This window comes from Hakea prostrata, chromosome 6 (genome assembly GCF_041222555.1).
Source record: "Hakea prostrata isolate BN-2017 chromosome 6, UWA_Hpros_2, whole genome shotgun sequence".
NCBI classification, from domain to species: Eukaryota; Viridiplantae; Streptophyta; class Magnoliopsida; order Proteales; family Proteaceae; genus Hakea; species Hakea prostrata.
In genome coordinates, this window is record NC_142605.1 from 24,687,826 (window position 1) to 24,831,325 (window position 143,500).

The 143,500-nt window shown below is 37.4% G+C and overlaps 9 protein-coding genes and 1 pseudogene across 16 annotated transcripts; 3 read left to right on the top strand and 7 right to left on the bottom strand.

Moving 5' to 3' along the window:
• The first annotated feature begins 1,363 nt into the window (after nt 1-1,363).
• LOC149012813 (uncharacterized) lies at nt 1,364-2,742 on the top strand. The gene is made up of 2 exons (XM_089157665.1): nt 1,364-1,730; nt 2,198-2,742. The coding sequence occupies exons 1-2, from the start codon at nt 1,364-1,366 to the stop codon at nt 2,740-2,742; spliced, it is 912 nt and encodes a 303-aa protein (XP_089013791.1).
• Nucleotides 2,743-10,915: 8,173 nt separating this feature from the next.
• LOC149012814 (F-box protein SKIP23-like) lies at nt 10,916-12,121 on the bottom strand. The gene has a single exon (XM_089157666.1). The coding sequence runs from the start codon at nt 12,119-12,121 to the stop codon at nt 10,916-10,918; it is 1,206 nt and encodes a 401-aa protein (XP_089013792.1).
• A 5,682-nt stretch (nt 12,122-17,803) lies between these two features.
• On the bottom strand, nt 17,804-19,015 carry LOC149012815 (F-box protein SKIP23-like). The gene has a single exon (XM_089157667.1). The coding sequence runs from the start codon at nt 19,013-19,015 to the stop codon at nt 17,804-17,806; it is 1,212 nt and encodes a 403-aa protein (XP_089013793.1).
• Nucleotides 19,016-26,854: 7,839 nt separating this feature from the next.
• LOC149012816 (F-box protein At2g26160-like) lies at nt 26,855-28,057 on the bottom strand. Its single transcript, XM_089157668.1, has one exon. The coding sequence runs from the start codon at nt 28,055-28,057 to the stop codon at nt 26,855-26,857; it is 1,203 nt and encodes a 400-aa protein (XP_089013794.1).
• Nucleotides 28,058-32,853: 4,796 nt separating this feature from the next.
• On the bottom strand, nt 32,854-55,625 carry LOC149012817 (RING/U-box superfamily protein). The gene is made up of 12 exons (XM_089158081.1): nt 54,785-55,625; nt 51,062-51,178; nt 50,772-50,964; nt 50,372-50,532; nt 50,120-50,294; nt 44,808-44,869; nt 36,723-36,804; nt 34,911-34,968; nt 34,661-34,785; nt 34,019-34,111; nt 33,867-33,937; nt 32,854-33,448 (listed from the first exon to the last, which is right to left on the bottom strand). The coding sequence occupies exons 1-12, from the start codon at nt 55,345-55,347 to the stop codon at nt 33,319-33,321; spliced, it is 1,830 nt and encodes a 609-aa protein (XP_089014207.1). The 5' UTR covers nt 55,348-55,625; the 3' UTR covers nt 32,854-33,318.
• A 2,952-nt stretch (nt 55,626-58,577) lies between these two features.
• Nucleotides 58,578-66,612, bottom strand: LOC149012818 (ankyrin repeat-containing protein BDA1-like). 4 transcript variants are annotated; one of them, XM_089158480.1, is made up of 3 exons: nt 64,166-64,244; nt 59,829-59,947; nt 58,578-59,725 (listed from the first exon to the last, which is right to left on the bottom strand). In XM_089158480.1, exons 2-3 carry the CDS (start codon nt 59,917-59,919, stop codon nt 58,800-58,802), a joined length of 1,017 nt encoding a protein of 338 aa, XP_089014606.1. In that variant the 5' UTR covers nt 59,920-59,947; nt 64,166-64,244; the 3' UTR covers nt 58,578-58,799. The 4 variants fall into 4 exon arrangements, with proteins under 4 accessions (XP_089014606.1, XP_089014605.1, XP_089014607.1 ...); XM_089158481.1 differs by adding an exon at nt 65,864-66,612 and having other exon boundaries at nt 59,641-59,947; nt 64,166-64,430; XM_089158479.1 differs by lacking the exon at nt 64,166-64,244 and having other exon boundaries at nt 59,829-60,692.
• Nucleotides 66,613-69,752: 3,140 nt separating this feature from the next.
• Nucleotides 69,753-74,481, bottom strand: LOC149012819 (ankyrin repeat-containing protein BDA1-like; annotated as a pseudogene). The gene is made up of 2 exons (XR_016173934.1): nt 73,834-74,481; nt 69,753-72,089 (listed from the first exon to the last, which is right to left on the bottom strand). The product of XR_016173934.1 is annotated as an ankyrin repeat-containing protein BDA1-like (transcript).
• Nucleotides 74,482-80,197: 5,716 nt separating this feature from the next.
• On the top strand, nt 80,198-91,495 carry LOC149012820 (Pentatricopeptide repeat (PPR) superfamily protein). Of its 4 annotated transcripts, none has more exons than XM_089158698.1 (5): nt 80,198-80,551; nt 80,646-80,714; nt 86,049-86,380; nt 88,042-88,101; nt 88,189-91,495. In XM_089158698.1, exon 5 carries the CDS (start codon nt 88,217-88,219, stop codon nt 90,215-90,217), a length of 2,001 nt encoding a protein of 666 aa, XP_089014824.1. In that variant the 5' UTR covers nt 80,198-80,551; nt 80,646-80,714; nt 86,049-86,380; nt 88,042-88,101; nt 88,189-88,216; the 3' UTR covers nt 90,218-91,495. The 4 variants fall into 4 exon arrangements, with proteins under 4 accessions (XP_089014824.1, XP_089014823.1, XP_089014825.1 ...); XM_089158697.1 differs by having other exon boundaries at nt 80,199-80,551; nt 88,192-91,495; XM_089158699.1 differs by lacking the exon at nt 86,049-86,380 and having other exon boundaries at nt 80,199-80,551; nt 80,646-81,404; nt 88,192-91,495.
• A 1,080-nt stretch (nt 91,496-92,575) lies between these two features.
• Nucleotides 92,576-93,169, bottom strand: LOC149012821 (uncharacterized). The gene has a single exon (XM_089157669.1). The coding sequence runs from the start codon at nt 93,167-93,169 to the stop codon at nt 92,576-92,578; it is 594 nt and encodes a 197-aa protein (XP_089013795.1).
• Nucleotides 93,170-96,995: 3,826 nt separating this feature from the next.
• Nucleotides 96,996-143,237, top strand: THO1 (nuclear matrix protein-like protein). Its single transcript, XM_089159766.1, has 21 exons — nt 96,996-97,263; nt 98,331-98,414; nt 103,805-103,879; nt 106,058-106,151; nt 113,855-114,000; nt 114,172-114,243; nt 116,781-116,853; nt 116,964-117,029; nt 117,235-117,281; nt 122,974-123,045; nt 123,181-123,306; nt 123,423-123,488; nt 127,167-127,208; nt 128,162-128,278; nt 128,412-128,494; nt 133,377-133,443; nt 139,037-139,108; nt 139,241-139,291; nt 139,851-139,910; nt 139,992-140,144; nt 141,784-143,237. Exons 1-21 carry the CDS (start codon nt 97,162-97,164, stop codon nt 142,039-142,041), a joined length of 1,926 nt encoding a protein of 641 aa, XP_089015892.1. The 5' UTR covers nt 96,996-97,161; the 3' UTR covers nt 142,042-143,237.
• The last annotated feature ends 263 nt before the right edge of the window (nt 143,238-143,500 follow it).

Genomic DNA, 143,500 nt, shown 5'->3' on the forward strand with positions numbered 1-143,500 from the left:
TACATGTATAGCATTCATAGCTGTCAACCAATTAATGTGGTCATTGAGACCCATTTGGCTTAGAAGTGTAATTAATCTTTTTTTCAAGAGTCAAAACACAATTAACTCACCAAAACTTTAGAAAGCATCTGATAAAATTTTTGACATGATAAGTGGGTTTTCAACAGATGTTCATATATGCTACTATCTTTTTTTTGGCCAAAATATATGCTACTATCTAATGTACCTTAAGGAGAGACATGAATATAAAGGGTATCCCACCCTATTACCCTATTGGGCCTATTATACAGTCAGGCCCAAACTATTTAATCCGTTCTCATATATGGGTTGGGGCCTCCATTTAAACCCAATGGACTGGGCAAGCGAAAACTCCTCAGGTGCTTTCCCTGCGGGTCAGTCTTTGTGTGAGCCATGGGTTACCAGGATTGGGTTTCAAGAGGCTGGCCAAAATATGACAATTAGTCCCTCTTCTTTAATTAAATAACACTTAAACCCCTTCCTAGTTAGATAATAACAATTACTCCTTTCTTTATTTGATAGAGGGGACAAATTCTTCTTACATTTAACTTTTTCAGTTGAGTGGTACCTTTGCTGTTACATCTATTTTAAAATCCGAAATTGCCCTTAATTAATAGACTTTCGTTTACAATTTTAATTAGCCTCATGCATTACCATCTTTTACAGGAGGAGCTTCATCAATTTTATAAAGAATAATTATTACAAGAAAGAGAGAAAAAAGTTATTACAAAAAAGGATTTTGTTTTAGAAATCATTACAAAAAAAATATTCGTGCAAATCGAATTTTATTTAACGCTCGTACTCTCTCATTCTGTTCATAGCTCTCAGTCTCACTCTCTCTCTCTCGGTCTGGCTCTGGAAGCTCCTTAGGGTTTATGGAGTTGCAATGAACATCCGCCGTTACCGATTCTAAGTCTGTCTTCATATCTTTGGCAAGTTAAAAGAAGGTGAAATTCGATCGAACTCTCTATTCTTTTAAAAATGATGCCTACGATTTCCATTTCTGCTTGTACAGATTTCTGATGATATTTATATTTGATTGGATTCAGTTTTTTCAAATTTTCATATCTTCGATTTCTTAATGATTTCACTGTTTTATATTGCCGGAGATCTTTATAGCTCACTCTAGTTCTAATCTTGCGTTTCAGTGAATATTTAAGCATCCAGAGTTTTCAGTTTTTCTTTATTTCTGTTATTCGAACACTGAAACTCCAATTGATAACAGATTTATGTTTAAGTTTCTGTTGTTTTATCTGTTTCTGTTGTTTTATCTGTTTCTTTAGATTATATGATTCCAGAACAAAGATGGCGCTTACAAAAGAAGAGAGAGACCATAATGCTAAAAATGGTAAAGAATTCCCGTGTCTCTTCAGGATTCAGAAGAAATGTGACAAATCTTTCAAAACGGTTAACGCTCGGGATAGTCACATGTCGGATAAGCATAAACATGATAAATTGTTTAATATACCCGATTATCCTCAGGCTGAATCTGAGCCACCAGCGGAAGATGAACATTCTGAGTCGGAACCTGAGCCGGAACCATGATTATGCAGTAGCAATAAAGGCGATATTTGTAGTCCTGTTCTGGTCAATCCTTTTTCGCTGTGTCTCCGCTACTGATCACACCGTCGGTGGAGAAATCGGTTGGGATATTTCATCTGACGTGAAGAGCTGGGCTTCGAGCACTGTGTTCTTCACCGGCGACAACTTAGGTGCGTCTGCTTTCCCGCTAATGTGCGCCCGAAATTACAGAGATTTAAATTATTTGATTTTCAACTGTTTTTCCTTTTTTTGCCGGAACTATCCTCGGTGAATGCTGAATTGATTCGTTTTTAAGGGCATTCATGTCATAAAAATTTAATTCCTCTTCCCTCAAATTGAAATATCCCATTCAGACCTTTGTGATTCCTCAGATATTTCTTACGTGTAAGGGTAATTTTGTCACTTTATACTAAAAGTACGTACACAAGGAGCTGGAACTTTTGCTCCTCTCATAGAGGGTAATATTCAACTAACTATAGCCACCTGTCATTGTACTCCACAAGGAAAGACGCAGACGCATGGCATTTCTGCGTTCTGTTACGGTTAAGCTAGGGTATTTTGGACATATCACATAACCAGACAATTCCCAATTTCCCAAAAGCACGATTAACTGAAAATGCTTTACTACAATTTGCAGTGTTCGTGTACACGCCCGAACACGATGTGATCGAGGTGGAGGAGCAAGGCTACGTTCGGTGCCAGATTCGAAGCCCAATTCGCACATACAACGATGGTGACACTGTGATCCCTTTGATGAACCCAGGCACCAGGTACTTCGTGTGCGGCAGGCCTGGTCATTGTTCTCTGGGAATGAAGATTCAAGTCGACGTTCTCCCTCGCCCTCAAAGAGTAGCTTCATCTCCAAGCACAGAAGCTGGAAATTCCAACACTACCGCTGCATCTCCTGTTGGCTCCGGTAACCGAGTAGAGGGCCCAGGTGTAAATCCAAATCAAAGGCGCAGTGCTCCGCCGCCTGAAAACCCTCCTCTGCCACATCTTTCAGATGTTCAACCTCCTCAGTCACAAGAAAATCGTAATACTACAGGGCGTCCGAGTCCGAATGGAGCTTCACAGAGAGGGGTGGTGTTGGCTTCATGGTTGGGTCTCTGCAGGTTTACTGTTACTACTGGCGGCTTCTTCTATTCAAGCTTTATCGCCATCTGCTACTTCGCACTTCTATGATTTTACGTGATTTGGTTCTTGCACGTATCAAATGCGCGAAGGTATCTTTGAGTCCTCGGTCCTATATTGTTAGTTTGGACAAAAGTAAAAGAGAGAGTCAATATAGAGTTTGTCATTAGACAAATACATACATATATACAGTAATCTGTACTCCTAAAATTAGAGTTTGCAATGTATTGCTTTACACCCTAAAATGCCAATATATGAGATAAGTACTCCTTACCGTCTCAAGGACCTTTCTGAGCATAATCCCACCAAACGAATGTCCACTAGAGACAACAACAGCATCTTCAAGAAATGCACCACTGGAGATCAAAGTAATTCAAGACAATAGGTACTTCAGGCAATTCATCTCATTTTCAAATATCAATTAAGGCAATTCATCTCATTTTCAAATATCAATTAATCTTCCATGATAAAGCCTGTTTAGCATTCAGGTAAAAGCAACATCGAAGGAACATTTTGCAGGTAAAATAATACAAAAGTTAGGATTTTACTTTGAGAACTTTCCTTTTAAATGGCTTCTACCAGGAAACAAACAAAGCTAAAATAGAAAACCTGAGAGGAATTAAGAAATCCAGTACAAGCAACAACACTACAGAGCAACGGTTTCATGTTTAAAGATTGAAATGCAGTCAGATGAAACCATCTAGAATTTGGACTAAGAAACACCAGACAGGGTTCAAAACTTGCTTGAAGTCTGGTTCGTTCCCAAATAAACACAAAAACAGACCAGAACAACCATATATGATTATGAATATTTCTGTTCCAATAATAAAGAGAAAAAAGACACTCGAAACGCCCAAGAGAATGTTACCATACAACACCTTACACAATCCAAATGGCCAGTTTTGCTCATAGAAAAAAAGGTTTCAGCAATCTCAGGAATTTGAAAATTTGCCAAAATGACCTTCTAAAATGAGTTTTTATACAACATAACTGTTCATATGAACAGTGATTTGGGGGACATATAGACAGCTGCCTTCCTATTTGTGTTTAGTTATGTCAGTGTCAATTTAGGGTGTTTCAATTTTCAGTAACTAGCTTGGTTGTAATGGGAGATTATATGGTATTAGTTACTAAATTCATTTTAGCAAGCAAGTATTAGTCTCTAATATCAGATTTAGAAAGTAGACTTAGCTTTTGTTTAGAAGTCTACATTTTCTTATGTTTTTATTTGAATTCTTTGTTTCTATTTAGTTGCTATTTTTGTTTGCTTGCAAGTGTTTGATTTGAGAAACACTTGTGTTCAACAGCCGGTATAGCTGCAGGTGAGACCCCAAGGGTGAACCCCTCTTCATCTCTCCATATGCTCTTCTTTTACTTCTTATCCTTTTATGTTGGGGATAATTACCGTTGCCCCCCTCTATTATAGCTTAATTACTACTTTGTTCCCTATACATTTTGAAATTACTAATTCAACCTTAGAATTTACCTATAATTAGTGTTGCCCCACTACTGAGCACTCTGTTAGTTAACTGATGACGAGGCAGTTTTTATTTATTTAAAAATTCCAAAATAACCCTAAGGTTTTATTTTACTTGTTTATACTTTATATCAAATTACACTCTTACCTTAGTAATTAGGAAAAATTTAACCTTAATTTGGTAGTTCCTTATTTTTTAGCTTTTTTATACTTACTTTTCAATTTGGTATTATTTTTTAGTTTTTGTTATTTACTTTCCAATTTGATGTTATCAATTTTAGGAACTTCCTAAAATTGATAACATTAATTTAGTTTTTGTCCAAACTACATTCGTGCTTGATTACCACATGATTGCTTCATTCTTATCAAATGCCTCTTGCGAAGGTAATTTTTCAGTCCTCAATCCTATATTGTTAGTTTGGACAAAAGTTAAAAAAGAGTCATATTGCCAATGAGGGGTTAGTCTAGCAGTAAAAGACCCAGTAGGTTCGCACCCACTCGGCGGAATATATATAAGTAAACATTTAATTTCTGCATTAATATAAAAAAAGCTACCCTGAAGATGTTATCGTGGCTAGCACAAGCTAGCCCGATGAACCTCAGATCAAAAAAAAAAAAAAAAAAAAAAAAAAAGGAGTCATATATCGTTGGAGTTCGTAATTAGACATACATATACAATAATCTGTTGATAGTTTTCGATAAACTTTGATGGTTTTTGCGACTGAACTGATAATCTCCTAAGACACTAATAGAATAGAGGAGTGCTAATTACTAAATGGTTGATTGATTGGTCGTGATTGAGTAAACACTAAATGATATGATATGATGTGATGGATTGGGTTGATTGAAACTGAGCTCCGAGTTTGAGTTGTTCCACATTTGTACCGAATCCATTTTAAGCCGCTTTAATTTCAATGCTCACTCAAAACAACATTATTTTATAGAGCAAATTACATAATATCTCTTGCCTTTGTAAATTATTATGGGCACACTTATAGAATTTGTTACATAACATCCTCTTGTGCTTAATTTTTGTTAATTTAAATTGAGAAGACCTATTTATCCTTGCTGGATCTTTTTATAAGTGAAAATGAAACTGAATAAAAAAAATAACTTAAAATCAGTCATGTTGTTTTGTACCATCTCTTTTTCTTCCATAGAAGTTGAAGCCGCTTTGAGCGTAAAAGATGGTGGCTAGAATTTTTAAAATACAATTAATGTTGAGTATAAATTTGAAACGTATAGAATATGAACATAATAGCATACAATTTCATTGGGTATACATGTAATTTGCACTATATTTTATTCATTCGTTCTTACAAAGCAGGGCTAAGTTGTAGTTTTTGTAACAACTCTCTTAAATCGAGAACTATGACTAAAAAATTGGTTCGATATGAATGTTGCACACTGGGGGTGTTTAGAGGATGTACTGAATTTGGTTATTTGAATATGATTATGGTGCTCATCTTCTAAACATAGTTAAAAGTTATGAAAAAAAAGTGAGATATGAGGTTCTTGGTTCAGAATTTGTTTGTGAAGATGGGAATGTAGGCCAACGATAGATGGATATCCAAATTTGTATTGAGCAATGTGCTTGATTTATTTATCAACATGAGGTTTTCTTTCTCTCATTGTAAATCGTAATAGTAGAAAACTGTTTTCAAAACCTTTCCCATTCCCCCCCCCCCCCCCTTCTTTCATCATCCCATCTCTGCCCTAAAGACTCAAAATCTTCATTGGTAAAAATTTCTATTTTTCTGTTGCATTCTAAACGAATTTCTCATAAATTTTCGTAACATTGAGGGCAAGACTCTACCCCATTACATTAAAGCTGCAAGTTCCATATGCTACAGAAAGTTCGATGAGAAACTAAATTGGAAACAACCAAGTTGGAAAATTTAAAGAAACCGATGAAAAAGAAGAAATTCCAATATTTTTTTGTTATTTTCCTTTTTTTGAATAATGTCATTGAGGGAAGGAGATAGATTCTCCTCGAGGATTTCACCATTTGCAGGTGCTCGGATGAAATTGCAGAGCTGATGGTGCTTTATGGCTGCTTCATTGTCGAAATATTGAGACATTTCGTATTGGGTGGGAGTTTCCGTAAATCCAAACTCAGACTTATTCATATGGGTTTTCACTTTTCTATTGAGGAATTTTCTTAGGCTTAAGAATCAACTCCTCTTCTTTGTCATTTCATCTTTATTCGAACTATCCAAAACCCAGAAAGAAGAAGAATATCACCAAGTTGGTGTTTGTTCTCCTTCCATGATCATGCAATTGCTGGTGGTGAGGTTGGTTTTCCGGAGCCAAAGAAGGAGATCACAACCGTGTGAGGAGAGAAAACAGGTTAAAAGGTGTGAGAGGAAAGTGATTAAGGATTAGAAATATGCTAACCCTTGGATAAGAATGAAACACATGTCAACCGTTTAACAGTACACTAGATGAAATTGAGTCATATTGAAACTATAGCTGATACAAATCCGTCCCAGCAACACTAGCAAGAGCCCGAATCACCTTGGGGGGGGGGGGGGGGGGTTTGAGAAGCGGCATGTGGGACCCACGGGAGTAGAAGTTTAAATTTTTTAAAGGGTAATTTTCATCTAGACCCCTGAGGTAGAAGAGTCGAGATGGGGTGGTGATCCTGACTCCACCTAGTAATGTCATTGGATTTTTATTGTGTCCTAGTTCATCTCATCAATTTTCTTAAGAATGGAGGACAGATAGCCAGGTTAGACCTAAGTGTTTTAATTAAATCAAATATAAAAGTTGTATTGTATTCTGTAAGTCTATATAATTATAGTTTGATTGTATTGTGATTAAAATAAGGTTTTGGGTCACTTACTCGTACAGGGGTAGATTTGTAATTGTATGGGGATTAGAATTTTGGGTTTTTCTAATGTGGAATAAATTAGAAAAAATAAGCAACAAACAAAAGGGTAGTACCTTGTAAAGTGTGAGAGTGGTAAGGTTTTCAAGCATAGTGGAAATTCTTTAATGTTTGGTAGACGTAAGCAATCTTGCCAAACCACGTTAAATTTTTTGCAATTGTTAACATGTGTTGCTTGTGTTTTTCTTCGTGGTTTTGTATCTACCCCCCTCCACCCCCAAAAAAGAAGGAAGAAGGAACCTGATGTGGGTATCAAAATATGAAAATAATTTTATTTGAAACTTTTTTTTAAGTAATTGATGCATGATGCACTTGGATTGTTTCACATGATTATCTGTATCTCTTATTGGATTTGTGAAGCTCATCCTGTATGTGTTGACAAGTCCCCAACTACATGATTAAAGTAATGTGTTGCTACCCAATACCATAGTCAAAAGATGAAGATGTGAACCTCTTTTTTTTTCCTTTTGTAGTTGATGTTCCGCTAAATGAATTGTATTTTCTTGAAGTTTTATGTAATTAATTAGGTATTGTGTAAAAAACTTATACGTGTGTAAATCTTTTATTCTTTTGTTCTATAGTGTCCTATGACCTGGGTTACGGCTCCCATCAGATTGCTAACTTAAGAGCCATATCAATCTCCCACTCCAAGTCCAATCCTGTAATAGGAAGTGTCCAAGACCGGTAAGCATCAACATAGGCGTAGTCAAACCATTCCCACAGAGCCACGTGGACCTAAGGAGCCAAGGCCGGGCAGCACCTTGATCAAGTCATCCACAAGAGGCAGTTAAGGAAATTATTGCCTATCTAAGCATGACACGACACCCAGGTGAAATTCCTGGGGCTAATGGCTTGAATGGAGTCGATTTAGCTACTTGCCTACCCAGGAGTGGCATGCCTCCAAAGGAGAGAAGTCACATCTAATGGCTAAAGATGACAAGGTTAGTGAGATGAACCGGCAGCTCACAACCCGAAATTGAAATGTTAAGTCTATATAAACCTAACACTCAAAGCCCAACAAGTATGAGGAATTTACCTCACCATTCACCTACGCACTGAGTACTCACGCTCTGGGCATTCACCGTTGTGTTCTTGAGTGACTTGATCACCTGAGGCAGCTCCCTGACTTACCATAGGTCGGCCTGCACTCAATCTTTTGTGAGTGCAGGTCAGGACATCAAATCGGGACATGCAACCGGTTTTCGAACGCAGCAAGTCTCAGCCCTATGGTTGTAGTTGTCTCTAAGAGTCTTGGCCTAAACTATTAGGTTCTCTAGGATTCCATTGAATTACCTAAGCTCTTAGTTAACATCTTACTGAAATTTAGAAGTTAAAGGCATCATTAGTTCTTTTATAGTTAAATAATACTCAAAAATAAGACTACATGTTTAGTTGGTTTCAATCACTTCATTTTCCTCGATGGCAATGAAACTCAAGTACTTTATTTTCAATTTATCTGACATTGGGCTAGGCTGGGCTGGGCTCTAGCCTACTTGAAATTTCTGAATTTATATTCAAGGAACATTGAATTGGGCTAGGCTGTATTAGAATTAAAATGGTTTACGGGGCTGACTGATATTGGGCTTTTTTGGCCTCCATAAAGGGTTCGGTTCTTGTGGCTTCTCCATTTGTGGGGAGCTCAACTGAACCTGCATTTTATCTCTTCTATCAATGCAACTTCGACCAAGAGGCAAGAGCCTATATATGGGGTGGTTTTCCAACTCCCAGTGAAACTGTAGCCACCCCAACGCTGGCCCATCAGAAGAGACGGTGGCCGCTCGATCAAAAAAATAAACCTGGACCCAAGCCCGGCCCACCATGCCAGGGTTTATGTAGCAGCCAGCCTTGTCTCGTTGACCCTGATTGGTCCGGGCCACATTGGACCTTGTTGACCTAGAATTTCCCTAATTTCGTATTGACTATTTTAATATCTTATTATTCAACATTGGACTTTTCTGGTTAGAGCAAATTGCACTGACACCCCAAAATGAAGACTTTAAAACACTGACACCCCACTTTATGTTTTAAAAGCACAGACACCCCTTTCATTAAACACATTAGTCCATTCTGTTAATAAAACCATTAATCCACTGTTCATTTTTCTGTAATTCCAAAAATGCCCTTAGCCTATCTATTCTCTCTCCTCACCCGATCTCCTCTGCTTCACCCTGTCCACCTTCGCCTCCGGTAGCACCAACAACGCGGCCAAGAAAGAAAGATCGGCAGAGGAGAGGCCAAGAACCGATCACAAAGTCTCCGTTCACTGGGGAAAAGAATTCGAAGAACCGAATCGTTGTCGCTTTTTTCTAACACAATACTCTCTGGAATCCACTCTCGCTTTGTTGTTGCAGGATCCAGTGAGGTTGGTTCCATGGCTGGTCATGAAAAAAATGCCTTTTCCTGAACCGAATCCGCCATTGTACAGAGATGGGGAAGATAAAACAAACACTCCCCACTATTTCAAAGAATTCTTTATCAGCAAAAACCCATCTGGTCCTATCTGCATCTTCTTTTCTTCTCTGTACACATTCTCAATCCCTCCCATCAATAGAGATTTCTTTGACGAGTCGAATCTAAACTACCGAATGAAAAGGTGAGTTTACTAATCAATATTTAATTTCAGGAAAATTAGATGTAAAGGTGGATTTAAATCTAGGTTTCTTGAAGTTTTCATCTCCACTTTTCTCTGCTACGCTTCCAACTTTCATCCATCCACCTTTGTTTTGCTGCTTACGGCACAACTTGCTTACTTTTTCTGGCTTTTAGCTTTTAGGCGGTTTGTTTTACAGTTCCATTTTCAGGATTTTTATTTTTTTTTAAAATCAGTCAAGGGCTTTGTTCATCTTCTTTTGTCCTGTACCTAATCTAATTTACGGAAATGGTGGTTTGTCGGAATCCGTCTGCAACTGGGTCGGAGTCGAATGTGACGACAATTGCAGTTATGTTGCCACTCTTCGTCTCCCTGGTGTTCGCCTTGTTGGTCCGATCCCGTCCAACACCCTTGGCCGGCTCTCACAGCTCCGAGTTTTGATTCTCTGCTTGAATCGTCTTTCCGGTGAGATTCCTTCCGATTTTTCTCAGATGAAGCTCCTACGCAGTCTCTACCTTCAGAACAATCTCTTCTTTGGGTCTTTCCCTTCGAGCTTGACCAGTTTGGGTAGGCTCACACAGTTGGACATCTCGTTCAATAATTTTACCGACGACCTACCCTACTCCATCAACAATATCACCCACTTGACAGGGCTTCTTCTACAGAACAATGGCTTCTCTGGAAATCTCCCTGGCATTAATCCTCCTAATTTGACGGATTTCAATGTTTCAAATAACAACCTCAACGGCTCCATCCCTACAATGCTGTAGCGGTTCTCAACTTCTTCCTCTGCTGCTGATCTTTCTTTCCGGCGGCGTTGCTGGTGCTACCGGAGGTGAAGGTGGACAGGATGAAGCAAAAGAGATTCGAGTGAGGAGAGAGAATATAGGGTAAGGGCATTTTTGGAATTAAAGAAAAATAAACAATGGGTTAATGGTTTTACTAACAGAATGGACTAGTGTGTTTAATGAATGGGGTGTCTGTGTTTTTAAAACATAAAGTGGGGTGTCAGTGTTTTAAAGCCTTCATTTTGGGGTGTCAGTGCAATTTGCTCTTCTGGTTAAAACAGTCTACTAAGTGTGAAGGTTGGAAGGAATATTGATCTAGAAGGGAAGCTGTAAAGAATTTTATAGAATAATTAAACTAAGAATTTGACAAAATAAATTACTAAAAAGAAAATCTCAAGAAAGTTACATGCAACAAATTCTATAGAATAATTAAACCAGAATTTGATAGAATAAATTAAATCTACTACCAATCATCTCTATTACAGATGAGGACAAATCCAAATTGGAGTACATATATAAGAAACAATGTCGGGGCCAACATAGAGATCCTCATCAACTTTATCATTACTCTCCATGCTATAAGATCCTATGTCTGTACCCACTCCATCCATTACTCTAAGATCAGGATACATATCACCCTGAAGACCAGCTCTATTAATATCAGTGAAGTAAATGCAATTAGGTTTGCATCTTAAATTGTCTATGGAGGGCAAGATGGAGAAGGAGGAATTCAAACCCACAAAGACAGCACGTTCCTTGAGGCTGCTCTTCACCTCTGTCCACTTTCTACTGTCAAAATTGAACTTGTAAACATCAAAAGACGTCGTTTCGTGGATCATCAATGTATAGGGCTCATCATGTTCCTCATAAACATAATGTACAACCATCAAGAGTTCTCCTGCGGACTCCACAAGATAAGCTGCACTTCCATTACTTGCACCCTCTAGTGCTTCAGCAATCATAATCGTTTTTGCATGAGTACTAGAGATGTCGACCATCACCAACTCACAACAGACATTGACAGCATAAAATTGACCATTGAAATAGATGACATCGTAAAAATCTTCAACACCATCACTATGAACAGGAGTCCAAACATCATCTCCCAATCTTAGAAAAACCAGTCTATCAAGTTCAGAAAATATCATCATCACAACACATCTTTCTTCATCATTTTCTTTGTTATAGGAAAGGGTTGGTGTTGATGACAATATCACTTTCTGAATAAATGCAGCCCGAAGATATTTTGGATTGTCATACTCTAGGTGACCTTCACGTGCGTTGTCTTGAATATTTTGATCAAGGGGGACAGTAGTTTGATGTGGAAGGCGAATCCGTTTTCGAGTGAGCGGGTTTAACAAGTGAATCTCCAAATCAAGCCCCAAAGTTAACAACCAACCTCTGGAGGAAACACACGATCGGCCACGGGCCTCTGGCAAGTCGAAGTAGTAAACCTTATTGGTAAAGAGACTAAAGAAACCACGCTTATCACTGTCATTGTCTTCGTTCTCTCCAAGCATCAGCCAAGGAGAAGCAATATTAGGAAAATCCCATTTTTCCGCCTCTACAACCGAGTAGTGCCAAGTTCTGCAGACTGCACCAAAATGAACAATATCTTCCATGATCGACATCTTATCCACGATCAGTCCTAGAAGATCGTTACCGAGTTCGGACCAATCTGCCATAATATCCTTTCTTCGTCTCCCTAGACACAACTATAAAAACATAACACCAAATTGGAACATTAGAAAACATATATATAGATGCTGTCGATACAAGGCAATCGTAGAATAATGATCTTTTTTTATTTCTTTCTTTCGTGTCTTAACCTGCACGGTCAAAATCCTAAAATCCTTAAGAATCCGTGACCGTGTTTTGTATCATAGGTTTATTTTGTACTTAAAGAGGGAAATAATGTATATTTGCTGAGCGTTGTTTTCTTGTTTATTTTATTTCCACGTTCTGTTAGTGTAATGTTGTATGTTATTCGAATACTGTATATACACTAGAAGCCCAGAAAATCATTTCAATCCGTTCACAAGAAATCTTGTCATCAATGATGTTTCTGTTTTCATTAATTGCAACAGTTTTATATTTCAAGATTTTATTGTTAGGATAACAAGTTGAGAGCAAGAGAAGAGAAAGAAATCGTAATTCTTGCATCAAAGCTTCTAATAGCAGCAGGAGTCGAACCAAAAAGAAGATGAAAAAGAAAGAAAACAAAAAAGGTTTGAATATCATTAACAGGAGAAGACCAATCCACAAAGGAATTAACCAATCAATCTGTAACAGAAAAATAAAAGTACCTGCAACGCCGAAAAACCAGAGCGAGAAAACACTTCACACCGCTTTCTTCTGTGTTGATTTGTTTCTCACTCGATGATGCACGATGGATGATTCATCTTTTGGCATTGCTCCTGTCGACCTTTAAATAATAAACAAAAGGTATCTACTTCAAGAGTCCTAATTCAAGTCAAAGTCAGCAACAAAATTTGTAAGTTTTATTTATTAAGATTTCCTACGATTTCCTACGATTTCCTACTATTTGTATTTGTATTTGTCTCTACTTCCAAACTCATGGGTACGTTAGAAATTTTAATCTGATTTCTCGTTTCTCTCCATACTCGGCCTCCTTAAAATAATAATAATAATAATAATAAAAAATTAAAAAAAAAAAACTCTATTCTCTTTCTCTATTGCTCCGGTTATTCGTTAATGATCTTCAAATTTATTCATCTTCATCTTTCTGATCTAGTATAATCAGGGGTTGGGATATAAATTCCCTTAATTTTGTCAGTTTTTTCTTTTTTCACATGTGAAATGTCACTATTTGACCCTCAAAAACAATTTTTAAAGTAAAATAATGGATATAAATGTCATTCATAATTAAAAGCTAATTCCTCAATTCCTATTTATTCTCCCCTCTTCTTATTAGAAACTTACCCTTCAATCCCTATTTATTCTCCTCTCTCTTCAAAATCTTATAAGATATTCAAAAATCAAAATGTCATTCCTAATTAGAAACTAACTCTTCAATCCCTATTTATTCTCCTCTCTCCACTCTTCTCTTTTCTTTTCTTCCTATTTATTCTCTTCCCTTTGTATAAGCGTGGGTTAAGAAAATTTGAAAAAAACTACTCCACAATTAGTTTCTCTTTTTCTGTTTTTCATTTTTTTTATTTGATTTTATATTCTATGTAACTTTATTTCCTCTGTAATTTTTGTTATTTGATTTGTATGGTGAATAAATGTTTATAGTTAATAGGTAACTAACCATCATTGGTTTGCATCTCTTACCTTTAAAAAAAAAAAAAAAAAATCGGTCTACGTCTCCTACCAAAGAAAATTTTGACCAGCATCTAGTTTTTTTTATATTGTTGCTTTAATTTTACCTATATTTTGTCCCAAAAAAAATATCATTATCAATAATTTACCCTTTTTCAAATATATATGGGTCCCACATAGGGGTGTAAAAGGACCGGATTCGGTTCGGATAGTGATACATCCATATCCGCATCCTATTATATTCGATATGAATGTTGCACACTGTGGGTGTTTAGAGGATGTACTGAATTTGGTTATTTGAATATGATTATGGTGCTTATCTTCTAAACATAGTTAAAAGTTATGGAAAAAAAAAAAGAGATACGAGGTTCTTGGTTCATAATTTGTTTGTTAAGATGGGAATGTAGGCCAAAGATGGATGGATATCCAAATTTGTATCGAGCAATGTGCTTGAATTCTTTATCAACATGAAGTTTTCTTTTTTTCATCGTAAATTCGTAATAGCAGAAAACTGTTTTCAAAACCTTTCCCATTCCCCCCCCCCTTTTTTCATCATCCCATCTTTGCCCTAAAGACTCAAAATCTTCATTGGTAAAATTTTCTATTTTTCTGCTGCTTTCTAAACGAATTTCTCATAAATTTTCGTAACATTGAGGGCAAGATTCTACCCCATTACATTAAAGCTGCAAGTTCCATCTGCTACAGAAAGTTCAATGAGAAACTAAATTGGAAACAACCAGGTTGGAAAATTTAAAGATACCGATGAAAAAGAAGAAATTCCAATATTTTTTTGTTATTTTCCTTTTTTCTGAATAATGTCATTGAGGGAAGGAGATAGATTCCTCGAGGATTTCACCATTTGCAGGTGCTCGGATGAAATTGCAGAGCTGATGGTGCTTTATGGCTGCTTCACTGTCGAAATATTGAGACATTTCGTATTGGGTGGGAGTTTCCGTAAATCCAAACTCAGACTTATTCATATGGGTTTTCACTTTTCTATGAGGAATTTTCTTAGGCTTAAGAATCAACTCCTCTTCTTCGTCATTTCATCTTTATTCAAACTATCCAAAACCCAGAAAGAAGAAGAATATCACCAAGTTGGAGTTTGTTCTCCTTCCATGATCATGCAAGCGGTGGTGGTGAGGTTGGTTTTCCAGAGCCAAAGAAGGAGATCGCAACCGTGTGAGGAGAGAAAACAGGTTAAAAGGTGTGAGAGGAAAGTGACTAAGGATTAGAAAAATGCTAACCCTTGGATAAGAATGAAACACATGTCAACCGTTTAACGGTACACTGGATGAAATTGGGTCATATTGAAACTATAGCTGATAAAAATCCGTCCCAGCAACACTAGCAAGAGCCCGAATCACCTTGGAGGGGTTTGAGAAGCGGCATGTGGGACCCACGGGAGTAGAAGTTTTAATTTTTTAAAGGGTAATTTTCATCTAGACCCCTGAGGTAGAAGAGTCGAGATGGGGTGGTGATCCTGACTCCACCTAGTAATGTCATTGGATTTTTATTGTGTCCTAGTTCATCTCATCAATTTTGTTATGAATGGAGGACAGATAGCCAGGTTAGACCTAAGTGTTTTAATTAAATCAAATATAAAAGTTGTATTGTATTTTGTAAGTCTATATAATTATAGTTTGATTGTATTGTGATTAAAATAAGGTTTTGGGTCACTTACTCGTACAGGGGTAGACTTGTAATTGTATGGGGATTAGAATTTTGGGTTTTTCTATAAGTATATGTGGAATAAACTAGAAAAAATAAGCAACAAACAAAACGGTAGTACCTTGTAAAGTGTGAGAGTGGTAAGGTTTTCAAGCATAGTGGAAATTTTTTTATCTTTGGTAGACGTAAGCAATCTTGCCAAACCACGTTAAATTTCTTGCAATTGTTAACATGTGTTGCTTATGTTTTTCTTCATGGTTTTGTATCTACCCCCCTCCACCGCCCCCCCCCCCCCCCCCAAAAAAAAAAAAAAAAAAAGAAGGAACCTGATGTGGGTATCAAAATATGAAAATAATTTTATTTGAAACATTTTTTAAGTAATTGATGCATGATGCACTCGGATTGTTTCAATGATTATCTGTATCTCTTATTGGATTTGTGAAGCTCATCCTGTATGTGTTGACAAGTCCCCAACTTCATGATTAAAGTAATGTATTGCTACCCAATACCATAGTTAAAAGATGAAGATGTGAACTCTTTTTTTTTTTTTCCTTTTGTAGTTGATGTTCTGCTAAATGAATTGTGTAATGTGTATATTTTTCTTGAAGTTTTATGTAATTAATTAGGTATTGTGTGAAAAACTTATACGTGTGTAAATCTTTTATTCTTTTGTTCTATAATGTCCTATGACTTGGGTTACAGCTCCCATCAGATTGCTCACTTAAGAGCCATATCAATCTCCCACTCCAAGTCCAGTCCTGTAATAGGAAGTGTCCAAGACCGGTAAGCATCAACATAGGTGTAGCAGACCATTCCGACAGAGCCACGTGGACCTAGGGAGCCAAGGCCGGACAGCACCTTGATCAGGTCATCCACAAGAGGCAGTTAAAGAAATTATTGCCTATCCAGGTGTGACACGATACCCAGGTGAGATTCCTGGGGCTAATGGCTTGAATGGAGTCGATTTAGCTACTTGCCTACCCAAGAGTGGCATGCCTCCAAAGGAGAGGAGCCACATCTAATGGCTAAAGATGACAAGGTCAGCGAGATGAACCGGCAGCTCACAACCCGAAATGGAAATGTTAAGTCTATATAAACCTAACACTTAAAGCCCAACAGGTATGATGAATTTACCTCACCAGTCACCTACGCACTGAATACTCACGCTCTGGGCATTCACCGTTGTGTTCTTGACTGACTTGATCACCTGAGGCGGCTCCCTGACTTACCATAGGTCGGCCTGCACTCACTCTTTTGTGAGTGCAGGTCAGGACATCAGATCGGGACATGCAACCGGTTTTCGAACGCGGCAAGTCTCAGCCCTAGGATTGTAATTGTCTCTAAGAGTCTTGGCGTAAACTATTAGGTTCTCTAGGATTCCATTGAATTACCTAAGCTCTTAGTGAACATCTTACTGAAATTTAGAAGTTAAGGCATCATTACTTCTTTTATAGTTAAATAATACTCAAAAAAATTGCCAGTGGAAGAGTAGTAGGATGGTTAGGAACCTACTTCTCAGCTGAGAGGTCATGGGTTCAACTCCTACCGGAGGCATATGTAATATCCCTATCCCCATATATAAAAAGCGCCTTGTACCAAAAAAAAAAAAAAAAAAACTCAAAAATAAGACTACATATTTAGTTGGTTTCAATCACTTCATTTTCCTCGATGGCAATGAAACTCAAGTATTTTATTTTTCAATTTATCTGACATTGGGCTGGGCTGGGCTTTAGCCTACTTGAAATTTCTTAATTTGTATTCAAGGAACATTGAATTGGGCTAGGCTGTATTAGAATTAAAATGGTTTATGGGGCTGATTGATATTGGGCTTTTTTGGCCTCGATAAAGGGTTTGGTTCTTGTGGCTTCTCCATTTGTGGGGAGCTCAGCTGAACCTGCATTTGATCTCTTCTGTTAATGCAACTTCGACCAAGAGGCAAGAGCCTATATATGGGGTGGTTTTACGACTCCCAGCTGAACTGTAGCCACCCCAACGCTGGCCCGTCAGAACAGACGGTGGCCGCTCGATCAAAAAGATAAACTGGACCCAAGCCCGGCCCAGCCATGCCAGGGTTTATGTAGCAGCCAGCCTTGTCTCGTTGACCCTAATTCCTCCGGGCCACATTGGACCTTGTTGACCTAAAATTTCCCTAATTTCGTATTGACTATTTTAATATCTTATTAATCAACATTGGACTTTTCTGGTTAAAACAGTCTACTAAGTGTGAAGGTTGGAAGGAGTATCGATCTAGAAGGGAAGTTGTAAAGAATTTTATAGAATAATTAAACTAAGAATTTGACAAAATAAATTACTAAAAAGAAAATCTCAAGAAACTTACATGCAACAAATTCTATAGAATAATTAAACCAGAATTTGATAGAATAAATTAAATCTACTACCAATCATCTCTATTACAGATGAGGACAAATCCAAATAGGAGTACATATATAAGAAACAATGTCGGGGCCAACATAGAGATCCTCATCAACTATATCATCACTCTCCATGCTAAAGGCTCCTATGTCTGTACCCACTCCATCCATTACTCTAAGATCAGGATACATATCACCCCGAAGACCAGCTCTATTAATATCAGTGAAGTAAATGCAATTGGGTTTGCATCTTAAATTGTCTATGGAGGGCAAGATGGAGAAGGAGGAATTCAAACCCACAAAGACAGCACGTTCCTTGAGGCTGCTCTTCACCTCTGTCCACTTTCTACTGTCAAAATTGAACTTGTAAACATCAAAAGCCGCCGTTCCGTGTTTCATCAATGTATAGGGCTCATCAAATTTCTCATAAACATAATGTACAACCATCAAAAGTTCTCCTGCGGACTCCACAAGATGAGCTGCATTTGGAATTTTAGCAGCTACACCCTCTGGTGCTTCAGCAATCGTAGTCGTTTTTGCATGAGTACTAGAGATGTCAACCATCACCAACTTACAACAGAAAGCAACAGCATAAAATTGACCATTGAAATAGACGACATCACAAAAATTTTGAGCATCATCATCATGAACAGGAGTCCAAACATCATCTCCCAATCTTAGAAAAATCAGTCTATCAAGTTCAGAAAATATCATCATCACAACACATCTTTCTTCATCTTTTTGTTTGTTATAGGAAAGGGTTGGTGTTGATGACAATATCACTTTCTGAATAAATGCAGTCCGAAGATATTTTGGATTGTCATACTCTATGTGACCTTCACGTGCGTTGTATTGAATATCTTGATCAAGGGGGACAGTAGTTTGATGTGGAAGGCGAATTCGTTTTCGAGTAAGCGGGTTTAACAAGTGAATCTCCAAATCAAGCCCCAAAGTTAACAACCAACCTCTGGAGGAAACACACGATCGGCCACGGGCCTCTGGCAAGTCGAAGTAGTAAACCTTATTGGTAAAGAGACTAAAGAAACCACGCTTGTCACTGTCACTGTCTTCGTTCTCTCCAAGCATCAGCCAAGGAGAAGCAGTATTAGGAAAATCCCATTTTTCAGCCTCTACAACCGAGTAGTGCCATGTTCTGCAGACAGCACCAAAATGAACAATATCTTCCATGATCGACATCTTATCCACAATCAATCCTAGAAGATCGTTACCGAGTTCAGACCAGTTTGCCATAATATCCTTTCCTCTCGTATTCTAGACACAATTATAAAAACAATAATAACATATTAGAACAGGAGAAACATATGGATGTGGTATAAATTTTGATGAGAACCTCAACTATGGATCAACCCAAACTTTAAGAATCAAACAAAAGAACTCATCAAGAATATGGAAGAGATCTGACGGTTGGATTCGAAGTAACCAAAAAAAAAAAACCTAAATCTCTCAGTTTGAGAACAAGGGAAGAGAAAGGAGTCAGTAATTCTTACATGAATAATAATGTTTCTAATAGCAGAGTTTGAATATCTTTAAAAAAAAAAAGACACACGATATGAATTTATCCTCACGAAAGGAAAAAAGAAGAAATAAAACAGGTTTCGAATATTAGTAAACAGAAGAATACGAAGAATTAAACAATCTGTAACGAAAGATAAATTTACCTCTAACGGCAGAAAAAAAAAAAAAAAAAAAAAAAAAAAAAGAAGGAGCAGGAAGAGTGAAAAACCTTCTCACCGCTTTGTTCTGTAATGGTTTCTCTGGATGATTTATCCTCAGTACAACCTTTATAAGTAATAACGAACGAACTCAAGAGTCTTACTTCAACTAGGAATCGAGACGCTAACAAAATTAGTAAATTTTTTTTACTACGACTTTTTATTTTTATTTCCTTTCCGAATTTCTTTTTTTTCAATTTTGCTTCTGAGCTGCCAATGCTCAGGATTAAGCCACGTCCTCCATAAGAATTGCTGACCTTTGAATAATAATCAAAAGGTATCTACTTCAAGAGTCCTAATTTAAGTCAAAGTCAGCAACAAAATTGGTAAGTTTTATTTATTAAGATTTCCTACGATTTCCTACTATTTGTATTTGTATTTGTCTCTAATTCCAAACTCATGGGTACATTAGTAATTTTTAATCTGATTTCTCATTTCTCTCCATACTCGGCCCCCTAAAAAGAAAAAACCCTATTCTCTTTCTCAAATTTTAAAGGTAAAATAATAGGTATAATTATATAAATGTCATTCCAAGTTAAAAAATAATTCCTCAATCCCTATTTATTCTCCCCCTCTCTTCTCTCTCACATCTTTTTTTCCTATTTGTTCTCCTTCTATATAAACGGGTTAAGGGAAATTCTTGAAAAAATATATTATTAAATATTCAAAATCCCCTCAATCCCTATTTATTGTCCCCTCTCTTCTCTCTCACATCTTTTCTTCCTATTTATTCTCATTCTATAAACGTGGGTTATGAGAAATTTTTGAAAAAATAATCATATTATCATACTATCATATCATATCATATCATACTATCATATCATACTATCATACTACTATAGTAAAGGCATGTACTCTACTTTTTTCGCAAATCTTTTTCTGTCCGTTGCTGTCCTGAGAATTTTTCTAAATACTAATAATGTTGTACTATTTGTTATTTCTTTAGTTATTTTTGCAAGGATAATTTGGACATTGCATCATGAATTATTATGAATTTATCCTTAATTTTAATCCCGATTTCTCGCGTGACCTCTTTCATCGCTCTATCCCTCTACCTCTCGAAGTCTCTCTGAATCTCTCTTTAAATCACCACTATCTCTCACGACCTCTCTCAATCTCAGTCTCTCGCTCTCTATATCCCTCTCCCTCTCGAACTCGCTCTAAATCCCTCTCGCTCTCTCTAAATCTATGTGTTTGTTATCTTATTGTAGAAAAGGCCGAACGATGGTGAGAAGGACGATGGGGGAAGAAGGAAGATGGATCGATAAGATAATCAATCTCAGAAGATCATAATGATTGATTTCTTAGAGTTTCCAGTTGGTATCTACAAGAGGTAGGCGGAAACCAATCTCTAAGGACGATGGGGGAAGAAGGAAGATGGATCGATAATCGATCTCAAAAGATCGGAATGATCGATCTCAAAAGATCAGAATGATCGATTTCTTAGGGTTGGTATCTACAAGAGGTAGGCGGAAACCAATCTTTTGCTCTCTTTTTTTGTGTTAAGTTTCTGATCGTCTGATCAGAAAATTCTCCATATTCTATGGTTTCCTTCTCAGTAAGAATAGAGAAGAAGCTAAAGCCTGCTACTCCAATATGAATGGTATCTCGGTCTCTCTCTATATTTTATTTGTTTTCTTCTTTTTCTTTTGTTAAGTTTCTGATCGTCTGATCAGAAAATTCTCCATATTCTAGGGTTTCCTTCTCAGTAAGAATAGAGAAGAAGCTAAAGCCTGCTACTCCAATATGAATGGTATCTCAGTCTCTCTCTATATATTTTATTTGTTTTCTTCTTTTTTCTTTTGTTAAGTTTCAGATCGTCTGATCAGAAAATTCTCCCTATTCTAGGGTTTCCTTCTCAGTAAGAATAGAGAAGAAGCTAAAGCCTGCTACTCCAATATGAAGCTGAAAATGGGATTTCGCAGGTATGAGCTTGATCAAAAAGTCAACCTCAGTTCATGAGGTAAATTTGTGTTCACCAGCTACCGGTTGGATTCGATTACTTTTCTTGAGAGATTAATTCAAAATCAAAATCTGATTAAGAGTATAGTAGAATTACAACTGTATAGAAGAATTGAGATGTATAAATTTTCCTTCACTTTATCTTTCAATTCAGCAAGCAACCCAATTAATGGAGTCGTTCAACTCTGCAATTGCAAGCCTAGGTTGCAAAGTTTCAACTAAAGCAGTTTTTAAATTTGGAGTTATTGAGGATTCCTACTAGAAATAGGACTGAAGAGTAAAAGGATAATTGCAGGCAATTACCCTATGTGGATGGGTATGCAATTTTGATACAGTCTCCCCTTAGGATTAGGAAAGTTTCAGTCAAAGTTTTAGAAGATTTTAATGATTGCCGAAGAGTTTCTTATTAGCTCTTCCAATTTGCTACAGAATTTGAAATTTGGATTCTTTTGAATGTTTTCACCGATTTATTGACTTGTCATCATTAATTTGATTCATTTTTAGGCAGGGGCAGACATATAGAAGGGCCCAGGGATTTTTTTAAAATAATGTTAATTCTCTTATTTTCCATAATTTTCTCAGTCTCTAATCTCTTCCCACATGTGAAATGTCACTATTTGGCCCCCCAAATATTGAGAACAGTTTTTAAAGGTAAAATAATGGGCATAAATGTCATTCCAAATTAAAAACTAACTCCTCAATCCCTATTTATTCTCTTCTCTTCTCTCTCATCTTTTCTTCCTATTTATTATCTTCTCTTTCTATAAACGTGGCTTAAGGAAATTTTTGAAAAAAAATTCTTATTAGGTATTCAAAATTTTATTCTTAATTAGAAACTAACTCTTCAATCCCTATTTATTCTCTCCTCTCTTCTCTCTCATCTTTTCTTCCTAATTATTCTCTTCTCTTTCTATAAAAGTGGGTTAAGGAAATTTTAAAAAAAGAATCTTATTATGTATTCAAAATTTCATTCCTAATTAAAAACTAACTCCTTAATCCCTATTTTTTCTCTTGTATCTCCTTTCTCTCCTTGTTTTCTTCCTATTTATTCTCTTCCCTTTCTACATGCGTGGGTTAAGAAAATTTGGAAAACAATATACTCTACAATTAGGTACTCTTTCTCAATTTATTTATCTTTCTCTTTTTCTCCTTTTTTTTTATTATTATTCTTTGTATTTAATTTTATATTCTATGTTTCTTTATTTCTTTATTGCCCGGGATTGAGGATATACTCTATGATTTTATATTCAATTTATTGATGACAAGATTGGGATTGAGGATATAATCTTGAGATTCTAGCTCAGATTAAAATCATGGCTTTCGATAAGACTGGAACGATTACAAGAGGAGAATTTGTAGTTCTGATTTCAGAACTCTCTCGTGATGTTAGCCTCAACACATTGATTTACTGGTACAGTCCAATCTCATTCATTGCGACCAAAATAAGTTTTTTCTTTTTTCCACTCTTTATATAAAGCTATTGGATGTTTTGAACTTTGAAGGAATTCAAGCGTTGAGAGTAAATCAAGTCACCCAATGGCAGCTGCTCTTGTTGACAATGCAAGGTCTAATTCCATTCAACCAAAACCATATTAAATGTCATAGAATTTGAAAATTTTCCAGGAGAAGGGATATTTGGAGAAATTGATGGGAAAATCATTTTTGTTGAGAACAAAAAAATTGCAAGGAGAGTTGGTAGTGAGACAGGTAAGAACATCGTCCACTCTTGTTTTTAATTTTTAAAATTTCAAGCAAATCATATATGCACTCCTTAAGTTTACAAACTATAACATTTGTAACATTCAAAGTTGCAAACTATTATGTTTGTAACATTCAAGTTGATTATAATATGGCTAGCTATGGAAATTTTCAGTTTCAGTAGGAGAATGTGATACCATTAATGGAGGGGAAACACAGTTGGATATATTTACTTACATTGATGAGAGATATTGATGTTATGATTGCTGGAAAGATCGCAGTTGTGGCAGGGTATGGAGATGTCAGCAAGGGATGTGCTTCCGCTCTCAAGCAGTCTGGTGCCCGTATCATTTTGACTGAGATTGACCCATCTGTGCCTTTCAAGCTTTGATGGAAGGTTTCAATGTCCTGACCCTTCAAGATGTGCTTTCAGAAGCTGACATCTTCGTTACCACTATACTGGGCACGGGGATATACTCTATTATTTTATATCAAGCTCTAGATATTTTATAAATCACGTGCCCAATATTTGGGATTAGCCTTATGTATAACCGCATAACTACGTGCCCAAATGCGTGTTTCGTGGAATGTGTTTTATACTACTATTATAAAAGCATGTACTCTACCTTTTTCGCAAATCTTTTCTGTCCTTTTCTGTCCTTATCATTGTTTCAAATACCAATAATGTTGTACTATTTGCTATTTCTTTACTTATTTTTACAAGGATAATTTAGACATTTTAGTCATAAATTATTATTAATTTATCATTAATTTTAATCCCTCTCTTAATTTCTCTCTCGATTTAATTATTGACCTCTCTCAATCTCTCTCAATGTCTTCGCTCTCTATATCCCTCTTAAAAAATATTCAAGATTCAATATCCAGTGATTTTAATTTAATTTGGTTTATCTAATTTCTTGTATTTGCATAAATTGATAACTTTTGAATGTATGCATAAAAATTCCACAAAGTAATTCCGTTTAGACTAATGAATCTCTTGAAGTGTTTTATTTCTTACATATGTCTTATTAAATTGCATTATTCAATTCCTTTTGCAGAGATTCAATATAATCATGTAACCTGTTAGAAAGCATCTATGCATGCATATAGAACTTATCTCAAGTTGTCCAACATTATCAATGATTTGTCTCACATGATCTGGCCAGCACTATTCTCAATTAAAAGTAATGTGCAAAAAATAAGGAAGAAAATGCCCACTGATGTACAAGTGATCTCCAAGATTTAAAAACTTATACTACAAGGTCAAGAGTTTGACCATTTTTAAGGTTAAGGGTGAAACCTTGCTATATATGTACAAAGCTACCCCAGGAGGATTTAATCGAGGTACGCACAAACTTTGGCTTCAAAAAAGAGGAAAAAAATTGACAAGTTTGAAAAGGTAACAGTCAGTTGACAACACCTTCTTGAAGAAGAAAAGCTTCTTTACAAGTTTAAGACCGAACATCTATAAATGTGTCACTTAAATTGTAAATTATTTATATGGAAGTGGAAAAGAAGAAATTTAATAAATCGTCATGCAATTTAAGAAACCCTGTCACCCATTCTAAACTTGGTAAATTTTCTTGCTTTAGTTATGTTATTCTTCATTTTCTATTTTTTAAATTGAGATCCAATCTTAATAAACCAACGAATTGCCATCATTAGGAATTGATTGTTCATGTTATATATTTTATTTTCTATTAGTACAAAACTCTCCAATGTACAGTAAAGCATACTAGGCTCTGTTAGCACCTCTTAAATTTTATATAGCCGAATTATTTCATACTTTAAAATGATGTATGTTAAAAATGAATAACGAAGAAAATAAAATAAAAAACAAAAACATATCCAAAAGAATAAACATCAAATATTTTTCGGCCATAATATAAACATCAAAAGAATTTCAATGATGCTTGATTTATATATATATATATATATATATATATATATATATATATATATATATATATATATATATATATATATATATATATATATATATATATATATATAAAAAAAAAAATATATATATATATATATATATATATATATTATATATATCTTGTTTACTATTTGGTGTAAAGCCCCTTAAGATAAATCATTCTACACTTGGAGTACCTCATATATCAAAGTCAAAAAAATTTATACATTGAAATAAGAAAAAGAATACCTAAGCATTATAATGACACTAATGAGTTACTATTATTTAAATTAAACAATAACCTTAAGAATTGAATAAATAATGTTATAGACATAAATTAATGACTTCAAAAGTCATAAAATAAAATGATGTTTAATATGATTATTTTCTCAAGAGGCAATTAAGGAAATTATTGCCTATCTAAGCATGACTCGACACCCAGGTGAAATTCCTGGGGCTAATGGCTTGAACGGAGTCGATTTAGCTACTTGCGTACCCAGGAGTGGCATGCCTCCAAAGGAGAGGAGCCACATCTAATGGCTAAAGATGACAAGGTTAGCGAGATGAACCGGCAGCTCACAACCCGAAATGGAAATGTTAAGTCTATATAAACCTAACACTCAAAGCCCAACAGGTATGAGGAATTTACCTCACCATTCACCTACGCACTGAGTACTCACGCTCTGGGCATTCACCATTGTGTTCTTGACTGACTTGATCACCTGAGGCAGCTCCCTGACTTACCATAGGTCGGCCTGCACTCAATCTTTTGTGAGTGCAGGTCAGGACATCAAATCGGGACATGCAACCGGTTTTCGAACTCGGCAAGTCTCAGCCCTAGGATTGTTGTTGTCTCTAAGAGTCTTGGCCTAAACTATTAGGTTCTCTAGGATTCCATTGATTTACCTAAGCTCTTAGTTAACATCTTACTGAAATTTAGAAGTTAAAGGCATCATTAGTTCTTTTATAGTTAAATAATACTCAAAAATAAGACTACATGTTTAGTTGGTTTCAATCACTTCATTTTCCTCGATGGCAATGAAACTCAAGTATTTTATTTTCAATTTATCTGACATTGGGCTGTGGGCTGGGCTCTAGCCTACTTGAAATTTCTGAATTTATATTCAAGGAACATTGAATTGGGCTAGGCTGTATTAGAATTAAAATGGTTTACGGACTGACTTGATATTGGGCTTTTTTTGCCTCCATAAAGGGTTCGGTTCTTGTGGCTTCTCCATTTGTGGGGAGCTCAACTGAACCTGCATTTTATCTCTTCTATCAATGCAACTTCGACCAAGAGGCAAGAGCCTATATATGGGTTGGTTTTGCAACTCCCAGCTGAACTGTAGCCACCCCAACGCTGGCCCATCAGAACAGACGGTGGCCGCTCGATCAAAAAACTAAACTGGACCCAAGCCCGGCCCAGCCATGCCAGGGTTTATGTAGCAGCCAGCCTTGTCTCGTTGACCCTGATTGGTCCGGGCCACATTGGACCTTGTTGACCTAGAATTTCCCTAATTTCGTATTGACTATTTTAATATCTTATTAATCAACATTGGACTTTTCTGGTTAAAACAGTCTACTAAGTGTGAAGGTTGGAAGGAGTATCGATCTAGAAGGGAAGCTGTAAAGAATTTTATAGAATAATTAAACTAAGAATTTGACAAAATAAATTACTAAAAAGAAAATCTCAAGAAAGTTACATGCAACAAATTCTATAGAATAATTAAACCAGAATTTGATAGAATAAATTAAATCTACTACCAATCATCTCTATTACAGATGAGGACAAATCCAAATTGGAGTACATATATAAGAAACAATGTCGGGGCCAACATAAAGATCCTCATCAACTTTATCATTACTCTCCATGCTATAAGATCCTATGTCTGTACCAACTCCATCCATTATTCTAAGATCAGGATACATATCACCCTGAAGACCAGCTCTATTAATATCAGTGAAGTAAATGCAATTAGGTTTGCATCTTAAATTGTCTATGGAGGGTAAGATGGAGAAGGAGGAATTCAAACCCACAAAGACAGCACGTTCCTTGAGGCTGCTCTTCACCTCTATCCACTTTCTACTGTCAAAATTGAACTTGTAAACATCAAAAGACGTTGTTTCGTGGATCATCAATGTATAGGGCTCATCATGTTCCTCATAAACATAATGTACAACCATCAAGAGTTCTCCTGCGGACTCCACAAGATGAGCTGCACTTCCATTAGCTGCACCCTCAAGTGCTTCAGCAATCATAACCGTTTTTGCATGAGTACTAGAGATGTCGACCATCACCAACTCACAACAGACAGTGACAGCATAAAATTGACCATTGAAATAGACGACATCGTAATAATCATCAACACCATCACTATGAACAGGAGTCCAAACATCATCTCCCAATCTTAGAAAAACTAGTCTATCAAGTTCAGAAAATATCATCATCACAACACATCTTTCTTCATCTTTTTGTTTGTTATAGGAAAGGGTTGGTGTTGATGACAATATCACTTTCTGAATAAATGCAGCCCGAAGATATTTTGGATTGTCATACTCTAGGTGACCACGTGCGTTGTCTTGAATATCTTGATCAAGGGGGACGGTAGTTTGATGTGGAAGGCGAATCCGTTTTCGAGTGAGTGGGTTTAACAAGTGAATCTCCAAATCAAGCCCCAAAGTTAACAACCAACCTCTGGAGGAAACACACGATCGGCCACGGGCCTCTGGCAAGTCGAAGTAGTAAACCTTATTGGTAAAGAGACTAAAGAAACCACGCTTATCACTGTCATTGTCTTCGTTCTCTCCAAGCATCAGCCAAGGAGAAGCAGTATTAGGAAAATCCCATTTTTTCGCCTCTACAACCGAGTAGTGCCATGTTTTGCAGACTGCACCAAAATGAACAATATCTTCCATGATCGACATCTTATCCACAATCAGTCCTAGAAGATCGTTACCGAGTTCGGACCAATCCGCCATAATATCCTTTCTTCGTCTCCCTAGACACAACTATAAAAACATAACACCAAATTGGAACATTAGAAAACATATATATAGATGCTGTCGATACAAGGCAATCGTAGAATAATGATATTTTTTTATTTCTTTCTTTCGTGTCTTAACCTGCACGGTCAAAATCCTTAAGAATCCGTGACCGTCTTTTGTATCATAGGTTTATTTTGTACTTACAGAGGGAAATAATGTTGTATATTATTCCATTACTCTATATACACTAGAAGCCCAGAAAATCATTTCAATCCGTTCACGAGAAATCTTGTCATCAATGATGTTTCTGCTTTCATTAATTGCAACAGTTTTATATTTCAAGATTTTATTGTTAGGATAACAAGTTGAGAGCAAGAGAAGAGAAAGAAATCGTAATTCTTGCATCAAAGCTTCTAATAGCAGCAGGAGTCGAACCAAAAAGAAGATGAAAAAGAAAGAAAACAAAAAAGGTTTGAATATCACTAACAGGAGAAGACCAATCCACAAAGGAATTAACCAATCAATCTGTAACAGAAAAATAAAAGTACCTGCAACGCCGAAAAACCAGAGCGAGAAAACACTTCTCACCGCTTTCTTCTGTGTTGATTTGTTTCTCACTCGATGATGCACGATGGATGATTCATCTTTTGGTTTTGCTCCTACGACCTTTAAATAATAAACAAAAGGTATCTTCTTCAAGAGTTCTAATTCAAGTCAAAGTCAGCAACAAAATTGGTAAGTTTTATTTATTAAGATTTCCTACTATTTGTATTTGTATTTGTCTCTACTTCCAAATTCATGGGTACGTTAGTAATTTTAATCTGATTTCTCGTTTCTCTCCATACTCGGCCTCCTTAAAAAAATAATAATAATAATAAATAAAAAATTAAAAAAAAAACTCTATTCTCTTTCTCTATTACTCCGGTTATTCGTTAATGATCTTCAAATTTGTTCGCCTTTATCTTTCTGATCTAGGAATTAAAAGCTAATTCCTCAATTCCTATTTATTCTCCCCTCTTTTCTTATTAGAAATTTACTCTTCAATCCATATTTATGCTCCCCTCTCTTCTTATTTGAAAAAAAAAATCTTATTAGGTATTAAAAAATCAAAATGTCATTCCTAATTAGAAACTAACTCTTCAATCTCTATTTATTCTCCTCTCTTCTCTTTTCTTCTTATTTATTCTCTTCCCTTTGTATAAGTGTGGGTTAAGAAAATTTGAAAAAAAACTACTCCTTTCTCTTTTTCTCTTTTTTTCTTTTTTTCTTTTTTGTTATTCTTTTTATTTGATTTTATATTCTATGTTACTTTATTTTTTCTGTAATTTTTGTTATTTGATTTGTATTGTGAATAAAATGTTTATAGTTAATAGGTAACTAACTATCATTGGTTTGCATCTCTTATCTTTAAAAAAAAAAAATTTGGTCTACATCTCCTACCAAAGAAAATTTTGACTTGCATCTAGTTTTTTAGGGTTGAAGTCATGTGTGTATATATATATATATATATATATATATATATATATATATATATATATATTTTATATTGTTCCTTTAATTTTACCTATATTTTGTCAAAAAAAAATATCATTATCAATAATTTACCCTTTTTCAAATATATATAGGTCCCACAAAATATATGTGGGTCTATTATTTAATATAATAAAATAATTTAGAGGTGGGACCCCAAATGGGTTTTATAAGGGCCCACACAATATTTGTGACAAAAAAACATTAGTGCTTCAACGGGAAGGTTATCTGGCTTTCAGTCTTCGGCCCCCCCAAATATTCCATCCTGGATCCGCCCTTGAGTATAATGGATCTGTTAATTACGAAACTCAGAAGAAATAGCAGTAAATTTCATCAAAGAAGCTATTTTTTAAGCCTCGAGATCCTTTGTCTTCGATCTCCGATCAGAAGAAGATCTTCCAGATTCTGCGATTAAGATCGTTATCGATGATTTATATGGTTTTCCAGAAGAACAAATTAAAGTCCATCTTGTGGTAGGGTCAATAAACCTTCATGTTGGACTCCGAAATTCCTTGCTGAGGTAAACACAATCCCTTTCCCATTTTCCAAACACCAAACGCCATAAACTCATTGTATTGACTTCCGAAGAGTCATGGTTGCTTATCCGCAATACAATGGTCAAGTAGAAATCACCAACAAAACTCTACTTGATGGGATCAAGAGGCAGTTAGATGAAAACAATTAGCGATGGCTCGAAGTGTTACATCATGTCTTATGGGCCTACAAAACTTCTATGAGAACTCCAACTAGAAAAACACCTTTATAGTTGTCTTATGGCACTGATGCCTTGGTTCCAATGGAGGTGTTAGCAGGATCCCTTAGATCATCCCAATATGATGAAGAGGCAAATGAAGAAGGCCTCAAGGCTAACCTGGAGTTCCTTGACGAAGTCTGAAAAGTGACACTCTATCAAAAGAAGGTTGCTAGATGGCTAGAGAAGGTTGAATCTAGAAACTATATTCATTGCATGTCTCTTTCCCAGTTCGTTGGGTCCAACAAGGGTTTCAAAATTGGGAGTCGAGTCCTTCAAATTTCCTTCTCATTGAGTGTTGAGCGCTCGAGTTATCATGTTGTATGTTGATAAGTCCAGAACCACCATGAAATTAACCCAAACAAGGGCATCCTGTGGGGACATCCCGATCCTAAGGTCGAGTTGGATCGTCCCCTCTGCTATGGTTGAAGATCCCGCGAACCCGTATAGAGTAGTGGCGCAGGGAGTTAACATATCGTCCTCTAGTTTTAGTCTTTTGAATGTATTCATAGACAACAAATCAACCGAGGAACTGGTGTCAACTAGGACTCGATGGACTTCCTGATTGGCTAACTTTACCTAGATGATGATTGCATCATCATGAGGGGTGGTTATCCCGACTAAGTCCTCATCAGTGAAGGTGATTGGCTTTGGACATGATTAACAAATAATGTAAGAAACAACTTATTCATCATATAGCATGTCATTGCATATCAAGAAGAAAGTGTGTCCTTATCTGTAATTATGTAAAAGTTTACTAAAGTGTAAATAAACATCAATCACAAGACTTCCAATAAACTCAGAGAACACTTAAACATAAAGTTATAATAACATATTAGGGACATGAGTCAAATCAAAGCAAAAACAAATCTCACGTAGCCACTGTGACCAAGCCGGCCGCTTGGGCCTGTTATAGACAGTCTATAAGATCCGAAATTTTGACTTCCAACCATCCAATTTCAATCCGTTTGCGAGATGATTTTAGTCCGAATTTCAATCTTAATAAGTCTATAACAAATGTGCAAATCAGTAACCTAAAATTAATACAGATCCATAACTCAATTCATCTCCATTGATTAGATCCATCCTTCATTCAAATGCAGGGATTCGTTTTTTGACAGGATTTTCTCACAATCATAAATAAAGAATAGAACCAATCACAATTAGGTCACCACCAACATAAAGAAGATGGGTCTAATCCATTTCAAAAACTGAGGGAAGAGAATGGAGTGAATAGGGATCACTTACCTCTTCCAGATTCACGAAACAGACACGGGAATGAATTTGAAATGTAGAGATACAATCTCACTGGGTATACATGTAATTTACACTTTATTTTGTTCCTTCATTGTTGCAAAGCAGGGCTAGGGTCTTTAGTCGCAGTTTCTGTAGCAGCTCTCTTAAATCGAGAACTAAGACTAGAAAATTGGTTCGATATGAATGTTGCACATTGGGGGGGGGTGTTTAGAGGATATGAATTCACTGTTTAATTATCTTACTGAATTTGGTTATTGGCATATGATTATGGTGCTTATCTTCTAAACATAGTCAAAAGTGAGATAAGCGGCTACCCACAAAGAAGAAAGAAAAAAGTGAGATACTAGGCTCTTGATTTAGAATTTGTTTGTTAAGATGGGAATGTAGGCCAACGATAGATGGATATCCAAATTTGTATCGAGCAATGTGCTGTCTGTTTTCAATTATTTATCAACAAGAGGTTTTCTTCCATCGTTGATATTTCCATGGAAAGTACGACTAGATACCCATCTTGATGGAAAGTACTTACCAAGGGAGATTTTAGTGTCCCTAAGTCCCTGGTTTGAGCAATGCAACAGTAAACTAAATCCGGATCATCACCCCATCAGGGGCTCCCTGACGACTTTACCACCACAAATCTTGTGGGACTCACAGATAAAAAATTAATCCCATCACCCAACCGCTGGGTCCCCCTGTATTTATGGTGGTAAAGCCGTCGGGGAGCAGTCCTTCCCCGACGGATAGCTGATCCGGACTACACAAAACTAGCCATAAAAAAGTGAGAGACTGCGGAGAAACTAGAAGCAACTCTTTGAATTTGTTATCACTGCTGAAGAAGCAATTGAAATTGGACAGCTTGATGGGTAACAAAGTTTGTACCATGTACCATGAAATCGACCAAAGAAATAATTCTACAAAAAATTCAAGAAATTAGTGTCAAATTTTGAAGCAAAATTCCATCATGGGAGGAAATATTCTCCATATGGACATGTACCCTCATTATTTGAAATTGAAAATAAAATCGTGGATATTAAGCAATCTTCTCTAGAAATTTTAGGATGATCAGACATTATGTTTCGAACTAATACTACCGTTCATTAACATGTGGCAATATTGACTACTGACCAACCGGGAGAATAAAAACTGATGTTGGGTTACCACTGCCACTGCCATTTATACAATAACTAATAAAAAACATTTTATTTTTTTTGGGGGTAGTCAACAAAAGACATTTGATAGAGCATGGACACCGTTGAAGCTGAATTAGTTACTTCATCCGATTCAATTGTATGTCAAAATCACAATAACATTTATCTACAGCAAGGGAAGAATGCGCTACCTACAAATCTACATCTCATTGCGTCTCCACTAATCAGCACCACTAGGCCATGAATAACAATGCACAATGTCAGGTGCCACAACTTTGATGAAGTAATCTCAAAGTCCACTTTGATACAAGGAGCACGTACAGTAGTGTTTCAGCACTCCCATCTTCCCTTCCCCTATTCTTTTCTTTTTCTTTCTATCCTGCTCTTCTTTACAAACATTAAATTACTAGCACTGGCTTTCAGACTACTACTCTCTCACAACGTACATTCTTGAATAATCCTTCAGATCCCACTCAGAATTCTTTTTTACAAGGGCTAGCTGGACAGCAAGGTGAGAATCTATAAGAATTCAAACAGGGATACCTTAATGCCCTGCTCTGAATGCTTGATCAGCTGCTATTCTGAATAACTGGCTGAGCTGGAAGTCTATCCTCTATTGGCTGGGAGATCGGGATCTTCTGTAGCGAACGGTATTGCAGGCGAACACTCTCTCCACTGTCAAGAATCTTGAGTAGGTACCTATAATAGGATCCCCACCCGGCCCCCAAAGAAAACAATGATGATTAGTTACAACATTTTCCTATACCATGAGAGGTTTTAGTTTTGGGATAGGAAGATTCATGACAGTGGAGTTGAAACTAGACAATCAAATTCCTTTTGAAAAAATTTTGACCCCTTCTCTTATAAGTGGTATCAGGGTCTGGTGATGGCATAACCGCATGGCACTAGAAAAACCCATCACCCTGACAGTCATAAGATATTACCCGCACATAATCCAAAATCAGCAGAAATCTTGAGCAAAGAAGAAAATGACAATACTCAAAAGGTTGTAAACTCAGATACTTCTATCCCAGCATACTCTCAATCAAAAGATAAAGAGAGAGGAAGAAATAAAAAATCAGACATATCCTTTCAGTGTCCAGGTTTGACAACTTACCACCCATTGAGGCACTGGGATGTAATGACTGCTTCCCTACCAACAAATTTATCAGGAGTCCTCCTATTTCCCTGCATATTGAAACACCCCGTTTAGTTTGTTTAATGTAAACAGGCAAAACTGGACTTCTGAAAGCTTGCAAAAGAACTTACTCTGATAAGCACTTTCTCGTTTACTGAAAATGGGTATTGCACTCCTCTCTGTAGCCTAGGGCTATCACCATCTGCAGATATCTCCCCATTTTCCTGCACCAGAATAGATGGGTGTCATCAATTAAACCATTAATTCCTTCGCTCTAAGGTTCAAGGAAGAATTAAATGCTTTTTTTGCTTAAACACTATTCAAGTTTCAAACGCAACTGTGAATATTGAATTATATTGGTGGGCATATATATATATATATATATATATATATATATATATATATATATATATATATATACTCTATTCCTTAAAACACTACTTGAGTTTCATATCACAACAGTAAATATTAAATTATATTGGTGGCATTTATAGACAGAAGTGCTTGTTTTTCTACAAAAGAGAAAAAGTATGAGACATGTAGTAAAACCCAAAAAGAAATATCAAATCCTAAAAATTATCAGGCAGCTCTACCATCCAAGTATGATAGGATAGAATTGAAATATGGCATCATTCCATTACTTGAACATCTTAACATCCTTAAATATGCCTACATCATGATAACATTCATGTGCTTACCGAGAATATATATATAAAAGAAAGAAAAAATAGCAATAACATCCAACTCTTTTTAGGCATTTCTATAAAGTCTACCCTGTTCATTCTCTTCATTACATCCATTTGTTCCCCAACTTCCCTTCGGCGCTTACGAAGAGCAGCATTGTGGAAAAGTCTCCTGTCATCCTCATGTTTCACAGCTGCAGCCGCTGCTCTCAAAGCTGTTGATAAGACTGATCAGTTTGGGGGAAAAAAGTGATGCGTGTGGGTGTCTCTTTTTTTTTTTTTTTTTTTTTTTTGGGGGGGGGGGGGTGGTGAGAGAGAGAGAGAGAGAGAGAAGATGTACCATGATTGGGTATCAAAGAGCCACCATCAATTTCCGAACCGCAAAGGGTACATTTGGACTGTTAGGCAGAGAGAAAAATATTTTGATTACTGATACATTTTTTGCATGAATTACTACATAAAATGAAAGCAATAGAGAATGCAATGGATCATGAAATGTAATAAAAGGGAATGCAATGAATCACAAAATGCAATAAAGGGGATTGCTATCACCTATGGAACATTCTTTTGCATTTTGTATAACTAAAGGAAGTTTCTACCGTTCAGGAGCATAGCACCGTGCACACACACATCAACATGAGCTGAGCAGTCATCTAACCCCTCTCTATGTCTGGACATAGCATGGCCACTCTCAGACACAGTTCTTTTTCCCATATAACTATTTCCTACACTAGCAAATAGACCAACTTGCTCTTTCTTTCTTTTTTTCCCCCTCAGTTTGCAATTTGGACCCCAATGAGAGTGGAACTTATGACCTATTCTTTGCGAGATGTTAGTCTTTGCTAACTGAGTAACCCCCTCGGGTACATTTTTGTTTCTTTGATCAGGTATCTCAATGAAAGACATTAAGCATAGCATAATTGAGCTACAGTCCAATTCATCTATAAAGAATTTAGTCAAACAGAACATCAGCGAAGAATGTATACACCACAATATATATATATATATATATATATATATATAAACAGAAAATTTTCAAATAGTACCCAGAAAAGTTCCAGGTTCTTTGCATTCCAAAAGTCAACTTCAGAGATATAAGTTTTTTTTTTTTTTTTTTTTTTTTTTTTTGGGGGGGGGGGGGGGTTGGGGATAGATTAAGGTCGAGTTTGAAGTCAATTAAATTGGATAACACAGAAATCAATTGAAGGCCGTGCTTTGCGCTGTTTTCAAATGCTCACTTGCTGAATGCTTGGTCGTGGGTTCAAGTCCTAGAAACTGGGTAAGGCTGCATATATTGGATCATTTCCAGCCTGGTAAGCTCGGAAGCCTCGTGCACTAGGTACAGCCTTCAATTGCAGAAGTCCATTGAGTGGACTCATTGAGAATCCTACACAACTTCTCAAGGAATGTGATATATGGGATGATTTTTCTTCAGATTACAAGTTAGAAGAAAAACGTGACACATGAATGTTTAGTTCTATATAGTGATACCGGGTTGAGTCCAGTAACATGGACCAATTGCCTACAAATGACAAATAAAAATAAAGACCTTAACAAAGCAAGGAGAGACCAATAATTGCCCATATGACAAAGTTTCAAAGCCAAACTCAATCATAAAACCTCCACCCATCCATTCATTTCAACTATTTTTCAATATTGCATTTCTTAATAGATTCTGCAACATTCTTTTGCTACATAATAAAGTATGGTTAAGATGAAATTAGGGAATGTTATATATCTCTTCATTTTATTTTATTATTATTATTTTTTTTTTGGGGGGGGGGGGGGGGGGCACAGAACTGGTTCTCCACAAAACATGACGCCTAAACATGATCTGCCACATTGCAGTCTATAATGTCATACAAGAAGACCTCCTAAGTGGGCCATGCAGGGAAACAGAGCCAAATATTTAATATATTATAAAAGAGTAACCAGAAAAAAATTGAATACTATTACAAACTATTTCAACAACATTAAATAAATTATTTTCTAAGTGAAAAGGAAAACAGAGTAATTATGCATGTTAGTATGGGAATAACACTTCAATGACAAGTTTGGAGGCAATCATCCAACATTTCTAACCAGCAAAATGAAGTTGCAATGTATTGCTTTACACCCTAAAATGCCAATATAAGAGATGAGTACTCCTTACCGTTTCAAGGACCTTTCTGAGCATAATCCCACCAAACGAATGTCCACAAGAGACAACAACAGCATCTTCAAGAAATGCACCACTGGAGATCAAAGTAATTCAAGACAATAGGTACTTCAGGCAATTCATCTCATTTTCAAATATCAATTAAGGCAATTCATCTCATTTTCAAATATCAATTAATCTTCCATGATAAAGCCTGTTTAGCATTCAGGTAAAAGCAACATCAAAGGAACATTTTGCAGGTAAAATAATACAAAAGTTAGGATTTTACTTTGAGAACTTTCCTTTTAAATGGCTTCTACCAGGAAACACACAAAGCTAAAATAGAAAACCTGAGAGGAATTAAGAAATCCAGTAGAAGCAAAAACACTACAGAGCAACGGTTTCATGTTTAAAGATTGAAATGCAGTCAAATAAAACCATCTAGAATTTAACTAAGAAACACCAGACAGGCTTCAAAACTTGCTTGAAGTCTGGTTCGTTCCCAAACAAACACAAAAACAGACCAGAACAACCATATATGATTATGAATATTTCTGTTCCAATAACAAAGAGAAAGACACTCGAAACGCCCAAAAGAATGTTACCATACAACACCTTACACAATCCAAATGGCCAGTTTTGCTTTATAGAAAAAAAGGTTTCAGCAATCTCAGGAATTTGAAAATTTGCCAAAATGGTCTTCTAAAATGAGATTTTATACAACATAACTGTTCATATGAACAGTGATTTGGGGCACATATAGACAGCTGCCTTCCTATTTGTGTTTAGTTATGTCAGTGTCAATTTAGGGTGTTTCAATTTTCAGTAACTAGCTTGGTTGTAATGGGAGATTATATGGTATTAGTTACTAAATTCATTTTAGCAAGCAAGTATTAGTCTCTAATATCAGATTTAGAAAGTAGATTTAACTTATGTTTAGAAGTCTACATTTTCTTATGTTTTTATTTGAATTATTTGTTTCCATTTAGTTGCTATTTTTGTTTGCTTTCTATTTTTGAGACTTTCTATCTGGTAAAGTATACGTCAATCTATATATAGCTCCCCACCCCCACCCCAAAAAAAAAGAAAGAAAGAAAATTCAGAGTTGATTAATGGATTTTCTATTGCTTGCTTGCAAGTGTTTGATTTGAGAAACACTTGTGCTCAACAGCCGATATAGCTGCAGGTGAGACCCCAAGGGTGAACCCCTCTTCATCTCTCCATATGCTTTCTTTTTACTTCTTATCCTTTTATGTTGGGATAATTACCGTTGCCCCCCTCTATTATAGCTTAATTACTACTTTGTTCCCTATACTTTTTGAAATTACTAATTCAACCTTAGAATTTACCTATAATTACTGTTGCCCCACTACCGTTAAACTCTGTTAGTTAACTGATGACGAGGCAGTTTTTATTTATTTAAAAATTCAAAAATAACCCTAAGGTTTTATTCTACTTATTTATACTTTATATCAAATCACACTATTACCTTAGTAATAAGGGAAAATTTAACCCTAATTTGGTAGTTCCTTATTTTTTAGCTTTTTTATATTTACTTTTCAATTTGGTATTATTTTTTAGTTTTTGTTATTTACTTTCCAATTTGATGTGATCAATTTTAGGAAGTTCCTACCTCCATTAGGTTTTCATTTATTTACTATCTAATTTGACGTTATCAATTTTAGGAAGTTCTTTTTCTTAACCCAAAAAAACAATAATTTAGGTAGTTTTTTTTGGAATTCAAAATGATAAGAATACAAGCGCAAAATTGGTACTTGATATGGTTTTTTTAAAATGAGGATGGTATTGCGTTTTGACTTCTTAATTCTAGAAGGACAAAAATAGACATTAAACATTCAAATGAAATGGTCTTTTAACACAGTTAGAAATGAGGGGAGCAACAGTAATTTCATAAAGAGCGGGGTCCTTTTAGTAATTAAGCTATAATACAGGGGGGCAACAGTAATTATCCCTATTAGGTTTCTTCTTTCATATGTAAAACTCATAAACAATAACAAATAAAGATCCAGCTATCCAATATGTTCTCCCTTATTGAGTTGGTCCTGGCTGCAATCAATCTCTCACTGTTTTGCTGGTTCAAGGTCAACTTTTGAGTTACATGGCCAACTGCACTGCATAGCTGTTGAACCACATTGACAGTTGAGGACAGATAGAACAGAACAGGGATGGTTTGGGAAAAATTCAATATTTTTCAACTGAATGGACAGATATAAGGTAGGAAAACCTGGTCAAATTTATGGTTTTACAAGATCTACAAACCAATATCAGGATCTTCAAAAACAGAGGAAGGAAACTAGAAGAAAACCCAGGTTGTTTTATGAATCAACTCTAATCAAGAAATAGGCAATCTCACCAGAGAATCAGAATTAACATATTGATCTGTAATTATATTGGTGGAATAAAGATAATCAGATCTGAAGTTCAAGCTATCAATCAGCAAGTTTCCTAGTTTAAATACAGATATGCTGAGGTGAAAAGAAAATTAAAAAGAAAAAAAAAAGGTAGAAGAAGAAATTTAGGAAAAATAATAAGATTTGAGGATAGACAACAGTGATATCCAGAACTAGAAGAGAGAAGCGAACAGCCAGTAGAGGACACTTAGCCACACATTCAGTTCTCAACAGTTTAATGACACTCTCAAACAAAAACTAATTTCTTTTAACGAACCACGCCTAATTGGTGGAGCCATATACATAACTCTTTAAATTTCCTAAACTTGCCCACGAAATGACCCCGAGTCACTCTGTAATACTGGAAAAGTAAATAGACTTGAACGAAACTCTATCTAGGTAACAAAATTATCTAATCTTAACTGAGACCCTATATTTTAACTACTAATCTAATGCACTAAATTCATCCAACTTTATGGTCCATATAAATCAGCCTTCTGAATATCAAATCCAAGAAATAAAAGGCCTAACCTGTAATGTACTACCCAAAGCTTGTTTTTAGTCCATTGGATGGCTGGCAGTACCTTTTGGCCTTTATACAGGATCATAACCTAACTTAAGTAAATCACTTCCCCAATGATGAAAAAACAGCATACTTGAATTTTGAAGTACCAAGTACAGAAGAATGTCCACTCAATCAGTGTACACAAAAATCACCTCGGTCCAAAATGCATTGCTTCTCACACACAGAAGGAATGAGATCAACAAACTGACAAAACTCTTTTTGTCAGTATCGTCAAGGGAGAATGGAATCAAAGCTTTTAATTATTGTCGGTATATGGACTTCTCCTCCAATAAAGCTTTCAGTGAGAGACTTCACAACTCCGATTAGATCATCATTCAAATCATCTTTTTTTGGTGAAATCATTCAATTCATGATCAATATCAATCATTACACCATCTTTAGGATTCTCATCTTTGAGAAATTCCTTCTCCAACTTGTCTTTATTTCTTCATTACAGAACTTCACATATAAATTCACCTGTTGGTTTTAACTCTTCAAAGTTTTATCTATTATATTCTATGAAGTACATAAAAGTAGTTCTCATATCTCGCATGCCTTCATGAATGGGTTGCATACAAAATCCAACCGAATTTTGCCATGGGGAACTATAGATACAGAAGAAACTCACATAAAGACTATATGAAAAGAAATGCTTAAGACTTCGTCAACTTATAAGCCAAACCTTACACTTAGAAAAAATTTGAGCACATGAAGGTTGAAGAAAAGAAACCAATGAGCTCCAAGGGAAACAAGTGGTTGAAGATCATAGTATACTGCAGTAGTAGTTCCATAACATCTGCAATATACTATGAAATAATTTAGTTCATCCTCAGCTTGAGCTACTTCACTCTCCAGTACCTTAGCAAATTAACATTCTCTTCGAGAGAACATAACAATGTAAGACTAGACTAACTCTACAACAGTGCAGTCAATACCATCAAAGTACAGCAAGCAGGATGGACATATATGATATTGTCTAATACCTTAACAGAGATGCCACGTTCACGCAGTTTTCTTCTTCTGTAATGAGCAAGCATGTTCTACCCACTCCTAAGAAGGAAGTTGCCCTCAACCATGATTTTCTCCAAGAGATAGAAACTAGTTTTGCAAAATATTCAAAGGAAAAACTGAAAAGTGGCGTACGTGCTTTCATACATCGGCATTGATTTTTATTTTTTTAGAGGGTTTGGGGCTAAGTCATATATCTATTTGCTAAGGAACTTGTCGGTAGTTAGATAATATTTGTTAAAGGAACTGACATGGACTTTCACTCACCAAGGGCTCCAATCATAATCAGAATCCGTCCACAAAAAATAAATGCCCCAATAAAATAAAGATCTTAATAACACCACTGAAACTGTAGGCCAATTTAGGCCTGGCTATGATATGGTCCCTACTATGATCTTCTAGATTCTAAACTACACTTGGGAAAAACCCTCTGATCCAGATACATCAGTAAAACAGACTTGTTTTATTAGAAATAAGCCTTGGATTGGGTTACCCATGTCTTAGATCATTAGTACAAGGTGTTCTCATCGTAATGGGAAACCTTTGTTGGCCTATAATATGGGTTAATTTCCTATACATCTTAGGTTTACTCTATGAGTTAAGGATGTTTTAGGTCTCCAGAGTAGGGGATATTTTTGTGTTTTCTATATAAAAATGTGAAGGGATCCAGAATTTTACACAAACCTTAATAAGCTAAAAGGCTATTATTGCTTTGTTCACCCCCCCCCCTCAAAAAAAAAAGAAAAGAAGAGGCTGTTGTTGCTCTCCTTATCCATTGATGAAAAGTGTCCCATGTTCGATCAAGGCTGGTTGGTCATTGGAGTTCGCCACAATGCGATGTATCTCTATACTCTCTTTTTTATCTTCTTTTCTTCCATTAAACAAGTCCCACTCTACTTACAAAACCAGGACATCAGAACACTTATTACAGCAAATGTGGATGATGTGAACGTAAAATGTGCTGCACTTTGAATTGCTACCGAGAAAACTACCCAGGCTGTTTATATAATAGAGAAGTGGAATATTCAGGTTGTTTGGAAATCAAAGGCTTGCCCCTGGGTTAGGCCACCTACAAATATGATCTCATTGTACTTTGACGGAGCTCTAGTGAATTCAATTGCCTCATACGGTGGGGTTCCAGGGAATAACACGGGCAGTCCTATTATGGCATATGCTAGTAGAGGGGAAAAGTTATCGATATTGGCAACAGAATTGCAAGCCATACCTAGGGGATTTAACATGACTCACGGGAAGAGTATCTGGAGGTATCCATCACATCTGATTCTAAATTATTAGTAGATATGCATAATGGGTCTATCAAAGGACCTTGGAAGTGTCAAGCGATAAGAGGAATAATTCTGCAAGAGGCAGCTGGGCTAGCAGAGGTGGAACGAACTGAATCAACCAGCAGATTATAACATATTGATTTAGACAGGGCATTATCAACTGAAATGGGATCCTAGTGATTTCCCTAGAGATTTATTTGATCTGATTCGACGGGATGCAGTAGCACATGTTTATTACAGGATGTAATTGGGCTAATTTTCCTATTTGGGTTACTGGTTAGGACTTAGGGGATCCCTCCTTGTTTGGCTTCTTCTTACCCCTCTACAAAGAGGTTCTAGGAGAATGTCTTCCTTTTGTAATTTTTCTTTTCTAATATATAAATATCTCACTCATCCCCCCCCCCCCCCAAAAAAAAGTCGTTTTGTACTGTTTTTTTTTTTTTAATATGCAGAACCCGTGTAGTTCAGAATCATAAGCAAAGACCTGTTTGATAACCTATCCAGTGTTTTTGCTTCAAAAGACATCCAAATCAAATTTTCACACTTCTAAAAGTGTTTGATAGAACTTACTTTGGGAAATGCTTTCAGGGTTCAAACCTCAAAGCTTCAAACTTTTTGGAATTTCCTTATAACTTGTTTCACTTAAAGTCCATGCGCCTTCAAATTTTTGTTTCAAGAAACAGAGGTAGTTGTTTCATCAAATGTTGCTTCTTGACACATAAATTTCAACTTCCTATGTTCAAACACAAAATTCAACATCTACTTCCAGAATAACCAGAGACGGAACATGTTACACAATGGTTTTCGACCAAAATTTCTTTGTCTCGAAGCAAGAAACAGTAGAAACAATTTCCGAGTGGGCTATCAAAGGTCCAAGGTTTTTCTTCTTTTGGCATGAATTAGGATTGGAGCAATCTGACCATTAGAACCCTTCTATACACCTAATTCTGCATTCATCTACCCAATACAAGAACTCAATTCCAGTTTGGTGCAATACTGCCACACACAGATATTCCTACTGTGAATTTCCTATTTTACCCTTGTTAATATACTAATTGCCAGAAATTACAATCAAAATAAATATTTGCTGATTTGTTATACATATATCAATAAACAACTGTAGATTATAACCATACTTAGCGCCCTGGCTCTTTTTTGAGTCAAAGGGACTTGATGTCACCTTGGCACCTCGCTTGGTGTTAGTTTCGTAGTCCTCTATTGCCTCACCTCAATTTGTCGCCTTGACTACTATGCTTCTAGCACACTTAGGATTTGTCCCCAAATTTCAAATCTACCCGTTAGATTGATCTGTAATTTTCACCATCTGTTCTCCTACCGCTTTGCTAGACTGGGTTTGAGTTTGGAGTCATTCCACCCATCTAATTGGCAGTTATTTTGGATTATCCTAATCTGAACCTATTCTCTGATGAAAAAACATTCTTTATTGGTATGTTTTGAGTCTTCAAATTCGGTAGTAAATTGCACATCCCTGGCCATCTTATCCTACCATAACAGAACCCTCCCCTATAAGGCATGGCTCAAGAACTCACGTGATATCTCGCTTTTCTCAGCCAAGCGAGACGAGACCAGTCGTGCAACGAAAATTTTACCATATCTCGCCAAGATCTCGGTCATATCTCATAAATCTCGTATATCTTGGTCATATCTCACATATCTCGGATATATTGGTCATATCTCAGCTACCTTGGGCTATATCTTGGATGTATGTTGGACAAAATCTTGGTGACATTTCACCACTATCTTGGATATCTCTGTGAGATCTCAATTAATCACAGGTATTATTTTATTTATATGATTATCGTGTCATGTGAACTTTATAATTAAAACATTGACGATGAACATATGAAATGCATAATATATTATAGTTTTGAGTTTCAAACATTAATGTATTTATAAATATTAAATATATGATGTGTACGACAGGTTTTATAAATGTGCTTCTTCAGTAGGGTTTTAAACTTGGGTCGAAAGGGAACTCACATATGCAGTTGTTTTTTCATCAAACTAATGCTACCACTGCATTCGGAAGGCTAAAATAGGCTGCACAGCAAGTCCTACCCCAAAAAACCCTTACAATTCAGCGAGTTGGGAGGAAAAAATTCCCCTAATTTATCAAGATCTCATTTTTTCTAGCCAAGAGAGATGCCTGGCAAGAGCATGTTCTCGAACAAGGAATTCTATCAAGATCAACACAAGGCTGAAGCAAAACTGCATAAGAAATAATGACAGTGTAATTGTAGTATTTCCACTTATGTATGTGACAGTGAATGGTAAGCACTTCACTAATTCCCACTAAACTTTCTTCTTCTTCCCCTCCAACTAACACAGGTCCACAATCAACACTTATTCATCAAGTAATATTGCAAAACAGAGCTGCCTAAAAGATGCCAACTTGATCAACAAATTAACTTGAATATGACTGAAGTTAATTGTGGCAACTTGAATCTACAACTCTATGACAAGTCACACGCAGTTCTTTAAAAATATCAGAGAATGCTAGGTATATCAGGTCATGAATATCACAGTTAAAAAGCGCTAATAACCATATAACTCTGTAACTTCACTGCGTAAGAGATGACCTGATAAGCAATATAATCATTTTTATTCATTTACGTTTTAATGAAAAATCCAATACTCTTTGAGAGTTTGAAGTGAGCACCACTCTTTTGAGACAGATAAGAAAAAGGAAACTTTCACCCTTGTTATAAATAAACAAATATAACTTCCTCCAGCACTTAAAGAAAAGGCTGTGATGGCTCAACTCAGACATTTAAGAAACAAGTTCAACAGCAAGGGAACTTTGACTCACGATAAGGGATCAGAGAGGACACTTCTTAATGATGGTTCCCTGTTCAAATTGTTCCTCGATTCCTGCAGGGGGGAAAAAGTGTCACTGATTCTCTTCCCCCACTAAGAAACCATTAAACATCATTTCAAATGGAAGAAAAGAAGAGTAACAGCAACAGCATGAACATGTAGCAGTGACATCAAAAGTAGGTTTACATACCAAAGGCATCAAACATCAGGATAGATCCATCTAATCTCAAATTCTTCATGCAATTATTACAAATGAAGAATTTAGATTTCTTATAAGGACAAATTTATTCATTTACTTTTGTATTTAATTTAATTAAAATCTTCATTAATGATACTTAATTTGAGGCCAACCATTAAACCCTCATTTTCATTAAAATTTCAATCTATTTTTCATAAGAATTTAGATTTTCGTAATAAGGACAAGTTCATCCATTTACTCTCGTATTTAATTATCACCTTCATTAGTTACATGACATCAATGTGAGGATGGTTACTCCACCCTCTTTAAATTAGAATTCCATCTCTTCCCTTATTGCCCCTTTATTTTTTTTTTGTTTTTTCATCATATACATCTTCTCCTTTACTATTTTTGTTTATTTATTTGTGATTTATTTTTAACTCAAGTCATTCTACCAATTAGCTTCCCTAGATTTCCTTACTCGAATATAATTTTCCACAATTACCACTTACCCTTTATGCACTATTGTTATCATCTTCTAGTTGATTAAATTAGAGCGAGGGTGGTAGGCAATTTTTTTTTACCCTTTTGATGTTGTTCCCTTTTAATATGTCGAACAAACTAAAATGAGAGTGGTGTATGACAAGTCATGACAAATTGTTTTTTATCAAATGATCATGTTTCTTGTCTTCCCACATGATTTTCTCTGTGTTTATTTTGATAAACTATTGATGTTAGGATAAAAGACTCCTAGTCAGAATCCAAGAAGCATACAAGCGTCCTAAAATCCTAGATTCTAGTTTGAAATTTTTTATCCTAACATCAACAGTTTCAAAATAAACACAAGAAGAAACACGCAAAAAAATGAAAAACATGATAATTTGGCCCATAAATATTTGCCATCAATTGTCACACACTACTACTATTCTAGTTTGTCCAATAGAGAAAACGAGACCAACATTAAAAGGGTAAAAGAAAATCACCAACTACCTTTGCTCTAATTTAGCCAACAAAGAAGACAACAATAGTGTGGATAAGAGGAAATCATGGAGAATCTTATTTGGGAAAGTAAGTCATCAAAGAGAGATGTTAGAATGATTTGTATTAAAACATATAATAAATAAAAGAAAAATGGTAGAGGAGAAAAAGTATCTGAGAAAGTGATACAATGTATTATGGAAAAATAAAAACAAATGAAGGAAAAGAGAATGAGAAGATCATAGTCTAATTAAAAAAGAGGGTAGGATATTGATGTAGCTAAAAGATCCAATATTGAAAGACAATGTAAATAAGGATCTTCACTATTAATCTTGAACGATAATACAAGGAAATGGTAAAACTTAGGGACTCTCTCAACCCAAGGTGGGGACTCACTCTCTCTCTCTCTCTCCTATATATTTGTAGTCACTCCATGAAAGGAGATCAAATTTGAAGATAGATTTTGCTTGTGCACACTTGTGTAAAAAGGGTTGAGTGAGTCCCCACCTTGGGTTGAGGGAGTCCCCAAATTTTACCATTTTCTTGTGTTATCATTCAACATTAATTGTGAAGATCCTTATTTGCATTGTCGTTCAAATTTGTATCCTTTGGCTACATCAATTGGCATCAGGGCAAGATTCGATTTGGAAGCATCATGCCAAGAAGGGCAATGTCAACAATGCAAGAAATTACATTACGAGATGAGGTGAATCAATTGAAGGAAGCAAATCAAAACCACCAACAAATTATGCAAGAGGTTTTGCACTGACTTCCTATAATGGCTTATAACACTTATCAAACAACTTCTACAATAGTTGTGGACCAAACTTTTCACATCCCAGGGGAGCGCCGAAGTGAGGATCGTGATGGCTCTTCAAGTTTTACATCCATTCAATCCCAAACACGCGCATCCACGAACACTTTAGGCAATTGAGCGGTTAGCACGAGCCTTGGAGCAATCCAATAAAAGCATACGGATAGACATAAACGACTTTGACGGGAAACTCAATCCCAAACTCTACGTTGATTGAATTGCTTCTATTGAAACTTTTTTTAAAAGGAAAGAATTATCGGAAGAGCGAAAAGTTGATTTTGTAGCCACAAAACTTAAGGGTCATGCCTTGATTTGGTGGCAACAATTTCAACAAAGTCAAGAAAGGAGAGGACTCCACCCAATTAACAATTGGGAGGATATGAATGAAAAATAGATGAAAATTTTCTCCCTCTTGATTTCTCTCAAACTTTATATAAGAAATTTCACCATTTTCGGAAAGGAAATGATCAAAGTGTGAAAGATTACACCGAAGAATTTTTTAAATATTTATGTCGTCTTGATTTACAAGAAAATGATAACCAATTGGTAGCTAGATATGTTAGTGGTCTAAAGCTTTCTTTTCAAGATGAGATTGTTTTACACCATGTAAACACCCTTTGATGAAGCTCACCAATTAGCCATCAAAGCCAAAAAAAAATTGAAGAGAAATTCCTCTAACCGGTTTGAGAGGGCTCCCAATATTAGTATGAGAGATAAAATTATTGCAAGGGAATATTCAAGGCCTAGAAGTGATGAAAAGCCAAAACCCATGGCCAAAGACCAAAATAAGGGTAAGAAAAATTCTAATGTGTGTTATCAATGTGGGGATGTGGGTCATTTGTCATTTTCTTGTCCTACTAAAAAGAAAGAAAATTGAATCAATTTGATTAAGGGTGATGGTGATGAAATTACCTATGAAAATGCAATCCCTCAAGAGTATTGGGAGCCCGATAGTGAGGCCGAAAGCCTTGTTATTAGGCATGCTTTGACCGCACCTAAGTGCTTAGAAGATGATCAATGGCTAAGATACAATATTTTTCACATTTATTGCACCGCTTATGGAAAGAAATGTCTAGTATTAATTGATTCCGGAAGTTGTGAAAATATGGCTTCTAAAGAAATGGTTGAAAATTTTAATTTGACTTATGATAAACATCCCAACCCTTATTGCATCTCTTGGTTTAAAAAGGAGGGTGAGGTCCCCGTTAGAGAAAGGTGTTTAATTAAATTATCTATGGTATTTATTTTGATGAAATTTGGTGTGATGTGTTGCTTATGGATGCTTGTCATGTTTTGATTGGTAGACCTTGGCAATTTGATAGGAAAGTTAATCATAATGGGGAAAGGAATATATATTCATTTGTCTTGGATGTTAAGAAATATTGGTCGAATCCATTGAAAAATATTCCTCCTCGTGGTACCTCAAAAGATAAAAAAAACAAAAATTTTTATCTTTGAAACTCTTTGAACAAGCTTGCAAAGAAAATAGTTCTATGGCATTTTCTCTTGTTGGACGACAAACATGTGAGAGAGAGAGAGAGAGAGAGAGAGAGAGAGAGAGAGAGAGAGAGAGAGAGAGAGAGAGAGGGGAGAGAGAGAGAGAGACGTTAGAGAAAAGAGGGGGTGTGGTTGAACAGTCAAGAGCTTTTAATGCTCTTGACCATTTGTCTTGACTTGATCAGATAACTATTCTCATATTATGCAACTCATGAACATTTCTTTTGTATTTTTCATGAACATTTTGTTAAATACAAAAGAAATGGACAAATTGTCTTCTAATGAATCTCAATTCTAATGAGAAAATGATGGTATTCTATCTAAAAAAGAGCGCAGAATAGTGAACCTAAAATAAATGTTATTAATGAAGACTATAAATACGAAAGTAAACGAACAAATTAGTCCTTGTAAGAAATTTGAAATCTAATTTGTCTGTTTGTAATAACTAGTCAATGGAGATGGAAAATATTAGCATTTTGTCAAATGAAAGATTTGCCACAGCTTAAGTACATAGTCTTATATAACAGCATGATATATCCAACTAACAAAGAAACCTAGTAAATTAGGAAAAAACTGCAATAAGGAAACAATCTCCAAAGATTCCTAACCAACTCTTAACCCTTGCAAACGTATGCCACTTCCTAAAATTGATTGAACAATAATTAACACCTAAATAAAATAGAATCCTAATACCCTACTACAGCTAAGACAGAAACTAGACCTGGTTCATCTCCATCTAGATACCCAAGTACTTATTTTATTTTTCTTATTTTTCTTATTTTTTTCCCTGTGGGGGTTTTTTTTTATTTTTAGGGGGGGGGGGGTCGTAGTTCTCTAACCACAAGCACATGCACACAGGAGAAGGTGCATCAATTGTGAGGGAGGGAGATGAGAGAGGGTGTCGGAGAGAGCTGTTGCCACGAATCAATAGTAGTGTGGGTTTGGTCAAAGAGATGCTTTGATTTTCAATAAAATTGAAAGCAGGTGGTTTAGAGAGGAATTAAGGACAAGGGAAGTTGTGCAGACATAGCGGGATGAAACTGGGGTCTGTTCTGGATCCAGTAGGATGCTGCAGGAAGGATATCGATTAGCAAAAAGAAGAGATGGTTGTTGTCATAGTTTCCAAAAGCGTCACCTCCTTTCACCAGTTCCCAAATGCCTTGGTCTGTTACTTCCTTAACCACTTTGTTCACCTAGACACCATGACAACTATGGTCCCTGTGGGTATAAAAAGGAAGGTGTCAGAAAGGTTGCAGCCACAAGGGAAGCAGATTTGGTTACTTACTGGTACCGTAAAACAGTAACGGGAAGTCCTAGCCAGAAAAAGAAAGACAATGGATCCATCGAGGGGATACCAATTGGTGGAATCCTGAGATAGGATTTCAGAGTTGCAGGGGAAAAAACGAAGTTGCGTAAGAAGAGAAGGGGAGGAGAAATGTACAAAACCAGCAAGTAGCTCAAATCTATCTCTGATAATGGGGAAAACAGAGAAACAACAAAACCCAAAGAATAAAGACTGACTCACTCTTTAACTAGAAAACTAAGAAAGAATTTAGAAACTAAATATCGTACAAAGCTAACAGAATGCAATAAAGTAAAATAATATCATTCTCCAACAATAAATAGATTCCTAAAATCCTACTGGATCCAATATGTCAAACTGGACCTTGTCCATCTTCATCTGGATAACAGAATGGGGTTGCGTCAGTCCAACGGTAGTGTATCTGCATCACTAGCAGAACGTGCACACGCACACGCACAAGCGCGCACACACACGTACAGACTCATGAAAAAGAAACACATAACTCATGATCAATACTTGAAGCTAAAAACTTACATAAGCATTATCAGATCGGTGGCATACTACATCTTCCTCGGCAGAAAGGTCATCCATGAACTGGCTTACAGAGATTGGCACATAGCTTTGGGGAATTACATGGCCAGCTGCTGCAATAGGAGAACAATCTAATATAGCATTGCCCTGTGGCATAAGCCTAAAAGCTAGAGACGTCCTGCAGACAAAAATGAAGCTACTGAAATCAAATCTCATGCACCACATGAAGTAAATCAAGCAGAAAAAGAATAAAACCTTCCAGTGGTGCCTGTAGAGTAGTCAGGGGCAGCCTTGTATGAAGCAGCCGGGCGAAGGCCAGCAGTGGCATGGCTGAGTGCCTTGCCAGTAAGTAGTAAAAGATCTCCAGGACCAGACCCACCATCTGCTAGGTACCAACGATTATTGGGGTCACAAACCTATGCAAGGAAAACTGACAAAAATGACTTGAGGATCATAATAAACCAAAACTACCACAAGTTGACGATATCATAATTTGCCGGAGAACAGAAAAAATTCCAATCAGAAGAGCAGAAGCCAAATAACTAGTAACAGATGATAATATTCAGATATCCAATTCCATGCCAATAGGCAATAACCTCTACCAAGAGAATAATCCCTGTGTAATAAAAAAATCTATTTGGAGAAGCCAAGATACCTGAATGCCAGGACTGTCTGAAGCAATCAATGTCAATAATCCCTTCTCCAATTCAATGTTCATAGCTGGCTTGCCTCCCGCAATACCCCCCTTACCATTCTGTGAAGACGGATGAGAATAGGCTGCTGCCAACAACGATGAGGACGCCTCATTGGCAGGCAAGGGGTTATCATCAAGCAAATGGTTAAAAACACTGAAACATAAGAAGGGGCATCAGAACCAGGTATTGGCGTAATCATGTGCAGCATATTTAAGTTCCAAACATAAACATCCAACCAACATCATCTTACTCGCTTCGCAAACGCAGATGTCTTGCTATTGCACAAAGAGCAGCACGAGCAGCCTTACCCATACATCTAAAAACATCACCCATGCAGGGGGGTGATGAGTCCCCATCTTCAATAGCCCTGCCACATAATGATGAGATGTTTATTTTTCCTTAACCACAACCAGTGAAAAATAAAATTGTGTTCAACGAGCCTTCTCTTTTTTGTTTATCCGGGTGGGGAAAATCTAGTGGGATTTTCTTCTTTTTTTTTTTTTTTTTTTTTTTTGGGGGGGGGGGGGTTGGGGGGTGTTCGTTTGGTTGATGGGATGGCTTTGAAAAAGTGTAACCCCCAAAGATAACCAAATCTATAGACACCCATATGTGGCTGGGGAAATAAACTGCCATAGACCCATTGATATACTTAAAACTAGTGTCGGTGATATTGAAATTCATGCAGTGGCTATCTTGGAACTCCTATGAAGTACTAATGCAGCAAGAAAAATGCATCAAACTGATCTACATACTTAAGGAACAGAACAGGAAAAGTCCTATTGATCTCTTTCCACAAAGTCCAGCATACATCAGAAACAAATAATCTTCAACAATTCTATAACAAGAGCCCAAAGTGAGATGAGACCCTGACAAAGAAGGGATAAAAAATGATCATCCGAGCTGCATATTGTAACACCCCGCATGCATGTTTTGCATTGTAATGAACATCTAAAATTAATATTCATCATTATTATAATGATCTAGTTGCATTATTTTATTAATAAAGTCAAAAGTGGCATAGTTGTCACTCAAATGTAAATTTTTAATGTTAATATTCAGTTTTAATATATTTGTCAACCATTTTGATGAGAACGCAAGATTATAGTCATGGTACAAATTTTGGTCAAAACATTCGAATTTCGCATTTTTGAAAAGTCGAAACGAAACTCATGAGGACCGAAAAAAGTCCTCAATTTAGATCAAAACTGTCAAAATTTGTCGAAACCTGGTTCAACCCAGCTGGACCAGCTGGTTCATGAGAAAAAAAATTCCCAAATTTTGTGAGAAACATGGGAAATTTCATGGAAACCTGGGACTTTTTCCTGTAAATTTTGTAGCTTTCTCAAAATTTTCAATTTTTTTGTTTATTTCATGTTTCCCCAAATACCGCGACAAACACCCCCTCCATCAGGATTTCCCTATCCAAATTGCGTATTCCCTCGGACTGGTTATCTTAAGCATGTTGATGACCAGACTCATAAAGTTACAGTTATCGATTACCTTGACAACCATAGGCATAAAATGTCATGGGATGTCTATGTACGTTGGTTGGAGAAGAGGATGTTACAGGCATAATACTATTCAACTCACAGGATGAATCCACTCTTGGCTCTCCTCTTGGCACTAAGTTGTACTTTCCTTTTATTGTCAGCCATTTTGAAGTTAGAAATTATATATTGAATGTTATGTGCTTAAGTAGTTAAGTTTATAGTGTACTTTTTGGAAACTCTACATTGATGTTATGTACATTGAATGACATATCTACATTGATTTTTTTAGCAAAATACAGCCAATGTGTTCTTTATACTAATTAGTTTAAATGCAAAGTCCCACCCTAAAATACTCCTTAAAACCTGTCGAAACTTCATGTTAAAACTTGCACGAAAAAAGTCCTAAGTTTCCATGAAATTTCTCAGTTTGCCACTTAGGTTTCCCATTTTCACTGGGTCGAAACTTGAGTTTCCCTCAAATTTTTTCTATGGTTAAGATTGATTAGTATTAATGGGGTTTACGGGTGGCAACATCCTAACAAGAGAGGGTACCATCATCACATCATGTGCATACTTAAAAAGGTAGGTCATGAGTTCCAGCCACATGGTCAAGGAAGAAGGAGGTGGCCTATGAAGCAGCCACCATGTGTAGAGGGAAGGAGGTGGTGGTTGTTCAAAGCCAGTCACAAGGCTATGACCTGAACATGGCCTAGACTAGCCTAAGCTAAACGAAACTCAATTGATCAAGTCTGCTGACGAAGTTCTAGAAATAGTAGTCTAGGTGGCAAACCGACCAATGCATCCCAATATGGTTACTTTTTTAATTTTTCAGTGAATCAAAACACCACAAATAGGTAGGGGACGGGAGAATCAAAAGGGATTTTTTTTTTTTTTTTTTTTTTTTTTTTGGGGGGGGGAGGGTGGGGGGGTGGGAGGGGATGGGGGAGCTATAGAAAACTCAAGCTCTAAAAAGATGAGCCATTAGAAGGAGACAAACACAAAGATCCAAGAATACAACAACATGCATGTTCCTTGGGGTATCATCAAAAGATCTTTCGATGATCGTTTGGAGATTAAAGCTAACACCAAAGAAGATGAGTTTTAAATCATGTCAATAAAGCAAAAAGCAATTCATCTTCAAAAGTTCAGCTTTATTCAGATGTGGCATATAAGCATATGGCAGCCCCAAACACAAGCTTACCAAGCTAACACCAAAGAAGATGAGTTTCAAATCATGTCAATAAAGTGCAGTTCATCTTCAAAAGTTCAGCTTTATCCAGATGTGGCATATAAGCATATAGCAGCCCCAAACACAAGCTTACCAGATAACATATTGGTGAGTAAAATGATTAGTTTCAATAAAAGCAGGTATCAGGCCAGAGCTGCAGGCTTTCATGGTTCAATTTCACACCAGAACACTTCGGGCACTGACTAGACAGATAACTCCCAGAAAAGAGTTCAGTTTTCCCCAAAAATTACCCATCAATAAGCATATCAAACAAATGCTTATTTCATTTTGTGGACTAGATAAAACAGCACCCAGAATATAAAAAATCTTATTTCCATGGCCATGCTCTTGTTTCTTTTTGTGTCTTCTGCCTTCAAAGTGTTGAATTAGGAAACCACATCTTCAATTTAACTCCATTAACTGAAGAGTTTCAAGGAATACATTCTCTCTTCAAGAAACCAAAGGCTTTTGTCACCTATGTTGGCCCCCTTCATTGGGCATAATGTAATGGGGATAGGTAAATGCTCCATATAAAACAAATTCCAAATGCTGATCACACCATTGCAAATAGAAATATTCAAACCAGCCATCTAATGATATGCCTGGAAGTGATTATTGGTTTGTCTGATAACTTGTGAGTGCAGGCATTTCCTAGCTCAATGGTTGATAGACCACAGTTGTAGCCTTAGGTCAAGGAATTGAAATATCCTTCCAGCATAAATTGCTGGGGTAAGGCTAAGTAGGAAATTGCAACCCCCCCCCCCCCAGGGACCCTGCCTGTGTGGAAGACTTCTGCACCAGGTTCACCCTTCAGATAAACTTGTAACTCTTGTTCAAGCTTCAGTTTTCCTTTCAGTAAAGTCCTCTTTTCCCTGGCTATGCAATTTTAACTAAGAAATGAAGGGTCATGAAGAGAAAGAAATTAACTTGTCTAACCTTCAATTTAAGTTAAGTGGAGAAACACGACCAACAGAAGACACCATCAAGGACACTATTGAATTCACTGAGTCACTTGTCAGAAAGTTCAGCCAATACTTCAAGTAGATATTTAAACCACAAGTTTCAGTCGCTCCATCCTAACATAACCTATCCAAAAGGGAGCTAAAAAAAATTCCACCAGAACCAAATATTATCATTCGAACGTGACATTCCATAAAATAAAATAAAAATTTCTGCAAACTAGTCTCATGCTCAAATAAATAATTCGTCAAACATGAATCCCCAAACAAGCTTTCAAATCAAAGAAAATTCTTACCTTCCTGCTCTGTAGATATGGAACCCTCGATTCGTCTTCCCCCAACTCCCTCCGCTGCTGGTACTCTGATATTTCATCCTGAAATACACTCTCGTCGACTCCAGGGCACATCGCATCAGCGTCGAGTCCTCACTTCCAAGCTCAATCACCGCCGCATTATGCCTTGTAAGTGAACTCGAAAGAGCCTCCACTGACCTAATGTATGTTCCCACCGGTGCTCCATCGTAAGGAATCATATCTGAAAGCCGAATTCTTGCGACCGGCGACATTGCAACAGCTGGCTCTGCCGGCGCTTGTACTGCAGCAATCGGCTCTGCCGCCATTATATGATGATCAAGCGGTGCTGACCTATTTGGAGCTGCGGCTCCCGCCGCTGAACTCGACTGAGGTGCAGAGTGCAAGCCAAGAGTGAGAGATGATGGAAGCTGCTGGTGCTGGTGCTGGTGCTGGTGCTGTTGCTGTGATTGTAGAGAGGTAGAAGGAGACCTCATTGAAGAAGAAGATTGAGGATTGTTCGACGCCGGTGCCGATAATGGAGATGGAGCCATCGCAGACATCTGCATACCGATCGCCAGTATCGATCATTCTGCGACACTTAGGGTTTCAACGGCAGTATATGGATAACCATAGGAAGCCCAAATGAGATTTTGAAGACTGGAAGTCATTGCTGATATCGACGAGCATCTTCAGGTTTCAGATTCTACTAGTTCCACTTCTTATTTGGATCAAATACATGGGTTTTCAAGGAACTGAGTAACGGAAGCTTGAGAAAGAGCTTCGCAATTCGAAAAGAGGGAGCTTTGTCAAGTTTGCGCAAAACGTCTCATACCCTTTTATTTTTGGGCTAAAAGTTCATCTTATTTACAAGTATGCCATTAGAAATAGCAGAAAGAGGGAAGAGAACCCAGGACCTAGGACTAGGAGGTAATCTCTTTCTTAACAAGGAAAGGTGGAGAAGGTTGGTTTCCTTGTAGCTTTTGATGGTGTCCATGACTTTGTTCATGGGATTTGGGCCCTTCAGCATAAAAAAAAAAAATTCAGAAAAAAAGAGAGGGGATGAGGTTCATACCTGCATCATGATTTTCTCATTTTCTGGGTAAGACATCATGAATTCCATGATCTATTTGGAAATAGACATGGAGATTTTGTGGTAATGTTTAACATGAATTTAATTGAAAAATGGGTATTTAGTCACAAGTTTAGTCTCGAACATTCGTATGAATTCAAAAATACCATATGTATTATTGTCCTTGTAGACATACATATTCTTTGTATCTTTCTAGTATAAAAACTATGTAGTAAGACAAGTACCTCTTGCCCTAAAAAACTAACGAAAAACAACGATCAACTATATGGGAAGAAAAGTCCACTTGGCCATGGAATATGGCATATACCAATGCTAGACACATCACTATGTGCTTTTATTGTCCTATCAGCATGAAAAGACAAAGTCACGATGTTAAAGTTGACCCTGACTATATTTAAGCATAATTGAAAAATACAATGCATGACTAGATAATATTCATATACCAAGCTTGTGGAAATCTAACCAAATTAACCTTACTTAACCTCAAAACTTTCACTATCTCAGTCCGATATTTACATTTTACCTTTTGACAAATGTCACTATCTCGCAGGTTTAACTTGTATGAAACATTCTCAAAAATAAAATAAAAATATAATTTAACTGAACTCTTGCAATCCAACTTGTAAAAATTAATCTCTACATTAATCAATTTGACTATGAAACATCATGTAAGGAGATTCATATTTCAATTTTTAAGATTCATTTTCCTATTTTGTAAAATATTTTTCAAACTCTTAGTGACTTTTATATGGAAAAATAGATATATCAAGTTAAGACTATAGTTAAATAATGACATGTAATCAATCACATTCATCACATCTTTATTTTTTTTTGGTAGAAATGTCACCACATTCATATATAGTAAAACTTTTGGCCTTCCACAAAAAAAATGAGTAAATCTCATAAATAGTGCCATCCCATATGACCTAATAACCAACCCATTAGGACAATCTTTGGAATCCGAATCATCGGGGTAGGACAATCTCTGGAGTCCGGACCTTCACCCCACAAATAAAAGATTGTGTTCTATCTTACGTTTGGGGCCCCAGATGCTCCAATCCAGCCCTTCGTTGGGTACAAATGTCCCGGCCGGCCCATTCATAGTAGACGAAGTGCATATTTTATGTGATCAACAACCCTTATTGCTTAAATCTTTAAAGAGACAAAGAATGGGCATTATCATTATGATCACCATTATCACAATGGCAAACATTGCGCCACCAGCTCCACTAGTTCCCTCTGTTCACATCATAATCCATATCTTTGTCATAATTGTCATTACCATAACCATCATCACCACAACATCATCATGGTCAAACCGCAGCACTAGTTTATTGGTTTTTACTTTTTACTCTATGTAGGGTAGTTCCTTATGATAAATAATACATGTATGGATGAATAGGAAAGGAGATGACTCTTAAGTCTTAACCATCATAGTGTATAAATTCATGAAATAGGGCATACATAGACAACATAGGGGCTTCCTTGGTGCAAGAAGGACTGACATATTAATAATATCTTATCATGCATGCACCAAACATTCATATCTTCAAGTAATAATGTGTAAACTTTAAACGTTATTTTTAATTAAATCATAGGTAGAGGTATATACTCTCTTAAAACATCTTCATTATATATTAGGAGGAAGGCCTACTAGACCTTTACTAGGAAGGCACAACTTTTACCCAAACCATGCACCGAAGCAAGGGCGTGTTGGGCTGAACAAGACTCCACATAGGAGGTCATGGGCCTAGCCCCTATGGCCCCAAAACCGAACCCAAACCAACCCGTTAAACCCGTTATAAATAAATAAAATAAAATAAATTTAAATGTAAAAGACAAAAAAAACCCCCAAGTTTCTATTTGTTTTCTTAATTGTCTTACTTTGGAATATGCAAACAATAAGCCTATCAAAGCCTTAACCATTTGGAAGACGGGCTTAGTAAATATTTAGCAAGTATATTATCATTTGAAAATCTTTTAATGTTTTATTTTGATTCATTTTTATAAGCGTCAATAAAAGAAAGGAGAATAAGCAAATACAACCCACTAAAATTCATCAAGATGCTAGCTTTCTTTTGTATATTAGTTCTATAATTTTTACTTCTTTGTACAAAAACAAGTTTTTGGTTTTGAACAGCAACACGAGATTTGAAGAGACTTAATGCATATGTGTTTACATGCTATTGATATATTCCACGGATCACAAGGACTCAAAACATAGCGTTAGTAAACCCGAACCAAAACCGTCAGTAAACCAATTCTAAACCGTTAACCCAAACCGTTAGTTAACCCGAACCCTGCACCAAGAAACCGTTATTTTCTTAATGGGCCGTGTTTGTTCCTACCGAAAATAGACTGACACCCTAACTTTTACCCAAACAGAAAAAATATCACATAGGAGGTCATCGCCACTATACCAAAACCACATCCACCCTACCCAACTTTACAACCTAACATTTTACCTGTAAATGGATAGTCAAACCACATCCACCCTACCCAACTTTACAACCTAACATTTTACTCTTAAGAAAATCCCCCTAAATTCACATCGTTATCTCAAAGGTGTCCATATCCATAATTTTTATTACCGGAAAATATTTTTATTCGTATGATAAGTAACCGGTTCGGATTTGAATAATTGTTTATCGGATTAGATAATATCAAGATAAAAATTTATCCGGACTATTATTATCGGATATCTAGTAAAATTCCAGATTCAAATTCAGATGCATTTTCTAAATTTCAACCGGATTAGGATTTGGATACAAATATCAGTTTTGCTAATCGAATTTTGATTCGAATACTGGGGTATCCGAGAAGAATCCGATCAGTTAGTAGTCTACTTTCAGGGCGTGTAAGGGTGAAACATTGGTACAAGAGATATAAAGATCTAAGATTGATGCCTAAGCAATGGTGTCTCTGAGCTTAGAGCCCACAAATGAAGGTATCAAGCTTCTTCCATGACATCAACCCCACTCGTCTGTTGACAACTGCCACTGTTGGTTCCTCCTCAAGCTTCTCATTCTCCAATTTCAGCTTATCAACATCAAAACAAGCATCCATAGCAGTCAAATCCTCCCTGTTATTCCTCTTCTTCTCTTCGTATTCTCTCTTCACCAACATCTCATAATACTTGTTATTCCTCTTTTCCAGCCCAAATATTTGATTCTGAAGATCTTCAATTTTACGGTTCAACAAACAAGCATTATGATCCTCGCTAAGCTTCACAATACACCTTACTAATTCACTAGCCATACCCTTCATCCGTACAGCTTCTGAAGCTAACCTTTTGTTCTCCTCTGTCAATGCTCTGATTCCGTAATCCAATCTGCCATTCTCGTTGAACAGAATTAATCGCTCTGATTCAAGCACCTCAAGTAAGCTTTTCTGCAACTCAATCTTTCTCGATGATTCAGTGTTCCGGCACTCAAGGATACGTAATTCTTCGACGAGAATTTCGTAGTCAGTGATCTTGGCTACGAGCTCGGCAATAAGAGAGTGGTGAGGCTCTGCTGCGGCGGTGGAGATGGGGTTCTGAGGTGGTGGTGGTGGTGGTGGCGAGCTATAGGAGTCGGAGTCGAAGCGGGTTTCTTCAGCGGCGGTGCCGGAATCTTCTTCGGTGTCGGAATTTCCTGATAAGGTCTCAGACTGGTTCAGGTGTTGAGGACAACGCTTTGACAGGATTTGGCAGTGACGATCGGCCAAGGAGAGGTAGCCATTATAGAGGTCTTGAAGGAGTGAGAGCAGCTGGGGCCGTTTCTGGTAATAATTCTCAGCGCGTTCAGCGAAGCTGTGTGAATCGTCGTTATCAGAGATGCTAAGTGACAGAGCTTTCATCTTCTCTTCGACATCTGGGGCACGTTGAAATTTTCAACAATGTCAAATTACTGACTATTCTTCCCTCATGGGATCTTGAACTGCAGACGCTGAGTAGGAAAAGGAGGAGAACAGTACCTGTTAAGGTGATCGCAAGCCATGAGGGCATAGCAGAGTGACTTCGACATAAGGGAAAATGAGAACCTTGTTTTATCATCTCCAAAACCATCTTTTTACACCGAGATCCACAGTGTTTTCTGTGAAACAAACCAAAAATACTCATTTTTCATGAATTTCAAACAAAGCAACACTGTAGAACTGGTTCTCATATTCAATTGACCGTTTAAATTCATTAACAGAGGGGAAAAAGAACCTATCTTTCAAGGAACTATAAAAATAGAGGGAAGTATCACTAAAAGCCGATAGAATGGCTTCGAGTTTGTCTTTTGGCATTTCTCCGGGCAATAAAACTCATAAATTGTAACGTGAACCTCACCTGAATACGAAGAAAACAACGATCGGAGAAGTTGCAGCGGTGCAGCATATTAATAATCAATACAGGAATTACAAAATCAAGGCATTTTTTATACGGCAAGAGGGGTTTCGAGAGAAGCTTCAGCCGCAAGATCCTGGGTTTTGAGATTCTGCAATTTTTATAACAATCAAAATGGAATTCAGGTCTCTGATGTTGATGTTCTGGCATTTGGCCTGGAGGCGGTATCTTCAACTTGCTGTTTAGTGCATGAGACGATAGCAGGCGAACCAGCTCAAGTTTGATCTAAATCATGTGAATAGAAGTAGCCTTGAAGGCTTCATACTTGAATCTAAAGTTTCAATTTAAATCAAGGATGAGAAACACTATTATCTGAACTTCCAATGAAAATTGATTTTCCATATTTCCATGAAGGAGAAGCCACTCTGATGAAACAACTAAGTAGCACCCTCTTCACCTTAAGTTTATTTTGATAAAATTATTTTTAACACTGTCCAATTCATTGCAATTTTTAGATAAAAATAGGAACCAGCGATATTACTCGCTCTAACATTGTAAAGATCAAACATTATTTCAAGATTTTTTTTCTCCAGAAAGGATTCATCATTAAGTTGTTCCCAGTTAGTAATTATTCCATTGTTTTTTTTTTCTTTTCTTTTCTTTTTTTGCTTAGCCACAATCACATCCGTCGCATTGTTGTAAATTATACCACTGCCGATTTATAGCACCATACAGACTAATCAAGGGCCACATTAGTAAACCAAGTTAACAAAAAATCACTTTGAAAAAGTCCAAAATTAGATAAGTGTCCTGTTTCTAGATTTCAATCGCAAGTGGGATCAAACTTTTTGGTCAGATGTTGTTCTAAGACTCGGGAAGAAGATCAAGAACTTCTTGTTCATTGCACCAGATGTGGATAATGCTAGTGTGAGAAAGTAAGACATGATGTAAACCAGATATTATGCTGGAAAGCCACATTGCAACACATTATAAGAATTATTAAAAACAATTGAAATGCTCTGGAAATATCCTCCCCCAAAAAGACCATATATCCACCTGATCTGAAAATTCTTCCACGAAAATTCTTCCATTGATTGATGCGTGAACAATTTTCTTCACCCCCCCCCCTCCTTCTTCTCCCTTTCTTATCATGTGAGATGTGTAGACTATTTGATTCCCAGATTCCAAACTGTTCAGAGATATGGGTCAAAGATATGATTGCTCCTCTTACTGGAAAGAATCTGCCCGAGCTTAAAATCTGTATAAAAATGAAGAGGGTGCCTCTGAAGATTCCCTGGATAGAACTTAATGGGCGTCCAAGAGTCTTCTTAAGAGTTGAGTAAAGCTTAAACAGTCTTCCTTATCTCTTCTCAATCTTGATCCAATGACAAAATTGGACAGATTACAAGTGCATGTAGAAAACCCTGTGGACCAGAAAAGTTCCACCAAAAATTTTATGATTCCTTGTGAAGGGCTACCCTGGATACCACTATTGTGCCTATTGAGAATTGCCTTGCCTCTTCTGTAACATCCCATTCTTCTCAGCCAAATAAACCTTTTCTGAATGGATCATAAAATTGGAAACAAGACCATAGCAGACAAAAAGAGCAAAGAGGTGTCTTCATGAGAATGCCATAATTGCTTGGGAGATCCAGAAACACATAATGCTATACTATTTAGTAGAATTCTCCTAGCTTTCAACACTTGATTGCCAAGGTTAACAGGAACAGGAAGCTTAGTCCTTACTTTCTAGGCCGGATGGGGGACCTGCAATTTCTTGATCATCCTCTTCTCTTTATCGATACCCCTCGCCTGTAATCTCATTTTATCTAGTGTTTCAATCTCTTCCTAAACCTAACAGATTTGGAGTTGGAATGTGTTGCTTTAAATGTACAGCATAAGTTATTTCTGTTGCCATTGTACATATGTACTCCATTACTCCAACTCCACTTTGTTGTCTGAGGAGTAAAGACTGCTACTCAGATTGGTTCATTGCACAAGTGATGGCACCTCCTAGCCAGCTATGCTTTTCCATTATCCGGCACCTGCTGGTCAGTTTTTGACTTTTGTGTTTTTTTCATCTTAGGAGGTCTCTAAATAATTTTGCAAACTACATTTTTTAAATGCTCAACTTATAATTAATACTTCTCACTTCTTAATAAAAAAATCATGAAATAATGAAACTCATACAGCTAGAAGAGAGACCCTTCAGTTCCAAATATTCAATAAACAATATAAACCATCCTTAAATATTAAATAGATGCGAAGTGAGAGGAAAACCCTACCAGATACTGCTAAAAATAAAACAAGAACTGCAACCTTCAACTTTTAAAGAAAATCTACAGGATGATACAAAGTAACTGATCATTTTTTTTTTTTTTGGGTAGCTTATCATATCATACCTTTTTAACTAGTAGCTCTTAGGTACCCCATCTTGTCTTTTCACAAGCTTGAGACATGTCAAAGGTTCAAAGCCAATTCACCATGTTTACATTTCTGATTTTTCAAGAAATTGAGTAACTCATAGAATTGTGAAAACATTTTCAGAAAATTCTTTACAGTGAACAAAAATAACCTGATATGTAGAGACTATATATGCAGAAGTGTTCTACTAGCTATAGCTTAGCAATGACTTCATAATTTACTGTTTAAAGACTAGTAGTCCTATGATCATCACCAGCTGCAAATTTCTCTGCTTTTCAGCCTACAATTTACAAAGGTATGACTAATACTAAAAGACTAATTGATAAATTTAAAGAAATCACAAACCAACGACATAACTTGTATCGTAATTTATATGCACCAAGAATCTGCCAAGACAAGAAAAGAACTTCCTATGGATATGAACAGTAGCCATACAATGATCGTTTTCTTAATGGATATAAATTGCAAAGTAGTATACCAGAAGGCATAATGCATTTAGAACCCTGGATGTATCTCTAAGATATAGTTTGAGCATAGACTGGCTTGGGGCCGTGATGCCACCACTGCCTGTGGGGATTGGGACATCTTATTAAAGTCTATGGCGCCCGGCTAGGGGGATTTAGTTATTGGCACTAATGATGGTGAAGTTATCACATTAGTCAAGGTTGACATCAATCCGTTCATGGCCACAAATTTGAGCATCAACTTACGCTGATGCTTATAATACTGATAGCAAGTTCAAATTAATGAAATAGGTCCATATCTTAAAATCAAACCATCATTTAAATCAATCTCAATATGTAAGTTTAAATTTCCCTTGCTTAGACAACTTACAGTCTGTCTTCTTCTTGCTTCACAAAGACTATGCCACAAAATAAAAGATCTTGATTGAGCATTAAACAAAATGCAATGCCACAAAATAAAAGATCTTGATTGAGCATTAAACAAAATGCAATGCCACAAAATAAAAGATCTTGATTGAGCATTAAACAACAATGCATTTCAAATATATGCCCCAACCCCACACAAACACTTTGTCAAGTCTGCTCCCACTTTAATAATTCCAGAGCTCTACTACGTAAATACATGATTGCCATGGCACCCAGTGAAAGAAAAAGTGCAGGGAGAAGGATTGTGAATAGAGAACTTGAATATGCAGAAGTTGAGACACCATAGGTTGCGAGTACTAAACAAAGGGCAACTAACACAGCAGCACGCAAAGGGTACCCTTCTGTGAGGCTAAAAGTTAAAACCACAGATAGACAAAGTGCAGCATAATTTAAAAACATTATTGTGAGGAAAGATCCAGGATTCTGAGTGCCCATAACTGGTGTTCCTGCTTCATGGGCTAGTTGTTCTAATCTACTAATACTGGATGAATTATTGTTTGTATCACTACCACTGTTTGGATCATAGTTATCTTGCCATAGACCTCCAGGAGGGTTAATTCCAAGCTGATAGGTTGCTGTAACAATAAGAACCACCACCACTAATAGTGCATTCCTGACATCACTTGAAACACCTCTGTGCACCACTGGGAAAAAAAATGATAACTTACTTGTTATTCTTCTTGTAATTCTACGACTTCGAAACCTCTTGAAGGCTTCCTCTGGTGGTGGAAGAAATGTTACAACTTGTCGACCTATCTTGGCCCCAGAACTACGAAATGTATGTATCATTTGCATTTCCTCCTCGTCCGGAGCCTCAATTGTACTCTTTAGTAAGATATCCAAAGCCGTAAATCCATCTGCATTAATCGCATTTATAGGCACTGCCAATGATGCACTGTTGGTTGAACCATAACGAAAAAGCAACTTTATAATCTGCAGAATAGAAAGGTATCAGAAAGAGTTCCAGTTTTTATAGAAGATTGCAACTACCTTCGTCCCACTACAACTTGATTTGTTTTAAGAGAAATTCTTTTGTTACCAAAGTTAATGGCAAAGGGAGAAAAATAAAATGTCAGAATTTTTTTTCGCCTTTCAGCTTAACAAGTTCTTTTTTCCTTTCCCTCAACAAAAGGTAAGTCTAGTTGTTTCATATGTTTAATGAAAATTACACAGCTCTTTTTAATGACATGACGATAAGTCAAGTAAAATCATCTTCAAAACCAATTTTATTAGTCCATAAGTTAAATAAGATAACGGACAATCAAAAGAAGGTTGGTTTTTCCTTTAATAGAGGTTACAAAGAATGCTGCAACTTTCCACTTCACATTGTTTTAGTGATGATAAGAGGAAACGTTGTTTGAAAAATCTAAAAATAAAAAATCTTAGCAGTTATATAGCATTAAACAAAAGACAAATGTTTCTTTGGCCATGTGCCATACTTTGCTATGTTGGTGAAGCCATGCAGCTAGAAGAAGACCTGAAACCCATCTCACTAGTTAAATTTCAGTCTACAATATGTGAAAAACCACTGAAACTTAATTTTAAGTTTCTTGAAATTACAACTCCATCCATTCCATTATAATGGAAGACATTTCTCTCAACTCACAGTTAATGTTATCATTCTGGCGACTGTTTGAGACAGAGCTTGGTAGACTGATAGACATGTATACTTTATCTCATTGACACCCTCCCACATTTTGCTCATGTGGTAAGCTGCAACAGATTGTAGTTGTCATAAATAGTCGTTGAGGTACTAGTCTAGCGAGTACATCCAAGGTTTTGAAAATCCAATCTCCTGCATAGCAAGGCTGGGTGGGGTGAAATGAGTTCGGGCTCACATTAGCTGATGTGGCAAGTTGCAATAGATTCTGTTGTGCCTTGATAGTTCGTAGGATAGGGTTTTAGCTGAATCATCAATACATTACCAATCAGATACTAGTTCGCTTGGTTGATGTTTTCCTGCAGTCATGGCGACTGAGACATGGGATTTTATTCATTATGGAACTTCATTTCAGTCTTGTGAGTTTGTACCCTACCTCCATGTGGTAAATTCTAAAGAGATCCGGAGCGGGAGGGGGAAGAGGTATATTACCTTTTATTATTATTGTTATTTTTTCTCTCTCTTTGTGTGTGTGTGTTTTTGGGGTTGGGGCGGGGGTGCGCAGGGGTCTGTGTAAATAGAATTTGGTTTAGGCCATCTATCGAACATATGGACTGCGGGTGTAAGAAGTTTGACCAGCCGTCCATGCTAATTAGTGTATCATGTGGATCTAATATCGTCTATAATTTGAGCCAGAATTTCTAACAGTTAATTTTAGATTGAAAAGTGAAGAGATGCCCATTGGAAAATGAAAGATCTGAATTACCTCATGTTGTCTTCTTAATGCTGCAAAATGCATGATGGTGTTACCTCCATCATCTACCCATTTGAGCATCATTCTTCTAATTGGCAAATCATCAAGCCATTTTAACAATTCTTTCAACGCATAGTACCCATCGTTCTTCACGGCCAAGTGAAGAGCTGTTTCCTTCCCAACCGTCAATTCCTTTATGGATTTTGGCCGAGCAGAGAGTAATTCATCCAAAACAGCTTCATTCCCAGATATAGCCGCTGCACAGTGAAGAGGAATCATTTTTTCTCTACCCTTAACAAGACAAAGGTCCTTGTCCACCTTCAACAGCTCTTTAACTATATTTAACCTTCCAATTGCTGCAGCTATGTGCAAGGCACTAAATCCATCTTCGTTCAGCTTTCTAGTAAACGTAGGCTTCAAATTTGCGATCTCTGCAGCAAAGCGAGTTTGCCCTTTTATCACAGCTATGTGCAAAGGGGTATTTATGAATCCGATTTCGTCGATCTTATCTAGAATAGTTCTGTCTTCCCTTAGAAGTGTATACAAGCCATCTATATCTCCAGCTTCGGCAACATAAGTCAATCTCTGATCCATTTCTTCTGCAATTGCATAAGATCACAAGAGAACCTTGTCTTCTTCCCTCTTGCAACAGCAATAGGTTGTTCAGAAACTCTAAAAAATCATCTCGCTCCACAGCTTTCTTCCTTGACGAATCCATAATAATTTATAACAACTGAAGAATTTCCATGCTTGCTTATACATGTATAAATTCATTATTCAGTTTGAAGCGAGAGCGACGCGACACCTATTTTATTTTACACCGTATTCGCGTGTGCCTTCTAGAAGATGACGTGGCATTTATAATTTTTTTATTTTTTTGGTACGAAAATGAAAGAAAATACTTAGACAGCAAATAAAATAAAATAAATACAAAATAAATGCATTAAAACACAAGCTCCGATTTGAACCAAGGAATGAAAAGTGACCAAATGTCATACATGAAATAGACAAGTTCATCCAGACTAAAGAATGGGTCGAGCCCAATCCTTTAGAAAAATGATTGTAATAACCTGAACAACGATTAAGCACAAGGAATACGACATACATATCATCCATAATAAAATGCCCAAATAGGCGACACTCCACAAAGGCGGACATAGACACGCCACAAGGGCGCTTCAAGGACAGAAACAACAGCCATGGCGAAGACACACGACGGCAACCAGCAACACAACTGTAGCAAAGCTTCCAGATCCACGGGAGATACTTCCAGCTCCGGTGTAAAACCTTTAGACCTGCGGAATGCCTACCGAATCTAGCATCAACCTGAACTTTTTTTTTTTTTTTTTTTGTCCTCCTCTAAACCATTCACGGGAGAGAGGGAGAGAGAGAGAGAGAGAGGTGAGGGAGTAGAAAGGGGTGGGGTAGAGCTGGACAAGGCAAACAGAGAAATTAGAAAGAGAGAGCCGACGAGGATGGGAAACTGAGAGTTTCTTTTTTCTTTTTTTCTTTTTCTTCTTCTCTAAACTGGTAACGGGAGAGAGGCAGAGAGAGGGAGGTGAGGGAGTAGAACAAGGGTGGGGTGGAGCTAGACAAGGCAAACAGAGAAATCAGAAGAAGAGAGAGCCGAAGAGGATGAAAACTGAGAGTTTCTTTTTCGTTTTTTTGTTTTTTTTTTCTTCTTCTTTAAACCGGTCAAGGGAGAGAGGGAGGTGAGGCAGTAGAACAGGGGTGGAGGTGGAGAAATAAACAGAGAGGCATTTATACATTTATAACCATTGCATATGAAACTAATAATTCAAGTTGGCGTCTTAACCAAAAAAAATCCAGTTGGCTATGCTTGTTTACGTCGATTTGTATCACCCAGGTATCACCTTTTACTGTTGGCAGCGGCTCTGTAAGTCTGTAACTCAGTGGAGGATTCAACCAAACTCTGTTGGCCTAAACGTGCCACACCCGCCCCTGAGCCTGGATTGATCGCCGCCTGACTTTTTCAACGTGACTACATGAGAGAGAAGCTTGGGCTACAAACTAATCAGCTCTGTGTCGAGCCGGGTTCGGGTTTGGCTTGAGCCAACCCGGCTTGGTCCTACCAACCTTATGTTAGTTTAATTTAATTTAATTAAAATTACACTTAAGTTAATTTTAAATAATTTAGTATCCCACTAACCCTAATTTAGATTAGTCAAGTAATCATGTTTTTGTTAGTGAGTAATCGGTCAGTTTACAATGTATAATGGATTAGCCATATTCAAAGCTTTCAAACCCCGTTGTTTCTAAATAAGAAATTGAATCTTAGCAAGTTAAATTATTAAATTAACACTTTAGACAATAAATGATAAAAATTAGGGTGAGATTGAGATTCTTTTTTATGAAACAGAGTTAAGAGAGATTAGGCCAACTTGACCCAATGAGTATAAAATCAAGGCCAACCCAATCCTATCAAGGTAAATCATGGGAGGACGGGCTTAGGAAAACCTTGGTAGGGTTTGATTAGGGTTATAGATTTTAAACCTTAGACTGGGCTGGGCAGGGTTCGAATTTCAATTCAATATCTCGGGTAGGATTGGGTTTTAAAGTTGGCAGGACCTAGCTCGGTCCATTGACGCCCCTATTTTAATTTCAAAAACACAGGTAGAAGTGTAAGACTATCTAAAGTCACTTGCAACCAGGCCAGTTCAGCCAATGGCCTCGACCGCAAAGCAAAGTCTGGCCCGAGATATCAACTTAACCCCACTCTGTGTCATAGAGCAGATCCCCCCCCCCCCCCCCCCATCCAATTGCCCCGTCCACCCATCTCCCCACCTTCACACATGGGCCTGCCCGCATTACAGTTCTGATAATTCTTCCATTGATTTTTCTTCTTTCACTGATAAAACAAGTAAGTTTCTAATCATGGCCACAATTACATAGGTCACATAGTTGCCCCCTTCCTTATTTATAGCACCATACATAGCCTGAATTAACAAAAAATACCTTGGAAAGGTCAAATATTAGATGAGTGTCCTTTTTGTAGGATTTCAATCATAAGTGGGATAAAACGCGCTGGTAAGACTTTGTTTTGAGGCTTGGGAAGAAGATCAAGAACTTCTTGTTCATTGCACTAGATGCGGGTAAACCTAGTGTGAGAAAGTAGGACATGATGTAGACCAGAGATTGTTGGAAAGTGCACCTTGCAAAACATTATCAGGATTACTAAAAACAATTGAAATGATCTGGAAATGTCCTCCCCAAAAAAGACCATATATCCACCTTGATCTGGAAATTCCTCCATTGATTGATGTGTGAACAATTTCTTCCCCCCCCCACCCCCCCCCCCCCCATTCCTCCTTGCTTATCATGTGAGATGTGTAGATAGATTCCCATTCCGCGCCGGTGTGGGTCAAAGTTTCCTTATTTCCTCTTGCTAGAAAGGATCTGCCCAAGCACAAAATCGGTATAGGAATGAAGAGGCTGATAATCCAGAAAACCCTTTCAGCTCTGACCAAAGATAGACCTTAATGGGCACCCAAGAGTCTTCTTAAGAGTCCAGTAAAGCTTATAGAGTTAGAGCCTTATCTCTTCTTAATCTTGATACAATGACAAAATTGGTAAGATTACCAAAGTGCATGTGGAAAATCCTGTGCACCAGAAAAGTTCCTCCAAAAAATTCATACTTTCTTGTGGAGGGCTAGCCTGAATGCCACTATTGTGCCTATTGAGACTTGCCCTGTTTGCCTCTTGTGTAACATCCCATTCTTCTCAGCCAAATTAACCATTTCAGACTGGATCATAAAATTGGAGAAAAACCCCATAGCTGACTAAAAGAGCAAACATGGATCTTCATGAGCATGCCATAATTGCTTGGGAGGTCCAGGAGCACATAAATGCTATACTATTTAGTAGAATTCTAGTAGCTTTCAAAACTTGATTGCTAAGGTTAACAGGATTAGGAAGCTAAGTGCTTACTCTCAAGGCCTGATGGGGGGACTGCAATTTCTTGATCATCCTCCTCTCCTTATCGATACCCTCGGCTTGTAATTATTTTCTCTAGTGTTTCTATATCTTTCCAAACACAAGAGATTTGGAGTTGAAATATGTTGCCTTAAATGTGCAGCATAAGTAATTATCTGCTGCCACTGTACATATGTACCCCAGCTCCATTTTGTTGTCTGAGGAGCTTGCCCTTCCGGTTAGGAGTAAAGACTGCAACTCAGATTGGTTCACTGCACAAGTGATGGCACCTCCTAGCCAGCTAGCAAGATATCATCCAGCACCTGCTGGTCAGTTTTGACTTTTGTGTTTTCATTCATCTTAGGAGGTCTCTAAATGATTTTGCAAACTATATTTTCTTAATGCTCAACTTATAGTATATCTCACTTCTTAATACACACTATTCAGACATCACAAATCAAACTAAAAAAACCATGAAATGATTACACTCATACCGCTAGAAGAGAGACCCTTCAGTTCCAAATGTTCAATAGACAATATAAACCTTCCTTTACAATTAAATAGACATGAAGTGAAAGGACATCCTACCAGATACTACTAAAAATAAAACCAGAACTGCTACCTTCAACTTATACAGAAAATCTACACAATGATACAAGGTAACTCATCATTTTTTTTTTAATAGCTAATCATAGCATACCTTTTTAAAAGTAGCTCTTAGGTACCTCATCTTGTCTTTTCAAAAGCAAATTAACCATGTTAACATTTAGTATTTTTGAAGAAATGGAGTAACTCATAGAATTGTAAAAACATTTTCAAAAAGTTCTTTACACTGAACAAAAATAACCTGATATGTAGAGCTTATCTATGCAAAAGTGTCCTATTAGCTATAACTTAGCAATGACTTCATAATTTACTGTCTAATGACAAATAGTCCTATGATCATCAACAGTTGCAAATTTCTCTGTTTTTCGGGCTACAATTTACAAAGGTATGACTAATACTAAAAAACTAATTGATAAATTTAAAGAAATCATAAACCAATGACATAACATGTATCTTAAAGTTATATTCACCAAGAATCTCGCAAGATATAAACTTCCTATGAAGATGAACACTAGCCATACAATGATTGTTTTCTTAATGGATATAAATTGACAAAAAGTATTATACCATAAGGCACAAAGCATTTAGGACCCATCATTTATCTCCAAGAAATAATTTGAGCATGGATTGGGATTTAGTTATTGGCACTAATCATGATGAAATTATCAAATTAGCTAAGGTTGACATCAACCATTCTTGGCACAAAATTTGAGCATCAACTTAAGCTGATGCTGATAATAAATGATGGCAAGTTCAAATAAATATAATATGTCCGCATTTCTCTTCTTTAGACAACTTACGATCTGTCTTCTTCTTGCTTCACAAAAATTATGCCACAAAATATAAAATCTTGATTGAGCATTAAACAACAATGCATTCCAAATATATACCCCAATCCCACACAAACAGTTCGTCAAGTCTGCTCCCACTCTAATAATTCCAGAGCTCTACTGCGTAAATACATGATTGCCATGGCACCCAGTGTAAGAAAAAGCTCTGGGACAAGGATTGTGTATAGAGAACTTGAATATGCAGAAGTTGAGACACCATAGGTTGCAAGTACTAAACAAAGAGCAACTAACACAGTAGCACGCAAAGGGTACCCTTCTGTGAGGCTAAAAGTTAAAACCACAGATAGACAAAGTGCAGCATAATTTAAAAACATTATTGTGAGGAAAGATCCAGGATTCTGAGTGCCCATAACTGGTGTTCCTGCTTCATGGGCTAGTTGTTCTAATCTACTAATACGAGATGAATTACTGTTTGTATCACTACTACTGCTTGGATTATAGTTGTCTTGCCATAGACCTCCAGGAGGGTTGATTCCAAGTTGATAGGTTGCTGTTACAATAAGTACCACCACCACTAATAGTGCATTCCTGACATCACTTGAAACATCTTTGTGCACCACTGGGAAAAAAAATGATAACTTACTTGTTATTCTTCTTGTTATTCTACGGCTTTGAATCCTCTTTAAGGCTACCTCTGGTGGTGGAAGAAATGTTACAACATGTTGACCTATCTTGGCCCCAGAACTGCGAAGTGTAAGTATCATTTGCATTTCCTCCTCACCTGGTTTATCAATTATACTCTTTAGTAGAATATCCAAAGCAGTAAATCCATCTGCATTAATCGCATTTATAGGCACTGCCAGTGCTGCACTGCTGGTTGAACCATATTGACAAAGCAGCTTTATAATCTGCAGAATAAAAAGGTATGAGAAAGATTCCACTTTTTATAGAAGATTGCAACTCTCTATGTCTCACTATGACTTGATTTATTTTAAGGGAAATTCTTTTGTTACCAAAGTTAATGGCAAAAGGAGAAAAATAAAACGTCAGAACCTTTTTTGCCTTTAAGGATAACAAGTTCTTTTTTTCTTTTCCCTCAACAAAGGTAACTCTCATTGTTTCATAGGCATAACGACAATCATACAGCTCTTTTTAGTGACATGATGATAAGTCACATAAAATCATCTTGAAAAACAATTTTATTAGTCTATATGTTAAATAAGATAACGGACAATAGAAATAAGGTTGCTTTTTTACTTTAATAGATATTAAAAAGAACGTTACATCTTTCCACATCACATTGTTTTAGTGATGACCAGATGAACCCTTGTTTGAAAAAATTAAAAAGAAAAAATCTTAGCAGTTATAAAAGCATTAAACAAAATACAAATGTTTCTTTGGCCATCTGCCATACTTTGCTATGTGGGTGAAGCCATAGCTAGAAGAAGACCCGAACCCCATCTCACTAGCGAAATTTCAGTCTACAATATATGTAAACCATTGAAACTTAAATTTAAGTTTCTTGAAATTACGACTCCACCCATTCCATTAGAATAGAAGAGACATTTCTTTGAACTCATATTTAATGTCATCATTTTGTTGACTGTTTGAGCTAGAGCTCAGATAGGTTAATGTCATCATTTTGTTAACTGTTTGAGCTAGAGCTCAGATAGGTAGACTGCTAAACATGTACCCTTTATGTCTTTGACACCCTTCCACATTTTTCTCATGTGGTAAGCTGCAAGACAGCAAGAGTGTGGATCATCTCCCCTGACAGGGAGCACCCAACGGCTTTATATCCACAAATACATGGGGGCCCACAAGAAAAAAAAAAAAAAAAAAAAAAAGTAGAACCCATCACCAGCAACCTGTGGCCCCCCAATCTGTGGTCGAAAGCCATCAGGGGACATGATTTGGACTCAACGTGCAATAGATTGTAGTTGTCATAAATGCTTATGAGGTACTAGTTTGGCCAATCACCAAGGTTTTGAAAACCGAATCTCCAGCCTGGGTGGTGGTGGAATGAGTTCGGGTTCACATTAGCTGATGTGGCGAGTTGCAATATTAGATTTTGATGTCCCTTAGGGGTTTAGCTGAATCATCAATACATTACCAATATGATATTATTTGGGTTGGTTGATGTTTTCCTGCAGTCATGGTGAATGAGTTATGGGATTTTATTCATTCTAGAGCTTCATTTCAGTCTTGTGAGTTTGTACCCTACCTTTTATGTGGTAAATTCTTAAGAGATCCGGAGCAGGAGGGGGAGTACATATGTTGTCTTGGGTTTTTCTTTTTTCTTCTTCTTTTTTTTTTGGGGGGGGGGGGGGGTAGGTGTGTATGATAAATAGATTTGGTATAGGCAATTTATCGAACACATGGAGTGGGGGTGTTTGACCAAAAAAAAAAAGGAGTGGGGGTGTAAGGCACATGGAAGGGCTGGCACAAAGCCACTATTAGCGGCCAGACCAAAATGTAGGACATCGTCATGCAACATTCCAAATTCAGGAAAGAAGTTTCACCACCTGTGCATAATAATTAGTGCATTATGTGGACCTAATATGGCCTATATATTGAGCCAGAGTTTCTAACAGTTAATTATAGATTGAAGCATGAAGAGATGTCCATCGGAAAATGAAAAATCTGAATTACCTCATGTTGTCTTCTTAATGCTGCACAATGCAAGATGGTGTTACGTCCATCATCTACCCATTTGAGCATCATTCGTTTTGGCAAATCATCAAGCCATTTTAACAATTCTTTCAACGCATAGTACCTATCGTTCTTCACAGCCAAGTGAAGAGCTGTTTCCTTCCGAATCGTCAATTCCTTAATGGATTTTGGCCAAGCAGAGAGTAATTCATTCAAAACAGCTTCGTTCCCAGATATAGCCGCCGCACAGTGAAGAGGAATCATCCTTTTCCCTGCCCTTAACAAGACAAAGGTCCTTGTCCACCTTCAACAGATCATTAACTATATTTACCTTTCCAATTGCTGCAGCTATGTGCAAGGCACTAAATCCATCTTCGTTCAGCTTTCTAGTAAACGCAGGTTTCAAATTTGCAATCTCTGCAGCAAAGCGGGTTTGCCCTTCTATCACAGCTATGTGTAAGGGGGTATTTATGAATCCAATTTCGTCGATCTTATCTAGAATAGTTCTGTCTTCCCTTAGAAGTCTATACAAGCCATCTATATCTCCAACTTCGGCCATATGAGTCAATCTCTGATCCATGTCGTCTGCAATTGCATAAGACCACACAAGAATCTCGTCGTCTTCTCTCTTGCAACACCGATGGATTGTTCAGAAATTCTAAAAAATCAACTCGCTCCACGAGTTCTGTCTTCTCTTATAAGGGTATACAAACCATCTATATCTCCAGCTTCCGCCACATATGTCAATCTTTGATTCATGTCTTCTGCAATTGCATAAGTTCACACAAAAACCTCGTCTTCTTCTCTCTTGCAACACCAATGGATTGTTAAGAAACTCTAAAAAATCATCTCGCTCCACAGCTTTCTTCCTTAACGGATCCATTAATTAATAACGTCTGAAGAATTTCCTTGCTTAGATATTCAGTTTGAAAACTTTTCCGTTTTGCCCAAAAAAAAAAAATCCTGTTTGGCAATGTGGCACCTATTTTACATGGCTTTCGCTTGTGCCTTCTGAAAAGATGACGTGGCTTTTATAATAATTGCATATGAAACTAATAAATCGAGTTGGCTGCGCAGGAGGCGTGGCTACGGTCATTACGGATTCTGAATCGCTTCCCCATCCTTTTTTTGGTAAACAGATTCCAAAAAAAAAAAACCTCTAAACCAAAAAATATACCGCACAATATGGTAGAAAGCCCACGTGTGATATGTGATTAACAAGCGTCAAGGGAGCACATTGTTTTGATCTCGTGAGTCTTTATAGGAAAGTGAACCAAACTATGAAGTTTTGTGATGCCAGCAAATAAGAAGATCTAATATCAACCTATCATTTTGCATCTTCTAAATATCACCTTTTATTGTTGGTTGTTGCATTGAAATGCAATGGAGGGTTTAATTCCAAAAGGAGGGGTAGGATAGTCCACGGTCGGTTGTGAATAGACTAGTTCAACCAATGGCCTCAACTAGCTGAGGTAGGCAAAGTTAGGCATAGTTGAGAAAAATATACATGTACATAGTGTTTTGAGCGACTGAAATTTAATGGAATCCACCGAGTGGGTACAAACACCGGCATGTTAGTGTCACTAGCCAAGCAAGATCCCTTTAACCCAAATAGTGTTATGATGTCTAAGCTAAGGGTTAGGGTCATAGAGTATGTGGCATTTTGATTTCCAGGTCCTCTCCACGCAACTGCCCATACAATCATACAACCACACTCACAAGATCTGCCCGTGTTAGCAAGGGCATTGTGGGTCCCACAATCATGTGGGTGTGGGTGTGTATGGCTATATGAGCTACCTGGGTGGAGAGGATCTAAATTCTTTAAAAATTCATCCACCTTTTCTACCAACAATAAATTAAAAAAAAAATGTAAACTGCAATGACACCCCAAAACAAAGGCCTTAACATTGCACCAAGAAAGAAACGCGGACCGGCGCGGAACCGAGCAAATGACGAAATCGCCTACACGCCGAACTGGGCTGAGATTTCGCCCAAAAGCTTTTATTCTGAGTCTGACCCAAAAGAGGGAGATAAAGACAAACAAGCATTAAATGCTGTCTCCCCATTAAGAAAAACAAGACCCTCTTCAACGTGATTTGTTTTAAAATAATAAACTCATTCAACCTGCACTCAGAAATTTCAGGTTGAGCGTCTTTCATTTCTCTTGTCCGCCGCGCAACCTAATGGAGGCGCCGCGCACCGGATGGTCGCAGCGCGCACGATGGTCGCCGCAGCCAAGATCGCCCCGTTTTTTTCTTTCTCTATTCTTTCCTTCTTCTCATCCTTCAACGATCCAGAAAACAGCACCACCGGGGATACCTCGTTATTTATGTTTCTCTCTTCTTTCTCTTCTCTCCATCTCCTTCAACACACGCACTCCGGCAATGTGGTCTCGGAATCGTCAATTCCGGCGACATTTCGATTTTCCGGCAACCATTTAAACATCTCGTCGCCCCGGCGCAAGGCAAATTCACGAAATTTCTTTCCATGATTGCACTAACACCCTATTTTATGTTTCATAAGCTCATGGCCACAGTTCTATGAGAATGATCAATATTAAAGATGAAAATCCTATTATATCCTTCCATAGAATGTTTAAGATTTAAGTGAAAAATCTTATTTAACCTTCTTACATCCCTCTTCCCTTTCTCATAACAAAAATCCCTAGAGGATTCAAAAGAATGGCAACAACGTTCGACGAGTTTGTTCGGATTTGCATAACAAAAACAAAGAAGCAAATCTAGTATATCATCGACACGGATTCGTTGTACCACTCCCCCTTGTTCTTGCTTACAAATGGCAATCCAAGCATTTACCTCACCTTGCAACACCAATCCTACTATAGTCTAGTATGCCCCCATCACCTGCCCACTACAACCCCATTTTGCATCGCAATTGTTGGGGGGGGGGGGGTCTGCATTTTTGGATTTGCCGACCCATGGCTTTCCAAACATAAAAGATGAAACACAATAAATGTTTTGAGTTTTTTACACGTGGCTTACTCTAGTGGCAGGGGGTGAAACTCCAGGCACTCCACATAAGTGCCAAATATTTTTTGTGACCCACTTCAAAATTATAGGTTACCCACAGGAAATAGTTTGGGCTTGACTTTATTAAGTCATTCAAATTTTGAAAGTAAAATGACAATAATGCCCTTGAGTGTAGTGTAATGACTAAATTACTCTCCTACACTCAATTCTTAGGTGGTAAAGGGAGCATCTTCTTCCTACACATCGCCATAGACTGCCCACCACAACCAAAAAACACCATAACCCCTCCCCCTGCTGACGACCACAGCCCCCACCTTCCCCCCTCCTCTTGTTGAAAATCATAAGCACTTGAAGCATGTGTTCTATAAGGTGAGATCTAGAGATGAATGAAGAAAAAACACACTACTTGGCTACCATAACAAGGGTAGCTTGAAGCATGTGTTATATAAGGTGAAATATGGGTTTTGATAACGGTGGGTTACGTAAGACCTTCAGATGTGAACCCTAAGTTTACTCCAAGAACTTTGATGGCGGCAAGACAACTAAAGTGTAGTTAAAGCCACTTTGCAACTACTCCATTTTCTATAGGGGGGGAGGTGGGAGTTGTGGTTGACGGTGGGGGGAGAAGGTGTGGTGGTTTCCGGCGATGGTGGGCGGTTTCCAACAATGTCTACAAAGTAAATGGGTGATTCATTTAAGGGTTGGGTATGAGAGGGTAATCTGGTCATTACATTGCACTTGAGGGCATTATGATCCTTTCACTTTCAAAATTTGAATGACTTAACAAAACAAGCCCAAACTATTAACTATGGGTAACCTATAATTTTGGAGTGGGCCACCAATAATATTTGGCACTTTAAAGTAGGCTACTTGGAGTTTCACCCCTAATAAAGTGTGCCATTTGTAAAAAAAAGAAAGAAAAAAATCTCTAAATGTCATCAAAATAGATGATTAATTGACATCATTGTAAGACTCCTACGCAAATCAATGGCATAGATAGCTTTGAGAGCAAAAACTGTCGCTACCCTCCCTACTGCCCACCCAAACAACGGATTTTCATCATGTCAATATCTAACAAGGAAAAATGACCAACCATTTCTTCATCGTGTCAATTTATGATAAGGAAAATGGCCAACCATTTCCTTATGGATGGAAAACCCAGGCGAACAAAAAAAAAAAAAAAGCATAATGGGCACAGGCCATCCATAGGGTCATGTGCCCATCTAAGAGTTGAGATTAAAATTTTTTTTATCTTTTTCAAATCTAAGTTTTATCTTCTTTTACTTGCAATGGAAAGAATGACAATGGTGATTTGTTTGTTGGTATAGGATTTGACTTTGATAATTAAAAATGATAATTGTAAGCCAACCGGGTCGAACCATGGTTGGTTTACTCCGGTCGGGACCGGAGTGAGAAGTTAACTCAGATGCCTTGAGCACTAAGGAATTCGGCAATTAAGGAAAGGAACGTGATCTACCGGATTCGGCTAGGCAATCGTGCCCAAGAAGGAAATGCCAGCCAACTCGAATTATGGGGATTAAACCCTAGGATTGTAAGGCTATGGATAAGATTCATGAGTTGATGTAACACTTGGAAATAGAAGGTAAATCATACATAAGTAAAAGAATAACACAAAGAGAAGGTATATGATGGGCTTTGCACGTACCAGTATTTGACCTTTGGCCTCTAAGGGAGAATACTTATATTTCCGCCATTGAGGCAACGAGGGCTACCGGTAACACAAAGAGAAGGTAACTGAATCGTTTCTCTCCATAGTATCTTTCAATTAAGATCTACAATGTGCCAAAGCTCTTGGAGGATGCTTTTATTAATTTAACCATGGGACTGCCAAATTGATCCGCATCTGACGTTTGTTTTGCAGGCCTCCGAAGGTTGGACAATTTTCAGACGCATCATATGTCATCCACATATCAAGAAGTCATTGACATTGTTTCCAATATAGAGCAAGTTTTTAGGCTTTTACGGAGAGCCAAAGATCCAATTCTTTTGTTTTGGTAGTTTTTTGGGTGTTGTAATAAAAAGTGAGTTACACGAACACTTTCTTGTGGGAGTTCGGATCTGCACCCCGTCATGGGAGCACTCTGTGCTCCCCGACAAGTTATTCACCACAATAACATGTGGGACCCACAGGGATTGGTATGTTTTTATTTTTTATTTTTATGTTTTATGATTTCTACCAGCGGGTCAAACATGTTTTTGTTGTGCAAAACCTGTCGGTAAGAGCGCGCTCCCGACGCTCCCTTGACGGGATGCAGCTCTGGACTCTTCTTGGGGACCTTATTTCATTATTTGTTTCTAATTTCTTCAATTGAGATTGAAGAGAAGATTTATGTGACCAAATCAAGAAAGGTACATCAATAGTTCTTTGTTGTTTAAACTTGGGATAATTACTATTGCTCCCTTATACTTTGGTTTTATTACTAATCAAATCCCCTTCTTTGTGAAATTACTATTGCCCCCTCACTTCTAAATTTGTTAAGTGGTTGTTAACATCAAATATGAAATGTCTATTTTGTCCTTAAAATTAAGAAGTAAAAAATATGGCATTACCTTCATTTATAGAAACTATATTGCATGATTATATCCTTAAAATCTTATATTTTAGCATTAGTTTTGAATTTGGTGGGACCACATACTTATGATTGTTGAAACTTTCACATTCCACTTAAATTTTTCATAATTATCATGATGGAAGTTTTACAAACAAATTAGCATATAAGATCTAATTGATAGAAAATTTGGTAACATATATAATGATCAGCATATATTAGGTGATTTTCAATTTTCAGTTTTGAATTAAATTTGATATTTCTTAATATTTTAGTTTTTATTTAATTATATCTTTCATTTATTTGGTGATTTATTTTTAAAGAAAAAAAAAATCACATATTTCCTTAATTTGGTGGTTTTTTTTTAAAAAAAAAAGAGAGTGAAATTAAAGTTAAAATTTTCCTATTAAGGGTAGTATTATAACTTGAAAAAAGAGCAAATAAATAAAAAGAATAATTGCAGGGTTATTTTTGAGATTTTGAAAAAATATATAGATGCCACATCATCAGTAAACTGACGAAGCTTTACGGTAGGGGGCATTAGTAATTGTTGACAAAGTTAAAGGTTGGAATAGTAATTTTAAAAAATATAGGGGATAAAGTAGTAATAAAATCAACAAGGAGGCGACACTAATTATTCCTTTAAAGTTTGGTTCATTATTTTCAAAAATATCGTGCCGTTCTTCAAGGAATTGAATAGCTTAGAAGAGGAAGACGATGAACTTTCAGGTGGTTCGATTCCCCCGTCCGGCACCACACAAGATTTATGTCTAGGGGCAATTAAGTAATCTCATAGCTGTTAAAATCCGTCTACCCTCCAAGTCCCCCACTGGTTAGTCTGGTTGGTCCTGTATCCGTCGCCCTAACAATCCGTCATCCCCGTTTTCCTTTGCCATCTTTCGGGCTTTCACATCCATGGCTCCTAGTTTTTATTAGGCTTGGTCTTCCATCTTAACAGACTGATATCCAGTGCAGTTATTGTGAGAACATTGTAGCAGTAGTGCGAGGAGCTTAAACGAAGTTTGCAAATGTATGCTAGAACAAAGTTTCTGAAATTTATCTAATGCTCATACACCTTTTTACATTTGATCTATAATCTATCCCTTTCTGTACAAGTTATCCGCTTTCATTGCCAATACTTGCTTTCCAATATAAAAGGTACGATTGCTGGTAGCTTTCTTTCTGAACATTGCTTTTGTTCTCTTCAATTTTCGTACTTGGCTCAGGTGGTCTCCTTTCCGTTTCTGTACAGGTAGATCCTCGGTCCTCTGCTGTTGGCATCAATCTTTCCTTTACAACAACCTTAAGGCTACAATTACTGGCAAGTCTCTTTCTCTCTCTCGGCTTGTCCCTCGTTTTCCTTTCTGGTTTTTTCTGGACTTTACCTGCTGCAATGGGAATTCATCACTTTGGTTACATTTCTGAACTTAGAGAGTAAACTTTTTCATGCTTGTGACCCGTTAAGAGGAAAATTTATTCATTTAGAATGATCAAAGATTGAATTTTTTTTTTGTCTTAAATTTTTGCTTTATAGACAAGATTCTGCTGCATTTGATGGTATGATTTGCATTTCCATTACTGCGTCTAGCTACCACTTGTTTTTGTTTTTCAAGATTCTTTTGAATATATAATGTCAATTGCATTAAAATTTTTTTATTTATTTATTAAAAGATAAAATTAAAAAGATTTAGAAGGGAAGGAAAAAACAGCGAAGGAGTCGACGGGTACTCAGAGAAGGGACATTTTTCTTCTCTTTGTGCGTGCGTCCGGCAATTTTGCATCATCGGGACTGGAGAAAGCCAAAGCGAATCCCGAACCACCACCACTTGATCGGCTGTGAATAGTCTATGACTTGAAGAGCCGTTCTCTTTCTTTTTGTCTTTTGAAGTTTACTCGAGAGTTTAGATGAGAAGAAGATGGAAGACCCCAAATTCCCTATATTTGATTATTTCCCTATGCAGTTGAAGCAATTTGTCATGGCTAAACGAGTTTATCTTGGAAAGGAAGTAATGTAAGTATTTTCATTCATATGTTGTTGGTTGATTTTCACTACTTCTCTACATGTGAATGAGGTTTTCACTTGTGGGTTTTCTTTGATTTGACTGTATTTCAATTGCCTTGGGCGCTAGGACAGGGGTGGGGGATTAAGTAGGTTAGGTGGGAGCTGGGGTTGAGAAAGGTGTGAAACTTCAGTACTTGGGTAAGTTTTAAATTTGGAGTGTTTTGATTGACTCCATGTTTATTTAGGGGTTTCCTCAAGTTAACTTTGCTCTTATTTTTTCTTTCTGAAAAGCCCATCCCTTTGTTTGTGTTAGACATCGGATGAAATTATTTGTGGGTGAAGTTTAATGTGGAAACATAGTATTAGTATTAACATAAATTTGTATTGGGGGAATCGGTAGAATGACTCTAACTTGGGAAAACTACTTTTTTTGTGCAACTCTGCCGAGTCAGTTGCCAGTGTCATTTTTTTTTTGGATTCTTCTGCCATGCATTATTATCTAGAACTATAGGATGAGGGTTTTATTGAAGTATGTGAAGTATGGTGACTCTAAGCTACTTATTTGTGAACTTTTGAGTCACCAAGAAATTTGATAGTAGTCAATACTACTAATTTGGTTGTTTGTGAACTTTGTTATAATTTCAGTTTTAGCAAGTTTGTATAAGTTTCCAATTTCAGAAGTAGGCATAACTTTTATTTAGAAGCATCTGTTTTCTTAAATTTTCATTCAGTCCTTTGTTTCCTTCTGGTTATATTTAGCTTCTCAAGCTGTACATAGGGCCCATCTTCTGTACTTAGATTGCAGCTTGATTAATCGAATTTCTTTTTCTTCCTTCCAATTGTTTGGTTTGAGAAAGACTTATCTTCAACAGCTGAGATAGCTGTGGGTGAGAAACAGGTTGAGATATCCTACCCTTACTATTGTTAGCCCCCTCATCTATCTATATCCCCTGTTTTCTTCTTTTTTCATTTTTGAATGTTCTTATTTCATGTGTAAACATCGTATCATATCATACTACTGTTACAAAAGCTTGAACTCCAAAAACATGACTACATTTTTACTATATAATAAAAAAAATACCCTCAGATATGTTAGCTAATTTCTTTATATGCACTTTGACTTCTACACTTCTCAATAAACTTTAATATACTTCATTATCATTTACACTCTTATTATTTCCCCATAAACTCAAAAAACATGGCTACATTTTTACTACCTAAAGTGCCCTCAAATTTTTGTACTGATTTCCATGTATACGATTTGACTCCAACCCTTCTCAATAAACTTTAATATACTTCTGTACCAATCTATTCATTTCCCTGGCTTGTACTTAGACAAATACTTATTGCAATAATTGCATTACTATGATTACACTATATTAAAATAATTACAACATCTTATTTGTAGGTTCAATAATTGAGGTACACCAATGGCTAATACAAATCATTTCAATTAAAAAGTTGGAACTTGTAGTTAAGTTTGGTTTGGACAATATGCAATATAAAAATGAATTATATAATTCATTTTTAGTAATTCATAGGTTCTGTTTGGTTAAGAGAAATTGATCCCCAAGAAAGAAGACTAAATGGTGAATATTGGCTGGATGGTTTGATGGGTATCTTGATCCTTGGATGGGGTGATGGATTGAAATTTGATAAGCTGTAGGTGATGAATATGGGGTGTGATGTGGAAGTCAAAAATTCAGGTTTTGAGATGCGTTGAGATGTTAAAGTTTTGGGGTTTATCACAAACTCACTTGATTAGGGTTTTCTGATAGATGGGTTGTGGTACTTTGTAGGATGTAGGAGATAATGTGTATTGGCTTTGTTTTAAGTTTGGAGAGTTCCAATGTTTTCATTATGAACGAGAGATTCCAATGTTTCTTGTGGGTTGTGGGTGTGTTTTTGAGATGAAGGTTTTTGAAAAACGAAAATAGAAAAGGGAAAGCTAGGGTTTTAGAAGGTTCAGAAGTACGATTTTGGGATGGGGACCAATGTTAACTTGAATAGGGGACGTATGATGTAAGAACTTGCAAGATCTCGGTGAGATGTCATGAGATAGTTTTGCTTTTGCCATTTAGTGAGATGAGACGATGTGCTTAGCACACAAGGCCCCGACTACTCTCAAGTTGTAACTTTAATGATTGAATTATCATTTTAACTTTGTGGTTTGGCTACGAACATGTGTAATGTATTAGTGTTGTTAGAATTTTGAACTTTGAGCATTAATATGAGTATAGTAGATGCAAGTCTGGCACCAAATTGGCTTATCTTCCTTTGAAATCATTCTAGAGTTGAAAGTTGTGGGGGTTGGGCCTTTGTTTCATATGTTTATGTGGTCAAGGGCCTATTTTATGGGTATGTAAGTTTAGTGTCTAGTCCAAATACGAAAATAGGTTATTATTTTGTTTAAATTAGGTCAAGTCCGTTAAGAGTCATCCACATTAATTAAGTAATCCTTGTCGGGATTGAGACATGTTGCCTTATTAGTCTCTGTTAAGGACAGGTCTATTAACAGTCATGCACATTAATAAACTAATCCTTATCTGAGCTGATGCATGTTACTTTATAGTCTGTGTTATGGACAATCCATATTTTTAGATTTTTATTTCAGTTTAGTTAGTTTTTCAATTTCAAGTTGGAATACAATGTGAGGCTATTAATAAGCCCCTACGCATGTAATAGTTCTATGGATTCAGATTAATAAAATTTAGTTTTTAAGCTCAGACTTAGTTTGCTTTGTTGTTCCATCGAGAATAATGTTCTCAGCATTGGTAAGGAACCCCCAACTTGTGAAGCCAAGTAGGAATTTCTCTACAGCTAGAATCATATCCCTATATCATCTACTCTTCCTCCAAGTTTTAACCCATTCTGACAGCCGAATCCTGTAAACATCAAGCTTTAATTTTAAACCCTAATTTGAACTTCAATCTAAGGTTGGTTTTGGTAATATGTTGGAAGAATTGGCCCTCATTCAATTGAGGCAACATAATATGCTGGGTAGCAAGTTTCAGCCTCAAATGAACCCTAATACCCCTTGAGTTGGAGCCTTGAGAAAATTCTAGCTATTTCGGCAAGATCTCAAGTCAACTCGCTATTTTTTGGTTAGTGAGATGGGTCTCAAGATCGAGGTCTTCAATCATGGCTGGATGGCAAGTATTCTCAGGTTGGAAAGCTTGCACTCTAATCTGTTCTTGAACAATGAATGTTGTTTTTGCAAATTAATGAAGAGGAAAGCTTTAAAAAACCTTCTGGACTTAATGCTGTCAAGGATCTACTAGTCCAACCAACCACCAATCAACCTCCTAGGCGCTTTTCCATGGCAATTAGTTGACTGGATATTGTTCACCAATCCCGACAGTTTAGATATTATTCACTAATCTGAAAATACTGCAATATTAGAGAAGAAGGCAACAGAACTGTGCAGCTTCACCAAAGCAATAAGTTTCAATTAGAATTTAGAATTTTGCTTATGCCTCCCAAGATGCTTCTAATCTTAATGAGGCCTTAGGCCTTGGTCTTCAGTCCTTAGTCCTAGTGACTTCTAGTTACAATAGGAAAATAGAATTCAAAAGAAACATGTCACTACCTCCGTTTCCAATGTGAGTGGGTGGAGAGTTGTAGTTACACAGTAATAACTTAAATTGAACCTTAAAATGAACCATGACTTAAATTGAGCCACTGTTTAGATTTTTCAATTTTGAGTATATGAATCTATTTTTAGCCTTTTATATGCGGTTGTAATCGGGGCATTCTTGCAAACGAATACGATTAATGAAATTGCTTAGCAGAGCTGCTGATGAATTATTCTCCCTTGTGTGAGAGTTCTAGTTTAGTGAGTAATATTTAAAGGACTCCTTCATGTTGTGAAGTCCAGGAGGTTCTAATCAAAGTATCCCCTTCAACTGGCTGAAGAGTACTTTTTGATTAGCAAGTTTCTAGTTTGATTCACAAGATGTTGCCACTAAAGGACTGCAACTACTGTGAGTTATTTGATTTTTTTTTCTCTGCCAATCTTCTAGAAGAACACAAGCAAGGTGTTTTTTGAGGAGATCTGCCCACCAAATTCAGCAATCAAAATCCCTTTGTGAAGCCCCAAACGTCTACTATTAGCTTTCTCATTGCTTGCCTGTTGTCGCCGTACCTTCAAACTGCAACCCTTGGTGACCCCAATGGGCAGTTTTAGCTCATACAAGATCTTGGTTAACTGGCCACTAGTAATGATAAAAAGAGGAAAAGATTATGTACATATGTAGGAAGGCAGCTCTCTATGCCTCAAGAACAGATCCCATGAGAGCAAGGAGGGCCTCAAAACCCCAACAAAGCTGCCCAGATTAGAAACTTCAGAGAGTTTTTTGCCTATTTCAGGTGCATGCCTGATAAGAAAGCAGTAATGTTTCCTACTAGCTTATGATTAATTAGTATTTGAATCTGGAACTGCAATCTATGCAGACCTGACCCACCTAATGAGCACCATATGGGCCCGGTAAGTTGTATTAGGTCATAGTAAGGACAGAAAAGTTTAAGAGATGATCCATGGTAGCATCTTGAATAATTACGGATTGATAAAGAATTCTCAATCTTCTTTGGATCCTTTATATAGAGTTCTCTGTTTTTATTGCTTTAAATTGGATATTCTGTTATGGTTTTCAGGTTGAAAAGGCAACAAGATAAGAGATCATTCAATATTTAATTCTTGCTCCAGAGGTGAATTTTGTATACTGTATCCCCTAATTTGAAACCATGAACATCGTTCACTGCTTCATCAATGGGAGGCTGCTTGGTGGTGCTCAACCATCTGATCTACAGGTGGGTTGGATGGGGTGAAGAAATAGAGAAATTTGGGCTAGCATAAGGTGGGTAAGGTGCTCGTGCCTGATGCTGTGTTATCCATTGTTACCGGAATGGTGTCGTTGCCACTTTAGGTTTGGGGGTCTCCTCAGCTTTTTGCCCTAAGAGCAGATATGGATGGTTTGCCTATCCAGGTTAATCTCTTGCTTTATCTATTCAGAAAATAGGTCAAATTATTGAGTTTTACTCTATGAAAGTGTGTGTTCTTTCCCCCTTCCCTGGCAACTCTTTCCTTCTCCTATCAAGCTCTCCACCATGACCCCAGAAGATCCCCATGCTAGATATATTCTAAAAGTACCGTGAGTTTGTAACTACTAGTCCCTGCTACTGTTAATGTCAAAACTTGAAATAAATAGAGAACATGTCCAACATATTCAAGCCTACATTATTACGATACATCCAGTTACACAGTAAAATAAAAAGCTCCAAATAAAGGATAAAGCTTATGTCCAGTGGTGGTAATATTGCACCTGCATCAAAATTAGTGTTCTCAATTTTGAGTTTACTGAGCTCATTTTGACTAATTTCTTCCCATTTATTTAATGAGACTGTTGCAATGGACCTTTCACTTGCAATTGAGTAATTGAGTATCCTTGCTCATTGTAGATTGTATTTGTTTCTATAGTAGACATCAAATTAGGCTTTAGCAAAATTGATGCAGGAGCATCTCTAGCAGTTTATTTCTGTTTCTGATATTGACTGATGTAGGGATCATATGAGTCTTGATAGGTTCACATGTGGAAATGCTAGGTGAGTAAGGTAGCCATTTAATGGAAAGGATTAGTAACATGTAACAGACTGTAAAGTTGTTTGTAAGGAGTCATTAGGTATCATGTTGAGGGGAGACAAAACATTTCCTAGAAGCAGCACCATTAGAGGGTTGTATTCAATTATTTTGACAAGGAAAACATCATTGTATGTGTGATGCAAGTGTCTGCAATGTGGAAGAAGTATCTAGCTTCTGTTGCCTTCTTCTGCCATTACTTAAAAGTAACATTGGAAAAGAGTTATAGGTAGGGGAGAGAATCAGAGGAAGCAAGAGATATCAATTTGGGAGAAGGCTTTACTTTCTCTTGTATTTCTTCCTTCAGGGAATGAGCTCCAAAACCATCCACACCTCTAAAACTGCCTCCACCTTTGGATATGTATGAATATTTTATTGGGTTTTTGGGGCTGGAATTGAACTACCTCTAGTAAGCATCTGATTTAATGGCCTCATGTCTTACGTTGTCACGGTCATTTCCCCTCTGTTTGGTTTGTCAAGTAAAATATATGAAATACTTCTGAGCCAAAAAATTTCATGGGTTTGGGTTGGACAAGTCACTTGGTCATCAAGTTTGGTTTTATTCAATGTTGTGTATCACTACCCTACAGGCACATATCTACACCATAAGACCTTTGGTTTGGTGTTCTCAAATCCAGCTAAAAATTATAACCTGAATTTTGTTTTCAAGTTAGACCACAGTCCAAATATTTTATAATTTGTCACTGGTGGAATAATGGTATTGTGCCAATTTTGGATTATTTTTTCTCTCACCTTGTTTCTTTTCTGTTTGAGGTGGGGTGGGGGAGGGTAGCCGCTTCTTCTTCTTCTTTTTCTTTTCTCTTCTTTTCTTTTTGGAGGTTTTTTTGTTTTTGTTTTGGGAGGGGGAGGCAGCGGCTGTTGATACTGGTAGCTTGCAATTTCGTGTTCATACTGCTTCTCAGCTTTCTTTATTTTTCACCTCTTCTTAAGGGAGGGGAGTTAGAGGATTAACTTTAGTTTCACTCAGTTGGGATCAAAATTTTGATGTAGGTGTTACTTTACCATGATCAGTTGGGAATGGGAATGATGCAACCACCTCAGCCTGCCAAGGTCAGTCCATCAGTTGTTTCTCTGGTTTTCAGCATGCTCCCATAAATTTGAGGAAAAATATACCTAAGGGTTTCACTCCTTTTTTAGCAGGCAATCCAAAAGCTTTGTGGGCAACATGGGCACATGGATGAGGCCATTAATAAGGCTGCTTGGGAACACAGGGAAGAAGTTGTTTCCTGCTACTGCTTACAGACAGTTTAGAATTAACCCAATCAGGTTAGCCACAGTAACATCAGTTCATAGTCTTCTTTTCATTTTACCTGATCTCAGATGGTCATGGTTGGATCATTTTGGTCGGTATTATCATTCAGATCACAAATCTAGTGAAATCTTCTCATCAAGAAGAGATTACTCTATAGATCAAAATGTTGCTCGATCAAATTTTCTTATCTCCAAGCTCAGCCGAGAAGGGAAAATTGCTGAGGCTCGTCAAATCTTTGATCGAATGCCCATCCGGGACGTTGTAACATGGACAGCTGTGATCTCTGGGTATGTCAAATGTGGAATGGTTGAAGAAGCACGGCTGCTCTTTGACAAAGCAGATTCAAAGAAGAATGTAGTCACATGGACAGCAATGTTGTCTGGCTATATCCAATCGAACCATACTTTAGAAGCAGAACAGCTATTTAGGCAGATGCCTCACAAGAATGTCATATCTTGGAACACTATGATTTCTGGGTATGCACAAAATGGTCAAATTGATTCTGCTTTTGAATTATTTCAGAAAATGCCTGACAGAAATGTTGTTTCTTGGAACACAATTGTAACAGCTATGGCTCAACATGGAAGAATTGATGAGGCATGGCGACTATTTGATAAAATGCCAGAAAGAGATGTTATATCTTGGACAGCAATGGTTGCTGGGTTATCCCAGAATGGGAGGATTGATGAAGCACGGGCTCTATTTGATAAGATGCCCGAGCGAAATGTTATTTCTTGGAATGTCATGATCACTGGTTATGCACAAAATTTGAGACTGGATGATGCTCTTGACTTGTTTGAGAGAATGACTGAGAGGGACATTCCATCTTGGAATACAATGATTACGGGCCTTATTCAGAATGGAGATCTTAAGCGAGCCAGGAAGCTGTTCAATGAGATGCAAAGAAGAAATGTTGTCTCTTGGACGACAATGATCACAGGATATGTTCAAGATGGACAGAGTGAGGAAGCACTAAAGGTTTTCTCAGCAATGCTAGCTGATGGTATCAAGCCTAACCAAGGAACCTTCGTAAGCATATTAGGTGCTTGTAGCAATTTAGCAGGGCTTGGTGAGGGAAGACAAATTCATCAGATAATAAGTAAAACAGTTTTTCAGAATAGTACACTTGTAGAATCAGCCCTAATAAGTATGTACTCTAAATGTGGGGAGATGAACATTGCAAGAGATATGTTTGATAGATCAAGTCAAAGGGATGTTGTGTCTTGGAATGGAATAATTGCTGCCTACGCACACCATGGCTATGGTAGAGAAGCAATCCACTTGTTCAAAGAAATGCTGAACTCTGGGTTCAAACCAGATGATGTAACCTATGTTGGGGTGCTCTCTGCATGCGGCCACTCTGGTTTGGTGGATGAGGGTCTGAAGTATTTCGAGGAATTGATTAAAGACGGACGCATTGACGTAAGAGAAGACCATTACGCTTGTATGGTTGATCTTTGTGGGCGAGCTGGAAGGCTTAAAGAGGCTTATGATTTCATAAAGAATTTAGGGACTAAACCATCAGCTAATGTATGGGGAGCTCTTCTTGCAGGCTGTAATGTTCATGGGAACATAAAGATAGGAAAATTAGCTGCAAGGAGGCTTCTGGAGGTGGAGCCAGATAATGCAGGGACATACATGTTATTATCAAATATCTATGCTTCAGCTGGGAAGTGGAAGGAGGCTTCTCAAGTGAGGTTGAAGATGAAGGATAAAGGATTGAAGAAACAGCCTGGTTGTAGTTGGATTGAAGTAGGGAATAGAGTCCATGTGTTTGTGGTTGGTGATAAATCTCATAGTCAGTCTAAACTGATCTATGTCCTTCTCCATGATCTTCATATGAAGCTGAAGAAGGCTGGTTATGTTCTTAACAAAGGTCTGACTCTGGAAGAGGATTTTGATAACATAACTTGAATGTAGAAGACCTCAGGATCTTAGCATTGTCAAATTTATTGTGGCAAGCTTGATGAGGAGGTGGAGGTTTGCTGTTTTACTGGTTCATGTAGCAATTCGATCAATATCTCTTTGTTAATTGGGAGAAGATTCACTACAAGTTAGATTTTTTGAGAAACATATCAGGAGTGTATCATACCCAGACCGGTTATATACCACCATTAATTTTCTCCCAGTGTATGCCTTGAAGCTGTTTCTTAAAAATGACGGTTCTGTGTGCTGGAACTGAGACCCATTCCATCACTTTTTGGATTGTGAATAGTCAAAAATACAACTGGGAAATATACATGCTTTGTCAGATCTCGCAGGAACAAGTCCATTTGTGTAAATTGAAGAAGAATATCACAGCTTGAACTGGTCCGAATTTGTGAGGATCAGAACAACAGCAGCATGGATATTGTGAAGGACAGTGATATAATTGCAGTAGGTGAAAGTTGACCTCTTTACATCAGTGGAATACCTATAAATAAGCAGTTGTAAGTTGATGGTGCGATACCAGATTGGAAAAGAGCAAATTTATACCATTGTTTTATAATCTTTATCCAATAAGATATACACTTATTTATCATCTGTAAGATCAGATTAGGCCAGATCTCAATCTTGGTAAAATCCACCTTTGGCTTGGGACCTATAATTCCAATGTTAACCTGTTAATTTTTAGGGTTGAAAGCCAAGGCCAAACCCTATTTGTGCTTAGGGTGTGATTGTAAGGCGATACATAAACTTCCATTTCCTCATCTCCACACTTAGAAAGGCCATTCCCCATAAGGAACCCTTCCCCAGTAGGGGAATAATATAGATGATTCATTGAATAAGCCTGTGTGTCATGGTTCCTACCAAATAGATGATTGATTGAAGAAGCCTATTGTGTCATGGTTCCCACATTCTTCAATGCCTCTGTGTCATGGTTCCTACCAAATAGATGATTGATTGAAGAAGCCTATTGTGTCATGGTTCCCACATTCTTGATTTCATGGGAACCCAGAACACTTAAATGAAGCACAAACTCTGAATGGTTCCCACATTCTTGATTTCATGGGGACCCAGAACACTTACTGAAGCACAAACTCTGCAGACCCGGTGATTCCAGTTTTTCTTCTTCATTCCACTTTGCAACGGAGACTAACAAAATCTCAGAATTCATACAGAAGTACACTAGCTAATAGATCACAACGGTAGGATTTATAAAAGGGGAACTGTTGGTGAAAACCTTGGTTAATTGATGGAAAAACAGTTACATATCAACCACAACAAAGCCTTAGGCAAAAAACCCAAATTCATAATCAAATTCTAAATACAAATCAAGATAAACCACCTGTGCTTACCCCACGATCCCCTTATCAATAAACAATTCCAGACTCAGAAGCTCTAATCTCACTTAGATTATGTGGAATAATGAAAATGAAAACCAAATACAAGTCTAACTGAATCCACAAAATAAGAAATGAAGTGAAGTAACATTTTTTAAGCAGATCAATGAAGGGAATATATGAAACATACCAGCAGCCCTGTTTTTCAATTTATGGAAGCTGCTACAGAAACAGCGAGTTAAGACAACTCTGCTTTGCATGAACAGAGGAACTGAATGAAAGACAAAATTAAAGCAGAACAGGAGAACAAATGGAAGTTTCTTTCATGACCTCCAGGTGACAAGTAGGTGTAAAATGATGCCAGAAAGCAGGGGTTTACCAGGCAACAGCAGTCAACACAAATACAGAGTTTTGCTATATATTTGCAATGCTGTTCTCTGTAATTGATTTAAGAAATGTGAGATGAAAATACTCAAAATAGACTCAACTTTATTCTCTACTGATGGTGAAACAGATCTCATCTCACCATATATGCAACCAAATCTTATAGAACCATGTAGTCACTCATGCTTTATGCAGGATTATTTATTTATGATTTCCTTTATGTTCTGCATCATTCAAGGTTCTTGATTTTCCACAAAAATCTTAGAAACACATGACTCTTATCAGTCACCAAACTATTTTAAGTGGTTAAGATGAATCGCATATAGATGCACAATTTGAAGAACATCAAATCAACTGAATAACAGACGAACTTTAAATATCTGAACTTGATATAAGAATGATTTGGATTCAAAATAGAGATGTGGAGGTTCTTTTCTATGGATAAAAGAACAATGAAACATAATTTACATAGAATTAAAATTAATAGACCATTCTCTTAACACAGACGTGAGAGAAAGAAGAAAACAGAGAAAAACCTCCCTAAGAAATCAGAATAAATTTGAACCAGCACTAAATTCCCAAGCCAATCCCAGTTGGCTACAAAATGTTTACACACCCCTAACATTCACAAACCCCCAAGTAACTTGTTACCAATCTTATAAGAAGTGTAAGCATCAATTGTTGCAAACTCAATCTCCTCCATTGCAAGGTTTTCTCCATTCCAATCACTGAAAAACACAGAAGCAGGTTTCTTCATAACCTGAAGCGGTATAATATGATAAGCCAAATCAACCAAACCATAACCCAAAAGCCTTCTATCATCAAGAACTGAAGCCGCAAAAGTCCTTAAATCAACCATGTTTCTGCACTTAAGCCCATAATCTCTCTCAAGCAGAGCAACATTTTCTTTAATTCCAACACCAGCAAATGTAATATCAGGGAGATAAAGGAAATTGAAGAGGAAATGAGGGATTCTACCTAAATTCTTAAGCCTGATGATGAGACAGAAACACCCAGTAGCCAATTTCAAGATTGAAACCTTACTAGTTGATTCAACTAGTGTGCATTGGATATCTAGACCCACCACATACTTCGAACCAGTTCCCTTGCCAACGAATGACCAGAGATCTTCTATGCCAGTCTTCAAATCTTTTTCTGTGTCTATCACTCTGGGCTTGATCTTGATGCCCTGTACCTTCACTTCATAATGGCCTGTCATCCCTGAGATTGTCGAAGAGAATCGGAGGAAGAGGAAGAGATGTTAAGTAGCAGAATAAGAAACGTTTTAACGATTCAACGTTGAAGCTTCAAACTTCATATTTCAAAATCATCGTGCGCAGGAACTTTCGTCGTCTTCTAGAATGACCAAACGAAGACAGAGTCACGATTACGTGATTAAGGCAGGCACGTTTTGATTACAGGAAACCATGAAAGCTTAACGTGGAAGGTTTCAACATAGTTCTTATAAATTGACCTTGTCTTCTGCAGGTTTCTACTTCTAAATATTTGTTACCCCATAATAAAGGTTTTCCATTTCTATTAAGTAAACTCACCGATACACCAAACCTACCTTGGTCCCGTCAAAAAACTTATCATTTTTTCATATCATTTGAAGGCTTTTTAGTCAACGGGATTTCATGACTAAAACACCTAAATTTTCTGATTATTGGTTTTGATACTTTATTGGGGTTGGTGCTACACCACTCACAATGGGAAAAAACAGAAGACAAGCAGTGTTCGGGTTTGCTACCTCCAAACCCATACATAGGAGGTGGACACTTTTGAACCAATAGGTCTTAAAAGTCTTAAGAGTTGGGGCTCCCATTCATTGCAGGGCGTTAATGGGCCAGGTTGGGTCAGGCTAATCTAAACCCAATTCTACCATAGAAACCTCTATCTTATACCCAAACATTGTCCGAGTTTGAAAACTCAAAAGACATACCCTACCTACCATGGTTTTCCTATGTCCGAGCCTCCCTGTTCAACCTTGTTAGATTAGGGTTAACCCTAATTTACCCTGACACGGTCTTAATTTATCCTAACCTGAGCCTAATTTTTAACCTTAGAAATGAATCAATATTCATGGGCTATTGGCGCCAAGTATCACTTGACTTCTTTTAGTTATAAAGTGCCGAAGTTTACCAAATAAAACCCAAACCCTATCCTACCAAGGTTTTTCTATGTCTGACCATCCCTGTTCAACCCTAATAGGTTAGGGTTATCCCTAATTTACCCTGACACAACCTTAATTTATAATGACCTGATCCTGGGTTATAGGCGCCAAGGAGACTTGAACACTTGATATCTTTTAGTTATAAAATGCCGATGTTTACCAAATAAAACCCAAACCCTATCCTACCAGGGTTTTCCTATGTCTGACCATCCCTGTTGAACCCTAATAGGTTAGGGTTAGGGTTAGCCCTAATTTACCCTAACACAACATAATGACCCAACTCTAATTTTTAAACTGGGAAACAATACAATATTCATGGTTACTGGTGCCAAGGAGATTTGAACACTTCACCCTCTTTTAGTTATAAAGTGCCAATGTTTACCAACTAAACTAATCCCCTAGGTGATTAATGGGATTCTTGGTTACATATTGTTCAAACTCAATCTATAAATACTTATAGTTTAACTACATTCACACAGAGTGAGAGTAGGGCCAAGCCGAGTTAGTTCAAGGGCAAACCCAAACCCGAGCCAACCTTGTTAAGGCTAGTTATTTTGTAATCCAGACGCCATTTTAGGTTAAAAAGTTGAGTTAAGCTTGGGTAGGACTTATGGTAGGTTTGGGCCGGGCGTTATTGACACTCCTAATTCATTTTGTAGTATGGAGTTGTCCTCTTTCTTCTACAAATATAGCGAATCTGAACACTTGAGACGAGGGAGGAGGCAAGGAGAAGTAGGTGCTTTGTGTGAAAGAAGAAAATTGAAGCCAAGACATTCAAATATTGAAACTACCACTAGATAGCAACCAAGTGTAGAAAAAAGTTGTTTCATATTGACATTCTGATTTATTTTACAAAAGTTTTATTTGTTGAATCAAAATAGAATTTAAAAAAATTTGAGATGCATTTTTCATATGAAACCGTGAAGTCAAGCAAGCATATGAAAAGACAAGAGGTACCATAAACCATATTGAATGTTCAACCCCAAAACATAGATGATAGATGGAGAAGATTGAAAAAAACCAAACAAGATAAACTCTTATCCATATGGAAAGTTCAATCCGAAAGCATAACATAATAGATGGAGAAGACTGAGAAACCAAAAAGTGGAAACTCCGATACCATATTGAAATGTTCAACTCAAAAGCATAAAATAGTAGATGAATCTGATTGAGAAACCAAATAATAAATTAGAGTAACTTACATGAGCAAGGCAATTTTTTTGTTTGATTCTTCAAGGAAGATGCCGTGCTCAATCATGATTCATGCTCACTCAACTATGTGAATGGATGAGAGCAGAGGAGAAAAATCCAAATGGAAGGTTGTTGGAGAATTGCTTAATAGGAAGAAGTTATTTATCATTTCGTATGCATGGAACTTGAACTTCATCATCAAAATTTTGTTTGTTTAACAATCTCGAATACTAATTCTTAGTAGGTCTCATCATCCTAAGGTGGTTTCCCAACTTAACCGATAATTGAGTTAAATTTATTCGAAAAGCTTTTCTTCAACTTCACAGTGGTTTTTCCACTTTGAATGTAGCTTTTCTTACCATTTGATGGGTAGTCCTTTGTAATGATGCCGATCTATCAGTTTGAATTCATTCTTTGACTTTTCTTCATCTTATAGGGATTTCATCTATAATGGAGTTGGGCACGGATCTTGGGAGTCTTGATAAATTTCCCTTCGTAAATTCTTTATTTGGAGCTTTCCATCCCTTTGATTGATTATCAAAGGTTTGTAGTTCTTTAAACATTATAGCAAAAGATGGATTGTCCAAAAAACTTACTAAAGGATTTTTGCTGGGATTGGTAACCTTCTTTTTGTATTCTTCTTAAAGGGATTGTTTACCCTTGTTGGGATAATGGATGGATTGTTACATTTTATTATTTACTAGTGGTTACTAGTGGTTGTAGTAGTTAGGGGATAGAATAATGATATTGAAAACCATTCTTGTTGGCTTTTCTAGGAATCATGATTCATCCCTCTAGTGTTTTCTCCATGGGGTCTATTGAGATAACATAACCTGGAAGAAATTTTTGACAAATGTAATTTACTCAATATCAAATTTGTATTAATAAATAAAATAATGCCAATTAACTCCATGAGAATTTTCATTATTTTTATCCGTTTTCAAGAGAGCATCAACAGATTGTTTATCTGCTCTAATTAAGAATGTTTGTTAGTCCATTGACTTTAGCTATAATTTCTTTTCCAAAGATAATATATTTACATTGAGATGAAGTGAAATTAGGACAAAAGCATAGGCTCAACTTGTCTAGCATATTAAAAAAGAAGTTGAGCATTAAGTCTCTTTTTTGGAAACATACACCAGTGTCTGAAGGAGAGGTGCTATGTATTCGAGAGGGGCTTCTTGTCGTTGCTGCTGAAAGAATTGACTATATTGCTGTGGAGGGTGATTCCCAGGAGGTTGTTCGCTGGTTCCACAATCCCTTCCTAACCCCTGTTAGTTTGAAACCTATTGTAGAGAATGTTACTCACTTATCTTCTTATTTTTTGTCTAGTTCTTTCTCTTTTAGTCCCAGGGAGTCTAATCATGTATCACACTATTTGGTTAGGAAGGCTGCTGGCTCCATAGGGAGAATCAGCTGGCCTCTTTCTGCCTATTGGCTATCGGACATTTGTAATGTTGATGCCTTGCTTTCTTGTGCTATTGAATGAAATTATCTTTACCAAAAAATAAATAAAAAATAAATATACTTAGTGGCGACTAATTGTATTATTATCTACACGTAATATATTGTACTAAGAGGATTTAACATTAGTTTGTGATTCATTAAGGGGATTTACATGGAATAAAAAATAAAAAAAATCCAAATTTGTTTGTTTCCTCTTCCTGAAAAACCTAGCGGTTGGACCGACCCTTCTGGCCTTCTCGCTGACGATCCCGTCACAGCGACGAAGGGCTCCCGCTCGTCCTTGAACATATTTTGGGCCGAAACAAACCCGGCTGAACAATCTTTCCGTCAGGCGTCAGCTCGCTTTCGCTCTCTCTCTCCGCCACCCCACGCCGCCCAAGATGGCGGAAGCTACTCATGGACTTCGAATTCTTCTTCACCAGCATCAGAAGGAGCGAACGCCCATTCACATTTCTAGCCACGCTGAAAGAGACCGAGTTCTTGTATGCAACCTCCACTTCCCCCTCCTTTTCTGTAAAAACTCTTTTGAATATGGAAAGCGTTTGAGCGGTCAAGAGAAGTAAAGAAAATTAAATTTACTTCTGTTGTTTCTTCATATGTATGGAGTCTCTGTTCTGCACTTGGTTGAAATATAATTGTAATTACCAGTTTAATAACTACTGTATCAATATGCGCTGGAACTTTTGGATTTTGGTACTTGATTCCCTTCTAAGTTCTTTTGTATCTACTTTCTGTGCTTAAGCTCTGTATTGTTGAAATTATAGAGGTTGAAATGCAGAATGGTTTGTAGACAGTTACAGTATACTGGCTGGGTTGCTCAGAAGTGGAATTTTTGATGATCTGGTGTTAATAGGGGTTCATTATTGTAACTTTTGAAATTCCAGAACTTCCATATTGAGAAACATGTTTTGGGTAAAAGTTAGTTCTTGAAAATCTATGGTCTTAGATTCTGGTTCTACTAATGTAACCATTTAGATGTATGATACTTACTATTTGCAAAACTTTGACTGTTGAGGCTGTGCTTTGAAGTCTTACCTGATATATTTGAGGGAGTGTCTTAAGGAAAAGAGGCCTTGGATCCTGCTGAGGGCTGTAGAGTTGCTGTAGAAGAGTGACATATTATAATTAAAAATGCATTTGTTGCTTGGCTTCTTAAGTCCCTTCACGAACTTTTGAGTTTCTTGGACTAAACTGTCCTGCCCTAGGAGTTTTCATTATTACTCCTTTCTAAATGACCTGGCTTCAATGTTGCTCTTTCTTGGTGTGATGTGACTCGTGAGCAAGATGGAGGGTTTAGATTTAGTAGATTTCTGCTTGGTTTACCCATCTTATTGCTAACGAGTGAGCATTCTATATGGTTACTTTTCTCTTCTACATGCACCACTCTTGGAGAAATCTTAGATAGTGATATTGGACGCTTGAAGGGAATGGTCAGCCTTGTTACATATTTCTCACATGATTGTTGCATTAAGTTGTTTCACGTTTCCGCCTTTGTTCCTTTTTTTATTTGATTGAATTTACTGACTCATACTTTGTTTGATTATCTCAGGAAATATTCCGAAGTGCTATATTGCAACCTGGACCACCTGCAAGTTTTGCTCTTCAGACAGTGCAAGATGCTATAAAACCTCAGGTCTTTACAGTGTTGTTTCCCTTTATTTTCCATTGAAATAAATTTTGCTGCTTGCTTTTCTCTGAATGGCTTACAAAAAGCTGCTTGAGTCTTGATCTTTAATAAATCCATTTACATTGTGAAGTTACGATGTTTACTCTGTGTGTGTGTGTATACATATATAGTGGCGTGCATGAATATTTACAAGAAAATAATTACAACAAGATTAAAGTATGTAGAGATGATAATCTATATGCATGCTATGTAGAAAGGTATAGAGGGGCCTACGAGATGGCAGAGGCACGACTGTAGGCATGCCATCTCAAATCCTTCCTCTATGAAATTAAGAGAAATAAAAGGAAAAACAGGCCTTTGATCTTACATCCTTACCTTGCTTGGGATCCCTTTCGGGTTCCCGAAAAGATTAAAGAAAGCTTAAGAAGATAGAAGAAAAGATCTTACCATAAAAAGACTAGCTTTATTACACAAAGGAGAGATTATAAGAGAGCATACTACAAGACAAGAGCACGATCTGTGAATTTTCTTTTACAAACTTCTTCAAAGAGCTAAGGGTTCTCTCTCTTTCTCTCTCTCTCTCTCTCTCTCTCTCTCTCTCTCTCTCTCTATGTATATATATATATATAAATAAAGTCTAGATAAGATATTTAGACATCAGATGATAATCTTGGGGTACCGCCAGTTGGCACCCTGTTGTATTGCCAAGAAAAGTAGCTGATCCGAGTACTTTGCAAACTGAGGATAGTTACAAAATGATACATGAAAGACTAAAGTAGATACCTTCACAAGTGGTGACGCTGAATGGAAGGGCCATGAGTGGAGCAGGCAAGGTAGAAGGTGGTCCCAAAATGGATAATCCAATGTTACAAAATGGAATTTCGAAGTGTAACACCAATGCCCTAGTGAAGAGCAGTTACCAAAAAAATCCAACTGTTGCTGGGAAGCTAAGCTGCCCATCCTCATAGGGCAGCATTGACATCTATGTACAATGCAGAAACACCATCCTCCAGTTATTAAACTGTCCAAGGGGACCCCTGAGCAAAATGAGGTGGGAGGACATTATTGTCTGTTGTTTAGTCTTTATGTTATTGTGTGTGTTTTGTCACTTCTGTGGAGAGAAATAGAAAAGTCGGGGGGAGGCGGATTTGGGGGTGGAAGACCTTAGGGCAGTAGACTTTTATTTGAACATTGGTGGTTGTATTCAAGATGAGATTCCTTGGTGTATGCTTTTTGCTGATGATATTGTGTTGATAGATGAGACACAAGTAGGGATTAATCCAAGTTGATTTCATGGAGAACAACTTTGGAATCAAAAGGCTTTCAACTAAGTATAACAAAGAAGGAATATCTAATTTGTAACTTGGTAATGAAAGGGTGGATGATGAAGTGGTGAAACTTGATGAGAAAGAGATTCATTAAAGTGATTATTTTTGGTACGTTGGCTCAATCATAAATTAAAAAGAATAAAAATTAAAAAAAAAGTGATATAGAGGATGGTGTTATCCAAATAATAAAATAGGTTGGATGAAGTAGAGAGGTGCGTTTGAGGTCTTGCATGATCGATGTATTACTTTAAAACTCAAGAGGAAAAATATACAGGACTCTCCGACGACCAACTATGATGTATTGTGCAAAGTGTTGGGTTGTTAAGAAACATCATATAGATGATGAACTTAATGTAGCAGAAATAAGGAGCTAAGATGAATGAGTGACAAAACTAGGAAGGATAAGATAAGGAAAGATCATATTAGAGCTAGTCTGGGAATAGCTCCAATAAGTGATAAGCTATGAGAAAGTCATTTGAGGTGGCATGATCATGTTCAATGGAGGACTGTAAATGCCCTTGTGTGGAGAAGTGGTTTAATCTAGATTGAAGGAATTAGAAGAGCTAGGGGAAGACCTAAGATAACCTTAAGAGAAGTGATGAGAAATGATATGCATAGCTTAGGCCTTGTATCTAGTATGATCTCAAACAAAGCTGATTGGAATTCAAGATCCAGCCGACCCTATTTAGTTGGGACAAGGCTTGTTGTGGGTTGTATTGTAGGTTTGGGCTTGTATGGTTTCCAGGGTTAGGTTTTCGTTTTTCTTTCCATCTCATGTATCTTCTATATTCCTCTTCTATTTTATATATAGTAATTCCTGATCGTTAATTGGAATAAAAGCATGATTCAATTTAGTTACATTGAGCAATGAAGCAGTCAGGTAAAAGAGCACATGAAAACTGGAGTTTATCCATGCCATATTGTATTCATTTGTTGTGCCTTACTGATTCAAGGTAGAAATGCCTTGAAGAATTATTTGTACCTTTGTTATGGTTGTGATAGTGATATTGCTGCAGAACAATTAAATATTGTGGTAGCTATTAAATATGGTTATAGGATTTGTTTATATACAAACGCATGGTTGACATAATTTAGGGTAATATTTGTTTTTATTTTTTTAATTTTTTCCCAAGACTTTTATGGAACTTCCTATGTTTATGCTAGTAGTATATTAATCAGTGGGAGAAATTTTTATGGTTGATGGCCTATGCATGGAATTGGTGGGTTATGTACTTTTGCCATGTAGTAGGTCATGTGGGCCTAAGGTTCCTTGCTTTTATGTCAAGTTTCAACCTGTAGTTTGTCAAGGAATAAAACAAAACATTTAGAAATCTAGGACCATGTTAGATGTATTAAAAATGGAGATGGTAAAGTATTAATTTGTGAGGAGGATATTAAGAAAAGATGGGAAACCTATTTCTCTAGTTTACTAAATGAGCATTCTTCAAGCACTTATGTTTCGGACGATTACACTTTTCACCAAGGCACCAAGGTCCGAACTTATATACGTAGAATTTCGATGTCCGAAGTAAAAGAAGCTTTAAAGAGGATGAAACTCGGCAAGACACAAGGTCTGATGAAATCCCAATTGAAGTATGGAAGAGCTTAGGAACCCATGGACTAGTTTGGTTGGCTAAGTTGTTTAATAAGATTATGAGCACAGGGAAAATGCCAGATGATTGGAGGAGAAGTGTTGTGGTTCCAATTTACAAAAATAAAGGAGATATTCAAAGTTGTAATAACTATAGGGGCATTAAATTGATGAGCCATACGATGAAATTATGGGAGAGAATAATTGAAACCCGTTTGAGACACTTATACAGTTACGGAGAACCAATTTGGGTTTATGCCAGGAAGATCTACAACGGAGGCTATTTACTTAATTAGGAGACTTATGGAAAGGTATAGAGAATGTAGGAAAGATCTTCATATGGTATTTATTGACCTAGAAAAAGCTTATGATAGAGTCCCTAGAGCGTTAATTTGGCAAGTACTAGAGAAAAGAAGTGTTGCAAGTAAATATATTGATATAGTTAAGGATATGTATGATGGTTCGGTGACTAGTGTTAGAACAGTGAGGGGACAAAGTAATGAATTCCGATAACGGTTGGGCTACATCAAGGGTCAACTTTAAGCCCATATCTATTTGCACTTGGTAATGGATGAATTAACCAAAGACATTCAAGATGAGGTCCCCGGTGTATGCTTTTTGCGGATGATATTGTGTTGATTGATGAGACCCAAGTGGGGATTAATACCAAATTAGAATCATGGAGATTAGCTTTGGAATCAAAAGGCTTTTAAACTTAGTAGATCGAAGACAGAATATTTAGTTTGTAACTTTAGTCATGATCGGCCAGATGATGAGGTGGTGATACTTGACGATAAAGAGATTTCTCAGAGTGATTGTTTTAGGTACCTTGGTTCAATCATAAGTAAAAGAGGTGATTTGGAAGATGAGGTTTCCCAAAGAATTAAAATAGGGTGGATGAAGTGGAGAGGTGCGTCCGGGGTCTTATGTGATCGGCGTATTCCATTAAAGCTTAAAAGAAAATTTTATAGGACCGTTGTTCGACCAGCTATGATGTACGGTACAGAGTGTTGGGCTGTTAAAAAGAATCATATAGATAAACTCAGTGTAGCAGAAATGAGGATGCTAAGATGGATGAGTGGCAAAACTAGGATGGATAAGATAAGAAACGATCATATTAGAGTTGGGCTGGGAGTTGCTCCCATAAGTGATAAGCTTAGAGAAAGTTGTTTGAGGTGGCACGGCTACGTTCAACGGAGACCTATAAATGCTCCTGTACGGAGAAGTGATATAATCCATATTGAAGGAACTAGAAGAGCTAGGGGTAGACCTAAGATAACCTTAGGAGAAGTGGTGAGAAATGATATGTATAGCTTAGGCCTTGTATCTAGCATGGCCTCGAATAGAACTGATTGGAGGGCAAGAATCCATGTAGCCGACCCCATTTAGTTGGGACAAGGCTTATTGTTGTTGTTGTTGTTGTTGTTGTTGTATTTAGAAATCTGGGACTACTAAAAATGTGCATGAACATTCATGACTTGGTAAACAATTAAATAATCTGAAAGTTGACATGTGGCCAATCAGCACTATCCTGTAATATCCAATGACCAGAATGTTAGACTCTTCCACATGGCAGAATGAGGTTCTCCTATTCACCAGTTTTATGTGTTGACCATGCTCCACCAAAATGGCTGCCACCGTCAGTAGTTTTGGTGATTCCTAAATATGTCAAAGTTTGTTGTGGGCCACTTGATTCAATAGGTTTCATGTGACACTTTCTTAGGCACTCAGTGTATGGCTCCTAACATCAAATGTAGGTCATGTGGTAATCTGGTGAGGCTCAATTAATGGATAGATTGACCTCAAGGTTCACTACTTACATAGTCACATGCCAAGTTTCAAATTTATCCAAGTTGGCCAGGTGCTATAACAAACCAATGACAAACAACTAAGAAGAAGGTGCATGGATATACAAAGGGAGTAAGCCGTTTTATGGAAGGGTAATGTATCATTCAATGTTTGAAGAATGTGGTGATTCTAACTCTTTTATGTAAAAAAGGCTTGAAAGAAGCATTTACCATAAGACAATATAGTGGATGATCACCCAGCTGGGCAAGCTTTTGGAATTATAGTAAGAGTAAATGCACCTACTTTGAGGATGATGCTGACATTTTGAGCATCGGAATACAGGTAAAGCTCTGGGCTAGCCATGTGTTTAATTTTAGCACCAAAACCCACCTATAAAAAAGAACATCCCAGTGCACTAGGCTACCGTTGTTGCAGGGTCTAGGAGGGGCAAATGCCAGAGACTCTATCCAGTTACCTGTCTACATCCAACAGTATTAGAACATTGGGTGATCTATTTATTAGTCTAAGTAATGCCAAGCTAATGTTGTGTGATCTAAGAGTGGAATCTATTGGTTATTAATAATGCTTTGTGCCATGATTGGTACCATTATTTTTATCCTAACATCCTCGTTGCTAAGCTTATTAAATTTAGTTTGACCTAATGTTTTGCATGTGAATTCTCTTGACAGAGGCAAACTATATTAGTCCAAGATGAAAATCAGCTTTTGGAAAATGCACTCCGAACATTACTTCAAGAATTGGTGGTACGTTACTGGCAATGACAATTTGGCAAATACTGTTCTGTTTCATTTTTTGTTAATCATGGAAGAAGTGAAATTAAATAGTTTACAGAATATCATAATTTCCTCTTGTCTCCTTTGAAATGGGAGTACATCATTAAACCTTGTCCTTGTAGCTTTTGGTGGGAGCAAAATTAACTTTCCAATAATTAGCTAACCAGCTTAATTTTCTTTTCTGTCACTCTAGCGGTAAACAATTTCAGATTGTCACTGACCTATATGAATGCATTGTTATTAGGATCTTTAGACAAGGCAACCTGTCAACTACGGGTAGTCGTCAGTGGTTGTGAGTGATTATAATAATTGATTGGTAATGCCATATCTCAATGAGATCAGGTTTTGTTTCACTCTTTTTTTCTTTTTAGGTTATTTATTTGACCAATAAAGATATGATAAATCATCAAATAAAGATGCAGAAAAGATACACTTTGCCAGAAAAAATGGCTGCTAAACAAAATAATGTGCAGATCAATATAGCAATCACCTCCTCATTAACAATTTACAATTCCGGCAGCCCCTAATGGAGTCCAAGGTTCTAAATGATCTGGAGGCAAAAAGACTGCTAATAATCTGGGATAAATGTGAATCTATATGATTACTGTATGTCAGGATAGAAGAATGGTCGGAGAAATTAACAACTCTAAAGAACAGAACAGAGTTGGAAGAAATCAGAGGAGCTAGAATAATGCACAGTAGCACAATAGCATAATGCCTTAAATTCTTAGATTCTTTTACTGAAGACCTGTTCAGTTGATGGGGGGGATTGTGTCCATTCCTTCTTTTCTTTTGGGTGAATACATTTGTTACCTTTAGTGCTCCTAAGCAATGAGGATAAGAAGAAGAATGTTAATAATGTATAAGTATGGAGAACACAGCAACAGCACAAACTCTAGGGCATCAAACCAAGTTTAGTACTTCTAAGTTGTCTCATAAAAAGACTTCTAACTTAATACACTCGGGAACCAAATTCTTAAAAGCTATTATGTATCCTAATCTGAATATTTATTAATATCATCTACTAACTTTTTTTTTTTTTTTGGATGAATAAAATATCATCTACTAACTTGACCTGGCTTTATGGGTTTTATTTATAAGGCCTGTTACAATAGAATTTGAGAAAACAGAAGGCCCAGACAAAGTTTGTTTTCAGCTCATTCAGCATCTTCCCGTGATTTTTTAGATCATCCTTTTCAGACTTGCTGACTTGTTAGAGCATCTACCTGATTTTTTTTTGGGTGTCAATTTTTTTTCTGTTGGATTTGTTCAATATTCTTTTAGCTGGTCCTTATTTCCATACTTGCAATGCTGCTGGAAGCTAACGCTTGACTGGAATTCCCTGGTTTGGGATTAGCAAGGCATAATATTTTCCCCATATTGACAGCTAATCATAGACCACCCCCCCACCCGCCAAAAAAAAGAAAAGGCTTTACAATTATACTCCAATCTCTGCAGTGCAGCACTTATAGATTATAGATTAGGACAGTTCTGATGGGCCAAAAGGAAGTGTTTGTGGAGCAACCCCCATCTTATTATGAAGAAAGTTCTATGTGGGGAAACGAATTTTGAATTCAACTTTGGTTTATCGAATGCTTTGAAGTACAAAGTTGATTGGTTCAGCTTGACCTTCTGGATCATCTATCTCATGGTGAACCATCTCAATTAATGCCTGAAGTTTTAGTTTCCTAAAAGAAACTGGTATGAATTCAAAAAGGTGTCCAAACAAAATCTGATGTTATGGATTTACTTTTGCTTTATTCTTATGTTTCAGACTAATCTGTTGATTAGGTTTTTCTTGCGTCTGATTTTGTGTATTAAGGACTGATTTCTCTGTGAGTATCAATCGTGTTTCATATTAATGAATTGCTTGATTTTGGTTTTAACTCAAGTAATGTACTAGCCTCAGGTTTAAGAGTTGAGGTTAGTTTTAAGCTTTGGTTAATTTAAACTGAAGTTTCTTATTGCATTGAAAATCTGCATTCCATAATAGGCATGATGTACGAAGAATATTTCTTCATTGAAGTGGCTAGTGATGTATTATATATCTTACAATATCAAGCTATTTATGGTGGTCTCAATCTAGTTAAGTCTGGATTGTTAGATGTGCTGGTTTATTTGTTGACCTCTTATCTTCTCAATGTGTAGTCTTCTGCAGTCAACTCGGGGGAACTGATAATGCAGTATGGCCATTCTATTGATGACACGGAAGGGATTCAGGGTCAGATACCGCGTCTTCTAGGTTAGTACATGTCAGCTCATACCAAATGTAAAATTCTATGTCCTCAAGTTAGTCTTATTGTAAGGTACCATAAATTCATAAGGTTAGGATCTAGGAGCTACCACTGAAATGCATCGAGCCAATTAGTTATAACTTATAAGCAAGGTTTGAAAGCTCGGTTTTGAGGCCAGTTTCTGCCAGCCTCAAAACTGAGATGGTGGCGAAATTTCAGTCATCTAGGCTGAAACCTGGTGTTTTTCCAAGAATTTTCGATGGCTAGTTTTGATCCTATTTTGATGGGTTTTTGACCTGGGTTTTTGCATACACCCTATAAAGCATAAACACAATGGAAGAGGTATTTTGTAGAAAGAACCAGTGAGAAGTACTGATGCATATCCTACCACTTCAGAGACGTGTGTCCATTCCGACAAATACAAAGAGTTGTTAATTGAAGCAAAAGTACTTTAAATGTTTCATACAATCAAATGGAATATTAAACATGATAGCCACAAACTAAATAACCAAGAAGAAACTTGGGCCAAGATCTCCACTTAAATCTAGGATGAGTTCCTTTGTGGATCCATCCTACGAGCCACATACTGTTGCATCTGTTTCAACCTCTCCTCTGAATGGTGGACGTATACATCCTATGTCATGGTGTGGGACTAACTGTTTTGGTAGTCCATAAGTGCCCGTCTATAGGTCCCTTCGTCAACCTGAGATAGATTTCCCAACCTAGGGAATGGTCACCATAACTACTCTAAGAGGATGATGGATGAATTGGTATGATAAGTAATCCTAAGATGGAGTGCACTTTTAGGGCCCTGGGATAAGAATATATTTTTTTTTTTTGGGTTTGGGGGGGTGGGGGCGGGGGGGAGCATAACTAACAAAAGTGGGTTATAGATAGAGGAAAATATGTGAGGAAGGGTATTGGTTATTTTATGTGAGGTTTGGGCAGCCTTTGGCTGAGGGCACTATAAAAACCAGGTTTTTCTTTAGTTTCTTGTTGTAATTCACTTTTCTTAGTATTGGATTAGCTGGTTCCTATCAATTGGTATTAGTGCAAGTCTTGATCTGAGGGAAGGAAGATGGAGTCCAGAATATCCATGTTTTCTGTTAAAGAGAGTGTGAATACATGGCATACTCTTTTTTGTTGGGCGTGTTAGGTTGACTATCATTGCCAATTGGGTGTGGCTCCACAACATTTGGAAGGGGATGCATTGGATTGGGTCTACCAGAGGAAATGGCCGGTGTTTGATTGGAAAACTTCAAGGAAGCCCTGCAACACGATTTTGGTGATAAAAAGATGGCATAGGGGAGCGGTGGGTTTGGACGTAATCATATTGAGATGGAAGGCAATAATAGTATGCCTGAATCAGTAGACCATGCCGTGAAATCAACAGAAGGAATACTTGTAGTGATTGTGGGAGGTGATCGACATACGGCAAGGATTTTCATGCCACATTTGGGGAAGAAGGAAAAGAGCAGGAACTTGAGAATTAAATTGATATAACAACATAGGAGGCTGGCAAAAATGAATTTGGAAAAGAAGTGGGGTGGAGGAGAAGAACAGGGAAGGGTGACGATGCGAGGCTTGTTGCTGAAGAAGCAGAGAAGGCCAAAGGGAATGGAGAGATGCAGGGGAGTTGTTGGACCATATGGGAGCATCACTGGACTGAAGGAGAGGTCGGTTGGGTGGTGACATCCCCGATGGAACCACCATGGGTGAAGGCAGTGGCGATAGAGCAGCAATGCCATCGGGTATAGCACTGCAAGAGGGAGGAAGACTCAATGGCAATGTCTGGCAGTTGAGGAGTAAGATTTGGCAACGTTCCAACCACAATCGAGGGGAGGCAGTTGACACATGATCAACGATGAGATTTGCAAAAACAGCTAGGGTTTTGTTTGCAAAAGAGATGCTTGTTGGAGAAGAGATGGTCTGAGGGTGTTGGTTTGTTCGGACTGTCATTTGATTACCAGGTCAAGTTTGAGTTAATTGTGGCCTTGGGTTGGGACCAATTGGAAAAAGTATTTGGCCCAACAACTTAAAATAGGAGTTTGGGCCTTAAGAGGCCCAACTGAAGCACACTTTAAGAAGTTGGATCTGGCCCGTGGAAAAGAGCCTCGTCATTGGGCTCTAAGAGAGGATTAGATGGCCCGTCTCAACTGGTGGGGTAGGAAAACAAATAGAAGGGGCCTGGAAAGCAACTGGGTTGTTATTAAGAGGCATTGGCTGGGGGCATTCACAGGAGAACACTATTTCCTTTTCTATTTCCTTCATCTTGACAGCCAAGCCTCACCCCAAGTTGTGCAGGAGACCAAGATAGAGACTAGCAGTTCAATGCCGGTGGAAGAGTCTTCATCCTATCAACAGAACTTGATGGGATTTTGGTGGGAGTATTTTAGGCAGATTCAAGCAATTTGTCTTACCTGTGAAACCTTTTGTGAAGATGTGCATGCAGATGATTTAGGGCTATTGTGTGAAGGCAAAATTGGGATTCTTGGTGGTAGAATTGTTGGACGAATATTCCCCAAAAGATCAACAGCTATGGAGGTCTTCTTGCCGTTGATTACTGATACAGAGGATAAAACAATGGCATCATTGTTAATCCAAGTGGGTGCTGCAGGTAAGGATGCAGTTGTTGAGGCCATAATTAAAGAAGTCCACAAGAGAAAAGATAGCAGTCTGATGAGCTGATTATGGTTATCACCGAGACATCTGGGATGTTCGAGTGCCTTTGGAAGATATAATGGTTCCTGATCTGGAGGGCTCTTGCCATTGTTTTTCAGCATTCTCATCCACATGTGAAGTTCTGGAGTTGCTGCTCGAATTAGGCAAGATCTATACCGTGTATGTTGATGTGCTTTCTAAGAAAGCCTTACACATTCTCAATGAGCTCCTTTATGGATTTCTGCAAGGGACAGATTGCTGGAGTCCTTACTCCACTGGACTAAATCTTAATTTTGAGAGAGCTTAGGAAGGATGAATCAAATCTTACAGGGAGAGAATTTGAAGTTCACACTATGGTAGCTATCTCAATCACAATCACAATCGCATTGCTAGAAGAATCTTTTCTAGAGAGCCGGATAAGTGGGGATGTGCATTTTGGTGATCTAAATTTTATACAAATCAACGAATAATTGGAAGAAGTTGAAGCAGATGCAAAGATTCTTCAGTGGGTGGCTTTAGCTATCGTACACTTAAGGAGGTTTGTTCTTGTAGCTATTGAGTCAGCATGGATGTGCAGCAGGCGTGTGAAGATCAAAATTCTACTTTTCCTTCACCTTGAGGACAAGGTGAATTTCGAGGGGCCGATAGTGTTAGGGCCTTGGGACAAGAAAGAGAAAGAAGGTGGGGGGGGGGGGGGGGGGGGGGGCATAACTAACAAAGGTGGTTTATAAATAGAGGGAAATATGTGAGGAAGGGTATCGGTTATTTTATGTGAGGTTTGGGCAGCTTTTGGCTGAGGACACCATTTGGTAGGTTTGATTGGCACCATCAAAATCAGGTTTATCTTTAGTCTCTTGCTGTAATTCACGCTTCTTAGTGTTGGATTAGCGGGTTCCTATCAATCATCCACAAATGATGATCCTGATCCTGAACCATCCCCATACCCATGTGCAGACATACTAGTGGTTAATGACCCCCATATCCACTCTTATGTCCATATGCTGCTGTGCTTTCAGAGGGCCACCAGCAAATCCACCATATTAATTACATTATTAACTAAATTTAGTTTTAAAAGATAAGCTTCATCATAATAAACTACACCAATGGTTGCATGCATACATATATTAGTAGTCCACTATTTTTACCTGTAAAACAGAAAATAATTGCTTATTTTTTAATTTTTTTAATAATTACAGAAGATATTTAATAGTTGTCAAATAATTTAAATAAATAATTAACATCAGAAAAATAAATTTGACACCATCATGGCGTAGCTTGAGTGATGGTGTTTCATATATATTAGATTCAATGTCATCTATTATATGTAAATACTAAATATTTTTTTTCTTCAAAATACATAATATGGAAACTAGTTTGTAAAATCAGAAAATTAAAAAAATACTAGCATTCTTCCAAAAATAAATTAACAACACATATTCATAGATCAAATTCTTAAACTATATATATATTGATTTGCTAAGAAATAAAGATGTTCTAAGCCATCAGCTATCAAGAAATAAAAAATTTGGGATGATTGGGCATACATAACTTCAAGGTGTATTTAAGCCCCAAAAAACCAGCAAGGAAGATGTTTGTTGACAAAGGAGTGTGGTGATTTGAGGGGAAAATGAGAATGAAGAGGCACAAAACAAAACAAAACAAACAACCAAACAAACAAACCAAAAAAAAAAAAGGCTGAAATTTTCAACACTACAGGGGTGGTATCAAGATGAGACCTGCAAAACCTGCAGATCTCGTCAAAACCAATTCCCTTTATGTATAAAATGGACAAAATGGTCAATCTTGGTTGGATACAGGTTAGACAAACCATCTGGTCAAAATTTGGACTGAGATGGACCGAGCACCTTTGGTTTCATCTCGGTTTTTTCCAGGTTAAATGATTCCAACAATATCAACCATTCTATTGCATGCATTTTGATTTTTCAAAATGGAAGTTGATGCAGATCTGAAGACTTGCATCCTAAAGAAGTTGTCCAGATAGAAGTACTAGTATTGTAGCTATTATTGTATTATACTTGGTTTCTTATTTCTTTTTCTTTCGGCATTTTAAGTTAGTATGATTGAACCATGTTTAATCTGGGTTGAATCTCGGTTCAGATGGTCATTTTTAAGACTAGGGTAATTTGTAACTTCTTATATAAGTGGATTTACCACAGCTCCCATGATTTCAGCAGGAGATGTGTATTTTTGCTGTAAGGCTTCTTTCCTAGGACTGAAAGTACTTTGTAATTGGTTGGTTAAAACCATATTTTATATATCCCCAATCAAAGGCAATAAAATCAGACGTCGTTTGATCAATTTTTACCTTTGCACAATGCTGCTGCTGTCTTCTCTCCAGTGTAAGAAAGCTCTACTTAGTGTTTAAAGTCTAAGTTGCTGCTGGTTGCTTCTTGTTTAATTTCTTGGCCGCTGCTGGGATTGGTTGGACTAATCAATTAATTCCTTGTTGGTGTGTAAGAGATTCAAATGGTGAAGACCAAAAGTAGGAAAGAGAATCAATCAATGAGCTGTTATTGTACTCAATCCCAGTTCAGATTACTTCCCTTTGAGGCAAATACACAGTTCAGATTACTTCCTTGTTAGGCCAAGACACAATTCGAATTACTTTATTGTGAGGCCAAGATATAATTTGAATCATTTCCTTGTAAGGAGAAGACACAATTTGAATATCTGACACGCTGAGAAGCCCATGAAGTTCTAATCAAGGATAATTGAGGGATTTTCTGATGCAGATTGGGTTGGTTCACCAATTGATAGGAGATCTACTACATGCTGTTGTACCCTAATTGGAGGGAATCTAGTGTCTTGGAACAGTAAGAAGCTGATAGTGGTTACTCCGTCCAGTGCAGTGTTAAGAGTATCTTGCAGTTGCACTTGTCACTCACTCACTTGTGAGCTGATGTAGATTAGGCAGCTTTTGGGTGAGTGGCTTTAGTCGTGAGTCTCCTATGTTTTAGTGGTGTGATAATCAGATGGCTGTTCATAAAGCGTTAGCTTCTGTCTTTCACGAGCATAAGAAGCATATTGAAGTTGACTGCCATTTTGTTTGTGAGAAGCTGCAATAGGGACTGATCTCTGCTTGTCATGATTGAACTGGAGAACGGTTGGCTGACTTATTTACTAAATTTTTGGGGCCTGAAAGAGTGAGTTATATATGTAATAAGCTGGGAATGTTTAATGTTTTTTCTCCAGCTTGAGGGGAAGTGTTGAAGGGCATCTTGGGAAAGAAAATATGGCTCGAGAGCACCTTGTTCTAAATCTCAAGTTGGGTTTGGGGAGATTTTTGAGTAATTGAGTCTATATTGGACTGTTATTTCTATCTTTGAGTTCGAGTGTAAGTTTAGTTTCTATAAATAAAGGAGCACATTGTAGGAGATCCTCACAATGATATTGAGGTTCCTCGTACTCTCTATTGATCTTTTTCCTCTCTGTTTTCTGTTTTTCTTCTTCTTCTTCTTGATCTCTGTTTTCTTTGGTTTATTACAATTTACTGTACACAACCACCCTGCATTATATGCTATGTGATTCCACACAGAACACTCCATAGCACACTAATTGGCAACTACAGGCTCCCAGGGCCGGGACGAGCGAGATCAAAAGAGAAAACCGACCAAACCAGAGCAGGCATAAAAAACGGGTTAGTTGAATTTTGGAATGAAACAGAATCCAAAAATATTTATTGAATTATGGTTAAAGTTTAACGCTTGATAGATGTGAAATCTAGCACCCTCAAAAAAAGGAATCAGCGATCAGGCCCACCCGGCAATCCCTTTGGTCCGAGTTCAATCTGGTTCACGCCAACAGGCCCTTAAGCATTCATTATTATTTTAGATCAGTAGATTAGAACCAGGTCTTAGCTTTCTTTAACACTATATTCTTATAGGAATTGATGCAGGTTTTCAACATCAATTGAAGCAGTAAGGAGCAGAATATATTACTCCAAAGCAGTTAACATTGCTTCTCATTGTCGACCAACCATACACATTAGAACAAGCAGGCACCATGACACTTATCATTTCATTACAAAACGAGGAACTAGTGGTAAATTACGATGACAAACCAGCTACCTGGAGACTGGTTATGCTTTCTTGGAACCACAACGATCACTTTTACATTGTGAAGGGAATTAAAAACATTTAGTCCCAAGGAAAATTAGTCAGAGTCAAGAGAGAGCATATCAGATTTTCTGGGTATTTTATTCTGGATTTTGATGGGAAAAAGAAAAGTGTAAAGAATGCCAACTATGCTGACAATCATCAGTTTTGGCTTTTAAGAAACATCTGTAAGTGGGGGATGTATTCAAATATGCCCTTCATTTTTTTGAACTAATTCTGTGGTTTCTTACTCCACACATGAGAAAAGGATGTTGGTGCGTCATATTGGGTTGTGTTGCTTGGCACTTCAGTAAGAAAAAGAAAAAAAATGAGGACACAAGATGGATTGATGGAGAGAGAAGGGGCAGAATGAGTGACTTTACTCTCCCTCCTCCGTTTCTGTGCAGTTCAGATTAAATGTTAAAAGATAATAATACCCCCTATTGAAATTTGCATCTTGTATACCATATGTAGGCCATATGTGTTCTCTCACCAGTACGTAGGCTTCAACCGGACTGATTTCAGTCAAGCTAGGGGATTTGATGCAATTGCACCTGTAGAGTGTCTCTACAGGCTATACCTTTTATGATTTCTGTAATGTTTATGGAGAGTTTATGATGTTGTAGTACTCAAGGTATTTTCACTTTGAACAAGAAGATATGTTCCCTCTAAAAGTGGGCATGTGCTAATGCCAAATACCGAAAGGGTGTTGGTGCACTTTGTATCTGCAGGGACATGTGTAGGCAGTTCTTATGTGTTGATGGGTGAACACTACTGATTGATTCAGTCTATTCAAAAAGAACCAAACCGTCTATTTTCTTTCATGAATTTTTCACTTTTATTTATTCATATCTTTTTCTCCTATGCCTTTTACTACTGAGATTTTTCCTGAGATCACATCTTTTTATTTTGATGTTCTTGTATTTCTTCTCTAGACATTGTTCTATATCTTTGTGAGAGAGGCCATGTTGAGGGTGGTACAATATTCCAGCTGCTGGAAGATTTGACTGAAATGTCTACTATGAGAGACTGCAAAGAAGTTTTTGCTTACATAGAGAGTAAGCAAGACATACTAGGAAAGGTGTGGAAAATTTTTCTTTTCTACTTGGTAATGCAGTTTGTATATAGTCACCTTTTTTTTTGGTTAAGATTACTATCAACCTGCATAATTTGTATCTAGTCATCTTTGTTGTGGTTAATATTATAATCTCCCTACTTTATTTTGACTAATATTTACGCTTATAATCTGTAGCAAGAGTTGTTTGGGCGAGGGAAGCTTGTGATGTTGAGGACATGCAATCAGCTTCTTCGTCGCCTTTCAAAGGTTGTGTTCCTGTACCTATAAGTATATAATTTCTTCATGGCCTCTGTTATATGTTCAACTTTGCAAGAAAGTGGGTCTCACCCTCATGTGCTGTAAGAAAATTCTGATCTCAATAAAGAAAGAATTTTCTAATTAACTCATAGATCTGTAGTTGGGAACTTGACTATTTACTCTGTATAACCACTGGCAGCCTAGGACAACCCCCCCACCCCAAAACAACAACAACAACAACAACAACAACAACAACAACAACAACAACAACAACAACAACAACAAAAAAAAAAAAAGAGAAAAAAGAAGAAGAAAAGAATATGATTCAAAATAAGTGAAATACAATTGGAAGACTAAACCAGACTGGTGTGAACTTTGAAGTAACTAAAACTCCCTAAGTACTACCTCATTTATATTAAGACTCAATAGGCTTACTGAAGACTCCTGAATAACAAGAACCATCCTGCATAAGTTCAGTATACAGAAATTTAATGGAGGCAAGCTCCCATATATATCCAAATTAGATCCATGAGAAAGTTATGGAGACATTCATGAAACCAGAAGTCTTCTGATCCAAGGCAGTCAATGCTGTCGGGTGGGTGTACTCAAGAGCTGGTGGCAACTGAATACCTTTCACATAATCCAGGTTTTTGCCAACAATAGTTCTTTCATGATCAACTTGCCCAATCCAGCAAACTACTTACTCGTTTAGTTCAGGGCAACTCCCAACTCTAAATAAGAATCAGTGGCCCCACTCTGGCTAAAGACCCCAGACAAAGTCAAGGCAACAGTGGTCGTAGATCACGAAGAATCAAGTCTCTAGTAGGGAGGAGCTTGACAATAAAGGCTTAAAAAAGATTCCTTACTTTAAGATTCATAAAAGCATGGTGATATGTACACAATCTAGCACTTCTCGTTTCTGGCCATTCTTTGATCAATAAGCTCACCACTTCAATTGTGTGAATTCACAGCTTTTTCATTCTGCTGGTCCAAGACTCTAACAACACCCCAATTCATATTTATCAAGGTGGCAAGGCGTCCAAGGCGTGGGGGGCCTTCCTAAGTGCCATGGCGATTAAGCAGCCGCAAGGCGTCACCTTAGTAAAGCGTTTTAGTGTATATTTTTACAATATGACCATTTTATGTGGCACAAGTAGCATTCTAAAACTTATATCATTTTACTTATAAGCTAAACAAATATTAAATAGTCATAATGATGCAAGATTATTATTAAAGTTTTTAAAAAACAACCAAGAAATATCAGTCCATCTCATCATAATGCTCACACACTCAATAAAGTAAAGTATTTGAATGAAAACTCTACCTGGCTTTTAGTGTTACAATTTATATCAAACACTTGCCATTAATCTGAAATACTAACTTTATCCCCACTTTTTAGGTGTATGGATTGAGCCTATTATGATGAAACCTAAGAAAATAGAAGACCCAACCTTTAATATACATTGTTTTGAGTGAATAACCTATGATATTAAACTCAGAAGCCAAACCTCAATTCAGACTATTGGGGTAACATAAGTACTGTGTGGGCTTCCAAGCTTGGACAGACACCTCCCTATGGGATTTATTGTCTAGTTGGACAGCATCACTCTTCCTTAACCATGGGGAGTTAATAAGATTGTAACTGACCCTCGTACATTAGTAGAGGTTTCTTGTTTTGCTTTTCATTGGGACTTTAAATGAAAAGAGAAGGGCTGTAAGGTGTAAACGATTTTAGGCAATCGAAAGGTGATGACTTTATAATGTTTTTCCTTGTGAGAGGCTGGACTGGCTGTGATGCCTTGAAAGGTGAAAGACTTATGCATGGCTTGTGCATTCGCAATCAAGGCTTAGGTGGGGACGTGGGGCACCCAAGTCATTATTTTTGGTTTTGTATGTACAAAAGTAGGGGAGAAAGAGGGGGGGGGGACAAAATTCTTTTGTTGATATTTTTCATCCCTCTATCATGGATCCAGTTGCAGTTGTCTGATTCTTTCCCTCAACTGTCAACTTTGCATTCAACAACTATTGCAAGAACCTATTTTCTGCCCATCTATAGCTCTATTTTCACTTTGCTGATCAGTTCTGGTTCTGGCCTAGCTTGTCTGTCTCAGATACAGTGATATTCTCTACATCGTCTATGATGTTTTTCAGTGAGGGTTGGATAGTGAACTACAGGCTGGTACATGCAGTAATTTGATGGTTTTCTCCCCTATTTGAGATAAATAATCGCAGGATATCTAGTTGTTTTGATTTTAGGAAAAATCTGTTGATTGTGAGATGATTTTTTAAGACTCATGCTGAAGTATATAAATACTTTGATGTGTTGTCTAAAGCTCTTAAATTATCTCCAAATTTTGAATGAATTTGGTAAAGAATAGAGAATTTTTTTCCCCCTGATTTCCTCATATGTTCAGAATTGTTAGTTCTTATATGTAGTATAAAGTATAAACGTCTTGTTATACTCTTGATTCAAACTCATGAAATTTGCTTTGACCTCTTTCTATTTGATTTTTTGTCAACAAACTGATGACAATCCTCAATTATAGGCAAATGATGTGGTTTTCTGTGGACGAATAATTATGTTTCTGGCTCATTTCTTCCCATTGTCAGAACGTTCTGGTAATTGAAGTTTCTCTCTAGTCCTGTTTTTTTTCATTCTGTTTGCTCTTTTTAATTAAATTTTTTTTTGGGGTGTCTTGTGACTGTACCTTTTCTTCTGATGCATGCAGCTGTGAATATAAAAGGAGTATTTAACACTTCGAATGAGACAAAATATGAGAAGGATCCTCCTGATGGTATTCCTAATGCAAAACTTGATTAATATACTTTTTCTTTATATTACCTTCTTGCTTTTATTTGCAATTTTTAGATGGCTACCATGTTTCTTATTTCTAATACTTTCCTAAATACTTTTTATTCCCTTCTTGATTCTATTTGGAATTTTTGAATGGCTACTAGTGTTTCACTGTCCAGTACTAATTATTTCCATTGTAATTTCAGGCATTTCTGTTGATTTCAACTTTTACAAGACGTTTTGGAGTTTACAGGTCAGTGATGCTATTCCTTTGCTTCTAACAGGGGGAAACCATAGAGTTATCTGTCCCTCTGTGATCCTCTACATTCTTTTTCTTTCTTTCGAAACTGATGGAAGATAGTGCTGGAGGAAAATAATGCCCCTAAGATAGATGTCACACATGACCAACTTGTGCACAATAGAATGATAAAAACCTTACTACTAAGTACTATGAGATTAAAAAATCAATCAATTGACAGTTTGACACTAGATTGAACAAATGGAATATAGGCAACTCCTTGATCATGTTTGTCCTTGATGAAATGACTGTCCATTTCACATCCTTTTCATGTCATGCTGAACTGAGTTTTGGCAATAGCAAATTTTCTGTCACTGTACAACATTCCAGAAGAATTGTAGCTGAAACATAGGTCTTGCAGAAGATCCTTGTGCCTTAATATTGCATCCAACACCAGGTTAGAGCTATGGATTTGATGCGCACCCTTTAGAAGCCCATGTGAAGCACCCAGGCTTGCTGCCTAGCAGCAGCATAAGCATTTAGAGTGTTTTTATACTTGGGACCTGTTTGATAACCCACCGAGAAACAATTTCTGCTGTTTCTTGCTTCGAGAAGAAGAAAATTCTGCTAAAAGCCATTTGATTAAAGTGTTTTGTTTTGCATAATTTTTGCAACATAAATTGAAATTTATGAAAATATTTGCTTTGAGAAACATTTTTGACGCAACAACTATTTGCTTTTGCATCCGTTTCTCGAAGCAAAACTTGGGCGTGGGTTGGGTTTAAGTGAAACAGTTTTAGAAGGGGTATTTATGGAATTTATCACTCTAAACATGACTAACCTTGCTAAAATCCTCTCGATACTCTGGTAGAGCTCTTTCATCTGTGGCAGGAGTCAGGCAAAGGGCGAGAGTTGGAGTTGGAGTCAGATTTGGACCTTGTTCTTCTATATAAATTTAAAGGCATTCATGATTGGAAACAGAACAACATGCGAACTTGATTTTAGTAATTGTTGTTGAAGACGATCCATGTTCTTGAAATCAATGCAACCTCTCTCCCTCTTTTTTCTTTTTAAAATCAAAAACCGTCTTCAGCATTTTTTCCCATTTATTTCCTTTCAATATGATGAAGTGCCATGAAAGAAGAAAAGGAATTTCTTTTATGGTCAACTGCCTTTTGACCTTTTCTGGTCGACAAAAAAAATCAACAATTAATTTACATATTATTACATTACTTTCCTTATACTTAGAGATCATGACATGCATCTAGATCATTAAAACAAAATATGCGGGAACAAAAAAAAATAAAAATAAATAGGAAGCAGAAGGATAATAAGGGCTGCAACTCAGACCTTAGGTGTCTTGTTAAGATTCTAAACTAAGGCTGACCTCAACTGTAGCTGATTTGGCTGGGCCTATTGGATACCTAAACAGGGGTTAGATGATGTCTTAGCTGATTCTGGTTTAACGTTAGGAATATCCACTCTAGCAAAAACATCAGGGTCTTCCTAGGCCTTGTGGCCTTCATCAAAGTTGGATTGAGTTCTTTATAAAATATCCCAATCTTCCTATTGATATGCGGTGAGGTTGGGTAATGGGTGATGGCTGAAAATGCATGTTCGTATCATGTAGGAGATGGGGTGACATGAATCTAGGAAGGCACCAGCTCCGATGCCAGAAGGGACTGCCTTTACTCTGCCCAAGATTTTTCTGTTCGGGTATACCCTAAACAGTGGATTAACAGACTGAAAACCAATACTGTGGAATCTACATTCAAGAAACAGATTTTATCAAAAAGCCTATGGGTATTGTTTCTACTTCTAGAAGCAAGTTTTATCAAACGCCTAAATAAGTGTTTCTACTTCATGAAAGGCTCAAAACTGTTTCTGGTGTTTCTTGAAGCAGAAACACTTAGTGAGTTATCAAACGGGTTCTTAGTTTTTTTCAGCATGTAAGTAATTTCTGTTATGTAGTGGCATATATTGGAATTCTGCCAAACTTCAAGTCAGGGCAAGTGTCCTTTCACTTTTGAGTTTTAATTCAGTCTTCTGTTTCAGTTTGTTCAGTGTTGTACGCAGCCAAGGATCAGGCTGTATCAGCTTTTTTAGGAGTTGTAGTACTGTCCTAAGTCCTTTTAAGTCCTGATGCCAATAAGACTTCATATGTGAAGCTATGTATATTCTCCAAACTTTATGACCCTCCCTCTTCCCCACCCCCACCTGCCAAAAAAAAATGCTGCTTTTTTTTTTTTTTTTGGGGGGGGGGGGGTGGTACACACTGCTTGTTCGACTAAATTGTATTATCTTTTGTTGCCTTTCTTTGAGAATTAACCGATGAAGGTACAGTTTCAGCATAGGTGGGTCACATCCAAGGTGGGTTATTAGGTTCTTTGTCAGTAATAGCACTGAACTTGCTGTGGTTGAGGATTCAACCTTCAATTAATCACTCTTATCTCCTCCACAACTGAAGGCTAGAGTCTCCATCAAGGTAAGCTTAAAGCCAGCACTCCATCACCCTCTCCTAATGACCTCTAGTTTCTAGTTTGAATCCCTAAACCCTTTATCTTCTTTCATTCAAATCAAGAAATCCCACTACTCAACAACCATCCACCAAAATCCTTCTGAAATTCATTCAAACATCCACTATCTGACCAGCAGCCTTTATTTCGAACTTCACTCTATTCTGAGAATCCAAACTCTAGAAACTTGCAACTTCTTTAAATCCCTAAATTGGAAAAACCCTAAAACTAAGAAATTACAGATCTTCCAATTCAGCCATCCAAATCCAACTGAAGTTGGAGGATCATGTCTCTATATCATATCCATGTTCCCTCCTAGTTTCAGCCTATTATGACATCTGTAGATCTTAGATCCCTCACACAAGGTTTCATTCTGTATCACACCCTTAAAATATTCCCATTACCCATGTTTTAACTTTCTTAGGTGTCTGTTTCCTAATACCAAATCATTCAATCATATCCCATTATTATTTCAATCTCAGCCTCAAACCAATTACTCTATTTGAGGTTACCCCATAAAAGCCCATTACATACACCATAATCATTCCTACCTAAACCTTACCTATTTGTCCCATGAGTTGGTTATGAACATGCAACCATGACTCTCTTGCTACGTTAGGTGACAAAATTTTCTCCTACGGAGGAGCAATAACCTGATGTAGACCTGTAGTCACGTGGTATGCCAGTATGCCTGCTTAATTAGCATTTGTGAATGCTGCTGTAGTCTATAAGTTGATGACCGGGAGGAGACAAAAGAACCCCATTCACTGGGGTGTGACTTTAATACGAAATGCAATGCGAAACATCCAAATTAGTGGGGGTGCTATTGTGCATGTACAAATTCACCAGATTGACATCATGAGCGATGTCTGGTCAAGCTAGGGAATTATGTCAGTCAAGCTAGGGAAATATGTCAATCTCATTACAAAGTGTTGACAGCCAACTTTATTTGTTGGGTCCCCATATTTGTTTTTTTAAATGTGTGCTTCGTCTCAAAGGAGTATCGACATGGCAACCCCAAAGAGTCCCAGACTCGATTACGATAAGTATCACAGACACCCCAAATCTTTGATCTCAAAATTTCTGACACAAACAGGATTTACAGTTTTGCTATCTAAGTAGTCACCCCCAGTAAGCATGTTGTCATCGACATAAAGAATGAGAACAATGATATGATCATCATTCTCTTGACAAACAGGGTGTGATCAGCTTAACTTTTTGAGTGTACCTTACCGTGGCAATAGTTATGAAAGTGCCCAACCATACTGCAGGGGAATCCTTGTAGAACATCCATATATACTTTCTCATCCAGTTCATCATGGTGGAAAAACTTATTTAACATCCAGTTGCTGTAATCTCATCCCATGATAATACTTGAAAGATTAAGTATTCAGATTTTGATAAAGGTGCAAAGGTCTCCTTCTAGTCAATTCCACAGTCTTGAATAAACCCCTTTGCAACCAATCTTGCCTTATATCGATCGATCATTCCATTCACTCTGCGTTTTATTGTATAGTTGTCAAAGCGGCAAAGCGATCGGGGCTTCGTCTAGGCGATTAGGCGACAAAGTGGCGTTTAGGCAGCAATAAAGCGACCAAAGCGGTTAGGTCAAAAGTTTTAATACAACTACTTTTTAATACAAATACTTTTTATAATAATCTAAACAAACATTCAAGAATCACATTCAACAATATTATTCATATATAGTTTAGTGTTTTACAAATTATTTTTAACATGACTTTTTTCTTAAATATACATGAATGATATTCGAATTGGAATCAGAATTGATGTATCCATCTTTTCCTTTTTTTTACCAAACAGTGCCGACATGATAAATTAATAAATCTCATTATTTTGATTTTCAAGTCATTGTTTATTTAATGATTCATTGATTATCGATGTTGAGTATGGCTCATGCTTCACATTCTGTTGCCGACAGACACTTTGGGCCTTAGAGTTCATTTGCAAATTAGGCCTCAATTCCAAACAGACTCATCTATTTAAATTTATATACGGCTTTGTAGAATAAATTATGATTAAAAAAAAGTAAGAAACACAATATGTACAAATAAAAAAATGTAAAAAAAGTAGTTGCTTTAGTGTCTAGGTGGCAATTAGTAGTGCCTAGGCGAAAAATCAGCCTATCAATTAAGTGGACGAAAATTAGGAGGCTTAAAAACCGCTTCGCCGCCTAGGTGGCCGCCTGGGCGGATGCTTTGACAACTATGATTCTGTACTCCTATTTTCATCTACAAGTTTTTTGGCTGGAGAAAGGAAATAAGATCCTGGGTACCATTCTTTTCATGTGCTCACATTTCTTCTCATTTGGCTCCTTTCCATTTTGAGTCCAAAATCTCATCAAGCCAAGTCTAAGGAAGGGAGTGAGAGGATAGGGAAAAAACAGTGGCATGATAGGATGGTGAAAGGGAATAATAAGACAACATGAGAAGTAGGATTTTGTGTACATTTCCTCTTCCATTCATACTTAACAATAGGAATATTTAAATGATTAACACTGTCAGGAAGGGAAGGTGGATAGATTCTTTGAGAAAATGGACAGCCATGAATTGGTCCGTGGTAAATTGGTAATAGCTGCTGGCTTCTTGCAAGGAAGATGGTAAGGATGAGTGTGCGCCTTCATCATTTGTAAGTACTCAGTTGTCCCCCCTTGTGTAAAAGGATATATGGAACAGTGTACATCAAGCTCTGAGAGCGACAGTAAGGGGCTGTCAAGAGGGGACAATCACACCATCACTAGAGGGCTTCCCCCAAAGAGGTGTTGAGGGACAGTGGTAAGGGCCATGCAAGTGAATCACAAGCTCATAGTGATAAATACATGGCAAAAAGGCAGATGGTAGCACTTATAGCCCTTTTGAGTGGCAGAACAACCAAGAGAAAGTAACATCATGCTATCAAACTGAATGCTATTTGGTTGTCCATCTCACTGGCATTTCTCAATATATACTTGTAGTACTAATTTTCTCCATATATGTGCTTATAATTTCAGTTATATTACCTACTAATTGTGCATATCTACTTACCTACTTAAGTGATGGGCCCAATGGTTAGGTAACAATAACTGGGGCTTAAATTCCAGCAAAAGTCATGTATTTTTGAAGTTTCTTTTATTTGGTGTCGGTGTTTTCCCACACTTGTCCCATCTTATACTTTATGGTTTGATTTGTTTTTAGGAACATTTCTGCAATCCTGGTCCCACAACACTTACTCCAACAAAATGGCAGAAATTCGCATCTAACTTAATGGTATTTTTTTTACTGCCCAAAGAATGCTCTGGCCATTTATTCTACCCAGTATCCTGATATTTTGTGAGTATGGAAGAACTGCTTGACCTATTTCATGGTTAATTAAATGATTCCATTGAACTGTTATATGCCTAGGTTGTGTTAGACACCTTTGAAGCTCAGCCTCTGAGTGATGATGATGGAAATACAAACAATCTTGAGGAAGAAGCAGCCACTTTCAGTATAAAATATCTTACAAGCAGTAAACTGATGGGTTTAGAGGTAAGTAGAGTTAAAAGATTCATTTGATATGGTTCTTTTAGAAAATACATTGTCTCTTTGGTTCATTGTCATTTCATTCACTTCTTTTTTGCACTATTTTTTTGTCATATTGTCAGTTGAAAGATCCAAGTTTCCGACGCCATGTTCTTGTGCAGTGCCTTATATTGTTCAATTATCTGAAGGTGATGATCCTAAACTGACATATTTCCCCCTTATTTGGAAATAACTCCTAAATTGGTTCTGCTAACTTGCTGGTGGTGATGAAATTGTCTGGTAGACTGTTTGCACGGTTATTGATGTTAAATGCGTTTCCATTCCATTATGTTTATTGTGTCGTTCCCAACATTATTCATAACTTAACTACAAATAATCTGAAGATGACAGTGAGAGAGAATGAGAGATTGAGGGGGGCGAATCAAGTTCACTGAAAACTTTCTTCAAAGTTCTCCCACACTTCTTCTGAGAATGAGATCACTGTATTGAATGCACTCCTCATAGATGATCCCTGATAGCACACAGTTGACAGCACTGTTTCTTTAATGATGTCTAACACTCTTAACTCACTGCCTGTTCTGTCAGTAGGCATTCACTCCCAAACACCAACTGGCTGGGCACCCAGTCTTACCAGTCCGCAATCTTTGTCATCCTACATCACACCCACATTTCTTTGGGTCAACTGGAAGGTGTGTCCATCCTCCCATCGCGCAGACTCTGGTACACTATAAGAATAAAGAGAATAATACAGATGTTTAAGTGATTTGACAGTGTGCCCTGGGTCCATGGTGCAATGCTCTAATTGGACCTCCTATTACTTATCACGCACCGCAACTGTTTTTGATTGCAAGGATAGTCAGGAACATCTATTGCTACTTCAGTTTTTGCTACAATGCAGATGAGGGCTACAGCCCCTTCTCCAATTAAGCACCTAGTAGAAAGGAGTTATGAAAGTATTAATAATAATTATTGGAATGTTAGTTCCCCACTAGGTCATTACAGTAACCAAAATTAGGGTTTTCAGTCAATCTAGGGTTTCAATGCTTAAACAACCTAGAAAACAAAATTTAGGGATTTACAATAATAGATTGCCTCTTATACTGTAATCCTTCTATCCAGTGTCTTTGTAGAGTATTCAGCTGAGTGCACTTCCATCGTCATGCACATTGAGAAAGTTCCAATATAACTTCTCAGTTCAAAATCAGCCTGTATTAAGTTCTTTCCCTTTTTTTTCTCTTCCTCTTTTGGGTTTCCACTTCACAGAGTATAGATGTAAGCTCCATGAATGTGTAGAAACTCACAGATGCAAATTGGAGCTAAAACGAGAAAGATATTTGTGATTTGAAGATTGCACTACTAATCATGGGTTTATTTGTCATTTTACATAAGGTTTCATGACATCTTGGCCATCACAGGCAGCATTGTACTATTTTAGAACGTCTTGAACCTGGGTGGGTTGAATAAAGAACAATCAATCAATTTCCAGAACTCTTGTTTATGGGCACTGGATTTGGCTTAACCCATCAGGATTCTTGCAGATTTAACCATAATGCCAAAAAGTGGAATCCAATGTGCTGTAATGTGCACTTGCTTTACATGGTAACCTGGTGTACAAGTGATTATATTGTGTACCATGGCATAGAGATCTTTGGTGCATCCAGTCAGTGAGATTGTACCAGTTGGAATTAGCATGCGCAAGTGTCCTTTCCAGGGATATCCTGTTGTCTTAAGGCGGGAAACTAGCTTTGGTGCAATTACTTCTCATATTGGCTTTAGCATAACCTATATCAGTGGACTTCCATAGCTAGATCCTTCCAGCACATCTGAACTCCATTATGTTTGAGTCAAAGCTAAGATATAGGTGTTCCAGGTCGTTGTCCTTATTTTGCTAGAAATAGGCTTATGGTAAATTCTTCTCCCCTCCTACCCTATAAACCTTGGCTACCTTCTCTACTATGTGAAGGCAGGGTTTTGTTTGTTGTATATTTGTCACTCCCCCCTACCCCCCCCCCAAAAAAAAAAAAAAAAAAAAAAAAGAAAAAAGAAAAAGAAAAGAAAAAGAGAGTAAATAAATAAATAAAAAGAAAAATAATAATAAAATGAAAGTGGTGCTCCTTTTTTATTTGCGGGTGACGGTGGGAGGTAGAAGAAGGTCTCCACGAGTCAGGTAAGCTCTATTTTAGTAAATTTAATTGCAAAATAATGTAATACCTCCCCTATAACTTCAGCCGCTGGGCTCCACATAAAGGCGAACCCAGTGCTCAAGGCTTCCGCACAAGCAGAGTCCCCCAAGGGGAGTGGAACGGTAATTTTCCTACAGTCTTGCCCCAGCAATTCTTGCTGAGAGGCTGTTTCAATACCTTGACCTCATTTATTTCTAAGAGTTTGGTTTTGATTTGCTTCTCTCGCTCACCCTCTTTTTTATGAATTTCAATTTAGCAGCATTACCTGTATAGACTTGTGTCTGGATTCAGTTCTGGGTTAGTTCTTCTTGAGGAAGGTGAATAAATATTTTATGCTGTATATTGGTAAATGAGTGTACATGGAAGTTTTTGAAAATATTTTCTCTGACAACGTGATATGTTAATAGTTCTGTCAAATTTCAAAGGTTGAAATGGGTAACCAATCCACTGAGTTGCAAATTTAGTTTTTGGTCCTCATTCAACTTGCTAACTGAAATGAGATCTTTGGATTGGTCAGTTCTTAACTTTTTTAAGTCCATTTGCGTAAAGGACGATAGTTCCTTAAGCTTCAATGACTGATTGAGTTTCCCCCGCCCCCTTAATTAACAAGTTAAGATAGTATAGTACAACTAAATTCCCAAGAACAGGGAACACTGTATGCTATCTCCCTCTGGCTCTTTTTTTTTTTTTTTTTTGTAAAGGAATTAAAAAGAAACTTTTTACACTAATACAGCTGTTTCTGTGGGTGGTACTTACATAATCATGTTCTTTTACTGTTCCACACGTACCTTTTAAACACCTTTGATGCCTTGCCTTTTCTTGTCTCTAAAAACAATAAGGTCGATAGGCCAAAGCTGCCCAAGGAACTCTGTCACAATAAAATGACCAACATACAGCAACTGTCCACCTACTCATCCCCAATCATCTGCAACATAGTTTCCAAACCTACTCCTTCATTAGAAAGAGAACTCTCTTGCCCAATGAGAGCCGTAGTCCTATAGACAAGAGACGAAAGATACTGTGAACTCCCCAGCAGGGGACTGAAGCCACTGCATAACTTGACGAATCTTCTGCCACTATCATGTCTTTCCAGCCATTATCAAAACTGATCTCCAAAGCACTGAATGACTGCCCTAAATTTCACCTGAGGATGCCTTTATGCCGGTGGTAACAGAGAAGGTCATCATGCCCACATCTTCATGGTTCCTAGATGCCAAATTGCTGTCTCCAAATGTCCAGCATCTTGTTTGGTTATGCTGGCCTTTCTTTCATCAATCATATTGCAAAAGCTGCAAGAAGCTTTGCATTTCGAAAATTTATATCAAGGTTTAAAATGTATTAAATATCTATGCCATTGATCTGTAAGAAGCTGCAAGAAGATGCCATTTTTTTTATAAATAAAATCTTTGAATGGAGTAGTTTCACGTTATCCATGATGTTTATTTCTAAATTTATAACTGAACATAATAAAACTCAATTAGAAGTGAGGCTCTGGTTGGTGGGTGCATTTTAATTAGAACCTATTTCCTGTATTTTATTCACACAATCCTTTGTTCATCACTTTGCGAGAAATATCCAATTTAGATTTTTATTGTTGGTTGATTCGTTGGTCTAATACTTGGTATGCATTCAATGCATAAATTTCGATTAAATAGATGAAGCAATTGTATTTATCTGATTCAGGCACCAGGGAAGAATGATAAGGAAGGACCATCTGAAAGCATGGTTAGTGTTTATTTTATTACAATTTCTATGTCTCTGTATGTAATTTTAGGTCATACTCATGCATCACTTCTAAATGCCCATGGAAAAATCTAGTTTGCTTCCTTTTTTCCCTGTTCTAGTGTTTGGTATTCTTCCATGTATATCTATGCATTAATATCGCCATAGAATCTTCCATTAAGGGGTTTTGGACATTAATATTATCACAATAAACACCAGGGGGTCTCTTTACATCTCACACTTTATTTATCTGCATCTATCTAAATAATGTTGCAATTAGTCTAAGGAAATTTGGGCAGTGGTTCTTCATGTCTACAATTGCCTGTACTGCTGATTAATTCTCAAGTGTAATGATTTAAGGGTATTGTGGTGTCAATGAGCTTCCATTTTCTGAGGTGTGGGATTTTTTCTAGAATATAGACCTGCCTGAACCAGATCCTTAGTTTTAAAATGAGGTCGAAATTTCTGTGAATTCTTTTTGAATTTGTTGATTTCAATTAGTCACCAAAGTTTTTTTTTGGTTCCATGTCTCGTAGTTCTTTTGGAGATTTGTCTACAATTAGTTAAAATTAGGATAAATTCCTGGTAAGTCGTCAGCTGTCAGTAGAGAGTATGGGATGCATGCCTACTGTGCTTCCCATGATACTAATGGGTGGGTTGAATTCTTAGGAGACTCTATTGTTGTCTTTTCTTGATTCTGTTGGAGGGCTGTTGTGCCTGTGCTGTCCCTTAGTTTATTGGTACAAAAAATATATTTTTCTATAATTATTGAACTTCTTGGAAACTCTTTTATTGTGGAAAGAAATAGTAAATGATATAACATAGTATGACATAGGAAATGAACAGTCTAATTTGATTGTTTTTAAGGTTTGTTGAGCTTTAGTATTTGTGACGTGGACTAATGTGCCTGAGATCAATCTACATACTGTTAATTTATCAGTTATTTATGATTTCAGAAAGAAGAAATTAAGTCTTGTGAAGAACGGGTAAGGAAGCTTCTTGAGGTCATCCCACCCAAAGGAAAGGAGTTTCTTCAGTGCATTGAGCATATATTGGAAAGGGAAAAGAATTGGGTGAGGATTCGTCACTTTCTCATACATATTATTTCCTCCTATTCCTGGCTGTTTGCTGTTTCTTTTGACATGTATTATTGGGAAATTGGAAAATGGTTGCTGAGTCTATTGCTGGACTCTTATTTACTTGTAGGTTTGGTGGAAACGTGATGGTTGTCCCCCATTTGAAAAGCAACCAGTAGAAAAGAAAACAAGTCAAGATGGAGTGAAAAAACGGTGAGACATTGCATCAGTTTGTTGCTGTGTGAAGTCATTATTTATGATAGGATTGCCCATACAAAGAATTTTATATTGTTTTTTTAAGAATATTTGTAGTATCTATTCAAGTAGGAACAAATTGACAAAAGGAGAATAGATAGGCTGATTCAGCATTGATATCTGAGAATTTAAATGATCCTCTATAGTTTCCACTTGGAGAGAGCTTTGGTCTAAAGATTTACTTTCAAGATAAAAATAATTTAGAAGACTTTTAGGTTATGCATCAGGCAACACACATGTTGGAAAGATGGAATTGAGGGTCAGAATATGATTTATTTTGCTTGGCTTCTGCAGTATATTTAAGGATTTAGGTTTTCCGATGTGACAAACAGAAAAGAACGTATGAGAAAATTAGAAACCATGAATGCAAATGTGTTCAATAACATCTATCAACCGCAGTGCCTATCCATGGGGAAATGTGTTATTGTTGTCAACATAGTCAAAGGTCTCCTAACTTAATGCCTGGATTGCTGAGGTTTAAGTGTGTCTTTTGAGAGGAACAGCCAAAGTTTCAGGAAAATTGGAAGTGTGTCAACCTGCCTGGATGTGACATCAACATTGTTCTGTGTGCTTGATTTGATGTCGGCATAGTGTTGAACAGATAACATCTCACAATGTGAAGTGCTAATGTCAAACTAAATATTCATCATATTCTTTGCTAGGCAATTGACTTTGACTTAGTATTGTATGTTGAATGTGGCTTCTCATGTGATATTGTGTTTTGAAGTGATTTAATTGGGTGGGTGATGCAGAATTGGCAACATATACAAGGAAGAGAAAAGCCCAATGGTCAAGCCCATCAAACCCTAAGGATATGATCCAAAACAGCCCATGGCTTGCATGGGCTAGGACTGTTTTAGTGGGTTAAAATTAGCCCACATATGTTGAACTTTATAGTCTAGACCTAAGCCCAAGTTTAGATTTTAAAAAGTCAATAAAAGGGGCTGTGTTTGAAAATAAAAGAACTCATTGTCAAAGGAGTTTTCCTTTGTCAAAGAGGTAGGTAGTAGTTGAGTTATTAATAGGTAGGTGGTGTTAGCTAGTGGTTGGATGTTACCATTAGTGTTTATGTCTCTTTAGAATACTATATAAAGAGACTTATGTAAGAGGTGAAGAGACAACTTGTGAAATCAAATCAAATTGCTTGCTAGCATTCCTCCTCTTGGAGAACCCTTGTGTTTGATCAAGGTAGATTGGTGTTCGATCCAATCGAACCACCTTGCGGTGAGAAGCCCGGGTGTTATATGTTACTTTGTTGTTCTTATTGTTCTCTTAATTCTCTTATATTGTTCCATCCATTCTTCTTTATAGCATATTGTTGTTTTGAAAACCTAGTTAGTCCTTGTTCTTAAACCAATATCCTTGTTCTACCACTTCGGTTTTCAGCCTTCCATTATATCTGAATTTTATCTATCTTAAGTCTATCAAATTTGAAGTTGATTCCTTGTGAAAGGTCCTATTTGGCTACTGTTTTGATCATTCAAATACAGTACTACATTAGTGGGTTCATTTAAAAAAGTATAAGAGATACCCACAGAGGAAAACAAGAGGAAGTCCAAAACGAGAGAATCCCTAGAAGACTACCTTGATGGTTTCCATTGTAACTATGTTGATCACAAAGAGAAGGTTCTATCTGTCCTTTAGTGAGGACATCATGGGTTGAGAAGAAAGAAGCAAAGCTATCCTACAAACCTTGGTTTTGTGAAGAAGACACGACAAAAGTTCCTTGTGCGCCTTTTAAGTATTTAGGAGAAGCTTGAGAGTGGGAGAAGAGGACTTCAACATTGATTATGTGGTTTTCAAATATTGCATTTTCTGGATTGTATGTGGGTAATATTATAGGCTAGGTGTTTGTGAAAAATCCAGTTGATGTTTTGGCCTTAATGTCGGCATTTGCTCATGAAAATTGAATTTACATATTTATCTGTTCAAAACAATTTACATATTTATTGCATCTAGTGGATGCTTGATAGGGGAGTTGGTGCTGGTGATCTTTTTGGTGGGTGCCACTAAATTTTGTGCTGTGCATTATATCTTGGCAAGGTTTGACTGTGGTCCAGGTGGCCATTTGCACTGTCGATTTAGCCAGGCTGCTGAATTGCTCATATCTTGTGTTGTTATTGTCTCTTTTGGTTTCCTTTGTTTTGCCTGTGGTGTGGTTGGTGTCTGGATGGTTGTGTGAATATGTGGAAGACTCAGCATCACGAAGCATTTATAGTCTCATCCTCTTTGTCTGCCATGATTCACTCCCCTCCAATGGGCCTCTACAAAATCATGTATATACTGATGTTTATGACACTTGCATCATATCTGTGAGTTCCACTAATTCAGATACCCCCAACTTAAACACTACTGAGGGTATTTTTATTTTGGTAAATTTCAAAGATATCCATAAGACCTTATTGATGATTGAACTAATGCCAGTCTACCTTTGTTAAACTATCACAAAGCATAGAAGAAACAAGGAACGACACAGAACTTGCTGAAAATATGGGAGAGGAACAGATGGAAAAGTTAGTAACCCATCCATTTTAGGTGGGAAATTACCCCAGTCCATTTACATATTTAGCAAGAGATTTCTATACTAGACTGCCCCACATGCTTTTCGCTTCCATTAGATATTTAGAGAGAGATTTCTATGCTGGACTCTGCCCCCACATGTGTTTGCTTCCATTTTATATTTAGAGAGAAGTTCCTATAGTGGACTGCTCCACATGCTTTTTGTTCTGGTAGCTGTAGTATTGGTGTGTAGTCGTGTAGATAGGAATGGGATGGTAAGTGCGTTAGAAAAAATCATGTCCCCACAGAGAAGGTGGGCCGATCAAAAAACAGGAAGTGTCTTTGAAGGTCACATCAGCACTATTAAAGTGTTTCTGCATAACCTAAGACCTGTGTCCTTTCTGAGTACAAGAGTAACCCAGAAAAAAAATCACTTAGGAAGTAGAATAAGGAGCTAACTTATCACCTGGGGAATTTCAACCGTGGACAAAACACAAACCACCCATAAACCAAGGAGGCAAGGTGAATGCTGGCAAACCAGGAAACAAAACAGAAAGAGGAGACTTATCTCCCAGTAAAGGGGATGGGATATGAGTAATCAAAAACCTTCAGTGAGGATTGCATCATACCAAAGTTGCTTGTTAACATGCACATGGAACATCTGGCAGGGGCTGCTTCAAGTAAGTGTCATTTTCCCATTTGCTTTGCCGTTTTATTGTGGACTATAAGAAAAAATGGTGTGATGAATAATACCATAAGTAGCACAAAAGGGGGGGGGGGAATGCATCTTGAACATATTCCAAAGCATTATCAATACTGAAAACTTCAATGCGAATATTAAATTGAGTGTCTCATTATTAAATTCTTGAAATATACATAGAACGATCCTTTATGAAGTACAAACATGTAAGATGAGAATGATTGTCAGTGAAAGTTACATGATACTGAAAATACTAACCCTAATAAGCATAACTAGAACAGGATGAAACAGACTAAAATTCCAATAGAACCTAACAAGTTCAAACTGGTCAAAACTTTGTATTTGCTGGTCTAACCTATCAAAATTTCTGAAATATTGTTGAAACTGGTTAAATGAGTCGAAACCTGTTGAAAATTTGAAATTAGGTTTTTCCTTTTGAAGCTACTGTATGGTTTCCTCTTGGTTACCTGCTAAACCGAGATATCTCAGTTGAAACTGCAGATCTTGACTGAAATTTTGAAATTAGGTTTTTCTTTTAAAGCTATCGTATGGTTTCCTCTTTTTTACCTGCTAAACTGAGATATCTCAGTTGAAACTGCAGATCGTGACTGAGATTTACTTGCATCTTTGGGTATACCCACTTAAATTGGTAACTTAGTCAAAAACTTCCTACATCAGTCACCTCCACTTTGATAGAATTTCTCTCAAGTTCATAGAGTTTTACTGTTGAGTTGACCATACAGCAATCATCACTTCCATTGTAATTAACAGTTGACACTAACAGACTCCACACCCTCATGAGTCTCCTATGCAATCAACAGATTGCCCATGAGTCTCCTATGCAACCAACAGATTGCCCCTCAAGTATGGTTGGTTTGGAGTGATCTTTCATTTTCAGAGACTCTTGGATGATCTTGTTATACTTCTCAAGTATATATTAGTTCTCTTCCACAATGCTTGGCATCATTATCATTAATCATATTGCCAACACCTTCATGGCAATTTTTGCTATTTGATATTGACTGCATTGAAGAAGCTGTCAACTCTGAAAAAGTGTCATATATAGCAAAGACAATCTTATATCACATTGTCACCTGATCAAGTGCAACCCTTCCTGAAGAATCCCAATTGTATGGCTCAAGAGGCTTGCTACAAGGCAGCTGTATCTTCTCCACCACAACCTTCACCATAATAAGTTCATTGTTTTAGAGGTGGTCTTTTACTTCGTTGTTCAGTTATTCAATGATGTTCATGCCTCTTGGACATAGCTATGGGCACAAATTTCAAGGATGCCTGGAGTTACCAAACCTGTAGCAAATTTTTTAGAGTTCTTTAGGCACACAGTTGTTATTTTGATCAAACTGGGTATCAGTGGACATTAAGTTCCATGTGCTGATTGTTGGCTTTAGTTATTAAGCTTGCATTGTACGAACTTTTGGAGACTTGGATGATCTCCAGCTAATGTTTAAAACTGTGTTATCTAATTTCCTTGTTCTAATTGCTGTCTATAATTTGAACCCAGAAGTGTCTTTTCACTTAAGTGTTTTTGCTTACAATAAAAGAATATCTGTTGTTGTCTTTTTGTTTGTATCCAATCAGATTATTATTTTTTCTTAGACTGCATACTTTTCTTCTCTGTAGGAGGCCGCGGTGGAGGCTGGGAAATAAAGAACTCTCTCAGTTATGGAAGTGGGCAGATCAGAATCCTGTATACTTCATGTGCTTTCTGGTTCTTTATAGGCAAGATATCTAGTTTGCATGTGTATGTCTGTACATGTTAATCAACAACAACCCAACCCCCAAACCAAGCCAACAAACAAACAACAAAAGGGGAGGTGGAAGGGTGGTGGGGAATGAATGTTTGAAGCAATATTTAGCATTGTGAAATAGAAAAACAATCATTACCTGAATTATGTGCTCAGGAGACTTATGAGCATTCTATCAGTGGTCAGATACAAAGATTTCATGCTTAAATCTACGATGGTAAGATTAGCATAAACGTTTGGTAGTTTCTTCTCCTTACCATCCAATCATGGTAAAGACTGTCCACTTCTTTGCCCTTTCCTTTGCTATGTCAAACTAGAAGCTTAAAAGCATAAAATGGATTCTAGTAATGTTGGTTTGGAGGAACCACTTGACAACATATATTGACGAGCATGTAAGGACTGAAAGAAATTGATGTGAAGTTCTGGAGCTATCTCAAGAGAGGGCGAAGAGCCAAAATAGGGCCAGCTGTTTGCTGCCCAACACCCTATGGCCTAGCGGGAAGTCCAAACTATATGAAGGGCATTTTGGTCATTTGGGCACTCCTAATCAGGCCTAGTTGGGGTTTGTTAGTAGGAGTCTGAAGCTAACTTTGTTTAGGTATTTAAATTAGTCCTTGTTTAGTTAATGGAAGAGTCCTAGTCTAGTTAGGAGAGGTCAAGTTGGAGTCTTCTCTTAAATTGGATTCCTTCTTAAGTTGGAAGTCATTTTGTGTCTGTAATTTATTTCAGTTAGGAGTTCTCTTTAGATAGAATTCTTTATTCGTTTAGCTTTCCGATTTGGGACCTTGTAGGAATCCTTCAATGTAAGGCTATAAAGATAGCCCAACACATGTAATTAAAACAGTTTTTAATCTTAAATAAAAGTCGATTGAATGTGAATTGAGTGGAGATTTGGAGGGTTTCCAAGGGATGAAACCTGTGTCAGCTTTGTGCTTCCTAATTTTCTGCAATTCTTCAACCTTCTCTCTTCTGCAGGATGTAAACATTCCCCATCTTTGCCCCAACCATCCCCTTCTCTCTCCCCAGGTCGAAACCTTAACTTCGGCTCTCTCTCTCTCTCTCTCTCTCTCTCTCTCTCTCTCTCTCTCTCTCTCTCTCTCTCTCTCTCTCTCTCTCTCGTGTGTGTGTGTGTGTCAGCATCACTCCCTCCCCCAAACCCTTAATTTCATTACTCTCAAACCCCTCACTCAAATCCCACCCCCTTTTGGATTCACACACCCTCCCCTAGGCCCTAGCCTTTGACCCTAACCCTAATCACCCACCCAAAACCCTAAAATCTGACCTCCCTCTCCTTTCCCCAAAACTCTGGTTTCTGGATCTCCTCCCAAAGCCCATGACCAAAATTTCTCCTTTCAGGTCTACCTTCCCGTCCCTCCCACTAGCACTCAACCCAAAAATTAACCCTAGCCCACCCCCTGAAACCCTAGTTTTCCTAAATATCCTTACCTTTGGAATTGAACCTGAAATTGAAATTCACCATAATCAGATTTAATTCTTTAACTTTGTACTCTAAAACTTTCTAGCCTGAAACCCCATGCACCCCCCCACCCCATCAACCCCCCAAAACTTCCATTAAATCTGAGGAAACCCTAGCTGCAGGGTTTAGGCTTCCAAAAAAACCCTAGCGACAGGGTCTTGAGAAGCCCCCAATAGATTGCCGATTTCATATAATTCATCCTGGTTGTTGGCCCTCAATTTGGGGGTTACGCCAGAAATGTTTGTCAATTTTTTGGAGGGAGGAACCTGCAAAACCAGTAGAGAAATTGGTGCAGCCTTGGGAGGGCAGTTCAAGCAAGGCAGCAATACACCATGTTACTCAAAAACAGAACCAAGTATGCCTATACTTGGACAGCACTTTGGGCATTATTGGAGGGGAATGGGGTTGTTGTGTCTATTTGATATGTGTCTTTAGGGTTAGGGTTGATAAAGTAAATGCTAGGACTGATCTCAATTTGGGAGTGTTTGGACAACTCCTAAATATTAGAAGTCTGTTGTAGGAATATTTAGGAATCTAAGGTCAATGGCTTTCTAGGGCTCAGATGCTGAGGCTTGGATAGAATGATTGGTGTAAGTTGCTGAAGGCATCCTGTAGAAATCAATCAATTCTAGTGGTGGCCTGGTGGGAAGTGAGGTTTCTATTAGAGCAACACTTTGGCAAGATGAAATGCAGGTTTAATGGTTGCCAGTGGAAGAACAGGTCTCAGACAGTCAGACCTGTGGATTGCTGCCTGCCTGAGTACTCTTCTGTGGAGCACTTGCTTGGCCAACAGGAGAGAGTTGCTCAGCAGCTTTAAAGGTCCCAGACCTGGTTGATAATGGAGTCCTACTCAAACCCTCTTGACTCTCCCAAAGAGGAAAAATGGCAGCTTCTTCTGCTTTGAAATAATTCAAATTTTGCTCAAATCAAAAGCCTAACTTCTTATTCATCCACAAGGGGCTTCAGATAAAAGGCTAACAGTGAATCCTATTTGGACTGAAAAATGGAAATAAAATACTTCTACATAGGGAAATGAAAGAGTCCTATTGACTCTTAAACCCCCAAAACCCCCATCCCCCCCCCCCAAAAAAAAAAAAAAAAAAAAAAAAAAAAAACCACTAGTTGACCATAAGTAACTTTGAAGAATAATTCTAAAACAATTAAAAAACTTTCCTTGTGTGGAATTCTATTAAAAAAAGCCCTAAATTATACTAATTTTAAGGGAAAAGACAATCCTGCCCAAACTTAAATTGGACCCAGACTTAACACAACTTGAACCAATGGTCTTGTCCAACCAACATAAAAGACTTAAAATAAGACCTAAAACAAACCAAGTATGGAAAATTTTCTTACTCAACCAATGAACCCTTCTTTTAGGTCCATGAAGTTGCCCTATTACAAGGTAAACCGGCCAATGAAGGCCCAACCATTGATTTACCAATCCTAGGACTTCTTCTAAGGAAAGAAATCCTCTTCACTGCCAGATCTATATCAGAAATAGAAGATGGACAAGTAGAAAATTTTCTACCAAAAAAAGAAAAAAAATAAGAAGAAGAAGAAGAAAGTTTTTTCTTTTTTTCTTTTTCGGGGGGGGGGTTGTGGAGTTAGTTTCGGCTGTCTGTTTTTCTTATTTCCAAGTTCTTGCCTAGAACTTCGCATGGGTTTTGACCATTGTCAAAATTTATATGCAGTGTTTTTAGGGATTTAGGTCATCTCCTTTTGAAATTTCAGTCTGGAAACCCTTTTGCTACATGGGAATCCTCCTTCCTCTGTTTTTCTTATTGTTTTTTTGTTTTCATTTTCTTATTCCCTTGCTCGTCTGATTAGGGGAGGGGCATGATTTGACAATCAAGGGAATTGGGAAAGAAGACTGTTCTCTTATGTAAAAGGTGATGTAACCAGGGCTCTCCCCCCCCCCCCCCCCCCCCCAAAAAAAAAAAAAAAAGGCCCAAAAATCCAGACCCAAAGAAGCTTCCCAAATCTGGCTGAATTACCCCTAGGTTGCGTTTGTTTGCAAAGGTGGGGTGGGAAAAAAAAACATGTGGGCCCCATATGTAGTGGGGTGAGGGAGAAGGAAAGGAAAGGATGTGTGGAAAAGTGTTAATTGTGGGTCCCACATTTTACTTTTCCACAAAGTCACACACATTTTGTGGGATTTTGAAAAGGTTTGGGGTGAGAAAGTTGGGTTGCCAACTCACCAGACAAGTTTCCTTAATTTAAGGAAACTTGTCTTTAACTTTCCCACCCCCAAGCAACCAAACAATATGCACTTTTAAGATTTAAAGGAAAAGTTTGTTTTTTTCAAGAATTTCCCCACCCCACCTTTATTCCAGCAAACAAACGCAACCTAAAGGGTGTTTTGGTCATTACCTTAATCCAAGGGTCATGGATCTACTTTTCGTTTTTTGTTTGAGTCAATAGTTGTTTTAAGTTATGTTGAGTTATTTAGTTGTGGATAAGATAAGATTCCTTATCCAAAGGGATCTTTTAGAGTTTGTTTCTATTTAGAAGTTAGTTAGTTAAGCCTCTTATCTCTTGGAGTTGGTTATTTCTGAAAATTGAGTCCATATTTAGTAAGAATTTGTTAACTTAAATTCCAAGTTAGAGGTTGTTGGATCCTTATTAAATAGAGAAATCCCAAGTTGAGTCAAAGTGTCTTGTAATTGGCTATAAATAGCCTCTTTTGTTTCTGAATAGAGCAAGTTGGATTATTTGAGTAAATCAGAGGCTTTGGCCGTTGGGAAGGAAACCCTTACGGCCTGGGCTGGAGAGTATTTCTAAACTTTAGAAATTCCAGCAAACGTCTTCATCTTCAAGTATTCAAGCATCTAATCACAGCATTCAACCAGCAGCCTTCACCCCTTCTCAGCAGCCCCAGGTAGCTACAGACCTTTCCCCACCCCTTCCCTCTCCTGTGCAACTGTCCCCAATCACCTTTCCCTGCTGCCGCATCATTCCAGCAGCTCCCGCACACCCCACATGTCCTGGAAACCCCTCCGCTTGCTGTTTCAGGCCTTTAGGAACCCTTCCCACCCTCGCCCCTTCCCCAACCTGACCAGTCCCTACAAGTTTCCTAGAACCTCTCCATCCCCATCCAGTTCTTGGTTTGAATGAAAATAGGAAACCAGAAATATTTCAGAATTTCCTGCACTTATAGATTCTGAAAACAATAATTTCTGCTACCAATGAGACCCTATTAGTGCTGGCTCCTGTCAAAGAAGATCCTGAAGATCTAATCTAGACCCCGGGTTACATTAAAAGTGTCTGCTGAAGTCTTTCTCTGCAAATTTTTGGGAGACAAGGACTGGACTCGCTCCTTACCTTTGGCAATTGTGGTTGGGAGTTGATGTCTGCATCATCCTTGGTAAAATCAAGTTCATCGTGATGACATTCATTAACCACTCCTCCATAGTTCTTATCAGATAACCCCAATTTTGGTTTCATAGTACATCCCAATGGGGGGTCTACTATATTTGTTCAATTTACCCCTTTCAACTTGGATACCATGAGGCAGGCCTTAGAAAGTTTTAACATAAGAGGGAGGGATTCATAGATCATCCAGACGTAGAGCGCGTAGCACTTTGAACCCAAATACATTACCCACAATCGAAGTAACATGTTCGTAATAGAACCTACTTCAAAAAGGTCTGAAGGATAAGCTACATAAGCAATAAATTTTCTTCTCTTCTCCAGCAACGGGCTCAATGTGGTAGCATTGTCCTTTGTAACGATCAAGGCTGGTAAAACGATGGTCCACACAGTTGTCCATGTACCAGTCAAAGATTTGGTTGCACAAATGGCCTACATGAAGCCACATCTTCAGGCTGCAGTCCAAGTTTTTACATTTGCTCCAACTAATGGCCCCTAAGACCTTCTCCTATGTCTGACCAATGTCAAGCATGTGCTCTTCAACAATTATATTGATCGAATGAGCTTGATTTCAGTTGTGCTTTCATCTTGTTAACTGTATTGCGGTTCTTTTGCACCTAAAACCAGTTTGGTTCCTAGATATTCTTTTGCATGCTCATGCTTTGGTTTTTTTTTCCTGGCAAATCCAGAATGCTTTGACTGATCCACAACGTGTACGTACCCCATCTGTAATGGAGTACTGGAAGCCAATGGCTGACGATGTAAGTAACATGTAGCCCTTCATGAAGTTGGTAATGGCATATTAGCTTTAAAATCGTCTCCTTTTTTCTTTGTCCTCAGGGTCTTGTAATATCTGTTATCTCAATGAGAGTTCTGCTGTCTAAAAATTGCAGATGGATGTGTCAGCTGGAATAGAAGCGGAGTATCACCATAAAAACAACCGGGTCAGAATCTTTTCTTTCTCAATTTTAAATTGCATGAGTGAAGTTATCATTTAATGAAAATTTTGATCCACTACAGTATAGATGATATTGGCCTGCCAATGATAATGCATTGTGATAGTCGTACAAACTTCTGGGTAGTAGGGGCAGGCCTTGGTGCGTGATAGTCATACAAACTTCTGGGTAGTAGGGGCAGGCCTTGGTGCGTGATAGTCGTACAAACTTCTGGGTAGTAGGGGCAGGCCTTGGTGCAGTGGTCGGTGGATCATAGTTGTAGCTTGATGTCAAGGCTTGAAACAGTCCCTCAGCAATAAATGTTGGGGGTAAGGGTACATAGAAAAATTGCAAAAAAAAAAAAAAACAAACAAACAAACAGAGAAGAAAAGGACTCTGGTTGTGTGAGAGCCTTTGGCACTGGGTTCACTCTTTACAAACTTCTGGGTAGTGCCTGCACCTTGGCAACTGCGTCATACAAACTTCTTTTTGGTGTCTGCTTTTGTTTCATTTTAATGTAATAATGCGTATTTGTACCATTTAAAATGGATCATCTTTTGAGTTACAGGTCTACTGCTGGAAGGGCCTCCGGTTTTCGGCTCGTCAAGACTTGGAAGGATTCTCGAGAGTATGATTTATTTTGTGAATGAGACTAATTATGAATGAATAGTTTTCATCATTACTGAGGCTGAAATGCTAACCGATGCAGTTTACTGAATATGGTATCGAAGGGGTTGTGCCTCCCGAACTTCTACCTTTGGAAGTCCGCTCCAAATATCATGCTAAGCCTAGTGAGAGATCAAAACGTGCTAAGAAGGAAGAAGAAGCAAAAGGTGCTACTCAGCAAGTGGAAGAGCACCAGGTATGTTCAGCAGGGCATGGGACTCTTTAGGTGCTTGTGATGAAATCATCTTAGTTATTATGGAAGGACAAATTACTGCCGAACATGCTAGTTTATCACCTACTGATTTTCAAACTGTCTACTAGTGTTCCTTCTGAGCATTTAGATTTTCTATAAACTTAGAGGCGGTCCCTTATAACACCTAGATTTGGGAACGGTACAAGTCAGGTACCACAATGTCTGAAGCCATGTGCACTGGATGTTCCCTTCCTAGTAGGGCAGGCCTCCGCCCAATGCAACGAGTCAGGTACTGCATATGTACTCTTAACTACGAGTGTTGGACATGGGCGTGCCTCCTGCTTTATGTGTCCAGTTAATGCAGCCAACAACTAGTGAGTATTGCCAGGTGTGAACAAAGTGGGAAATTGCCTACAGTTGCCTATGTACTGAGAAACAGTGTTCTCCTTTCATCCTCGGTATTATACAAGTTTTCCCCTTCAAACTGCATATTCTTGCCTGGGAGGCTATCATCCTTGATCTTCTCCCAACTATACCAAGAAATGTGAGGTAGTCTTTTTTTGGGTTCGCTGTGGGGGAAGGGAACTTCACGTTCCTGTGGATTGATATTGGAGTAGGAGAAGCAAAGTTGATTTTCCTTCCTATTCCCTTTGGGTATTTACATGATTCTCTACACAGGTGCCATTTTATTAGAATGACATTTCAAACATACCCAGTGCATGAGGCTTCCACTACTTTTTGCATCTAGAAAGTCATAATTATGCAGCCTTACTCCTGCTTTTGTAGATGCTGGTTCTCGACTCAATCCCATGACCACTTGGTCACAATAACCTTTCTTTTTTTATTTGGATACAACACTGATTGTCTTAACCAGGCCAGCCCTTCCCAGAAAAACCCTGGATGGTCACTCTGTTGAACATGAAGTGCAAAATATTGCCAATGGCTTCTTGTGAAGCCGATTCCATTGCTCATGGCAGCTCCATTTCTCAACTAAAAAAAGTACAAAATATTGCCCCCAGCAAGAATCAGTGGTTAGACCTTACTCAGAGGGGAGAAAAAACCCTCCTTTCGAAAACAACCCCCCCCCCCCCCAAAAAAAAAAATAATAAATAAAATAGAATTATTATTTCGTTCACCTTTCTTTCTATTCCTTTGATGTCTCTCTAATTTTCTATTTGGCTTCCCTATATCCCTGTGATTATTCCTTCTACACCTTCCTCATGACTCCTTTTCTCTCTGTCAAATTTTAACTCAATCAAAGCATATAATTCATAATATCATTCTTCAAAAGTAAAGTAACAGGGAGAAAATATTTCAAAATATATATATATATATATATATATATATATTTAAGCATTAGCATTTGGTTTTGTCTTAGGATATAGGTGGCTAGTGGGGATGTTTGATGAATTTCTGGGATAGTAACTGTTGATATAGTGGCCTGACTCATAATTTAGACACAGCAAGTCTTCTAGGATTCTTCTTTTCCCCATAGACAGGTTTACAAGGAATGTCTAGCCCTTTCTGGTTGATTTCCAATGTGATTTTTTCTTTTAGTTTACCTGATTAAAAGATACACCTATATTAACTTCTCCAAAGATTTAAGCACTCATTTTTTTATCCATTCTGTTGGTCTTCCAAGAATACAACTCCTGTGACTGAAAATGAAAATGGAGTAAATGCTGACCTGGAGGACTCAGTAGCACCAAATGAGACTGATGCCTCAGTCAATATCTCGGAGAGTGGAGCTCCAACACCTGATGAGAATCAGAAGCAGAGCCCTGATACAGAGATGGGTAAGGAAGCAGGACAGTCAGAAGTGGAAGGTGAAGTGGAAGTAGAGGCAGGGATGATAGATGGTGAGACGGATGCAGAGGGTGAACCAGATCCAGCCAGCTAAAGAATTACCAGCTCTTCCCTTCAAGTGAGCTGAGTGAGCGAGTGAAAATTGCCGAAAGAATCAGGAATTCAATCCTAGCATGCTTAAAAAAGAAGTAATACTTTGTACAACCCCCATCACTCACTTGGTTGCACCGGACAAGATCTGCTCCTGTGTGCTAGCATTGGTGGCACATTCATGTCCAGAAATGAAATTTTTCCATACATCCACCAAGAGTATGTTTTATGTTCTGCTTAGAAGCAACCGTTCCTGCTGAGTACAGTATTTTCATGGAGGTACTAAAAGTTAATAGCATAAAGCATGTATGGTCCTTGTTAAAGTTCTTTTGTGACTGGGTGCAAGCTTTCTAGCAAGTACTGCCTTTGGACTAAACATTTTTACACAGTGAAGCTAGGTGCTGGTTCCAGTAGAGTTGGAGGATGAATTTTTTTCTGTTCAGTTTTTCCTGAGCGTATGTATTTGTTTAGTTAACATACTTTTATCACTGAAGGTATGTTGGTGGCCATTCCCACTATATGACGGGAAGTTTTGCCTTTCCTAATTGTTTCATACATGCAGATAAACTTCTCAAGGGTGTCAATGGTTTGGTTTTGATTTTCAAATATCTGGCAGTGTTCCAATGGAGATTGGGAACCTTGTAAGCTTAGAAGGCTTGGCTCTATCTGATAACTTATTTGAAGGTAGTATTCCAACTTCAATTGGGAGACTTCAAATGCTTCAGAAACTCCTTTTATATGGAGACAGATTCACAGGACCAATTCCTTCTATTCATGGAAACTTGACACTCTTGATTAAGTTCTATCTAGGAGACAATTTATTGCAAGGAAAAATACCTTCTGGTCTTGGAAAATGAAACGTTTGTTATGGTTGACCCTTTCCAATGATAAATAGTCTCAATAGTATCATCTCCAAAGAGATGTTTGGTATTCACCTGCTGATAGAGTTAAACTTGAGTGAGAATTCTTTCTTTGGTTATCTACCTCCACTTTGAAATTCTAGATGTCTCTAGAAATGCATTGTGAGGAGAAATCCTTAATACTCTTGGTGCTTGTACAAGTCTAGACCAGCTTTTTATGCACGGTAACTCATTTCAAGGACCTATCCCACTCTCTCTGAAGATTTAGATTTTTCACACTATAACTTCTCTAGGTCTATTTCTAGGTCTATTTCAAAGTATTTGAGTACATTTGAGGTTTTAGAAAGCTTCTAGGTCTATTTCTAGGTCTATTTCAAAGTATTTGAGTACATTTGAGGTTTTAGAAAGCTTAAGCTTATCATTCAATCTCTTGGAATCACTTGGAGGGTGAGGTACCAAGAGATGGAGTCTTTTAAAGTTCGAGTGCAATTTTAATCATTGAAAACAATAAGCTTTGGGGAAACATGCGAAACTCAAAAGTCAAAAGAGAATCGTAAGTCTCATGTTCTCAAGCAGATTGTCATCATCTGTAGTTGTGGTGTT

Excerpts from the sequence above, each read along its gene's own strand:
- LOC149012813 (XM_089157665.1), top strand. The coding sequence starts at position 1,364 with ATGGTAAAGAATTCCCGTGTCTCTTCAGGATTCAGAAGAAATGTGACA. Across the intron at positions 1,731-2,197 it reads CTTCACCGGCGACAACTTAG|TGTTCGTGTACACGCCCGAA; the intron begins GTGCGTCTGCTT and ends TACAATTTGCAG.
- LOC149012814 (XM_089157666.1), bottom strand. The coding sequence starts at position 12,121 with ATGGCAGATTGGTCCGAACTCGGTAACGATCTTCTAGGACTGATCGTG.
- LOC149012815 (XM_089157667.1), bottom strand. The coding sequence starts at position 19,015 with ATGGCAAACTGGTCTGAACTCGGTAACGATCTTCTAGGATTGATTGTG.
- LOC149012816 (XM_089157668.1), bottom strand. The coding sequence starts at position 28,057 with ATGGCGGATTGGTCCGAACTCGGTAACGATCTTCTAGGACTGATTGTG.
- LOC149012817 (XM_089158081.1), bottom strand. The coding sequence starts at position 55,347 with ATGCAGATGTCTGCGATGGCTCCATCTCCATTATCGGCACCGGCGTCG. Across the intron at positions 36,805-44,807 it reads GTCCTCTCTGATCCCTTATC|TGGTGCATTTCTTGAAGATG; the intron begins GTGAGTCAAAGT and ends TTTGATCTCCAG. Across the intron at positions 33,449-33,866 it reads TCCCAGTGCCTCAATGGGTG|GTACCTACTCAAGATTCTTG; the intron begins GTAAGTTGTCAA and ends ATCCTATTATAG.
- LOC149012818 (XM_089158478.1), bottom strand. The coding sequence starts at position 66,445 with ATGGATCAGAGATTGACTTATGTTGCCGAAGCTGGAGATATAGATGGC. Across the intron at positions 64,431-65,863 it reads CATTAAGAAGACAACATGAG|ATTATAAAGTTGCTTTTTCG; the intron begins GTAATTCAGATC and ends TCTATTCTGCAG.
- LOC149012820 (XM_089158698.1), top strand. The coding sequence starts at position 88,217 with ATGGGCACATGGATGAGGCCATTAATAAGGCTGCTTGGGAACACAGGG.
- LOC149012821 (XM_089157669.1), bottom strand. The coding sequence starts at position 93,169 with ATGACAGGCCATTATGAAGTGAAGGTACAGGGCATCAAGATCAAGCCC.
- THO1 (XM_089159766.1), top strand. The coding sequence starts at position 97,162 with ATGGCGGAAGCTACTCATGGACTTCGAATTCTTCTTCACCAGCATCAG. Across the intron at positions 117,282-122,973 it reads AGACGTTTTGGAGTTTACAG|GAACATTTCTGCAATCCTGG; the intron begins GTCAGTGATGCT and ends ATTTGTTTTTAG. Across the intron at positions 133,444-139,036 it reads AGTGGGCAGATCAGAATCCT|AATGCTTTGACTGATCCACA; the intron begins GTATACTTCATG and ends TGGCAAATCCAG.